Below are 144179 nucleotides of genomic sequence, written 5' to 3' on the forward strand. Positions count from 1 at the left end.
GTTTCGAGAGAAACACTTTTTTTTTTTTAGAGAAAATATTTTCACACTGATAGTAAAAAATATATATTTGAGAGTTTTTTTCAAAGTATTTTGAGAGAGATTTTTTTTCTCAGAAATAATTTTAACAATTTCAAATGTATATTTTTTATGTTCTATGAGAAAATACTTTCTCTCAAAACTTTTTTTAGTCTCAAATATTATTATTTTTTGCTATTGGCATGAAAACTTTTTCTCTCAAATATTATTTTTTCTCTCATGAAATGTTTTTTTGCTATCAGTGTGATAACTTTTTCTCTCAAACTTTTTTTTTTCTCTCAGATCTTTTATTTTCTCGCATGTAATAAAGAACCAAAACTCACTCCATACCTGCAGAGTGTAGCTCCAAACATCTGCCTGGATGTTTCTGGTAATCCTAAGGATCTTGATTAGCTAGTTTAGGTGAGTTTCATTAGGGTTTGAGCTCAAATCTGCATGACAGTGGGCAAATTCCAATCAATAATTCATTTTTTACCTTTGGAACTTATTTAAACCTTACATGAAATGTATGATGAAAGTGTGTGTAATATAGCAAACCCAAACATACAACTCAAATTACTCATTGAACTCTTCCACTATATCTAGTTGATTTTCTTTCTTACGATGAACACAACTTTTTAGAAAAAATAAACTAGACTTTTAGAAAAATTATCAATCTCTTGTATTCTTGTGTTGCATAATGCAAGTGAATAGAAACCAAAATACTGAAGGTCGAAAAAGTCCCAACAAACATCTTCACAAAAATCCAAAAGCATTGTAAGCTCACGAAAAGTGCAGAAAACACAGCAGACTGTTTGTAGTTTCTGAAGCATGCACTTGCATTGTATTGTCTTATAATAATTGATAATTAAAAAAAATCTCTGTGGAAAGAAAGTCAGATATATGTGATTCCCAGTGCGTCACAAACCAGCACAAGACAAACAAATGTGGTTAAAAAGTATATAAATGATTTTTTTTTTTTTAAATGACCGATCGTTTAACTATATAAAAGACCCTGTTTCTCAGCTGGGATCGTGCAGAGCCCTTTAAAGCACCTCAAAGCCCTTTGAAACTGCATTGATTTGGACTTCAACAGTTTGGTTGTAGTTGAAGTTCACTGTGTGGAGAAAAATCCTGAAATGTTTTCCTCAACAAAAATTAATTTCTTTTCAACTGAAGAAAGAAACACATGAACATCTTGCACTGTAAAAAACAACCTATAGAATCTACTCAATAAAATTGAGGTAACAATTTGCACTCACTTCGTTTGGGTAGATTCTATCTTATATATTTGAGTAAAGTATACTTAAATTTAACAGCTATGGCAGACTAAAAGAGATTAGGTAAGGTCTACCTAATATTTCTCATTACATCAAATAACTGATTACTTATAAAAATTTAGTAATATTAACCCTATTGTAAGTAAGCAACAGTGAATCTACTAAATTATTTTTAATAATGATTAGCCAATAGGAACAATTACATATTACTTATTCAGGGAAGGTAGAATTTATGTAAAAATGGTCAGACGCAGGAGATTGCATCAATTGCTTATTTTATTGATCAAATAACATTTTGTATTTTTAAACATTTAAAACTATATTACATAAAGTACAAATTAGCCCCTTACAATAAATTTCAAGTGAAATACAAAATCATAATGTGACAAAGCTTTTTTGAATATATTACATTCAAAAATGAGATGAAAAAACATACATTAGAGGCAAAACTCCTAAATACTGTTTTTTCACGTAACCATTTCAAACTATATGCGTTTAGATTTAATGTGTGGCTACAATACTTGCAACTCTAGAAAATAAAAGGAGACTGAAATGCTCTCATTTACCTCAAAAGACTAGCATTCTACATCGATACAAACATTTAAACTTCATTTAAAACTAATTAAGTGCAAAAAATGCTCTTACATTCAATTTTAAGTGACATACAACTTCATATTACATAAAACTCATTACATTTAACTTTTTGAACAATTACTATTTAAAAGTAAAACAATACATTTTAAGTTACATTAAACTTCAAATATAACTCACGTTACATATAACGTGCTACTTCTTGAACATTTACCATTTGCAAATAAAACAGTTTTCATTGAGGCTGAACTTACAGTACAAACAGCTCATTCCAATAGTTTACACTTGAGGCTTTGGACCTTCTTCAGCAGTTTTGCTCCGTCAAGTTTCAAAAAAAGTTTCTGGAAGACTTCAAAGGTGTACTTTTGTGTACATTTTTTTTGGATATTCAAGGTTGAGGGCATATATCAATCCCATCAACAGTATGCACGCTGTGGTTCTGTTTCCACAACCATTCAGCACTTTGATGCCCTCGATTACAACACACACATCTGCTGGGTCCTCCTCAACTGCGGGATTGTGAATAACCACCAACTTCATTATTTCATTTGTGTGGCCTTCAAGTTCATCCTCCTGTTGAAAAAAAAAGGTTTTATGTTAGTTCAAGCAAATTAGCATGTTTGATTACAGTCGTTTTCTTGGTTAATGCCAATTGTTTGCTCACACGCAGGATTTCTGTATTAATCAGCACTTAAATAAAAATGAGTAACAAAAATCAAAACCCAAATTCTTCACCTGAGTATCCCATAATGACACAATTATTAATTAAACAATGTTTGCAGCATCCAATTTAGACAAACTAAAGCTGAAGCATGCTTGCTTGACACGTTACACCAAATTAAGTTAATTTTCTTGTCTCACAGCATGTTTGAGCCTCTGTAAAAAAACAATGAGGTTTGTTCTTGTGTGTCAAGCAAGTAAGTTTGAACTTTAAGTTTGTTGATCAATGTGTATATGAGATTAAAAGTCTACATTAAATTTATGCATCTAAATATGTGAGTAAAAATCAATGTCAAGTATTTTCATTATGATTGTTTTTTTAATGATCTGAGCTAATCATTTGATTATAAGTTCTATGTTAAGCAAGTTTACATGATCTTTGACCTGAGCATCCTTAGGCCGGCGACACACTGTTTGCGTGGTGTGTCTGTTTTAATTCAGCTCCCATGTTAACAGGTTAGAGCTTGCAGACCGCCTGCGTGAGACGCGCGTCGCGCAGAAAACGCGTGCATGCTAGAAATAGAACCGACGCCTATTTTTCACGTGACGCACGCGTGTTGGAAGCGTTTCCAGGCAAAATATCATAGGAGAATATGTTAATATGTCATTTTGTATACAAATACATATTAATTCATGACACTTTGATGTTTGAAAGTGTATAGGTTGACAAATTCAGATATAAATGTAACTAAAAAAATAAATAAATAATTATCGATTTTCAAATATTTCACCTGTCAAACATAGTATATTTTGCCGTCAATACTGTTGACGGTGTCCTTTATCAGTAGGTGTAGGTGTGTAAAAAAAAAGTTGATATTGTTGTCATGAAGACAAGATCCTGGTCTGTCAGCGGTCTCCCTCTATGCCGCGGGCCAGGCACGCTACTGGTGTAAAGACACAGAAAACGCGAGGCAGCCACCATGCTCCTGACACGCAGCAGAGACGCCACGCAGCCAGTGTGTCATGGCCTTAGTCTGCATTTTCTGAACATTTCATATGTGACAAAATATTTCTATCACAATAGGTAAATAAATACATACACAAATATATTTTTAAATGCACTACTGACTATTTATCAAAGGCTAGGTATTGTGTTGGTTTATTGGCTAAATCACAGTGACCGATAAGGGAAATGAAACAATGTGTATCCATTTGAATACCTTGAAATTATTAATTATGTAATAACATACCTGACAGTCTTGGAACAGCTCTTCTTGATTTTCCCCAAGATACTCAATGAGGCAACAGATGCATGCATCCCTTTTTTTCTCAATACTCTGGAACTACAAAGACATGCATTTTAGAGCCAATACAGTGACTCTATGAGCTCTGCACTGCAACTTAGGAAAACATGCAAACAGACAAATAACAAGCAAATAAAAAAAATCAATAAAAAATAAAAAAAACATTATTAGTCTGACAACAAATGCTCGATTTCAAAAATGACAACAAAAGTATTCAGTGGATACTAATGCTAAACACATTTTAGAAAGGTTTGCTGTTTGGACCAGGCAATTGAACAAAAATTTAAAGCATCCTTAGAGCTAAACTCAACAGGAAATCAGTTCTTCAGGACTTGTTGACAGACCTAAGTTTAGGAACCAATCTCACTACTCAAGGCAAGTATAGGTATCAAATTGTTAACAACAAAAAAAGCAATAAATAAATACAATATAAATGTACATGGGGGTGAGTAAATTTATCAGGAAAGGTTTGTTTAAAAGTGGACTAATCTTTTAATTTGCTTGTTTTGCTTTTGTCTATTTGCACATCTTTTTAAGTTCAGTGTGTTGAGTTTTAATTTGTATTTTTTGTGAAATGAGATAAAACAGAAAGATACCTCATTTACAGTGCTCAGGAGAGGATGCATCTTGGTACCAAATGCTCCTCCTTTGGCACGCATCAACTGCAGAAGACGTGGTGTGTACCCATCAAGATTCAGCATAAATGTCTCCTCCAAGGAGACTGTTGTTATACGTCTGAATTCCTCTTTGATCTAGTAAATCAGTAAAAGAACATAAAAATACAATAATTATCACAATTATAGTCAGAGATTATAAGGTTTGAAACCAATTTTAATTAAACAAATGAGATGAACAACAGTTCTTGAAAGAAAAAAATTAAACTAAAGAACATCCTTACCTGAGCCTTACTGAATAATCCAGGCCACCTCTCTCTTAAAACACTGACAGCAGGGCTGGTGGTCACAACCTCCAGTCTTCTAATTGAAAAGGTTTTTGACATTTTTTCTTCAATTACTTTTGCGTTGTTCTTCTTCTTCGTTTCATCGACTAACTCAAGCCTCACCTTTTCCAATGTGTCCTCATTTTCTCCAACAGGATGCGGAGGGAGATAATTCACTTCTGCTTTCTTTGGCCTTTTCACATTTTTAGCTGGTGCTGCATCGGTTGGTCGCTTCCTCTTCAATGTGTTTACTTCTAATTCTGGATATGTATATTTTTGTGATTTCAGCTTGGCACGGAAATTGTGCATCTTGTACTTTAGGCGTTGCTGCCAGCCATACGTGCCTGCAAAGGTCCCAGGCTCCTTTAGGCATGGAAACCCTTCAAGAAGGGCTTCAGCCACAGAGGATATTTGCATACTTGAAGGATAGGCCGTGTAAGAAAATACAGCTTTGGCTAAGTCTTGCATTATTGCAGATTTAATACTTGCATCCTGGAAATGTGTTCCAGAGGCATGATATGACTTGTTAGCCTCTGCAAGGATAAGTTCAATGTCACGGGAAAACGTTGGCACTTGAAACTGCACTGGCCATGGAGCAGAACGACATGACTCTGGGAGAAGAATGGTATCTTGTGAATTTGATGGTTCAACGTCATCTGCAATAGAGCTGTACTCTTCACCATCATCCACAGGGTGGGTCTCCAAGGTACTTGGTGTAGAGGACAGTCCTGATTCATCTACTGGATGCAAGTCAAGGGTTATCAAGGGCTCTTTTCTTACCAATTTCACAGTGCCCTTGTCTTCCAGGTCGGAAGTAGAATGTAGAGTGAAAAACTGGTTCCCAAAGTCTTTGTCCTCATAGAGTAGTCCAAATTCACCATGTATCTGGAATGTCTCAATGATTTCTGAAACAAGATCTTCCACCTTATTAGGAATTCCTGATGGAAGCGTCAACTTTCGGATATTGTTTTCTTCTATGATGACTCGCAACTGGATGGACATTTCCTTTGGGGTATGTGTTGTCTTCAGCTGTAGGGAGACAGAAAAATAGATTGCATTTTTTATAATTATTATACTTGGCATGATTAATATACGATTGATAAGGCATGAATAATTAAACTGAAAAACCTACTCTGATATACAAATGAAGTGTTTTAGGGACACCATTCGACCATGCAATGTATTATATGCAGCTAAGGGGTATGCATCCTTCATTTCTGAATGCTGCACGACTTCAATCTCTCCTTTTGGCTCTACTTTGAAGCATCTCAGGTGCTCATGGTACCACCCACTTAGCAACTTCAGAACAAAGACAGGACTTTCATGCACAATGATTATTTGGAGTATTTCTCCAAAGTCAGGCAATCCTCCTGTTGATCCAAAAGGCAACAACATTCCAACACAGTAGTCAGTGCCTAAAATGGTGACTTTGTTTGTCATACTCACAACCGCTTCCCTGGGAAACTTATTTACAAAAGACTCCTTAATGCTGTCCTTTAGAACCTCCACTGCCACTTGAGTCATTCTTGACAAAGAGAGTTTTGGTCTTAGAATGTTAGCATCATGGATGTGGTATGCAATCATTGATTGGGGTTTTCTTGCCATTGTTTTTAGAATGTTTCTGAATGACCCAGTCTGCCTCACAATCCTTTTAAAAAATCGGTGTTTGGCTTCGAATCGCATGGTCCAGAGAAACACAAGTGGTCCAAAAGCAGTTGTGAGCCAAGGATAATGCTCCAGGAAGTGATGTTTCGGTCTCAATTTCTCCTCTGGGAACAAATCCAAATACCTATAACGGTGTTCACTAATCTTGCTTTCCATGTATCCTAGCGTCTCATCTGTGTAAACAGGAGCCATGACAAGCTCAACAACATCTTTCAAGGTCATCAAAACCTGCCATGCTGTGTCCTCTTCTGGCACTTTGTTGCCAATCATAAAAGGTAGCATCCGTAACAAGCACCAGTTTTCATGTGCATTGCCTCCTATACTTTTACGTGATGCAAAAGTCAGGGGGATAGCTTGTGGACAGTTCACTTTGTCATTCCATTTGTAGGGAAATCGACGGATTGAAGAGTTAAGTTCAAGAAGAGAGAAGTATTTCTTCTTGATTAACACGTCAAGACACAGTGCAAGTTCAAGAGGAACAATCCCTTCAAGCAAATCATGCAAAGCATCAGGGGGATAACCTGATGTGGCATGAAAGTAACTCAGTTTGTCAGAGATGGGACACGGTCTTTTAACTCCACAATGATGAGCTTCTGCAGTGTCCAACAACGCTGCTTCGACATGGAGTGTATGGCTGGACTTAGTTCGCAGAGGGAACATTCCTGCTCTTACTTCATGTTCCTGGATGTCTGAACTCTTTCTAGTGCAAAAGCAACAATAATGAGAGGAAGAAAAGCTTTCAATAAACCCACCGATGGAGTGAGCGCCAAGATTATCAGCTGCTACGGCAAATACAGTGCCCTTCACCACTTTGCCCAGACTTGGTACAAATATGCCATCATCCTCCAAGCATTTCAAATCTTTAAGCAGTGGCTCCAACATTTTTGGGTATCCATATTGCTTGACATCATCTGCCTTACAAAGAATGGCCAGATAAATGGAACTTAGTGTAGACCGAAGAGTAGCAGGGATGTCTGCAAGTACCCAGTACACGCCAGTGACTTTATGCTTCTTGCGTGATGTCCCCAGAGGGTTACATATTTCGAAGTCATCGATGTAGAGAATCAACGGGAGTTTCAGTTCATCTCCAGATAAAAAGCAGTTTTCTTTGTAGAAAGATCCATCATGCAAAGACCTGTACTCTGAAGACACATTGCACGGCCTCCTGTTGTGTAAAATTGTGTCCTGAATGTGTCCATTATTCAAAAGTTGAGACAATAATGGGAGAATCGGAACATACTGTAAGGTTGCATTCTTGCTGCAATCAAGTATGTACTCGACTGGCTCAGTCAGTGAAAGATGCTCCTTCATAAATTGTTCTCTTTTATAGTGTGTACTTAAAGGCCCGTCCAATCCTAAAGCAGCACAGAAAGGGTTAAGCTGGCAAAGATCTTTAACCAGTTCTGAAATGACAGAATCTTCGAAAATGCAGCCATGCCTCTTTAGAGTGTTCAGTATAATGTTTTTTATAACAGGGCCAGATGCAGACGATGTAAGGAAATTAAGTTCCTCTACTACTTCATCTATGCATGTATTAGACACATTAAAAATGCACTCCAATTTAAGAAGGAGCAAGCCCAGTCTCTTGACAATTGTTTCGCTCATCCTCCTTAAGGACAATGCCACAGTAGTTTTCAGTTTCCAGAGAATCGCTTTCTTCATGAATCTGGCTTTGGTGTTCTTGACAAACAATGGTCTTAAAATCTTCCACTGAATGGGGGCTGTGTTTCCTGCTTTTATGACTGTGAAAGGTTGTGTAAACATTTGTTTTGAAATCACAGTCTCGGAAAACACAAGGCACAGTTTCATGCTTTTTAAGATGACCACCCAGGTGCTCAAAATATTGCCTTTCTGTGTGGAAATGGCTTGATTTACACACTATGCATGTGAATGAAAGGAGCTGGCCTGGATTAGATGTCTGTGGATGAAATCTGGACAAATGTGTCCGTAACGCACCCCATGTCCTAAAGGTGCATGGGCAATTCGAATGGAGACAGGGTATGGACTGGCTTCGACTAAACTGCCCATGTTGTAATCTGTAGTGTTTTAATAGATCCAATCGTTTGGATGATGTAAAGTTACATATTTTGCACAGCCAATTCATTTCCAATAAGCTAGAACATCCATTGACCCAGTGGTTAGTTTGGGTACCTGAAGTCAATTTGTCTTGATAACTGCTATGAATTCTTCTTTCTTCTTCATATAGATCTTTCTGCAGCAGAAAAAAAATGTGTCAGAAACAGGATATTGAAATTATTAATTATCACACTCCTGTAAAATAAATTGTACATAATTTATATTCATATCCATTTACATTTTTCATATTTTGCTTAATAATTACACCAACTAGAAGTTAGTACAATGTATTTCAAAATCCAAGTTAACTCAAACACATAAATCAATTATAAAAACATTACAACTGTTAGGCCTATGTCACAGATCAGATAAGGAACATTAAAAAAATTACATATTTTCAATCCTTTGCTTTTTGTCGTTAGCAGAGCACATGCTAATAGCTGCATATTAATGCTAACCATGTGCTCAGTGGGAGGCTGATTAGCTGTAATGCAAATTTATAAACTTAACACTTAGGCACCAGCACACAGTTAGTAGTTTAACGTTACACAGTATTATTTACAACACAGTAGTAAAAGTCTGACATTTTTGCATTTGAAATACTTAATATAAATTATCACGAATGAAGCACATTGCTCAAACATAGGAATTGGAAGATGCACGCACCTATACAAACAACGATTTTCAAACATAGGCTGATTAACGTTACTTGACAATAAATTTGGATCGTATAAACCCCCAACACACATTTTTTAAACAGACAATAATTTAAAAACGCACACGGAAAAAGGCAAACGTTAATTATAAATCCGTAAATGATGATAATAATAAAATGGCTTTTATAAATTGATCCCTTCTAACACAAAACTCAATATCAACAGATAAATGCAAGAAAACTTTAACAGTAATTATCTAGCATACCACATCAACAGCTTTACTGCTATTTTTCTGCTCCGAATGCCTTGTCGTCTGTATAGTAACGTTACATCAGCCATCCATTGCTCTCTCTCGTCACTTGCTCAAGTTCAACCACTCATGTGTAACAGTTTCGCTGTTCACGAATTTCAGCCATGTAACATTACAATAATTGAAGCTATATTTCAATCATAAACGTAAATGTTTGCTCGCATTCGCAGGGGCAAGTAACGTTTCTGGAAAATGTATTCAGCTTCCAATCCTAACTTGACTGACAACAAATTATAACGTGTCGATCTATCACCAGATGGTGCGTCAACAGAGACCGAGAAATGACTATTGTTCTGGTACATTTTACCGTTAAACAACTTAACATTTGCATTCATGATGATGATATCAACAAGTTGAATAAAAACGTACCTGTAGGTTCACCAATAAATGTTCATCCACCGCCAATGACAAGGAAAATGGTGACTCCCGCGATTCCCGCCTGGATGTTGACGCATGCGCACTTTGCAGTGCCAAAGCTAATATTTAGGGGTACATTTTACTTATTTTTTTAGGCTTGCAGTTAATACTGTTAAAAAATAGATAGTGTAGGTACAAAGTACCCATTATTTTTAATTTTACTTGCTAACTCATATACTTAAGTAAACTATAACTGATTTTCATGGGTTGTATTTAACACCCTCAAGAGTAATTTTTTACAGTGTGGATGGCATCGGGGTGAGTAAATTAACAGGAAATTTTCATTTTGAGGTGAACTAATCCTTATATAAATCTGGAGAACCTTTACTAAAGTTAACCATGGTTTTGCTACACTAACCAAATGGTAAATACATTATTGTAATCAATCCACCACAAAAAAACATGGTTTCTACACTTTTACTATAATAAAAGCCATGGTTAATTTAGCAAAGGACCATGGGAACATGTCCTTAAAAAAAAAACCAGCTCATCCAAAAAACCTTTTTTCTCACCCTCAAAACTGTATGAATTTTCTTATGTGAAACCTTAATTAAGATATCTTAAGAAATGGCTTTATTGTTTTTTTTTTCCATACAATGGGCTCCCATGTTGTTTTATTGCCAACGTTCTTATGTTTCACAGAAGTCATCCAGGTTTGAAATTACTTAAAGCCTGTGTTGCAGGGTTAATTTTTCAACGAATTTGTGCAATTTACTTGTTGGTAATAAACATTTTAACTGTTATCCATTGTATTTTATGTTGTTGGGTATCACGAAAAGGAATATAATACGAAAAAAGAAGGTACTATCTTACAGCGGTCTCCTTTCCCTCACAATGCACTGCATTACGTCACGTTGGGGAGAGAATTTACCAAAGCCGCCTTGAGAGCATTGAGAGTGACTAGAGAGACGAGTAGTAGACGAGAGTATTCAGATACGTTTGCAACAACATTTTCACCGGAGGAAGAGATAAATGTTTCGAAACGTCCATATAGCTAACATGATGCCTTCCATTTCTAGATGAGAAAGACAAAGTTTACCAGTACTACGACACTATAACAAAGATTACAGGTACTTATCTGAACTAATGATCACTGCCACTAGATATAAAGAAAACGTTGATTTTTCACTTGGTGTTATCCAATGACAGTAAAAAATAAAATAAAATAAAAATAAAAATCTCATCCCAGTTTTTAATCGCAATGTTACATTGTCCTAAAACCATTTCTTTCAACGTGTACCACTTGCATAAACACTGCATCCGCAGGCAGTATTATTCGTAGGGGCTGTCATTGTTGTTTCGCGTGCTGTGTGACCTCGGAACTCGGTGTGCATCGATCTAGTACGAGACACGAGTTCACGGGTGGGAAGTCACGGGTTTGATTGTCCTTCCAGTGCACTTTCCCGGGTTTAAGGTAGGAAAAACACGGGTTACGGGTTGCCTGGAACGCTGCATCATACTAGACTGAGGCTACCTTTCCTCGACTTCTCCCCAACGTGACGTCATCACCGAGTTGCGTAAAAAAACAAAACGTTAATATAAAAAAATAAATGCTTAATAAATAAATACTTTTTTAATACTTAAAAAATAGGCCTTTAAGACCATTTTTGAGACATTATAAAAATGATATACATATCTTGAGTGATTTATGTAACCATTAATCGAAAGTGGTGGTTAACCTGCAACATGGCCTTTAAATTGTCGGCTGTAATGCTGTGTCTAAGAAATTTTGTAATTAGTGTCACTGCTTGGAAAATTATTTAATCAATGGTGGCCTAGAGTTTATAGGTTGTTGTAGATAGTTTAGATAAAGTTTTAGGTAAACTCACAAGTTGGATATAAATGAGAAGAAAAAGATGCATATTTCATAGGAATCCTTAAAATGTTAAGAAAATTAATGGTGATAATAGATAATAAATGTGGAAAAACTGCAGGACTGGAATAACGAAGTAAAACAATAATGCTAAATGTTTTTATTTTAGCAATATAATTGGAATGTATAAAAGCAAAAGTTTTCCATTTCCCAATGTATGTGACGTATTAGTTTTTTATTTTTATAGAATACTACTTTCAAATAGTGTATATAAACATGTTTTGAACATTTTCTTTGACAATTTATTTTATTTATTTTTTGTTATGAAATATATTAAGTGGTGAATTGTAATGGCAAAAGTATTAAGTGTTTTTTTAATGTGTTTTGGTGATGTATAGGAATGTTTTAGATAGTGTTTAATTTTTTTATCAATAGAGTATGTTGCAAATTAAAATAGAAACCTGTTGATGAATTAATGGTTAATTGCCCCTTTTTTATTTATTTTTTTAGATTGAAAGTTTGGAGGTTCAAGTAAAACATGTAAAACCAGCAACTGAAATGGTGCATACATTGAAATACAAACTTTTGTTGAAGACCTAATAGGATGCATAAAAATTCAGTTGTGGGACAGCCTAGTAGGCAAGTTAGTCAGTGGTAAGAGTTACTGCATCCAAAAACCTTTTGTTGACTAGTTCACGTAATACAGAGATCCAAGAGGAGGAAGGCATTTTACTTCATAACGAAGATTTCACAGTGGAAGAAGATGCAGTGAAAACATTCTTCTGTGAAATCAATGCTGCTGAGATTACTGTTTTTTGAAGGTGCCGAAAATGCCAGACTCAGCAAGTGGATTAAAATCCACAAGGAAAGTTTAATCGCTGTTAGAGATGTGCACTTTTGCAAAAGTGTCTCAATTTTGAATGTATTATAAAAGGGAAAGTGTCCCTAGCAGGTACTTTCAGTGAAGATGGCAGTTTGTCCAACAGTGTGTTGAAACGATATTTGGAAGAAGAGAAACTTCTGCACTTACTTACTGACAATCAAGATGTCAAAGAGCATATTTTGAGCATGGAGAAATGCAAAATTAAAATACAAAACAACATTGTTGTTGTTTTGCTGGAGAAAACTGCAATCGATTCATCTACTATTCCGGTAGATGCACCCATTACAGGCTCTGTACAGGAAGAAGTTGCTTCAGTTTCTATATTGAGAGAAGTAACTCAAGATTCAAAGATGGGTGAAGTGCCTCCAATTGCTAAGAAGCATGAGGTGTTGTCACGCTATCAGTCTCTGTTTCCTGGGTGTCCCCTAGTGAGCGCACTTCTCCTTAGGCACTTCACCATAGGCACTTTAATTCCGCTTGTCTGGTCATGTCGTCACAGTAATTGCACTCCAATTAAATCGCACAGGTGTTGACTATCCTTAGTCATTAGTCTCCCTATATAGAGCTGTCTTTCTCTGTCGTCTTTATGGAGTCCTTACCCTATGTGTCTCATGCTCTCGTTTCCCCAGACTTCCTCTACCTTCTCGTTCTTCCGAGTTCCCCGTTTCATCCGGTTCCCTTTTTGTTTGGTTTGTCTCTCAAGACAGTTTTATTTTGTATTTAACCTGTTTGTGCAATAAACCTTACCTGCTATTGGATCTTACCCTTTCCTTGTGTTTTTCCCTTAACCCAACCGTGACAGAAGGACTCCATCATGCCTAGATCCAGCGGTGTGAGATTTCAAATCTGTTCCCCAGCCACCATGGAGGAACGGAGGAGGAGATTCCGGAACTTAACCACCCTTCATCAAAAGGGAAGCGAGGTGGGTGGCCTGGCGCAATTGTTTTGGACTTTGGCAGTCGGGTTAGGTTACAATGATGCAGCACTTAAAGATTTGTTTAATAATTGCCTGGATGATCCTTTACCTCAATGGGAGATGGAGGGGTTAGAGATCCTGGACTTTTGGGGGTTTACCAAATACCTGCACCATCGTGCTCAGTGGGATGCAACAACCACACCAGAAGTTCCAGACAAGACTGCCACCTGCCCAGCGCCACCGCACAAGATGGCCGCCAGCCCAGCGCCACAGTACAAGATGGCCGCCAGCCCAGCGCCACAGCACAAGATGGCCGCCAGCCCAGCGCCACAGCACAAGATGGCCGCCAGCCCAGCGCCACAGCACAAGATGGCCGCCAGCCTAGCACCACAGCACAGGATTGTCGCCAGCCCAGAGCCACAGCTTAAGATGGACGACTCAACGCCTGAGTTTTCAGACAAGGTGCCGCCGACTCGCCATCGTGGAGGACGGAGGAGGAGGAGACAGGCGTCGACCGTCCCTCAAGGCCTGGAGAAAGTCCCAGAGGCCGAGGCTGTTCCCGAGGCGGAGCCCGATGCAGTTCCCGAGGCGGAGCCCGATGCAGTTCCCGAGGCGGAGCCCGATGCAGTTCCCGAGGCGGAGCCCGATGCAGTTCCCGAGGCGGAGCCCGATGCAGTTCCCGAGGCGGAGCCCGATGCAGTTCCCGAGGCGGAGGTGGTGCCCAATGCCGAGGCGGTGCCCGATGCTGTTCCAGAGGCCGATACCGATGCTGTTCCCGAGGCGGTGCCCGAGGTGGTGCCCAATGCCGAGGCGGTGCCCGATGCCGAGGCGGAGCCCGATGCTGTTCCCGAGGCCGATGCTGTGCCCGAGGCGGTTCGCGGTGCCCGATGCCGAGGCGGTGCCCGATGCCGAGGCGGTGCCCGATGCCGAGGCGGTGCCCGATGCCGAGGCGGAGCCCGATGCTGTTCCCGATGCCGATGCAGTTCCCGAGGCGGTGCCCGATGCCGATGCGGTGCCCGATGCCGAGGCGGAGCCCGATGCTGTTCCCGAGGCCGAGGCGGTTCCCGATGCCGAGGCGGTGCCCGATGCCGAGGCGGTGCCCGATGCCGAGGCGGTGCCCGATGCCGAGGCGGTGCCCGATGCCGAGGCGGAGCCCGATGCTGTTCCCGATGCCGATGCAGTTCCCGAGGCGGTGCCCGATGCCGAGGCGGTGCCCGATGCCGAGGCGGTGCCCGATGCCGAGGCGGTGCCCGATGCCGAGGCGGTGCCCGATGCTGTTCCCGATGCCGATGCAGTTCCCGAGGCGGTGCCCGATGCCGAGGCCGATGCTGTTGCCGAGGCGGTGCCCGATGCCGAGGCGGAGCCCGATGCTGTTCCCGAGGCGGTGCCCGAGGCTGTTCCCGATGCCGATGCAGTTCCCGAGGCGGTGCCCGATGCCGAGGCGGTGCCCGATGCCGAGGCGGTGCCCGATGCCGAGGCGGTGCCCGATGCTGTTCCAGAGGCCGAGGCGGTGCCCGATGCCGAGGCGGTGCCCGATGCTGTTCCAGAGGCCGATGCGGTGCCCGATGCCGAGGCGGAGCCCGATGCTGTTCCAGAGGCCGATGCTGTTCCCGAGGCGGTGCCCGAGGCGGTGCCCGAGGCTGTTCCAGAGGCCGATGCCGAGGCGGTGCCCGATGCCGAGGCGGTGCCCGATGCTGTTCCCGAGGCCGATGCTGTTCCCGAGGCCGAGGCGGTGCCCGAGGCCGTTCCAGAGGCCGATGCCGAGGCGGTGCCCGAGGCGGTGCCCGATGCTGTTCCGGAGGCCGAGGCGGTGCCCAAGGCTGAGGCGGTGTCCGATGCTTTTCCGGAGGCCGAGGCGGGGCCCGAAGCCGAGGCGGTGTCCGTTGCGGTTCCGGAGACCGAGGCGGGGCCCGAAACCTTTCCCGATGCGGTGCCGGAGGCCGTTCCCGATGCAGTGCCCGAGACCACTTCGCCCTGGGGGACTCTGGCGGTGACCACGAGGACGTGGTGGTCGTCCGCTCCGTCCTGGGGGACTCTGGCTGTGACCACGAGGACGTGGTGGTCGTCTGCTCCGCCCTGGTGGACTCCGGCCTCGACCACAAAGACGTGGTGGTCTTCCGCTCCGCCCTGGAGGGCTTTGACTTTGACCACAAGGCCGTGGTGGTCTTCCGCTCCGCCCTGGAGGGCTCTGGCCTTGACCACACGGCTGTGGTGGTCATCTGCTCCGTCCTGGTGGACGCCTCAACATGTCCTTCATGGACTTATGTTTTGTGTTTTTTGAGTTCTGTTTCTGTCTGTTCCTTTTAGTTTAGTCTGGCCCTCCTTCCCTCCCCCTGAGCCTCCACCTGTCCGCCTCCCTCCTGGACTCCTTGTTTTGTGTTGCACCTTTCCATTTCACCTGGTTGTTTGTCTCTGTTTTCTGACCCTCCGTCCCTCCCCCTAGTCCGCCTCCGCTTCACTTCCCTCCTACCTCTTTTTCTGTTGGGTTTTCCGGGGTTTCAGGTGGAGCATCTGGTAGCTGCTCCGTAGGGGAGGGGGTAATGTCACGCTATCAGTCTCTGTTTCCTGGGTGTCCCCTAGTGAGCGCACTTCTCCTTAGGCACTTCACCATAGGCACTTTAATTCCGCTTGTCTGGTCATGTCGTCACAGTAATTGCACTCCAATTAAATCGCACAGGTGTTGACTATCCTTAGTCATTAGTCTCCCTATATAGAGCTGTCTTTCTCTGTCGTCTTTATGGAGTCCTTACCCTATGTGTCTCATGCTCTCGTTTCCCCAGACTTCCTCTACCTTCTCGTTCTTCCGAGTTCCCCGTTTCATCCGGTTCCCTTTTTGTTTGGTTTGTCTCTCAAGACAGTTTTATTTTGTATTTAACCTGTTTGTGCAATAAACCTTACCTGCTATTGGATCTTACCCTTTCCTTGTGTTTTTCCCTTAACCCAACCGTGACAGGTGTCAGTTGGAGCTGTTGGTGGACCATTATTTATTGGACATACTATTTATAGTACTTATTTAAAGGGCTGTGCAATGTAGTCAATCACAGACATAGCAGTTAGTTTCTGGAATCCAATGGCTACACAGAGGTGATGCAGCTATATGCAGTGATGAAATTGCCTGTTCACGAATCGTCTCATTTTAACAAAAGAATCGTAGACAATTGTGAAATAATTATGTCAGAGCTTTATGAGATTGTGATGAACTTACATGTCAGCTTTTAGTGATAATAAAAGAAGCACTGTTTGCATTCTGCCTTGCCACACCAAGCACGCAGTAGCCCGCGCTTGCTTTTCTAGAAATAACAGTGGTTTGTCAATGTTTTAAATATTTTATAGGGAGCATTAATGCTGGGATTTTTTTGGATATTATGAGATATTACAGAAGCTTTTAATGTAAATTCCTTTAATGTGGTGAATTTTTTCATATAGATTACTTTTATGAGGGCTTTTGCAGGCGGGAGCTAGAGAAAACATGAATGTTGTGAGCAGGACCAGGGTGAGATATTTCACTGTTGGAGCGGGTGGAGGCGGGACTGAAAAATTTGTCCCGCGCAGGTCTCTGTACCCAGCCAGCAAAAAGTTGTCTATTAGACATTGAATAGACGCAAACCTTCAACGTCTTAATTACAGTCCACTGAAGGTTGAAAATTAAAATACGTCAAATTTGTCCAACTTTTCAACGTTGAAAACAGGTCGATCTTTAACGTTTACTAAATGCCTATTGTCAATTCTCAAGTCCACATTAACATGCCAAATGACATTTTATATTAACATATGAATGAAACAAAGCTTTAAAGGGTTAGCTTATAATAACTTTATTAAAACAGCACATTTTAAATAGTGCAAACATTCAAGTAACCAACACAGATTTCACATTAGAGTCTAGTGCAATAAACATAGGTCGGTCCAGAAACCAACACCGTTCACTTTCCAAGAGTCAACAAAACAACTCTAAGAAAGAAAATGTACATTAAATGTTCACACTTTGTGAGCTCCACCTCCAGCTCTCCCTGGAGCATGTTTAAGTGTCTCAGCCATGGCAGCCCTGGTTTCCACTTCTGTGGCTGTTTTACTCCACTTCATTACTGCGGCTGCAAAAGAAAATATATTAGATGGTGCATGAATAAACCACAATTAAATGCATTATCCGAGGAGAATGAGTGGAGAGTTGGTGAAGTGTCCTGGTGAGTTGTTATCATTTAGCAAAGCAGCAATGAGCAATGGAGCTAGTCTACATCAGCAGTGCACAATAAAGACACACACACACACACACACACACACACATATACATACATATATATATATATATATATATACACAAACATACACACATATATATATATATATATATATATATATATATAATGTTTTTTTTTTTTTTTTTAACTGTCATTGAGTAGCACAAAGAGTGAGAATTTTATTTTATTTTTATATCTAGTGGCAGTGATCATTAGTTCAGATAAGTACCTGTAATCTTTGTCATAGTGTCGTAGTACTGGTAAACTGGTACTACTCGTCTCTCTAGTCACTCTCAATGCTCTCAAGGCGGCTTTGGTAAATTCTCTCCCCAACGTGACGTAATGCAGTGCATTGTGAGGGAAAGGAGACCGCTGTAAGATAGTACCTACTTTTTCGTATTATATTCCATTTTGTGATACCCAACAACATAAAATACAATGGATAACAGTTAAAATGGTTTATTACCAACAAGCAAATTGCACAAATTTGTCAAAAAATTAACCCTGCAACCACAGTTGCCAACTCTCGCGAGACAAATACGCAACTGGAGCTTCAAAAACAAGCCCAAAACAAGCCCAATATTATTTGATAATTTATTTTCCGCATTATCATTTATTAACAATAAATGAGCCTGCAACATATTAAAATGAAACCACTGCTTTATTAGAAAAGGATAAACTGGTTAGGAAAAAAAGGATAAAAATAAATAAAAATCAGGGAACTGCAACAAAGCGGAGAGAACGCACTTTCCTCATCTCCGATCACCTGTGAGGCTGAATCGGATTGGAGAGAAGGAAAAGGACAAAAAGACAAGAAGGGAAAGACAAGAGCATTAAGGGGAGCTGTAACATATTTAGCTTAATAAAATAAAATTCTCCACTTCGTGGGAGGTATTGTATGTAGAAATTGAAATACGTGTTTTCTGTAGATCATAGAGCGCGCTACCTGCAAGTTGAACGTGATATTACTCCAACGAGGGGAATAAGGGGGCGGATTCAGCGGAATGTTTTGACGAATGTTACGCCACAGCACTTATATGATTGCACTGATTTGGCTATATCTGTAAGCAGACAGTGTCAATCAATGTATCAGTATCAATGTACACCATAGATGTAAAGAAAACGAAGTTGCTTGTCAGATTTTCCTAACAAGCCACCATATATTCTTTAATAAGCCCAAAAAAATGCAACCCGCAACCCGTGCAGTTTTATCGCGACTTAGCAAAAAAAAAAAGAAGCCCAAAGTCGCGTATTATAAGCGGACTTGGCAACTATGCCTGCAACACGGGCTTTAAACAAATCAGAGTAATTTCAGCCATTGGACCAAAAGCAAATTAAAGACTACAAACAGTGTCAAACTTGACAATTCACCAAAAAAAAACCTATATTTTAAAATGTAATTTATTCCTGATTTTACATTATACATTTTTATCCTGACTACTCCAATGACATGGTCTTTAAAAAAAAAAAGTAACATTAATATTGTTAAACTGAATACAACTCATGTTTCATGAATAGAAAGCTTTACAAAAATACGTCTGAAATAAAAGTCTTTTGTAACATTACACAGGTCCTTGTAACTTTTAATGAATTTAAAACATCCTTACTAAATAAATTAATCTATAATTGCACCCTCAGTATACGAGAGAGAGACGCACGCGTCTGTGTGTACATGTACTGCTTACAGATCATGCACCTATAACTACTAACATAATATGAAGTGTTGTATACAAGTGTAATAGACTTTCAAGTCTTTATAAAAAGTATTTCTTTCAAACACAAACCATTCAAATATGCAATACTTTTCATTTTCGAAGAGCTGGTTTTGTTCTGACTGTTATGTAAGATCAATGTTTCTGACTGTCAAACAAGACGCACAGAGATTTCTGATAAAGCATGTTTTATTAACTTTATTTGATAACATAATTTATAACTAACTGTACAATTAAACATAATATATTTATGGTAGGTTTGCCTTAAATAAAACATCGCTGTTATGTGTGTTTTTATCTGTTTATTTGTTTTGTGAAAGATCTGCAGCATAAATCATTATCTGTCTATGAGCAGCCATGTATATTGTTATTCTTTTGTATTAATTATCAGATTAAACAGATATTAAAATTAGTCACATATTTTTTAATGTGTAAAATAATAAAATATGTTGTGAAAATAACGATGAAACAGACTGATGTATGTGTACAATTGAGAAATCGATACTTCTGAAGATAAATCGCAGCCCACGTCTCACGAGGTAAATATTTAAAATAAAAAAAATTATAATAATAATGCAAACATTTTCGAGAGATAAGTAATGTGTGCTTTTACATATTTGGTAAGATAAAATACATTATATAGCTCTGTATACACACCATGAGTTCAACTTTCATTTCGTGAACAGTAGTGAACATTAGTGTATTTAATTCATTCACCAGACAATCCACTGGCTCAGTTAACATTTATAGTATAGTGATAATAGCAGTGTATATCTTATTTGCATATGAAGTGATATTATAAATCCTGTAAAAATAGAGAAGGTAATATTTGGACTTCTCCGGTTCTCAGCACTGACTTTAAGCACAACAGGAAATATCTCGCAAGACCGGAAATCCAAGATGGCGGAGATATGCAACTAGCCCATTCCTTTAGACTGACAGATTTGAACGCAGGAAAATATACCATTTCAGCTATTAAAATTTATTGGTTTTGTATGTAATGGAAAATCAATCAGATTTTGTTTCGCTTTTTATAGTTATTTTTGAAAAAAAGTTTGGATTTATTTAAACGACCAACCTGCAAGAGGCAGACAATGCACTGATCATAGCCTATATGTTTGGTCAGTTTAGCATTAAATCATCACGACTTGCTTAAAATAAAATATAGAAATAAAGTGGTTTACGCACATCACATGTTAGTTTAAACTAAATAAATATGCGCCGTTTCCAATACTGTGTATGGAAGCTGAACCGCACTCTACAGCACATGAAGGCGCCAGCCGATCACTTGCATTTTTCTAACTGTGGAAACAACTTAAAATACGCAGTCATTTTAGCCCACAAAGGTAAGCGCAATACATTATTCTAAGTGTAAATGGTCCACTGTTATTTGTCTACGCTCACAATATAGACAAAACGTTGTGCTTTTATAAAATTAACAAAAATGCTTTCTACTGTCTCGTCTAGAACTCGAGCGCTTCACAATGATGAACCTAAACTCAAAGTACTAATACATTCAGAATTATGGCATAACTGATTCACTCTACAGACACATACAAACCTATAACAACTGATAAAATTGAGTTCAGTCAGTTTAAGAACCCAAGATATGCACAGCCGTGCACCTGCAGATGCCACTGTGCCTATTTGTTATTTCATTTGTAGATTTGTTTACTTATTTGACAAACCCAGTGCGTGGTAATGAACATTTACAAAAAAAAAAAAAACCTACCCACACTATACATGCATTGCTAATTTCCCTTTGCATTCCCTAAAGTCCCTATGCATGTACACACAAAGAAAAATACTCAAACACATATAGAACACAAAATAAAGACATGTTCCAAACACATTTACTTTTTCAAAGTATAATTACATAGTAAAATATAATTCACACAACTAATAAATAATCCAATTTTAAAATTATATTTAAAACTACCAGAAACACTTAATAATAATAATAAAAAAATTAATAACTTTCTATTTCTTAGATTCTATCAAGATAAAAATTCAAAATAACCAAGTTATATAAACTCATTAATGAATCATTAAGAAGAAGAACGAAAAAACTGTGCAACGGCCTAGAAAGCAAAGTTACGAGTGCTGCGTGAAAACAATCAAGAAAGCAGCATCCTATTATTCTTTAAGCTTTTATTAAGCGCACATACTTTTTTATTGTGAATGTACACAAATAAAAGGCAAACATTTTACAATTTCTATTATCTTAATGACTAAAAACAGTTGTTGCCTCCATTGTCAGAAGGAAATGCGTGAAAATTTGAACACGAGTGAAGTAGTCAATATAATAAATAATGACTTTGAAATACATGGCGAATATGGAAACATTTTATGTCGAATGAGAGACCCAACGTTGGTTTCAGTTTAGTTTTAAATTTAAATAAAATTTTAGTTTAGTTTTAACCTATATTAATATGTTTTGGCTTTCCGTTTACTATTACTATAGCTTCGCATATTTTTTAAATTCTTGTTCTTTTCCAAATACTGTTAAATGAAAGGCTTTGTGGAGTGAGGAAAACTAAAATAGCCTAGCTATATTTACAGTGTTTATTATAATCTTTGTAAACATTTCGAGTCGGCACTAGGCCCATGTCTGAATTAAATAAATTTCGACTGTTAAACTGGTTGTATTAATCGGTCAAAATTATGAACGGTTGGTTAACAGTTAACCAGTTAAAATGAACATCCCTATGACAGTTACATTATCTTCCAAATTTAAATGTAGGGCTACACGATTAATCACATGTGATTGTCATGCACGTCTCATCAGTAGAGCTGGTTCTGTGTTAATACAGTTTAATAGGGCTGCACCATTAATCACATGTGATTGTCATGCGTGTAGTTTTTCAGTGAACTACGACTACATATATTAAGTTCGGCTCCATTTGAAAGTAGGTGATGGACATTTACTGCTAATCACAGAACCAGCTTTACTGATGAGACACGCATGACATTCACATGTGATTAATCATGCAGCCCTATTTAAATGTATTAATAATACCACAAGATATTAAAATATTAAACAAATTAAAAAATTAAAATACAGGAACTGCATGTAACAGCCTATATTCGATTATATTCTATAACTATTCGATTTTTCTAGTTTCTTAATATGCATTTTCCCAAAAAGACTAAGCTTGGAAATTTCCAATTTATTATTTCATAATTTTTCATAACCTTATGAAACCTAATAACATCTTTTATACCCTTATATTCCTACTTAAAAATATTAAATCAAAAACTGAAATCAAACTTCACAGTAAATAACCACAAATAAAATGTTAATCTTCGTTACATACCGAAAGAACAAATACTCTCACCTGTACTCTTGGCGCCATCGTTTTAATCTCGGCCACTGTCCTTTTCACCACACCTGGAGCGATTTTAAAAGAAAATATGAAATCTTTCACCACACTTAAGTCAGTGAATCTGCCACACTGGATATCGAAATCTCCGCCCTCTGAAACTATTGAAATACTCAAGTAGTTTTTACTTTAGCCAATGTAAAATTAATAAAACATTATTTGAATACTTGCGCATTTCTTGATCCCTTTAATTTAACAGGGCTTCTGTTTTTTTTCAGCTTGGAGAAACATAGATCGTTTGTCGACAGAAAAGACTGTGACCCTGCAGTACTTGTCTTGAGTAGTTTGCAAAAGCGCATTAAAAATTTTGGACCTATTTCTGGTTGCTGTCTGTACACAACTGACACTGTCCCACAACCCACAAAAAGAATCGTTACCATCATATTCTTTTTTTTCCATTCATTTTTTTTCCTTTCATGGTTGTTTCGCTGGCGACGCCATGATTCATTCAGCTTCACAAAACTCGTGTGATAAAACTCCTGTTCTTTACACGTGCCAACTTAAATATAATCGGATAAAGCCAAAATGAAACAAAATGTCCCCCCCACCAATTTTGAAACACTATTTATCTTAAATTGAACGTCATTACATTCACCTAATGTCAATCATTGCTTTATTAGCTACCCATCCTTTAAATTACATGAGCCTTAATAACCAAATCATGCATGATCAGTGTAACTCTTTTAAATTAATTTTGTAACACGGATTAAACACTAATTTAGAATAGAACCCTGAAAATTGGTTTAAAAAATAAACATAAACATTTTAAGATAAGTTGACATAAAAGCCTGTAAATCCTAAAAGAAAGCCTAACAACTTTTCAAAACTATGTAAAATGATGTATAATTTCCTTCTAAACAAGCATGGAAAATTTTTGGAAAGAGATTGGGAACAAAAAGAGATTGGGTAAAAAATAATAGTTATAAAGGTTAAAACACAGTGTTGCATTAGAAATTTACATTTATAACCACAAGATGACAGTGGGAGACCACTAATGGGCTCATTCAGCTAACTTAAACAGTACTGTTCAAAGGTTTTATGGATTCATGCTTAAACATTATGAAATCACTCTTACAACATTTTAAATCTCATTGAGTGAAAGTTAACAATTTTGTTCATACAGACATATCAGTTTTTACAATTTTGTCAGATTATGATTACAGTGAAACCTGAAAATGACATCTAAACTATTAAATAAAAAAGACTTGCAATAAGTTTTGTATCACCTATCACTTCAAATATCTATATCTGGAACTAAATCTGTGTGCATGTATATCTGCATGTGTGTGTGTGTCTTTGTGTGTATGCAGTATTGGGGAGTAACAGGTAACAGCGTTACGTAATTTAATTACAAAATAAATTTAACTGTAAACAGTTACAATTACTAAGAAAAAATGAGTAATTAAACTACAGTTAATTTTAAAGATTACAAATGGGATTACATTTGAATATTTACACACATCCACATACAGATTTAATTGATTTCTTTCCCAATTATAAATAACAACGACAAGAATAATAATAATTATATTTTTTCTTAAACAGTCATAAGATCAGAAATCTGATCAGATGAATGTGTAATATGGCACATTTGATTTACTTTAATATCAGTAAGATTTGGTACAGGTCCTAAATAATCTCAAGATATGAGATTTATAATCCATTATAAATTAAGTGGATTTAAAATGGTGTTCATTGGGTGTTATAAATAATCATACTCATAAAAGTTACAACCACAAATAAGTATGTTTTGTAATGTATTATGGCCATGAGAAGAATGCTGTAACGGTCACGTTCATGTGATGTTTGAGGTAGAACTGATAGGTGAGAAGAGGAGTTACCCGCTCTACCGATCTCTGAGGTTGATATTTTCTTTTGTGACCAGAGTTAGATGTTTGAACACTTCTTTTCTTTTCCTCATTTGACTCCCCATGTATGCGGATGAGTGTGTGATGTTTAAGTACTACTTTTATTAAACTCGGGAAAGTTACGACGTCATCCCTCGTGCATTTTCTTTTCTCTACTCCTTCTCTCCGAGCATGTTACAATGCCATTGTGACAAACAGCAATCTCCAATCCCTCCTCATCCAGTTTGCTGCTTAATTTCTTTCAGATTCTTTTGCTGTTGTCCAGTGTGTTGTTCCACACACTCCTCTTCCTGAAACCTTAATAATATAAATTATATAAATTTGAAAAACCTCAAGAGATTAGGGTTAGGGTTAGGGCTAGTTAAACACGCCTGAACCAGCTAATCAAAGTCTTGTTTGGTCTTGAAACCTCAAGGCAGGTGTGTAAGTGGAGTTTAACTCTGCAGGACACAGTGCTGTGACCCCTGCTATAGTTCATATGTAAGTAAGGAAACCAAAATAAAGTAAACTGTGACATAATTATACCCAAAAATACTTCATACAGTGGACTACCAGCTGCCTGTCAGACTCCTGTGGACGGAGGTAAAGGCTGCACAGAGCCAAAGACAAGGGAATCTTATGATGATGATGGACCGCACCTTCAGGTTTATTATAACTTTAAAAACAGCACTGACACTCTCACAAACACTGGAAAATCTCGGATCAAACCTAAATGAGCACATGAGAGAACACAAACTATAATATTAATAATGAAAGACACTAAATAGACATTACAAATGAATTACTTAAATTCACATTATTTATGTTCATTCTGATGAAATAGCTGCAAGTGCTAAATTACTACTCATACATACTCATTTATTTGAGGAATTAAAATGATGGGGTAATGCGGGGGTGTTTTACTTACTCAAAACAATCATACTAAAAATACATTTGAACATGTTCAGTTGTAATGTTACTCTGAGCATTCAGTGGCTGCTATTTGCATTTGTTAAACATCACAATAAACTAAATCAGTATTAGAATATATGATTATTAAAGCTGGATGACTTCTCTGATATAGACACTAACGCTCCTCCCTGTGTGCTTGAACATGGGGAAACTTTGAGTTCAACCAGTGAGTCGGGACATCACAGAGCAGCCTGGACTCTGTAAACACCAACTGGAGATAGTTTTAACAAATCCTGGAAGGAGTGCAGTTCCTCTGTATTGTTCCTCAGAGACTTCACGTTCCTCAAATTCATTTTTGGCAGCAGTGGTTTATTTATCATGGCATTTGTCAAAATGTCAAGGCAAATTTGATTTCTCAACTCATGGCCCCTTTAACATCATTGTTATTTCAGTAACATACTACAGAATAATCTTTTGAGTAACTCAAAAATGGCATTAAGAAATAAAGTTTTTATATGTGGCCAAAATCTTTGCAAAAACATACAAAAAGAGGAAAAAACTGACTGAAAAAAACATCTTGTGATTCATATCTTTATCTTCCTAAAGAGGAGCTAGAAGAATGACAGAAACACTTAAACACTGTTCATCAACTAGTCTTTTATTTGTTAACTGCCAACTTTTTTACAGATTTACAGAGGCTCATTCAGCTATAAACACCTACAACCATCTTGGATCTAGAACTTTATAGGGCTTTATATTAACCCTCTGGAGTCTAAGGGTATTTTTGGGGCCTGGAGAAGTTTTGTCATGCCCTGACATTTGTGCTTTTTTCAGTTTCTTATAAATGTCTAAATGGGTAAAGTCTAATATAAACTTGAATTGAATTGAGCTGGATAATGACTCGTGTCTGATCTTTGTGGTTTTTCACTGAATCACACACATCCTCTATCTGAATGCAAGTATAACTGCTCTAAAAAGACCGGTTGCTTTGTGCTCAGCTTCTTTTGTGGCACTCGCTCCTTCCTCACTGGTCAATGTCGGGCTGCTTCCCAGGAAGTGCAGATTTATATCAGAAAATGATCGCTCTGCTTCCTGTCGTGACTCCTCAACTAAATGCCAGTATATTTTCCTCCATTCTTTTTTAGTGAGCCGTTTGTTCTGCTGTTTGTACTGTTTCACTTTGTCATCCAGTTTCTGCTTCTGAATCTTCTGAATGCATTTCTCTGTTTCATCAAACATATCACTAGTAAAGTGTGTCCCTCCATTTTCTTCCATCATGGCCTCTATTTTCCTGATCAGATCTTTGAACTGTGGGAAACCAGCAGAAGAATCGGTTTCCACAGCTCTGCACAAGTTCTTGAAGAGCTGGATCACCTCTCTGTAGATACTGCTCAATGGTTTCATTTTGCTTCTCTAACTGATCTTTATAAGTGAAGAGGATCATGGTGTATTTTAGTATCTGTTCTCCAAACACTTCTTTGAGATGTTGTACTGTATTCTTCTCCTCCTCAGTGAATCGACCCACTCTAATGATGATAATAAAAGCATGAGGTCCAGGAGAGGCGAATGTTACACACTTCACTATTTCTCTTTGAACCTGCGGTTCACTGAGTTCAGTATCATAGAGTCCAGGAGTGTCAATCACTGATATTTCTTTACCCATCCTCACGGTAGTTTCTGACTGACACTGTTTGGTCTGCGAGGTTGAAGCGGCTGAAGAATCAAACACATTTCTGCCGATGATAGTGTTTTCCAGTGGCACTTTTCCCACATCCAGTTTTTCCCAGAAGAACCAGCCTGATCTGGTCTTTCCTCTCAGTCTCAGTAATCTGTTGAATCTCATCTGGACTTTTTGCTGGAGACTCTCCTGAAACTACAGATCAAGTCAAATCAGCAATAAAACACACTCCAGGGACACAAATCACCATAAGCCTGTATTACTGAAGTCATAAACAATGTAAATATTTATACATAATGTACAATTGACACGTGGACCTCTTTTGCTGCCACTCCTTTTCATCTGTTGCATGGTATATTTCCCTCGGTTCTTCAGCATCATTTCTTCAATTTTCTGTACTAATTGTTCGACTTGACCTTCTACATGCTTCTTGTTATTGAAACAGTGAAACTTTCCTCCACATTCATTCACCAGTTGCAGGAGATCCTCATGATCTTTGCTTTGTAGATATTCCTCAATGGTCTGTGGTTCATCCAGATCCTCCAGTTCATCTCCACGAGTGAAAACGACCATCATGTATTTCTGTACTTCAGGACCAAGTAGATCTTTAATATACTCCAGGATCTCTTCCTCACTTTGCACAGGTTGCTCTAGAGGAACGGTGAGCAGAACTGCACTGAGACCTGCTGAACATCGAGAGACCAGCTACTCTTTCAGTTCCTCCTTCTTCTCATCAGACAGTTCTGGATCCAGAAGATCTGGAGAATTAATCACATGCACTTGCTTCTCTCCAATCTGTGTTTTACCCTCACACATTTCAGTTTCATGCTTCTTAACTTTAAACCTCTTTTCTCCCAGTATGGTGTTCCCAGATGAGCTTTGGCCAGATCCATATCTGCCAATCAGAAGAATCCGGATCTCTGGATCAACTGGACTGTAGCAGATCTCTGAATTAAATGTATGGAATAAGATCAGAATCAGGTCAAGCTATTGTTCTTTTTACCACAGGCCAACAGTAAGAAAAGAACAAAACACTCATTCTAATATATATATTATATTATATTATATATATATTAGAATGATATATATAACAAAACAAAGCAGTTTGTGATATCCGGTTCGCGAACAAATCATCATATATATATATATATATATATATATATATATATATATATATGATGATTTCACAAACTGCTTTGTTTTGAACTCTCTCACAACAGACACGGAAGAGAAGACAATGCTGAATAAAGTCGTAGTTTTTGCTATTTTTGGACCAAAATGTATTTTCGATGCTTCAGAACGGACCCTCTGATGTCACATGGACTACTTTGAAGATGTTTTTCTTACCTTTCTGGACATGGACAGTAGACCATACACACAGCTTCAATGGAGGGACTGAGAGCTCTCGGACTAAATCTAAAATATCTTAAACTGTGTTCAGAAGATGGTTTGGAACGACATGAGGGTGAGTTATTAATGACATAATTTTTATATTTGGCTGAACTAACGCTTTAAGTAGTTTAAGTCTTTGGTTCTTTTAATTGTGATGACTTTGGCTCACATTTAACACAAGCCCACCAATTCACGATCTCAACAAATTAGAATACTTCATAAGACCATTAAAACACATTTCTATTGAATTGTTGGCCTTCTGGAAAGTATGTTCCTGAGTCATGAACATGATTTCTAGAACTGCTCTGAGTCAGTTCATGAGAATTTGACCGTCATATCATATTCACACAGAACTTCAAAGTTATTCACAACAACCCGTATTAGTATTACATATTTACCTTTGGGTTTTTTCAGCTGACCTAAACTGAGATAAAAATAATACGTTGGACCAACTTTAACAAATACTTGATTTGTTACAGCCAAATTTATAAGTTATATTCATAATAACATATATTCATTCAATATATAGACTAAACATAACATTTGTATTTTTTTATATATATACACACATGCGTGTGCAGTAGCATAACTTAGTAATGACAGGCGCCAGTGCAGGCTATTACAATGGTTTCACGGTTATGAAGCACATACAAACACACGCTCGTGTCTAAGGGAACCCACATAAGCAAATTTTGTGCCTAACCTACTTAATTTAGACCAACTAAAATCATTATCTTATCTGTTTCTTATATTAATTTGAATAGTTCTCTTTTTGAGCGTCTCTCTCCAAAACACGCACACACGCAGAAAGCAAAGCAACCACATTCTTCAAGGCAAAAGAGTCCGACCCCACCACTTTTTGTGACATCATGTGGCCGGCACGGTTAGATGTACCTAAAAGAAGGAAACACCTGTCTGATCTGTCACTGGAATGTGTTTTGGTGAGTGCTCGTTGCAGCTGTTATCAGTTCTCTCTTAGAGCTTGTGCATATTGTGCAGTCTTCACACAGACAATCGAGTGCTTCGTTCTGGTAAAAGCACAAAACAAAATGCACACAAACGTGTCCTTGCTCTTGATATACAATCAATGATGAACTTTGGTATTAATGAAGGGGGGAAGAAAACTATAAAAGGGTGGATTGGAACCCAGAACTTCAGAAATGCTTGACAAAATTTTACCACTAGACCATTAAATCACACAAGTAATTAATGCAAATGTATATTGGGTCAAAGACGTTAAGATGTCCGCATCAAAAGAAATGTATAAAAGTGATTTTGTGTCTATAGAAAGCACATTAAATGTAAGTAAAATGTCTACTTTTAAGGTTTCAAATAAGTTTTTGGAGAATAAAATGTCGAAATTTGGTTGAAATAATGTTACATTGTCATTCAGTGTAACACAATATTTATGCAAAAATTCAAACAACATGCTTATTCTGATGTGTACATATTAATATATATAAAAGAATAATGGAGCATACTAAATTTTATTGTGTTTCAAATTAGTAAAAAAAAATTATTACTGACAAATAGGCAAAACCTAGGAGGCAAATGTTAAAAATGTAAAATTACAACTCATTAATATTTGGAGTGAAAGTAATTAATCTTTTAATATGTCATATATAGATTTTTGTTGTAAATATACCTGATAAGCTTGTTACACTGAATGACATTTTACTGGGTGTCTTCTGTAAATCAGGGCAAAATGCTCAGAAAAACAAAAACAAAATTGCAAATAAATAAAACAGAAAACTTTTTGCTTTTTTTTTTGTAGAGGGTGGGACTACAACAGTTTAAAGCAGTATTACACTTTTTTTATGCTTAAACACTTTTTCGACTTTGACCCATATATTTATTCACTGCTGTGAAGACTCCTGGCATTAATTATACTGTATTATTTAAGGTCCTGTTCTTCGTGATCCCATGTTTTAAACTTTAGTTGGTGTGTAATGTTGTTGTTAGAGTATTTGACCAGTTTGTACTACATCCCTATAGTTCCTGCAGTAATGACGTCACTAAAACAGTTTTTTGACTAACCTGGGCCCACAGGAATACACAAAAAGGGGGGCGTGGCCTTGTTGCGCTCCGACGGAGAAGAAGGAATAGCTGCGTTTGTGTTTGTTGCCATGTCGTTGAAACGCTGTTATTTTCATCTCTGAGTCCAATCATCTTTGTTTGGGCTTCCCAGGGACGCTGTACTTGGAGATTAATGGTTACAATTACAATTTATGTTTAACTCAATTCCCTAAAAATTAAAATCCATATGTGAAACTATGTGCAGCACATTTTGCTGAGGACAGCTTCCTCAATCTCAATCAGTTTAAAGTCGTGCATTATTTTGTATTTGGACAGATTTGTTACGTGACAGCATTAATGAAAGTTTCTTAAGGGTCAATATCATGTTATCTGCATCTCCTGCGCTCTATCAAGCCAGTCTTATAATAGCAGTCATCACTCAAAATAATGCACAACTCTATTATCTGTATAGTGTGTAAGACTCTAATACAATTACAAAGTAATACTTTTATGACAAATAAATATTTCAGTGAGTAAAACTGGCTGTGTCTATTGTAGGCTGTTATGGACTACACATCATTTTTATATTATTTTTAAATAATTTTTTTAATGATTATTATTTTAAATTATTGTCCCTGGATCAGTACGATACTCTTGTAATAAAGTAGCAGTGGTAGCAGACATATTTGAGTATCAGTTCTGGTTGAAAAGAAGCGATCTAATCCTGTTTACATGAAATAAGCTGCTCCCGAGCAGGTTTAAGCTTATGGACCTGTTGCTATGACAGCAGCTCCAGGATGAGCTTCGAAGAACCAAACGATCCAAGATCACGCCAAATCATCAACAATCAAATCCAGCTAACTGAGTTAGCGACGTACAAAGAACAGGCTCCAGGTCTATCGTGATGTCTACTGCATGTTATAAGTACAACTTTACCGGGTTGTTGTGTACAGATCATTGTGTATTACTTATCTGTTGTGTTGTTTAGAATAATTACCCAATCTGTGTCTTGAATTTCTTGTCCTTCGTTATGTTAATGGCCGCTGGTGGTGTTCATTTGAGTTATATTGCACACATTGTCTGGATGTTCATTTTTTTTTCATGTGAAAGTAACCTCATGGACAAAAATTTTACACTATAATGCATAATTTTTTTAACTAAATGTAGTAAACAGTTGTGCAGACAACGTGAAGGATTGATCTAAGGTTAAATAGTTAGGCCTACATTGAATATTGCTGTTGAACCCTGTGTTCTTCAGAAAAAGACCCTTTTTGAACCTTGAAGAACACATGTATGATTGTAAGGAGTTTTACACAGTTTTAGAAATTGAATTAAATAGTGTTTTATTGCAGGGTAAAATTGGAAATAGATCTTTAAATAAGTTACAACAATATACTATAAATCACTGAACAAAACTTTGTATAGGAACATGAAATGAAAGTGTAACAATTATAGTGACTGAACAAAAGTTTGTATATGAACATGCAAAATATGATTTTGATTAGAATATACTTATTTTTCATAAGTATATTCTAATATACTTATGAAAGAAAAATAAAAACATGATCATGAATTAGACTTTTTGTTGTTGTCTATGTTGTGTGAAGCTTAAAGGGATAGGTTATGTCATGATATGATATGTCATGGTTAGTCAAGGGGTCGTGCTTGTCATGGATCTATGGTTTCAGGTGCAGCAGGCCTTTTTTCTCCTGGGTTTGTTTTTATGGATGTCAAAGGAAATGAGACTGCTTCTGTTATTGAGCAAAGCTCTTGCTCAAGCTCAGGTGTCTCTTCTGAGGTGAGTTCAGTTTCACAAATTGCTTTCTTGATTTCCTCTATATGGTTATCATTTGTGTAATTAACACTCACAGGCCCACAAGTGAGAAGATACTCCTCTATGTCCTGTGCATCAAGAAAGGTCTTGTCTTTTTCTTTGTGAATAAACTTTGTCAGGACAGCATTTGGGATGGCTAGTGACAGCTCATCCTCTCCCATTGTAAAGATCAGTGCTTCATTACACTTTGTAATTTGGTGCACCTGTGGAAATTCTCTTTAATGTTGATTGACTGCTGTGTCCTGTGACACTTGGGACACAGTTTTTTAATCGTGATTGTGCTGCCTTCAACTGTTTGTGTTAGTGTGTTTGTTAGAGTTTCAAAATCGTTTGTGTTTGATGTGTTGGGCAATGTGATCGTTGTGCTGCTGTGCATTATGGTGGTGTTCCGGGTGGTTGTCAATGTGGTTTTGCCATTAAATTATCTGGTTGACAAATTTGTGAACATGTACGTTTTACCCAATTGTACAAGGTCAATTTGACCATCCCACAAGGAGAGTTGAATTGTCCCCGTTTGGTCTCCTATTTGGCAGGACTTGACTTCACTTTCGGAGTCCCGAACGGTGACCATGGTGCTTGCCCCATCAATGTTGCAAACTGTTGCTAGGAGTTTCAAGATCTGTAAAGAAGATTAAATGGTTAATAAAATATATTTATTTTTTTACATAAAATGATTTACATAACATGATTTAAGCAAAGCTAATGTTTTAACTTTTTATTTATTGTTTACATTTTTTTATTTAAATGTTTCAAACATCTTTTGACTTGGGGAATAAAGTTGTAAATATTTTAAAAATATTTTAACATTTGGCAAAGCTAATAGCTTACTTTTACTTATTTTATGTGTTCTGTTGGTATTTTCTTTTACCGTAGTTTTGTAAAGCACTTTGTGTATGTCAATATACTTACCGATTGGTGATTTGTCATGTTTATTATTTAAGCTACTTTTAGCTGTGTGTCCTGAGGTGGTCTGTATGTGAAGTCGACTCCAGTTGTGACGTCTATAGATGTTTTTTCTCGTGCACTGTATGTCATAATCATCTTTGAAACCTGAAATGCCGAATATGTAGATACTTCAGTTCATATGGAAACTATAAGAAAACAGGTAGCCTAGTCCACTTTATATATTTATCTGTGGTTTAATAGCAGTGTGAAATATAGGCTAGATTTGAAGTATAGCCTAAGCCTAAATAAATAATTGGCTATAGGCAAAATGTGTTGAAAAAAAATGAAAAGAGGACTAAAGTCTAAGCAAAACACTAAGTCTCGAAGTCAATACCAATCTTTAGGAATTCATTTAATGAATAATTTTTCGGATTTTATTTCTTATTCACTTAAGACCGAATAATGCATCCGATTTCTTTTTCAACTCTCCACGTTAATTTAAAACATAACTGACTATCCCTAGACAAGCAGACGGATGCGCGAAAGATATCGGAGTTCGTGCTGTATCTGCCCACTCTGTGAGCGTGCGCACCTTTTTTATGTACGGAGTCTGCTGTTAGGCCCATAGTGTACTCCTGTGCTTCTACATTTGTTTAAAGTCTATTTAATGTTTAACAAGCAAGACAAAAAAAGTGGGAATGATAACTTTTCATTATTTTGACGAGTGCTGAAGTGGTTTTAAGGAAATTTTTATAGCTTTAAAAAATACGCATTTCTTATAACTTGTGTATGACTATATTTAGTTAAACAATTACATTTGTACTATTTTGTATAAATGTGTAATAGTTTATAGAATACAATATCACACTGATAAAAACAATATATAAATAAAGCAGCCCTATAGGCCTATAATATATATTTTTCCAATTAAGTTGTACTCTCCAATTGTTTTTCTTGCATTGTTCAGTTTGACGGGAGTCTTGTTCTATTGAGCTGTAACAATGCTGTTGTATTTTTCTGGAGTGAAAAATACGGCTTGGTGGTATTCCGGTCTTGCTGTTTGGACAGTAACATTGAAATAATGCATATTTTTTCTGGAGGTTTTTATCGGAGAGACTCCATGAAAGTACCCCACTCTCATTCTCGCTGACGTCTGTCTTCTTTTCCATTTTCTTGAAATTTCTGAAGAAGTTTTATTTTACTTCTGCTTACTTCTATCCGTGGGAGGTCTTGAGCGCAGCTAAAGCTGTATTTGAAAATAGTGGGTTTTATATTCGTATTTTTCAAATTGAGATGGGCGTATTCAACTGCTTGTTTCTGATTGGTTGAAAACCAGTTAGTAGTTTTTGTACACAAAATGTAGCCTATCACATTAAGACTACGTTAATTTGAATTTGTTTTGCATAATTTTGCGATCGAAGTTTAAACTAGAAAAAAAAGTTCGAGATAAATTAAGTTGGCTTGAGAAAGCCTGACCAGAAATTTTGAAGAAGTTTAAAGAAGTTAGAAGTTTATAGTTTAAAGTTAGATTGATAGATTAGTTGAAAGAAAGAAATATATATTAGTTAGAAAGAATGACAGATAGATTAGTTAGAAAGAATTATATATGTAATGAATTCAACTTCCTAATCATCTGCAAGAAGGAGGCGGGAACCGGCGCACAATCAAAATGAAACTTTAATAATTCCAAATAAACATAAAACAGCGCACCAGCCCCTCACAGACGACTGGTGCGCATAAATAAAAAGCAAACACAACTAAAAACCCAGGCCAGGGGCCTCATTTATAAAACTTTGCGTAGGATTTGCGTCAGAAGTGGCGTACGGATGAAACATAGGACGTGCGTACGCACAGAAATATTCGGATTTATAAAACCGTGCGCACGCACATCCTATGGATTTTTCCCTTAATAAATCACAATCAATTCTAAATGTAGCGCAGCTTTTGCGGCTTCATGACACGCCCATAGTTGCCCATAAATAGTCCGTGAAATGCCCACAAGTTAATATTCATTGATTGCAAAATCATGGCAAACACAGAGAGGAAATCAAAAAAACGTAACTTCACTCAATGTGAAGTAGAAGTTATCGTTGGCGAGGTGGAAAAGAGGAGAAAAATGTTGTTTGGAGGGCACAGTGTGGGCATTACTAATGCCAAAAAGGCACTTGAGTGGCAAACGGTGGCAGACGCCGTAAATGCTGTAGCCTCAACCTCGGACCGTGCCCGAAATAAAAAAGAAATGGTCGGACATCAAAGTCGAGGCAAAAAAACGTCTTGCGCTCCATCGCCAGAGTGTGTCTGCCACGGGTGGGGGAAAGGGGACACCGGAGCTGTCCCCTCTTGATGAGAGACTGGCGGCAATTATTGGGGAATCCCTTTTAAGTGGAGTGGTGACTGAGGCGGAGGGGGACACTGACGCGCCAGATGCAACGGGTGACACAGGTAAGAGAAATAAGTAAAATGAATGCAGTCAAGTCACATGTATGCAGGCTACACAATTACAGTTTATTAATATAGAACAATTTTATTTCAGTTGCTGGGTGTTCCAGCGGGGCCAGTGGTTACGATGCTGCAGCTGAGCAGCCGTCTGGACCCAGCGTCTCCACGGCACGCGGCTCTCAACCCTCCAGCAGTGGACGTGTCCTCACCGATGCAGTCCTTGAAATGCAGAGGGAAGTCATTAGTTCAATCAGAGAGGTGGCCAAAGAGTTGGGTGAAATCAAGACTGCCCTGACTGAAAAAAAACTGCACGATGAGGGAATTCTTGAATAAATAATGTTTTCCACACCTTTTGTTGTTCTTTACAAGCGACGCATCACTTCCAAACGCTGGCGCACAGCAGCAGCATTTGGCTCAAATGCGTGGGGATGGGGTTCAGTGTCGGGGCCAACACAGCAATCGGCACCAGGGGGTAGAGGTACGTTTTTAAGCTGTGCCACATTGTGTAGCACAGCACATGCCAGCACGATTTGGCACACCTTTTCAGGCGTGTACAATAACCTCCCTCCAGTGCAGTCGAGGCAGCGCCATCTGCCCTTAAACAGGCCGATGGTGCGCTCCACTATAGCGCGAGCTCGGCTGTGGCACATGTTGTAGTGCCTTTCCTCTGCACTATGTGGGTTGAGGAAAGGCGTAAGCAGCCACTGTTTGAGGGGATATCCACTGTCCCCTGCAAGGATAGTGAAAGGGTTAAGACATTGAAGCTTTCTTGTTTGCCTGTTCACCCGCCGTGTATGGAAACTTTATTGAATCATGGGACGAAGCTATTATGCCTTTTAACACGTCTGGCATTACCCGGCTAAGGGTCGGCTGAGATATTCTTGACCTGAAAAGTGCCAGTCGCCAGGAATCCTATTGTTGTTAGGACTTGAAGTGGGACTGGCACGGCGTGGTTCCTCCGAGTGCTCCTCTGTAACGCCGGGCCCAAAAGCCCGCAGAGGTCCAACAGGATGGCTCGAGGAAGTCGGAACCGGCTCATAAGCCACTCGTCCTTGTTTGCCAGCAAGTCTTCTTGCTGTCTAAAGATGCGTTCACTCCGAATTCTTCCATTTGCCACATCTTCTAAGAGCGCAAGATCAGCCATTGTGCGTCATTACGCATTGTGATGGGGCATTTTATTTCCATCCATTTAATTGCATCTGACAAGCTACGGATGTTGGTAATAATCGACGTGGAAATGGGAAATTGTTCAGCGCAAATGTAATTTCTTGTTGCTTTCTGAATGGTTGAGACATACGCCATACATTGTTTTATCAAAAATAAAACAAACTAAAGGCATATGCATGAATACCATAATTCCGTAGCTTATGAAGAAATGTTTTACTATGAAAACTACTTTTCCCAGTGGACAGTTAATACATCTATCTATATATCTCCTTAATTATCTATCTATCTGTCTATCTAATTGCAACTATATCTGCTCCGCCAGACGAGAATATCAGTTTTGTACATTATTTCGTTCTGTTAACTATATTATTTATGAGGATGAATTGCACAACATGCCAATATTGCAGAACATATTTCACTTTTCTTTTTGCAAATATGTGTTCATTTGAATTTCTGTTGTAATTTTCGTTAGATTTTTTTTGTTTGTTTCACTGCTGATCGATCAAACGGGTGTTCGTGTAGGCTGTTAATTGTAAGACTTGCTTTGTGAAGTCTTCATGTTATTTATGAGAGGCAGTATTGTCATTTTCACTTTCACTTTCACGTTTTTCTTCCATCTGCCGACGGTGTCGCCATTTCTTATTTCACCCGTTTTTGTGCGTACGCCTGGGTCAGAGCTTGCGTGAAGGAACGCACATTTTCCCGGGAAGTTTGCTTTTTATAAATATCAATTATTGCGTAGAGAGTGGCGTACGCCTTCTTTTGTGCGTACGCAACGTTTATAAATGAGGCCCCTGGTCCTCTCTCTTCCTTCACGGTCGTCGCTCCAGTTTTATATCCTTCCATCTCCTACGTGGGACTCGAGACCAGTGGTGGGTCGCAGGTGTAGCTCATCTCCAATCACTACACCTGGCCTCACTCCTCGTTACCACATCTCTCGGCCCCGCCCCACTCGTCACAATATAGATTAGTTCAAAAGAATGATAGATAGATTAGTTCGAAAGAATGATAGATTCGTTGGAAAGAATGATAGATAGATTAGTTAAAAAGAAAGAATGATAGATTAGTTAGAAATATAGGTTACTTAGAGATAGATAGATAGATAGATAGATAGAAGTTCGAAAGAAGATAGTTAGAAAGAACGATTGATTAATAATAATACATTTTATTTGTAATGCGCTTTTCTTAAACCCAAAGCGCTACAGTAATAAAGTAATAAATAAAATAAAACAAAACACCAAAAGCAATACAACAATTCATTAGAGAAAGACAGTCTTGAATAAATGTGACTTAATCAACTTTTTAAAATCACCCAACGTTGGTGCATTTCTGACGTGCAGAGGAAGTACATTCCATAGCTTAGGGGCTTTATATGAAAAGGCTCTTTCCCCCATGGTCTTTAGCTTACATGATGGCTGGTGAAGTGAAAGAGAGTTAGTAGAGCGAAGAGAGCGTGATGGAATATAAGGACTGATGAGATCACAAAGATACTCAGGTGCAGTCCCATGAAGTGCCTTGTATGTTAAAATAAGAATTTTAAAATCAATTCTCGCATTTACGGGAAGCCAGTGTAATTGTGAAAGAACCGGTGTAATGTGTTCACGAGGACAAGTACAAGTGAGCACACGAGCGGCAGAATTTTGTACATACTGAAGCTTGCTCAACGATTTAGCTGGAAGGCCAGAGAACAAGGCATTACAATAATCTAACCTAGTTGTTATGAAGGCACAGTGCGTACAGCAAGACCGCGTACAGGCAGGGACGTCTCGTGCACACTCATAGTGTCAGCAACAGATGACTTTAATGATGTGAGTTGGTTGATTAAGTAAATTAGCTCTGGTCAGGGTAATCAATATGTCTGTCTACTTTTTTTTTTTTTTTTTACAATCTATGGTCTACACCTGTTGATGAGCTAACATTAACATACACTGTTGCTAGGTAACTTCAGACCGTTAGTTAGCTATAACTAAACATTTAATGTTGCCTAGAACATTCTGTGTCCACTTTAAACAGCAGCGTTTTCATTTAAAAATTTCTTAAAGCATGTCTCGTTCTAGTGAACCAAGTATCTGAATTGTCTCACCTTGTGTGTTAAGAGTATTGTCGAACCCCTAGTGTCCGTGAGCATAATAAAGCTCAACATTTTTCAAGTGTATGACACAGCTTTCATTCTTTGGGTCAAGCATATATGTGACCAATCACGGAAAGTAGGGACACAAGTCGGTTCTGGGGCATTTTGAGTTATTCACAGATTCTGAAAGTGTAGTCTCCAAGCTTTCCAACGATGTGTAACACTTGGAAATCTGATAAGATTTGGAGAAGTTGTGGCCATTTGAAGGTAGGCACTCAAAAAAGCTCAAAAAGCAGAAAATAGCCTCTGAAGATTGTGCAGTTCTCACTGCTGCAAGTGACGATGGGGCTCATTTACATCTCATTTAGATAAGCCATACCCCCTGCATAGCAACGACAGACACAACGGGAAAAATCGGACCGCATACTATTAATAATAAAGGAGAATGTGCATTGTAAATGTCAGTTATTTATCTTTTTTGACTTTTATAAAAATGATTTAATGATTTAAAAATGATTTAAATGTTTTATCTTTTTATAAAAAATCTTTAATCTTTAAAATGTGGCCATCATTTTTAATGTTATTATTTTAATGTTTATGCAAACAAAAAGTACATATTGATGCTAATTTTATTTGTTATTTTCTGGTTTTCTACATAAAACTTGGTGAATTTACTTTTTTAACCCCTTTACGTGCAGGCATCGCCGACGGCCCCACGTGTGACATTGTTTACATAGATCGCTTGTTTATTACATGTTATCATGTAAAATAATCAAATTCGGTGAAATTTATCAAGTTGTGTGAAAGATATGAGAATACTGATTCAACATGTACAAGCATTATACAATCAAGATAACTTTACAGTAGTTTTTTGTTATTCTGTATGACCGTAAACAATTTCGCGAGACAACAAAGGGGGGGGGGGGGGGGGGGCTTGCCTTTTTGTTTCGTAGAATTGTAAGGTTTGGCAGTATGATGGTGACATCGACCTTTTTTCTAAGGGAAGAGTCCAGTACACGATTTCCATGGTAAATTTTTGTCCAAAAGCATGCAAACTGGTATAAAATTCGATATAACGTCTATTGTTTACATCCTGACATGCGCTATTCACGGGGGCGCTGTCCTGTTTATTTGACGAACTGTTCACATCTAGCGCTTTATTCAGTGACATATAACGTATCAATGTATTTAGTAGAGTGTCTGTAAATGAATGAGAACAACCCAGAAGATGTCCGATGAGAACAGGCCACATATATATGTATAAAAAAAAAAGTAAACAGGCGCTTGTAGTCACGTGTGATTATGCACGGGCAAACTTAAGTGAAAAAAAAAGTAGACCAACAGCAATGGCAAACTAATGTGTCGTCATCTAACGTTAGCCTATGCAATAACGGTTACGCTAATGTGTTCATTTGCGTAATTTCGCGTGTAATACATTGTTTTTTAGTGTGCGTAACAATTTGCTTCCTTGAAAAATAGTGCACGCCCTCTAGCGTGACGCAAATATAAGGGGCACACCTGCTGGTCACTAGCACTCGCACTGCTAGCATTCGCCAGCCATGGATCAGCGTCGTGCACAGAAGTTTTTTTCTCCTGCTGCTGCATTGGAAGAAATTTTGCGTAGCAGTGATGAAGGAGAAGTGGATTTTTCCGAAGAAAGTGTTGTATCCAGCGCCGACACGGAAGAAGAAGATATGTTTTTGGAAGGTCTTGATCCTGATTTAGATCGGTAAGTCTCTAAACATTTTAGCTTTTTTTTTTCTTTACGTTGGTTTCTAGTTTTCAGTTTCTCAACTTGTTCATCTTACGAATACATCAAAGTACTACGAGATCCATATTCTATTGCCGAGTTAGAAACAAACTGTATACAATGTAACGTTACTTGACCATATTACTTCTATGTATGTTGAGTTATGTATGTCGAAAACAAGACAAAGTTCAGACATAACTTGTCTGGCGAAAAATATGCAATAATATGTGTCATTTTCGGTTTGTGAGATTTATCAGTTTTGTTCGGTATATTTATAATTCTTATTGTCTAATTCAACAGTGTGGAAACTTCAGATGAAGAGAGGACACAAGATGCATCTGAACAACAGGCAAAGCGTCCTTGTCTGGCTGCAGCATCTTCAGCTTCTTCCAGGGGAAAAGGAAAAAAAGGGAGACAACAACAGACCAGTACTTGGTAAGCAAATAATGTGAATCAAGTTTTTTTTTCTGAGAACAAGATAATGTAGTTGGTGCATCATTATTGTCTGATTGGACTCATGGTCATTAGCTGATGGTGTAAAAGTTCAGTAAGGGCATCCACAGGGTTGGTATGGCTGTATATTGCTGTAAGTAATTATTTGAAAACTGAATAGAAGATTTCAAGATTGTGTAAATGTGCCATCAGGGCATCCACAGGGTTGGTATGGCTTTATATTGTTGTAAGTAATTATTTGAAAACTGAATGGAAGATTTCAAGATTGTGTAAATGTGCCATCAGGGCATCCACAGGGTTGGTATGGCTTTATATTGCTGTAAGTAATTATTTGAAAATTGAATAGAAGATTTCAAGATTGTGTAAATGTGCCATCAGGGCATCCACAGGGTTGGTATGGCTTTATATTGTTGTAAGTAATTATTTGAAAACTGAATAGAAGATTTCAAGATTGTGTAAATGTGCCATCAGGGCATCCACAGGGTTGGTATGGCTTTATATTGTTGTAAGTAATTATTTGAAAACTGAATGGAAGATTTCAAGATTGTGTAAATGTGCCATCAGGGCATCCACAGGGTTGGTATGGCTTTATATTGCTGTAAGTAATTATTTGAAAATTGAATAGAAGATTTCAAGATTGTGTAAATGTGCCATCAGGGCATCCACAGGGTTGGTATGGCTTTATATTGCTGTAAGTAATTATTTGAAAACTGAATAGAAGATTTCAAGATCGTGTAAATGTGCCATCAGGGCATCCACAGGGTTGGTATGGCTTTATATTGTTGTAAGTAATTATTTGAAAACTGAATAGAAGATTTCAAGATTGTGTAAATGTGCCATCAGGGCATCCACAGGGTTGGTATGGCTTTATATTGCTGTAAGTAATTATTTGAAAATTGAATAGAAGATTTCAAGATTGTGTAAATGTGCCATCAGGGTAACAATAGGGTTGGTATGGCTTTATATTGCTGTAAGTAATTTGTTTGAAAATTGAATAGAAGATTTCAAGATTGTGTAAATGTGCCATCAGGGTAACAATAGGGTTGGTATGGCTGTATATTGCTGTATGTAAATAATCCTTGAAATCTGAATAGAAAATGTGTAAATGTGCTACCAGGCCAACAACAGGGTGGGTATGAAGGCACACTGCTTTGTAAATGATAACTTTTATTACAGGTTTGAAAAAGCAAAAATATATATACTTTGTGTAACATTATCAGTTGTGTTGGGTGCATTTCTAATCCTTTTGTGTATTTCAACAGTGATGGAATGTCAGATGATGACTGGGCGCCCCATACCTCTGGACAGCAGGCAAAGCGTCCTTGTCTTGCTGCAGCATCTTCAGCTGCCTTCAGAAATTCAAGGGGAAGAGGAAGGAAAGGAAGACGGAGACAACCCTCTCCTGACAATTTGCACAGTACTTTATGGTAAGCATATTATGTGATTAGCATGGCCCTTGTATATATCTGTATGTAAATGCTGTTTCAGTTTGAAAAAGCATGGTCTTATTTTAGGTGTATGATTATCAGTTGAGTTGGGTGTATTTCTAATCTTTTAGTGTACTTCAACAGTGATGAAACCTCCGATGATGACTGGGAACCACAATCCACTGCAAAGCATCCTTGTCTGGCTTCAGGATCTTCAGCTGCCTCCAGAAGTTCAAGGGGAAGGGGAAGAGGAAGGGGAAGAGGAAGGAAAAGGAGACAGAGACAGCCCTCTCCTGAAAACGTTCCCAGTACTTTCTGGTAAGCATGTTATGTGATGATCATGGCTGTTGAGGAAAAAAAAAAGAATGCTGTTGGGCATCCATGATGTCTGTTTGCTCTCTGCTTTATTAGTTGGTAGTGTAAAATTTCAATAAGGGTAACAATATAGTGGGGATAGAGGTGGATGTCTGTACTTTGGACATAAACTGTTTATATATCTAAATTTCTGTTTCTGTTTATTCAATAGTGATGGGACTCCAGATTTACCCAGCTCTTCAGGGGTGGAATGGTGCAGTAACATGGACTGCACTGAACCTCCTGAGGTCATATTTCGGCCTCTTCACACTGTTGGAGCAAAGCTGATAAAAACTGCTTCGTACAGTCCCCTGCAGCTTTTCCAGCTTTTTTTCTCAAATTCATTGCTGGCGACCCTGCTGGCTAACTCGAATGCCTATGGGTCAATGCGCCATGTGGACAAGCCATGGAAAGACATAACCATGAAAGACATGATGTCATACCTGGCACTTGTTATTTACATGGGAATGGTGAGACTGGTTTCATTGTCGGATTACTGGAGAAAGTCGGACCTCTACACTCTACCCCTGCCATCTGGAATTATGTCCGGTAGACAGTTTTATCATATTTCCAGATCTATCCATCTGAGTGATCCGAAGACCGATGGAGAGAACGAGAAGAAGAAGGGATCACCAGCCTATGATCGACTCTGCAAAATAAAGCCCATGTATAATGTAATCAGAGAAGCAAGTAAGGCTTACTTCCATCCCAATCAGCAAATTTCTGTGGATGAAAGGATGGTGGCATCCAAAGCCAGATCAGGACTAAAACAATATATGAAAAGTAAACCCACCAGGTGGGGATATAAACTTTTTGTTCTGGCTGATTCACTTACCGGCTATACTTGGGACTTCTTTGTGTATGAGGGAAAGTCTGCAGCTAATGAAGTCACCGAAAATGGTATGAGTTATGATTCAGTCATGGCTCTGGTAAATGAGAAGGTGTTGGGAACTGGTTACAAGTTGTTTGTTGACAACTTTTATACAAGTCCAACCCTCTTCAAAGACCTCCTGAGCAAAAAGATTTATGCTTGTGGTACCATCCGACCAAACAGAAAAGGCTTCCCGAAAACCATTGTGAACAAGATGCCCAAGAAAGCACCTCGTGGCACCATACGCTGGCTAAGGGATGGCAGTCTGTTGTTTGTGGAGTGGAAGGACACAAGGGAAGTTCTGGTTGCCTCTACCTTTCATAAAGCCTTCACTGGTGAAACTGTGAAAAGAAGAGTGAAAGGGAGTGATGGTTCTTGGTCACTCTTGGATATCCCCATTCCAGCTGCTGTAAAGGACTACAATAGGTTAGTATTGTGCTATGTCATGTGTTGTGTGTTATGTTGTGATATGTAATTGTTTGGTTTTCTAAATGTATACTTTTTACTTCTATTTCCAGGTACATGGGGGGAGTGGATCACTCTGATGCACTTATTGGATATTACAACGTCCTTCACAAGACCAAAAAGTGGTATCGGACCTTCTTTTATCACTTTGTGGACATCGCAGTTGTGAATGCTTTCATTCTGCACCAGGATTTGGCAAGGTCTAAAAACCAGAGGCCAATGTCTCAGAAAGCGTTTCGTGAAACCTTGGTCTCAGAGATGGCAGGACTTCCCACCAAAAAGAAGGTGCCTGACACTCCTCCACGTCCTTCATGTGGGTGCCACAGTCCTGTGCACATCACCAAAGACAGCACTGCAGGTAGACGCAAATGCAAGGTGTGTCGTCAGAATTCTCCTGTGATGTGCCACAGCTGTAATGTAGCTTTCTGCTACCTGCCTAAAAGGAACTGCTTTCTGGAGTACCACTCCCACAATGAACGCCAATTGTGACTAAACACTCAGTTTGAGAGAGTACATTTACGTACAGGTGGATGAGTGGGCTGAAGAAACCATCTAATCCAGTGGTAATACTTTTTCCCCATGCGCACTGGACATTTCACCAGTCACACTGTCTCCCAGTCACCCAGACTCACTGCCTGTAAGTTGTTCTCCCTGAATGTCCCTCATATCCTGTCTTTTTAATTTTTTTATACTGATATATTCAAATTATGTCCACAGTGTGTGTAAAGCATTTATGTAAAGTATAGAGTTTTTACTTTATTTTTTATTTATATACCTTTTTTGTATATTTTCTTTTTTTGGGGTAATTGTTTATCGCTGTGTTTATTTGCTTATAACTAATTGTTCATAGATGTATACAAATTGTATGCACTTTTTTTTTTTAATAAAATTGATTTGTAAACTTTATTTGCTAAATAGTGTGTCTTTCTAAATCATTAAAAGACTGAAAGTCAACAAAGACTTGGTTACATCCCTTACATTAGCAAGTTACCAGGTGTCACTTTGGAGCGCTTTCCAAAAATGCACATACTTGCATTTTTCTAACCTTTTAAGAGAAAATAAATATACCAGATATATTATATAAATTGTTCTTTGTCATATTGGAATGATAGAATGTATGAAAATGATCGAACAGGCTTCTCACACTACACTGTAAAAGGGGGTTATCAAGTGTCCCTTTGGCGTCTCCAAGTGGCCTTTTTGGAAAGGTGCCTAGACATGCACCTAAATAAATGGTTATAAAAAATTCATTTTTGCTTGTATAACCTTCAAATTTAAAACATATGTTGATTAGACATATGGCTTTAGTTTGCTTGTGTATCCAGGCCCCTATGTATCGGAGTTTTGCCTTTTTCATTTCCAAAAACTATTATTATGAAAATTAAATTTTTTTTTTGTGTGTTTGAGCTTTTTTATCTCCCTATTTGTAAATGCTAGAGTAATTCTGAGTCTTTCATGGTAAACTGTCAAGTGTCAGCTTTCAAATGATACCTTGGTTTTGTGTGTAGTCCGGAGGATTTGTTCGCAGCAACCCTTTAATTGTGGGTATGTCATTTCTCAGTCCCTGGCCAAAAGTGGGGGTGACCGGTAAGGGGTTAACAGGATTCTGTGATAACCAATGAGCTAGCTAATCAATAGGTAGATATGGGAAGGTCTAAACATGGACTTAACATGAGATAACGTGTACGTGTTCTTAGAATGAACACAAAACGACAAACGTTGATGTTTATGGAAACTCACCCCATAAGAAACAGAAAAGTATCCTTGCAGATCCGAAGTTTGCACTGTGCGTCTGTTTGCCTCTAAATGTTACGGATTTTCCCCATTTCTCTGTCTTTATCCCCATCAAATGTTACTATCGATATAGCCTCTGATATCTTACGGTCCAACTCGTCTGACGCCAGTCCAATACATTCTTCCTCGTCGTCATCTTCGCTCAGTTGTAGATTAGGGATATTATACAGTCTTATTATGCCGCTTTCATCGTCGCTCAGATCGTCTTCAGAATCAGTGAGCACTTGTTTATAAGCATCCGGCTTGTCTTCAAGTACTTCAAAACATTTTCGGTGTAACGGCCACGGTTCAGCTCGTCTGCGTTCATCTTCATTGAATTTTGATATCAGCTAGAGCCGGCCAGAGTGCTGCATACTAACTAGCCACGCTTCCCTCGGAGGGTGGGGGCAATAACAAAACAAACAAAAGCCGGCTTATCCAGTATGGAAATACAGACAGACAATGAAATGCCCCTACTGCGTGCTAGAATCTCCGACAAACAAGCTGATTTCAACCTCAAAATGTACGCTTTTAACCCTTTCGAGTCGATTAACGCATATATGCGTTTTGAGTCATTTTCTCCTGATAACCTCGAAAAGAAATTAAATTACACTCTCAGTTTTAATCGTACAGATAAGAGCAATACTTCAATCGAATCTGTAAAGGGTCTACTTTTTTGGGATACATACATAATAACAAAAAACCTTTGTGCACTTATAAAATAAAGATAACAAACAAGGTGCGCTGTCTGCAGCCTTTGTCTGCGCTGATCGTCATGTACAAACATGTCATTAAAATAAACTGTAACTCCGTGAATACTCAACGAAGAGACATGAGAGAGATATCTATGGAAAGCCTGACATGTCTACTTTTAAACTAAACAAGTGCTGCCGAACACAAATATTCTGAGATAAAGTAATCCATATGAAAACAGATTCAAACAGAAGCGTGCGGCTTGAATACGCCCACACAGAAGAAAAAGCAGCCAGACTGTTCTTCAAGTTTTAATTTTATTTTACTGTTTGCTTCGCGATAAGAGGAATAAAACATAATTCACCCTCAAAAGATGTGATGTGGTTGAGGATTTGGATTTCCTCAGAAAAAAGAATGAAGCACTTTATTCAGCAGAGATCATAAACATGAGTAAGTCTCTTTTTATTTATTTGTACTAGTTTTCACATAACGTGTAAACATTTTACTAGTTAGACTTCAAAAAAATATGTTTGAAAGTCAGCTTTGATTGTTCCTAATAAACTGTTTAACTGCTCCCCCAAGTGGATATTAAATTATGTTGTGGGATAATTAAATATATTCTTAATAAACTACAAACATAAAATTATATACTTTTATTTTGTTCTCACATTCTTTCTTGTAACTCCTCCCTCTCAGTGTCACAGTTGAATCAGAGGCTCATTTTGCAGCTCATTATGCAGGCCTTTGTCTTCTCTGGTGTAAATTACAATGATATTCATGATAGTTGACGCCTACTCGCATATGACTTTACCAACAAAAAGTGTCTTAGAAAATTTAAATCAATATATTGTTTTCTGTGAGTGAGTAAACAAGATGATTTTCACATCATTCAGAAAGAAAAATTCTAGGCTACAATCTCCAGTTCTCAACAGTGCCGGGAACCAATGTTATGTATGTGTTTTATGGCCTTATTCAAGTGATTTAACATTTTTTAAACCACTAGTGTTTTTCACTAACCATGCATAACATTTTATTTTCTCAAAATTACAATCATGTACATGCATGCATTTCACATATTATTATAGCCCAGTTTGTGCTGATTACAGTGATGTTAGACTTTACCCATTTAGATATTTATAAGAAACTGAAAAAAAGCACAAATATCAGGGCATGACAAAACTTCTCCAGGCCCCAAAAATACCCTTAGACTCCAGAGTCTATGGAGCAAGCAGTGAAGCGGCTTCATACATTTCAGGTAAGTACCTTGTGTTACCACTCATTTCCTGTAGGTACAAGATATGTACCAGGGAAGTACATGCACTGTAAAAGGAAGTTACATTAAAATGAAACAAAGTTAAATGATTTCATTACATGTATGTAATATGTGTGTGACAAATAAAGAAACTTGAACCAATTTGTGTGGAACAGATCAACATTTATGCACCTGTCAAATCTCATTCAGTGTTATCTCATTATTTTTCCTAATGTCTCCATTAGTTCGTTAACACACCTGATTCATCAGCTCTATGATGGAAACTGTGATTAAACTCAACTGGATGTGAATGTCTGTTAATGCTTTTCTTACTCACAATATATGAAAGTAAACCAGTTATAAATGAAGCTGGTTGAAGCCCTCTGCATAACTGTGACACAAATACACATGTATTGATTATTTACTCGTGTGTAGTTTTTTTTGTTCAAATTTGAATCATAAACATTTATCTATTGAAACTGCCATTCAATATGAAATATCATCAGAGGTCAAAAACACTGGTTTCAAGCATGTTTGTATACAGGGAAATTATCATTTCAGAAGAATAAATCAAAGTTTGTCAGGTAAAATGTTTCATGGATGAAGATCTGCTGATCAGTTAAAGCAGTCTGTGATGCTGCACACAAACACATGAAATATCCCTCACACTGCCAGCAAAAAGAGAGATTTGGTCTGTCTGCGGTGACTCTTGTAGCGATTCAAGAGGATTCATGTTTTCTGACACCTATAAAAAAAAAAAAAAAAAAAAAAAAAAAAAACTCCAAGAGAACGACCAAAAATCACACTGAGCGTCGCAGAATAAAATCTCCAGATGCTCTCCTGAGAACCAGACTGAAAAACCTGATCAGCTGTCTGGACTTTTGATGTACCAGCAACAACCTGAACATTTCAGAAACTTTACAACATCACCTTGAACCTCATTTACATCAACACAATCCTCATAGTTTTATTTTCTCATTTATTTTCAGTGTCCTTCTGCAGTGAGTTGAAGTTCCTTTTTACACGAATACTTGAAGTATTTCACAGGGTTCTCAAGTCTCACACTTTGGCCGTAAGACTCATTAACTTCAGGAGAGGATAAGGCCAAAACAAACAAAACAAGCTAGCTGGAATTAATGACCTGTAACTATACTAACAAAGAAAAAGAAAACAAATACAGGTTTATACCCTAGCTCCCTTCCTATCCCAAAACAGGAGAAAACCGGGTTAAACAGAAATGGCATCCACCTCCCTACAGCTTCCAAATCAAAAATAACAAAACACAAATAGTCAAACATCAAAGTACCCGCTAAAAGAGATGTTGATAACAGCAGCTAAAAACTAACTAAAATAATGAAAAGTATGAACGAATTTCACAATAAAGAAAGAAAGAAAGAAAACTACTACAATACCCAAAGCAGAACACTAAGCAGCTCAACAACCACCAACGGCGACAACAGGCTGGGCAGAACACAGGCAACGCTCTGGAGAAAGCTCTAGGGGAACGTTCTCTCTTCTCTGGTAGCTGGAGCTCTGCTTTTATTCGGACTCTCTCTTGATTGGTAAGCAGGTACAGCTGGAAGCAATCAACTACCTGCCAGGCAGTTGGAGGAGAAATCATGAAAAACACAGAAACACATTAAAATACAAATCAATGAACACTTCGTCTCCGGACGTAAAAAACCTGAAAGTCAGTTTATTTTATTTGTATCTTTACTCTATTGTATTTATTTGTGATGTTGCTTGTAGTTAGAATATTCTTAATAATATGATAATATATATTTTTTTAAATTATAGTTTTTCCATAAACATAGCATATACAACTATACTGAAACCGTGACTCTAAAACCGTGAAACAAACTGAACTGTGAAAAAGTTGAACTGTTCCACCCTAATATTTAAATAATCATTTGGCATACAGAAGCTTTCATTCAAAGCGACTTAAAATAGATAAAATATATTTAAAAAATATATATTACAAATGTATATAATGATAGATGTTTTAAAAGAGCATCTTAATGACAAACTAGCACACTGTTTTACATATGAAGATTTTGGTATTTTTTTAGTGCCAATATTGACCAGAAACTGATTTTCTATTTCTAGCCTACAATATATAGCCTAGTGTACAATGCTTATTTATTTTGAAGGTGACGAAGGAAGCAACAGTAGCACTAGTGCTGTTAGTGCTCCTGCTGTTGAACAAGAGAGGGTGGAGAGTTCAGCTTTTGAGTCAGAGGAGGAACCTTCAGCTAAAGTTTAAGCTATAAGCAAAACTAAACATGCTGGCTATACTCTCAGAAAAATATGTGCTTTTATGATTTATTAGGTTATCAGTATAGGACTGTGATCATTGGGACATACAATTGATGGCTGCATAATTAATATAGACTATTGAAAGTTCTTATTTGATATTGCAGAGAAACTCAATGTGCAGAGTGAGAGAGAGGGGGATTCAGGGAAAGATGATGGAGACAGTGAATGCCTTGATACTTCTTGATCCTTAATTTGATTATTTTGCCTTTCCACAGTCTAAGGATTTTGATTTTTTTTTTTTAAGTATAACCCAATTCAAACAACTGAAAGAGCCAAAGAGTTTATCAGTCTGGTGGACACATGAATTGTGTGGTGGTGACTGCAGCAACAGAGGAGGCCTGGGGTGGAGTCAAATTCCCGGCCTGATTTACTGTCCCAGTCCGCCACTGGCGGGGCTCCATTAGGGGTCCTCCCCAAACTGCATGTGATCTCACTCTAAGCTTTTGAAAAAACTTGAGAACCCCTGATTTCCAAAAAACACTTCCTTTCTGCATAAATACTGGTCACACAAACAGATGAGGAACACAACACAGTCCACTACAGAGAGAGAAACTAGTGTTAGTTTACTGAATGTGGAAAGGAAAATATAGAAAAGGGTAAAACTCAGAGAAGAAGAAACAACATGGATGATGTATAAGAATATGTGGACATCTTACGAGGTAAAGTCAGAACAGATATCACAGATTCAACGCCACAAGAATCCAGTCATATATATATGACTGTAAACATTTGAACCGCACCATAAATGTCTGGAAGTGTGAATGATAGCATGTATAGAGGTTCAATAATGGACTCAGAAGACCGAACAGAAAGGATTGTTGATATCTACGTCAGTGCAGAGGCTGTAAGAGACATGAAACATAAGAAAGAGACAGAAGACTTCAACACAGAAGAACCCCGAACACCTCGACACACAGAAGACTTCAACACAGAAGAACCCCGAACACCTCGACACACAGAAGACTTCAACACAGAAGAACCCCGAACACCTCGACACACAGGTAACTGAGATTAAAGGACATTTTCTGATTATTCACTCTCTTCCAGGTCCTCCAGTATGATCTGACATGCTCCATTTGTTGATGGTGGTTAATGCTTTATTTTTTTCCTGAAAGTGACTGACCGTTTTGCTAGAGAAGACACTTATTTGTCAACCAGTGTCATGTGGATTACTTTAAAGCTTCCTAAATATGGATTTTTGACCTTTAGAAAAGGTTTATTTTGAGACCTGTTCACGTTTTCCTCCAAAACCAAAAATGTATCATCGGCTGAAAAAAGAAAATCATATACAGTGAAACTTGGATGAGTAAATAATCAGGAAACCATTTTTGAGTGAACTGTTCCTCTGCATTTACTTACAAAACACAAGAACAAAAACCACACTAATAAACGTCTGACAAGCATTAAAGTTACTCTACAGTTCACATGTTTCAGAAGATGTGAGTCATACAGTTGCAATCAAAATTACTCAACCCCCTAGAGACTGCAGTACTTTACAAATACAAGCTTTTCTGAAGATCCAGGATAAAATAAAAATTGTATCTATAACAGTTCACTGGCATATTAAAAGTGATATTGCCAATATATAATGTAATACTGTTGAGTTATGAGATTTTTTAATAATACTGCTATGTCATAATTATTCAACCCCTATTCAACATTGTTGTTTTTAAATCACTTATTTGCTGGTGGGGAATAAAACAGTCTCAAAACACAATTAAGCTTTTAGAAACTCTATTAAAACAGAATTAGCTTGAGCTGTTACTCATACAGTTAGCCCATGCATGTGTTGAAGTTGAGTAGCAAAAATGTCAACAGAGATCTCACAAAAGCTAAAGAGAATAAATATCGTAGTACTTTAGAAAGACTAAGGCTATGAAGATTTCCAAAACATTGAAAGTTCCTAGAGACACAGCTCTCAGCCTAATTCCTTAGCTTAAAGTGTGTTTTACCAGAAAACCTTTGAGGGTGTGGAAGAAAAAGCACAATATCATAAAATGTTTAATCCGAGCAACTGAGAAAAATCTGCAATGTTAAGCCAAAGACTTGCAAGATGACCCGATGAAAGGAGGAAAACCATTTCAATGCAGTGTGTAAGAAGAACACTAGACAAGTATGGACTTCATGTTGAGACATCTTGTAGAATACCACTCTTGATCAAGAAGAACAAAGGACAACTTGAACTTTATAAAATTCATTTGTGTAGACTTGTGGAGCTCATGAGGAATGTTTTATGGCGTGATGTGACCAAACTAGAACTTTCTGGACCCATGGATCAGCGGTATGTCTGCTGCAAAAAAGGCAAAGCTCATAAGCAGAAGAACACCATCGCCATCCTCAAACTGGGAGGTGGATCAATCCTGTTATGGGGTTTCTTTACTGTAGAAGGAAGTGAAAAGCATGACTGTATGAAGGACATCATGGATTCTTTGAAGTATCAGGCCATTTTGACAAGAATTGTGATGCCTTTGGTACAAAGACTGAAGCTGATGATCAATGGACTTTGCTGCAGGACAATCATCCCAAAGTACACATCCAAATCTACTACTGCTTGGTTCAGGGATCAGTCACAGGATGTACTTGAGTGACCTGTTCAGTCTCCAGGCTTAATTCTCATTTTAAATATCTGGTTGAATTTGAAGAAATGTGGCAATGTGAAAACGTCTCTGTTACGTACGTAACCCTCGTTCCCTGATGGAGGGAACGGAGACGTTATGTCGACCGACAAATGGGGTCTCACTTGGGAGGCCAATCATCTCTGATTTTAAGAGAAAACGCCAATGAAATTGGCAAGTGGATTAACACACCTGAGCCACTCCCCGTGCCAGCGGGTATAAATAGGGCGACAGGTGCATCCACTCATTAGGTTTTACGCTGAGGAGCCGAGAACGTGTCCCGGCAACAGCGAATGGTTCAAGGTTGTGGCATGGGGACATAACGTCTCCGTTCCCTCCATCAGGGAACGAGGGTTACGTACGTAACCGAGACGTTCCCTATCTGTCGGTCACTACGAGTTATGTCGACCGACAAATGGGGTCCTATGGAAAACGCCATAACCTGAACCTCGTCACAACCCTGAGGCGCTGCAATTGTTGACAAGCCTTGGCGTGCCACAAAAGCTACGCTTAAGGTCGTAACCTTCCCAAAGCCCCAGCGCAAATTCACTGACCTTGGTACCGAAGGGGCCAAAGGGTGAGTACATCGCTGCTGGAGAAGGCCATGCTGCTGTTCCGCCCACATAAAGTAAATGGAAGGGATTCCAACCTTCAGTGAAAGATTGCTTCAAATCTTCCCTATTTGTTCTTTCAGCTGGCAAGACAATGGGGAAGCGAGCCTTAGGAAAGGTCGCTACGGAGACCACATCCTACCCGTAGGGAGGTGACATGTGGATATACCGATATGGACTGAACCAGGGGGCAGTACTACATATGGAAAGGGTCTCTGAGGCAGGTCCTACCTAGGAGTAGGGATGGAACGGCTGCCAGGAGAGACTGACAGAGCGATCTGTCAAGGGAAGACACGGGTTTGCCAAGAGGGAAACCTTACCGTGGAAGAATACACATATGGGATTACCCGTAGGGAACCCAGCCATATGGACACCTAGCCCAGTACAGGGGCTGACCGGCTCCGGGCATGCTAACGCCAGTACTGGGCCTGGCGACAGACTGCTCCGCCAAGTCTGACGCCGAGGGTGCTGGAGGATGCTCGACCAGGGTACGCCAACCGGGGAACTCTACTGGGAGAAGAAGGCGCTCACATCGCCGTGTTAGGGGGAATGGCGCAGCAAGCGAGACACCCAGCCAGCCCTTCCCGCCAATTACCTGTTACCCAACACAAGGGAGGAAACTGGCTCTACACGGAGGTTGTAAAACCTCGCAAAGGTGTTAGGTGTCGCCCAGCCCGCAGCTCGACAAATGTCTGCCAGAGAGGCGCCGTGCGCCAACGCATAGGAGGAGGCCACACTCCGTGTGGAGTGGGCCCTCACCCCCAGGGGGCACGGCTCGCCTTGGGAATGGTAAGCCAAGGCGATGGCGTCCACTATCCAGTGGGCCAACCTCTGCTTAGAGACAGCCTTCCCCTTCTGCTGACCTCCAAAGCAGACCAGGAGCTGCTCAGAGCTTCTGAAGCTCTGGGTGCGGTCCACGTATATGCGCAGCGCTCTTACGGGACACAGCAACGACAAGGCTGGATCTGCCTCCTCCAGGGGCAGCGCTTGCAGGTTCACCACCTGGTCTCGGAAGGGAGTGGTGGGAACCTTGGGCACGTATCCAGGCCGGGGTCTCAGGACAACGTGAGAGTAGGCCGGCCCGAACACAAGGCACTCTTCACTTACCGGAAATGCTTGGAGGTCCCCGACCCTCTTGATGGAAGTGAGCGCGATCAGGAGCGCTGTCTTGAGAGACAGGAACTTTAGCTCGACTGAATCCAGCGGCTCAAAGGGACCCCTCTGAAGTCCTGCCAGGACAATAGAGAGGTCCCAGGAGGGAATCAGGGGTGTCCTAGGAGGATGTAACCTTCTGGCACCCCTCAGGAACCTAATGATCAGGTCATGCCTCCCCAGGGACCGGCCGTCCACTGCATCGTGATGGGCTGCAATGGCAGCCACATACACCTTCAGGGTGGAGGGTGACAGCCCACGCTCCAGCCTTTCTTGCAGGAAAGAGAGCACGACTCTGACCGGGCATCTCCGGGGGTCTTCTCGGTGAGAAGAACACCAATTCGTGAACAGACTCCACTTCAGAGCATAGGCCTGCCTCGTAGAAGGGGCTCTAGCCTGAGTGATAGTGTCTACCACCGCTGGGGGCAGATCACTTAGGTCTGCCGCGTCCCGTCTAGAAGCCACACATGGAGGTTCCAGAGATCCAGACGCGGGTGCCAAATGGTGCCAAGCCCCTGAGAGAGAAGGTCTCTCCTCAGGGGGATGCGCCAGGGAGGGGCTGTCACGAGGAGCATGAGTTCCGAAAACCAGGTCCAGGTGGGCCAGTAAGGCGCAACCAACAGGACCTGTTCCTCGTCCTCCCTGACCTTGCACAGTGTCTGTGCGAGCAGGCTCACTGGGGGAAACGCATACTTGCGTAAGGCCCGAGGCCAGCTGTGTGCCAGCGCATCTGTGCCCAGGGGGGCCTGGGACAGGGAATAGTACAGATGGCAATGGGAGGACTCGTGGGAAGCAAACAGATCTACCTGAGCTTCCCCGAATCGACTCCAGATCAGCTGGACCGTCTGGGGATGGAGTCGCCATTCCCCGGGGAAAGTGAGCTGTCGTGAGAGCTTGCTCTTCTCCCGGTTGACCTGAAGCCCCAACTGACTGAGGTGCCGAAGCACGAAGTCCCTGTGATCGCACAACTCTTCTCGGGACCGGTCCATAATGAGCCAGTCGTCGAGATAGTTGAGGATCCTGATGCCCACTTCCCAGAGTGGGGCAAGGGCGCCCTCCGCAACCTTCGTGAAGACACGGGGGGACAGGGAGAGCCCGAAGGGGAGGACCTTGTACTGCCATGCCTGACCCTCGAAAGCAAAGCGCAGGAACGGTCTGTGACGAGGGAGGATAGAGACATGAAAGTACGCGTCTTTCAGGTCGATCGCTGCAAACCAGTCCTGGGGCTGGACGCATTTGATAATGCGTTTCTGCGTCAACATCCTGAACGGGAGCTTGTGTAGGGCCCGATTCAAGACTCGCAGATCCAGGATAGGTCGAAGGCCACCGCTCTTCTTGGGCACGATGAAGTAAGGGCTGTAAAACCCCGTCCTCATCTCGGCTGGAGGGACCGGCTCGATTGCATCCTTCGCCAGGAGGACAGCAATCTCCTCGCGCAAGACAGGGGCGTCCTGGACTGCCACCGAAGTCTCGAGCACGCCATTGAACTTGGGGGGTCGCCGGGCGAATTGAATCGCATAGCCGAGTCGAACCGTCCGGATGAGCCAGCGTGACGGGTTGGGCAGCGCAAGCCACGCTCCCAGATACCGTACAAGTGGCACCAAAGGGACAGTCGACATACCCGCAGTGGTGCAGCGATGGGGAGTCGTGCTGGAAGGCCCAGAAGGCACTGCGTCCTGGGTCATCGCAACCACACTCCCCGTGTTCCCGGAGGAACTGGCCAGAGACGCGTGGAGAGGCGTTGCGTCTCCGAACCGCGACCTCTTGGCCGCTGGCGAAAGGGGGCGTCGTGGGTGAGAGTGAGGAAGCTGTGCGTCGCTCATTGTCAACCCACGAGCCTTGCAACTCGGAGGAAGGAGAATTTGCTAGAGAATTTCGGCCAGTGGCGGAACAGAACAAAACAGAAACTGAAGATTCTCCACCCGGCCCTCCTCCGGGGGAAGGAGTGGCGCTGTCTTCGCCATCTCCTGAAGAGCAGTTCTCCGCATCTCCGAGTTGCCCGTGTCAGGGCCGCTTGGTCGACTTCTTGGAGGACTTCGCAGCCGGGAGTGACACGGGGGGCGCCGCTCTCCTGCGCGGGGCTCGACGCGCCGGCCTCGAAGAACTCTCAGCACGGGGCGGAGCTGGCGTAGAGGACGCAGGGGGGCGCCCACGGCGACGAGCAGGCTGAGGCGCAACCCGCGACGGAACGGTGGCAGCCGGAGAGACACGTCGGGGCAGGATGTGCTGGATGGCCTCAGTCTGCTTCTGTACCGCCGAGAACTGCTGGGCAAAGTCCTCGACAGTGTCGCCGAACAGGCCTGCCTGGGAGATGGGGGCGTCGAGAAAGCGCGCTTTGTCCATGTCCCTCATCTCAGCCAGGTTCAGCCAGAGATGCCGCTCCTGGACCACCAGCGTGGACATCGCCTTCTCGAGGGACCGCGCCGTGACCTTCGTTGCCCGTAAGGCGAAGTCAGTCGCCGTGCGCAGCTCCTGCATCAACCCCGGGTCGGTACCACCCTCGTGCATTGCTTTGAGTGCCTTGGCTTGGTGTACCTGCAGGATAGCCATGGCAGGCAGGGCAGAGGCAGCTTGGCCCGCAGCACTGTAAGCCTTGGCAGCGAGTGCGGCCGTCAGCTTACAGGCCTTGGACGGGAGACGCGGGCGATTCCTCCAAGTGGCGGCGTTTTGTGGGCACAAGTGCACCGCAACCGCTCTCTCCACCTGGGGAACCTCCACGTACCCCCTGGCTGCCCCGCCATCGAGGGTGGTGAGGATGGAAGAGGGAGAAGAACGGCTTCTGGCCGTGAAAGGGGCCGTCCACGACTTCGTCACCTCTTCATGCACCTCCGGGAAGAAAGGCACCGGAGCAGAACGAGGTTGTGAGCCGCGTCCCGCGCCGAGAAACCAATCATCCAGCCGTGAGGGCTCGGGACTGGGCGGTGTAGTCACCTCCAGTCCGATACTCACGGCTGCCCGGGCAAGCATGGCCGACAACTCCAAGTCCGATTCGGCAGCAGCGACAACACCCGAGGGGGGCAGCCCCGCCGAACCTTCATCCTCAGAGGTCGATAACCCATCCCCCGATGCAGCAATCGACATCTGGTCTTCGGGCGGCGCACCGAAAGACACGCTGGGACCGCTGTGAGACGGCCCAGCAGAATCAATCGGCAGCTACACGGGACAGTCGCTGCGTGAGGAGTGAGAGGTCCGTGGGGCGTGGCCCGGCGGAGAAGCTCTCACTGTGATCCTCAGATCTCCCAGAGCGCCAGCCGGCGGCCCTCTGCTCGAGCCAGAGAGACCGGGACGGGTGGCGACAGAGGGGTCTGCTGCACTCCCCTTGAGGAGTGAGAGACGCGATCGCAGCGCTGCCATGTTCATACGCCCACAGTAGATGCATGAATCATCCACGAGCGCAGCCTCAGCGTGTTGGACGCCCAGACACTGCAGACAACGCTCGTGACCGTCAACCGAAGACAGGAAACGACCGCATCCAGAAGGATACGGACGAAACGGCATCTTGAAAAAGACGCGAATCGTCCGTGATTTGCTCTTTTAGAACTGTCTCTTTTAGCCGAAGCGCCCAGGGGAATCGCCGTCTCGCAGGGACACCGCTGTAACGCGCCGTCACACCGACCAGGAACAGTTCAGCAAAAACAAAGATGAATGGCTTTGTAGTGATCTTCTTCATCGACTACTCGGCTCCGAAGCAAAAATCTAATGAGTGGATGCACCTGTCGCCCTATTTATACCCGCTGGCACGGGGAGTGGCTCAGGTGTGTTAATCCACTTGCCAATTTCATTGGCTTTTTCTCTTAAAATCAGAGATGATTGGCCTCCCAAGTGAGACCCCATTTGTCGGTCGACATAACTCGTAGTGACCGACAGATAGGGAACCAAAGATTTTCAGTAATCTGAAAGCTTTTTCAGGCGTGGAATGGGTCAAGAGTGTAGTAGAGAGGTGACAGAAGCTTCTTAACACTTACAGACAGCGTTAATTGGTGATTTTAAAGAATAAAAGGTTCTGCACAAAGGGGGTTGAGTAATTTTGAACATGAATGTTTAGAGCCAATTCGAATTTTATCATGATTCATCAATGTTCCATTCTCAGAATCACTCAGAAGTGTATTAACAAACTTTCTCTAATACTTTACTGATGCCTTTGTTAAATTGATTTCATAAAATGTTATCCTCCACAGCAAATTGTCTTGCAAGTCAAGGGGGTTGAATAATTTTGATTGCAACTGTATGATATGAGGAAGTGAATATCTATCATATCTATCCTCCTCAGGAAGTGGTGGTGTGACGATCTCCAGAGCAGCTGGTGTGTGTTTGGGGCTGATGTGTGTTCTTCTGATGACTGCAGTCATAGTGTTGTGTGTCACCTTCAATCAAGACAGACAACAGCTGCAGACTAAGATCACCAACCTCACAAAAGAAAGAGACCAGCTACAGATTAAGATCACCAACATCACAGAAGAAAGAGACCAGCTACTAACCAACCATAGGAACCTCACAGACGAGAGACAACAGCTACTAACCAACAATATGAACCTCACTCAAGAGAGACAACATCTGCTGACTAAGATCACCAACCTCACAGAAGAGAGAGACGAGTTGAAATCAGAAAGAAATGATCTTCAGAAGTTTGCAGGTTAGTTTCTTCAGTCTAACTTGATCTAAAGCAGGCCTTAAAGTGGACTGTCCTGGATCTGTTGTGTAGCTAATGCTTGTAATTGACCTTTCTTTAGCTCTTCATGTTTATAATGATTAATGATAATTTAGAGACGTCACCTGAGTATAATTAATAATTTAAGACGTATCTTAAAGTGGCTTTATAAGTCAATATTCATTTAATTGAGGATAAGCATTTCATTACAGTTTTTCTTGATTGCCAACACAATTCATGAAACAAAATTCACCATTTTCTCACAACTGTAAGCACAATCTCAAAACTACACACCAACTTGTTCAAACTTCCAAGTTAAAATCCGATATTTAAGTTAAAAAAAATCAGAAATAATCTTTGGCCTCAGATGAGACACAAACCTGTCAAATACACAGAGTACTTCAGTGTCTAGAGAACACTAATGAGATCAGTTTAAAACACTGTTACAGAAACCTTTCTTTGAGAAACAGGTTTCCTTCTGAAAGTCATTTACAATATACAACATAAACAGAGTCTACAGATACAATGAAATTAAGCAATAAGCTGTAAAACGCTCTTGCAGTAGATTAAAAGCACTCAAAAAGAAAAGTTAAAAGACCTGCAAATTGAATATGAACACACAATACAGTATACTGTCAGTTATTGTACAAAAATTTATAAATAATACTATAAACAGCTATAATAAAATATACACTACTAGTACAAGTAATATAAATAACCTTTTTAATTTGGTTTAGATTAAAATTTAGTTCAAGCCCTAGTAAAACAAATAATTTATTAAAAGTATATTTATTTCATATTAAGAATAGTTCAAATCTATTGACATTTACGCATATATCACCCGAGACTTACTGAAATAATTATATTTCAACTTTATTTGCGGTGTACAATTGCAGTGTATTTTTATTAAGTACATAAATATGTAAATGTATTTGTAGTATACTTATCATGACATAAATATATTTCAAATTCATTTTAGTGTATTTATATTTCACTAGGGATGACTTATCTGTGTTTATAGATGGATTGAAGTGCCATCAATCAACTCTTTACTTCTTTTCCTCTGAGAAGAAGAACTGGAATGAGAGCAGAAGATACTGTAGAGAGAGAAAAGCAGATCTGATCATCATCAACAACAGAGAGGAACAAGTGAGTGTGTGTGTGTGTGTGTGTGTGAGAGAGAGAGAGAAAGAGAAGAGAGAGAGTGTGTGTGTGTGTGTGTGTGTGTGTGTGAGAGAGAGAGAGAGAGAGAGAGCGAGAGAGAATGTGTGTGTGTGTGTGTGTGTGTGTGTGTGTCTCTGTGTGAGTGTGTGTGTGTGTGTGTGTGATCATGGTGTTTCATTTTTAAATTAAAGAGAATGTGCTGAAATCAGTCTTTTCTCATGTTATAAATCATCTTACTGCTTGACTTCTCAGGATTTTGTGAAGAATATTTGTGGTAGTAAAGATCATTTCTGGATTGGTTTGACTGATATTGAAGTGGAGGGCAGATGGAAATGGGTTGATGGCAGCAACATCAACATCACCTCTGGGTGAGAAATCACTGAACTGAACTGATTATTATCTAATAAATGATTGTCTCAGTATCATATCACACAGAAAGCAGCTCTGATCTAACTCTGATCTGTTGATGCAGGTTCTGGGCGCCTGGATATAACCAGCCAGACAGCCATCAGGGAAAAGATGAAGACTGTGCTAACACTCATTCATTAGGATGGTTTGATACTCAATGTAATGATACGGCTAAATGGATCTGTGAGAAGAGTATCCTTAAATAAATTATACATTATAATAAAAATGTACGTATATGCATCATGAACATATAAATATGTCAGTAATTTTACCTTTTTATTTTATTTTTATTTTTTTGAGTGGCACATTAACTAGGTTATTCTGTTAAAACAAATAAAAAATAAATAGAAAAATTTGTCGACCAGATGTCGATTTTTAGATCTGAACTAAAATCTGAATGTGAAAAACAACAGCGATGTTTCTACAGACTGAAATAAAACCAGTAATACACTGATATAATAGAAATATTCATAAAAACAGCATTGATCCAAGATTGTTAACCAAAATGATCATGATTTTAGGAGTATTACTCAGTACATCAGTAAAGTTTGATGTGAAATGTGACTCTTGCAGCTTTTTTGTAATTACAGTATGACAATAAACCTACTTGAGGATGATTTACTTGTTTTCAAAAACTGGTATATTTCCTGAACCACGTGAAGATGAATATAAATGGAAAGTTGCATAAACAGCTTCTAATGTTTGACTGAGAATATGAACAATAGTCTGACTGTAGAAATCAGGATATGGTCTAACAAGTACATCTTCTTTATAAACACATGCTGCTGAAGATCTTTCTAGCATCACCAGTGCTTTAAGTGGGCCGGTACGCACCAGTACTCAGTCCCACCACTTCCAAATATATCTCTTGAGTGTACCGCCACCTCTCCGTGCGCCCAGAATGTGCTTTTAGCGTACCGGTACACTCATTTGGACATCTGTTTTAATAAAGGTTTTAATCCTTTGCCTGTGCTGCCGCTTTTCAGAGCGCCCTTCACAATGCAAGCTTCCTTATTCGTCCCACCGAGAGCAGAGACTACATTACCCATACACCCTTGAGTTTTACAAGTGAAAAGCGCATGCGTTGCTTTTGCCACTGTCAACCACTCAACGTGGCCGGAGAGGGTGAGTGAAACATGCAGACTGGGCTCAGTAAAAATTCAAATACAGTGAACAACACTTAATATGCTCTCCTGGCTTTAGACTACTAAAACAACACATCAGAATCAGACAAGTAGGGATAACTGCAGCCTGGAGCAATGGGCGTGCCAAAAGGTGAAGGTGTGGCAAAAGGTATGGGGCGTGTCAAAAGGTTTCTCATTGGTCCCGCCGATAAGTATGGGCGTGCCAAAAGGTGAGGGTGTGGCAAAAGGTACGGGCGTGTCAAAAGGTTTTTCATTGGTCTCGCCGATAAGTATGGGCGTGCCAAAAGGTTTTGCGAAAATTACCACCATGGCGCGGGTCACTGACGTCATCACCACGGCAAGTTTAGGGTAAAGTTTGCAAAACCTGTAAACAGTAAATATAAATTATAGATTTCCCTTTCTCTTTTTTTCTCTCTTTCATTGCTATTATTTTGTTTCAACATTTCATTGTATGTTCTCATTTTTACGTATTGTAGTCTTTTATGATTAAAGAAAAAAAAGTTAAAACTTAAATAGTAAATATCGCAATCAAAAACAAATTACAACTATTTTTAGGGTACAAAAGCCTCTTAACAGTTGCACTGTTTTTAGAAAAATGTAATTTAAAAGTTGTATTCGTTAACATTCAAGCACTTTGAAGTGAACAAACAATGAAGAGCTGTATTTTTATTAACTAATACGAACAAAGCTTAAAACAAATACTGTAACAAATGCATTGCTCATAGTTAACGTAAGTTAATACATTCATTTTAACAAACAAAACCTATTGTTATACCTTACCCTGAAAACAATGTTTTGCTTGTTAAAGAAAACTAGTTAATAAAAACACCACAGAATTGAAAAATGAGTCAAGTGTCTAGTAACTTTCTGCTAAATGACAACCAATTTAGGAAACAGACACATCTTTATTCACAAAAAATTCAGCTTTGTTTCCAATTCAAATAAACAAAAAACATTCATTCACTCATTTTGTAGTAGCAGTCCATTGAACAGAACCCAGCAAACTCTTTCTCTGAATAGAATGCTGTGAAGTCTCCCTTCTTTCCATTGCCACTGTATCCAAAGGTGTTTTTGTAGATGTATTCACAGCAAGCACACCTGGTGAGCTCAAACTCCACTCGGTATTCTTTCCTCACTTCTGGACTGACAGATTTCCAGTCAACGATACCTACACAAGTGTATTAAAAAAAAAAAAAAATAATAATAATAAAAATAAATAAAAACCTCTGAAATCAATGCAATAAACTTTATTTTTAAAACCTTGTTTAGTTAATAAAATAGATAAATATACATACTGTCCAGCCAGGCAAAGTGGACTTTTCTAAGAAAACTCTGATGGTTGACAATCTCATGGAACTTTTTGCAAACTAGTGACAGAGTGAGAAAGGCTCTATCTCCTTCATAGACAACATCTAGGAGAATGTGTCTGAGCAGCTCTGTTGGTAGCTGAACCAAAAAATAATAAATATATATATTTTAAATAAATTACAACATAAATAGGTTAATGAAAAACTTAAACTTTATAATGTTCAATCTTACATCAGCGAGGCCTCCTGTTGGGTCCATGGTTGAAAAAGAAAAACATACATTTATCTTTATAATATTTAAAATAACAGTTATATAAATAAAATACACACGCTTTTTGTTACATTGTGTTAACCTACTGTACTTGCCATTAAATGAGTCTTCAACGTTATATTGATGTGCCTGCAACTGCGCTGAGCCTACATCTTTGCGGCACCTTTTCCGTTCTGAAGGAGTCCTTTACAAACAAAAACAACAAGAAATTTACAAGATGATAAATGTCATCATGTATATAGGAATGTAAACTTACGCTGAGTCTTCAAGTAGGAGAGCACACCACCATCTCCTTATGCTTGGCATATTAGCCTGTTTCAAAAAAAGAACTTAATATCAAAAATAAAATTCTTTTTATACTTAAGATCTTAAGACTCACCTCAGAGAAGTCAAAATCCACCCCCAGTGCTATGTACAGGGAATACTGAAAGCCAAAGACTAATGGTTTAAATCTTTTAATTGGTTAATGAACCTGATGTAAATGCCTTTGTAATTAGTCATTTAAACTCACCATGAGCACAAAGACTCCACAATTATTAGAAGAACCCTGCACTGGAATCCCCTGGTTAATGTTTGCACGCAAGCAAAGAACAACGCAAGGAAAAGGCAAGTAAGAAAGCAATCAAGAAAGTAATTTAATTATATGGTAGAAAATAAGTGAGGATTCAAAAACTTACTGGAAGATCCTTACAGGTTATCTCAGTCCAGTGACCAGGAACAATGACCTGAGCAACTCTCCTATTTAAGATACCCAAATATGCATAAGTCAGCAACATTAAATATGAAAAATAATAAATATGCTTAACACATTTTACATAGCTATTTACATACTGTAATTGCACATGTAAATGTGCAGTAAGCAAATTCTGAGAAACACACAATCTTGATAGCTTTGCTCTCAAATTTACTATGTGACCCAGCCACCTCCTCCCTCATGAGTGTATATGCTCCTTACTGATTGGCTACATGTGTTTTAGTGCATGGTACAAACCACTTTCAACACCACTTCTCAAAAATTGCTTGCTACACCTTTAATCAACTTAATAAATGACTGCATATCCTTTAAAACACTTCATATATCCCTCCCACAAAAAGCTATATGGAAAAAAAAGCTTAATGGTTTAAAACAGAACCACCATAAAGCATAAAACATTTGATAAACAACGGTTCAGTTGGAACTTCTGAACATGAACTTCTGAACCATGTATAAGACCTGTACACTTGAATGTATCTGCCATCACTCAGACCACTCTTGCAGAGCGAATCAAGAAAAAAAACCTGCCTCAGTTATGTACACAAAATCTGAAAAAGGTTGTTAAAAACAAAATACTGACATCCATTTGACAAATCATATCAAAATGTCTTAATGATGACTTACACAAAGCATCCAGTGTGACCTGCTGAATGACGGAAACAGAATGCAGTCTTTTACAGAAACATCAACCTGTCACAAATAATTAGAATACAAACTTCAGTAAAATGGTGTACAAGGTATATTTTGCTCTACGAAATCTTCTTAGCAACATTGAAAGAATGCTTCCTACGGCTATGTAACAAATTTTATATAACATAATACTAAATCAAATCAGTCAATGAATGAAGCATGCATGATAAATCAGACTAACTAATAACTTAAATATTACAACATTAAAACTAATTAGAAATACTTACAGGGATATGCAAGGTGGGATCTGCACAAAGTGGGGGAATAAAAGTCTTATTCACATAGCTATTAGATGTCCACACTTGGATAGAAGTGTCTTGAACAGAAACGTACAGAAGTTTTAACATAAAAACAGAGAAGACATTTTTGCTTGTTAGACACGGGGGCACACACACACACCCCTTCCCCTCACACTCCTTTAACCATTCACTCAAGTGCTCACTCAACCTGCAATTTGCTGAGGTCTTCGATTTTCTTGAAACAGCAATTCAGAATCTGTTAACATACCACAACTTCAATTAAAAACAGGAATATAAATTTAATTAATTTTGACCAAAGAAGTCAAGATGATCCTCACTGTTGCCTCAACACTGCGTTGCAATCCCAATGTTTGAAAATCTTCTCGCATCAGGGTGTTTGAATAAACACCTGCCACATGTTCCCTCTCATCTTTCTTTGTGTCTAACACATGGGTCAGCTCTAATAAAACAAACAATAAAAAAACAAATATTCATTAAAAATTGAGCTATTCATTTTTCACAGCTTATAACACTAACTTCAAAGAGTAATCACCTTTGCTTCCATGGCTTCACTGAATGGTTGTTCCCAGCAGGTCTTGTTTGGCATTACATCTTTCAGACTTTTCACAGCCTTCTTGTGTGTACTTGGCTCATCATGCACTTTAACAGTGCTTTTACACAAAATCCCTAGAAATAAAGCATGTCAGCATCCCATACCACCATCAAATAAAAGGTTTGGAGAGTCCATAAACATGTTAAAATCAGAATCAGAATCAGAAAGAGCTTTATTGCCATGTATGCTTACGCATACAAGGAATTTGTTTTAGTGACATAAGCTTCCAGTACACAGAGACAACAACACACAGACAAAAAAAAAAAAAAAAGAGATTTACAAATTGGCAAATAAATAAGTGTATAAACAATTGTGCTATAAATGATAATGGAATAGGATTGAGTGAGATGCAGGAATGTTCTAGGATGGAGGGTTAACAAATAAATATAAGGATATTGCACGTTTATAAGCATAAGTGAGGAACATTTAACTGTTCATGAGGTAGATTGCCTGGGGGAAGAAACTGTTCTTGTGCCTTGCTGGTCTGGTATTTGCGGCTCTGAGGCGCCGGCCAGATGGCAAAAGTTCAAAGATGGGGTGACTTGGATGTGAGGGATCCAGAATGATTTTCTGAGCCCTTTTCCTCACTCTGGATGTATACAGTTCTTGAAGGGTGGGCAGGGGAGCACCAATAATCATTTCAGCTGTCCGAACAGTTCTCTGTAGTCTTCTGATTTTGTTGCTGAACCAAACCAGACAGTTATTGAAGTGCAGAGGGACAAGTGAAGGACAGACTCAATGACGGCCGAGTAGAACTGTTTCAGCAGCTCCTGTGGCAAGTTAAACTTCCTCAGCTGGCGAAGGAAATACAACCTTTGCTGGGCCTTTTTCACAATGGAGTCAATGTGATTGTCCCACTTCAGGTCCTGAGAGATGGTGGTTCCCAGGAATCTGAATGACTCCACTGCAGTCACAGTGCTGTTCATGATGGTGAGTGGGGAAAGTGCAGGTGGGTTTCTCCTAAAGTCCACGATCATCTCCACTGTTTTGAGCGTGTTCAGCTCCAGGTTGTTAAGACTGCACCAGACAGCCAGCTGCTCAACCTCTTGTCTGTAAGCAGACTCATCACCGTCCTGGATGAGGCCGATGACTGTAGTGTCGTCTGCAAACTTTAGGAGCTTGACAGAGGGGTCTTTAGAGGTGCAGTCGTTGGTGTACAGGGAGAAAAGAAGAGGGGAGAGAACACATCCCTGAGGGGTATCAGTGTTATTGGAGCAGCTGTTTGATGTGAATTTCCCCAGTCTCACTAACTGTTGCCTATCTGTCAGAAAGCTGGTGATCCACTGACAGATAGAGCTAGGAACAGAGAGCTGGGTCAGTTTGGTCTGAAGGGCTGTTGGGATGATGGTGTTGAATGCCGAACTAAAGTCCACAAATAGGATCCTCACATAAGTCCCTGTTTTGTCCAGATGTTGCAGGATGAAGTGCAATCCCATGTTGATTGCATCATCCACGGACCTGTTTGCTCGTTAAGCAAACTGGAGGGGGTCCAGTAAGGGTCCAGTGATGTCCTTCAGATAAGCCAGAACCAGTTTTTCAAACGACTTCATGACGACAGACGTTAGAGCCACAGGTCTGTAGTCGTTAAGTTCTGCTATCTTGGGTTTCTTTGGGATGGGGATGATGGTGGAGCGTTTGAAGCAGGAAGGCACTTCACACAACTCCAGGGATCTGTTGAAGATCTGTGAAAAGATGGGGGCCAGCTGGTCAGCAAAGATTTTCAGACAGGCTGGTGTAACGCCATCTGGGCCTGGTGCTTTTCTTCTTTTGTTCTTCTTGAAGACCTGGCGCACATCATCTTCACAGATTTGAAGAGCAGGAGGTGTGGAGGGTGGGATTGCAGGATGTGTTAATGTATGTGTAGGGAGATGGTCAGAATGGATGTTGGGGGTTTCAAATCTACAGTAAATCTCATTCAGATCGTTAGCAAGTCATTGATTACCCTCAGTGCAAGGGGATGGTGTCTTGTAGTTCGTGATGGCTCTTAGACCTCTCCACACTGAAGTTGAGTCGTTGGAAGAAAACTGGTCTTCCAACTTTTTAGCGTAGGTCTTTTTAGCCGCTCTGATCTCTTTGTTCAGTGTGTTCCTGGCCTGATTGTACAAGACCCTGTCCCCATTTCTGTAGGCATCCTCTTTGGCCTGACGAAGATGTCTGAGTTTTACTGTAAACCATGGCTTATCGTTGTTGAATGTTAAATAAGTCCTGGTAGGAATGCATACATTCTCACAGAAACTAATATAGGATGTTACGGTCTCTGTGAGTTCGTCCAGATCTGTGGTAGCAGTTTCAAAAACACTCCAATCAGTGAGGTCAAAACAAGATTGTAAATCCTGCTCCGTTTAGCTGGTCCATCTCTTCACAGTCCTTACTACAGGTTTAGCAGATTTAAGTCTTTGCTTGTAGGATGGTATAAGATGAATCAGACAGTGATCAGAATTTCCCAAAGCAGCTCGTGGAACAGAGTGATATGCATCCTTTATTGTGGTGTAGCAGTGATCCAATATATTACTGTCTCTGGTGGGACATGTAACATGCTGTCTGTATTTTGGCAGTTCACGGGAGAGATTGGCTTTATTAAAGTCCCCAAGAATGATTAAAACAGAGTCCGGGTGTTGTTGTTCTGTCTCTGTGATCTGATCAGCGAGTTTCTGTAAAGCTGAGCTCACATGCGCTTGCGGAGGGATGTAAACACTAACCAGAATGAACGAATGAAACTCCCGCGGCGAATAGAACGGCTTTTATTGGAAATAGGCTTATTTTACAACTTCCTCAGAGTTAAACAGTTCCATTCAGCCGATCTACGGGTCTGGCGTTACCACTTATAGCTTAGCATAGATCATTGATTCAGATTTTCTAGGCCGATTTGACTAGGAACTGTACTCTCATTCCTGCGTAATAATCAAGGAACTTTGCTGCGGTGCATGGGTGATGCAATGATATTACACAGCGCCTGAAAATAGTCCCCAGCTAGGTAACTTCCAACGTGACCTGCATTAAGTTTTCAGGCGCTGTGTAATATCATTGCGCCTGCTGCACACATGGTACGGCAGCACTGTTCCTTGATTATTACACAGGAATGAGAGTATAGTTCCTAGCCATATTGGCCTAGAAAATTGCAGCTTTTCATTTTCTGTCGGTCTAAGTACACGATTGTAACTACAGAAGTGTCAAGTTTTAAATAGGAAAAATATCGATACTCTTTGGTTATTTATTTATTTATTTTATTTTTTTGAGAGAGATGCTAATGGTCTAATCCGATTCAATGATCTATCATAAGCTATGCTAAAAGTGGTACTGCCAGACCCGGAGATCAGCTGAATGGATTCGAATTTGGTAAATCTCAACTGGTTAACTCTTGGGGGAGTTGTAAAATTAACCTAATTCCAAAAAAGTGGAGTGTTCCTTTAAATTTAAATTGTTTAATGTTTAGAATCAATAGTGGTGTGAAATCTTGTAAATGTATCAGTTTTGTGTTCAGTACGTTTAGAAAATTTCACTTTAATCCTAAAGAATTTGATAACTGTTCTACTGATAAATACTAGTAGTTTAAATGTTGTATTTAATTTAAGATATATATACTGTAATTTATCAACTGAATCATTGCATTTTATTTAGATAACATGTTTACAGAGATGATTTTATTGTTTTTTTTTTACAGATTTATTAATTATCACAGTTAATTTACAATCTTGAGCACGTCTTGAAAATTTATTGAATGTGTTGGTCGTTATAATTTAGCAAAGGTCTGTTAAATAACAGTGTTTCTCAGTAGAACTATTAGTGCCGTCACTTTATTGAAGGTGTTTGATTGTAATAATTTAGGAAATATCTGTAAAATAACAGGTATAGAACTATTAGTGCCGTTACTTTATTGAAGGTGTTTGATTGTAATAATTTAGGAAATATCACATTGAAACAGTTTACAAAAAGTCACACTCTGTGGCAAAATATCAAAAAGCCAAAAATAATTAACCTGGCATTTAAAATAAAACAATCCACAAATGTAACTATGTTGTGCTCTCTTAATTTTATCATATCACATCTGTTCATTTTATGATCCTACTACATACCTTTTATTTAGACTAAAACCACTCTAAATTAGCTGCACTGAAAACAGAGGAGGGCAGCTCCCGGTTAGGGCAAGGTTCACATGATAAGAGCACACATTATTTCTACACAGTTTTTATATTTCACACACAGTATTTTCACTTCCTATGCATACAGCACCAGACATGGACAGATTTGAGGCTATTCAAAACTAGTACTTTACAGGACTTTAAGCTTATTGCTGTTAGTGTAGCAGCAAACAACAGCACAGCCTGACCATGCACACATTTTTATCTTAAGTCATATTGAAAAGGTTTCAATTCAGTTGATCTTTGATCTTCTGTTTTAACATGGATTTCTATGGAGATGGGAACACGAGACACCCAATCAGAGCTAGAGAGAGAAACTTAACAGCCAGACAACAAACAGGTGACGATCCTGAGTGGAGACAATGAGATGCTAAAATCACAACAGATGTTTTCTTCAGTGCACTACCATATTTTCTGGACTATAAGTCACACTTTTTTCATAGTTTGGCTGGTCCTGTTACTTATAGTCAGGTGCGACTTATTTATCAAAATTAATTTGACATGAAGCGAGAGAAATGAACCAAGACAAAACATTACCGTCTACAGCCTCCAGAGGGCGCTCAATGCTGCCAGAGATGCTGCTCAGTTCTCCTGTAGTCTACACTGAAGACATAGAGCGCCCTCTCGCGGCTGTAGACGGTAATGTTTTCTCTTGGTTCTAAATAAATGTGACTTATAGTCCAGTGCGAATTATAGTCCGAAAAATACGGTACTTATGTTTTGATATCAACATTTGTGTTCAAAACATGAACAGTTTGATTGTATTATGCTGCAGTTCATTATAAAGTTACTGGTCAATGACTGCATTATTTGTTCAGCAATGAACAAAGATAGTCCTGTGTAAGATGACAATAAGTTAAAAAAAGAAAAATAAGTCCAAACTAAGTCTCTGGTGTCTCAATCAGCTCCCTAGTTCAGTAGTCAGCACACTGGTGAGGGAGTCAGTCAGACTGAGAGTTAATGGACAAAACTAGTGCACAAATGATTAAAAGGACATAAGGTTCATAACTGTATTACGATTTATATTTGGTATAATGTTTAATAAATGTGCTGTTGGTCAGTAGAAGTCATTATACACGTTCTTTTACACGGTTTTGAGCAGCAGGTGTCGGCAGCGAGCGGCAGTTTGAGTGCTTCGAATCACTGGATGCACAGATCAGAAAAAATCTTACAGAAAATAACTTTCATTAATGGCACTAGAGGAAGCATTGCTGTTTTACATTCAGTAATAATCTACATTTTAAGTTTTTACACATAATTCTTCTAAACAAGTTGTTCTGGCAAATGAAAGTCGTTTGAAAGTAAAATGCTTTCTCTGTCTGGAGCAGCACTATATCGCTGTAGCACTCGTTCACTAATACTACAATAGTGCATGGTAGTTGAGTGGACTATATCAGCACAGAGTGAACGAATATAAGTGAGAGAGCACTCTGTTGTGCACAATTTCATCATGGATATAAAACCTGCTTTCCTTCATGAGTCACTGCTCATTTGTCACGTTTATTGTATTATCTGACAACAAAGAGAACAAAAACACTTGCTTTTCATGTTAATTTACTTGCTTATTTCTATATTTAAAAGAGTAAAACACTATTGTCCTGAGTCTGGGCCCTGTGTTTCTCTCTCTGTCCACCAGAGGTTGCCATCTCCCGGACTCCATACACCTGTACACCTCATTACACCAATTTCCCCAAACTCCTTTACCTTAACTCTACACAGCTACACACACACACACACACACACACACACACACACACACACACACACACACACACACACACACACAGCTGCCCCCCAATGTCACAGACTATATATTCTCCTCTAACTCACCACTCTGTGTGGGTGAATTAATTGTGATTTTATATTTCAAGTGCTAAGTATATTTCTAGTTATAGATTTGATGTTGTCGCGCTGTAATCAAGTCTGAACCTGTTTTGTTTTGCCTTGTTGACATTTTGTTTATTACAGAGAAGTCCTTCCTGCACTTGGACCCATACCCTGATTTTTTTGCACGGGGTTATTCTCTCACTGTGTGGTGACAGAATTCAGCCAGCGATCATGGGTCCAGCAGGGAAGTTTCTCGATGTCCACCAGGGAGATCGGAGCATTGAGGATTACACCAGGACCTTCGTGGGACGGCTCGGTTCTTGTCTGTTTCTGGGGAGGCCTAGCCAAGTACTTCAGGTCCCTTATGTTGAGTAAATATAAAACATTTATTTCTGTCACACTAGCTCCCATCAGCTATGTATTTCATAATAAGAATATATCACAGGAATCATTCCCTCAGAAGAAGAACTCCGACATCTGCTGGAATCTGACACTGTTTGGTCATTCAGCAGCCCAGACATTCACTGCACGCTTGTTTTCTGTTTGGTCTGCATTAATGCGCTGCTGGTGTTTCATATGCAAACAGTCAAAGTCCTCAGACCCAGGGATATGATTGGACAAACATTTTAATGCTGTGTTCACACCAAACGCGAATAGAGCGTCAAATTCGCGTCTACCGCGCCTAGTTTGCCGCTTGACCATTTTGAGATCATTCGCTTCATTCGCGCGAGTAATTCGCTTCATTCGCGCGTGGAATTAATTTCACAACAGACGCGAATTCGCGTCATGGGGGGGCTTCTGCCAGCTGAGTTCACGCAGCATTTTCAACCGCCATTTTTGTTCGGATAATGTTCAAAATATTACTGTTATTGTGGCACGAAATGTAGTTTTTAAAGTATTTCAGGCGAGAATGTAGTTGTTTAAAACTCAAATATGCGGTTTATTTATAATGACAGCGTCTATTTAAAAAATGTGTTTCGCCGATCTCGGAGATGAGCTCCATGCGATCAGCGGGAGCTCCGTCATCATGTATCAGCCGAGAGTAGCCTTACCTCGGCTAGATCTTCTGACATTTGCCGCTGGCTCTGATGTGTCTTTAGTGGTTCAAGATAAAATATAATTCGTTTGGGGTAAAATGAAACGTTTCTTATCTTTGGCCTATATTAAATTTATCTATTAATATGTTTTATATATATATATAGGTCATTTTTATTCCTGTCTCTATATAAATATGAACTTTTGTCATATAGCTCCGGTTGACTGCTCACTGACAACATCAGTCGTTCCTCCTTGTTGAATGAGTGGAGAAGGGTATTCCTGCACAACTGGAGGCTGAAGGAACACACTGTTGAATGAGTGACTTCTAGCAGGCTCCTGATTGGTTAACGCGGCGCGAATTGACGCCAAAGTTCAAATTTTTCAACTCGGGCGGCAGACGCGAATTCGCGTCAAACGCTAAATGCACAAAAAGCACCATTCGCGCTTAACGCGCGTTTCGCGCGAAGCGCTCTATTCGCGCGTCAATTCGCGTCATTCGCGCGAACTAGACGCGCGAATGAGGCGAATTCGCGTCTTCCGCGCCGCGCTTAACGCCCCATTCGCGCCGCGAGACCTCCAGACGCGCGTAAACGCGCCTTTGCATTGACTTAACATTGAAATCATTCGCGCCAGACGCTCTATTCGCGTTTGGTGTGAACACAGCATAATGGTTGACATAAATACATTTAGACCCTTATCTCAATGATTGCTGTCTGAATGTGAAGAGATTTTCAACCAGCATAAAAATGTTTTTGAACCAAATCACCGTCCCTTCCTTTAATACAAACATAGTTTAATTCTGTATACAACGTAGGCAGTGGAAGATAATAGTAGCTTGCAGGGAAATTTGCCATTTTTAACAGTTAAATTAATAATAAAAAAGTGTTTATTACACTGTACAATGCTGCGTTTGCCTTAAATAGAAAATTATTTCTTTCATTTTCTTTTTTAATTATCCTGCTCAAATAAAAGAGGATGGAGAAAAAAAGAGGAGATCTGAAATCCTCCCCTTCACACACACACACACACACACACAGACTGACTTACACAAAACCTGAAGGTCATAAATACACTGAAACTAATGAGATAATTAAAGCTGCAAGCAGCGATGAACCCGGGCTCACCGCCAGTGAGCTGCTTTAGTAAAAAAGATGAAGGGTGAGAAATATGCATTTAAACTCATAAATATAAGTGGAATATGTCAAAGCCATTTATATGTGTCAATCTTCCTGTTACCAGCAGGTGGCGCTCTCATTATAATGGAACATTGGCCTTCAGATGTGTTCAGGACAAGACTCTTTATCAAACATGTAAAGTTTTATGCCTGAGTTACAACAAATTCTCTTGCTGTGGCGAGACATCAAACTCCGTCATGGCGCCATGGACATTTAACCTTTAACAAAAACTCAAGATCTCCAAAAGTTAACATTGCACAGGCCTTTAGATTAGACTGACCACAAAATTACATTAATGTCAAAAGATTTCTAGGAGTAGTTTGTCACAGCGTAAAACATGTCACTTCCTGTTGCCAGCAGGTGGCGCTATGACTATAACTGAATATGGGCATGTCAATCTGTTCAGGTTCAGAGTCTTATCTAACATGTGAAGTTTGGGGCAGATTGGACATTGTATGTGTGAGTTACAGCAACTTCCTTTTTCATGGCGAAACATCAAATTTGTCAGGCCGCCATGGACACGCCCTTTAACGAAATCTAAAGATCTTCGCAATTTAACATCGTAAAGCCCATTAGATTAGGCATACCAAATTTGGTGAATAAATCAACGACCCTTAATAAACATGTGAAAACACAATCATTAGCACAGTTTGTCTGTTTGTGTGTAAAGACGTCAGGGGCTTGTTCATCTGGTGTTGAAACCCTTCGATGTTTGATGAGCTTCAGGTCGTTACATCAGAAGTTCAGACGGATGAACAGTTTTTAGCAGCGACTGCATCTGATGCTCTTCCTTCAGTCCATTATTCGCTCACTTTAATGAGGCTGGACTTTAAAGGAACTGTCAGTCATTTTGGGGTAAAATCTGGGCTTGCTGTGTAAGCAATTGTTTCTTTCACTAGCATAAAACAAACAATCATAAAAATGTTTTAAATAAATAACATGTAATTGTTTCATATAGTGATAACGAATGACTCTCCTTATATTTGGTGATGTACCGATCATACTGATGCTAGAAAGTGTTTATAAAGAAGATGTACTTGTTAGATCATATCCTGATTTCTACAGTCAGACTATTGTTCATATTCTCAGTCAAACATTAGAAGCTGTTTATGTGATTTTCCATTTATATTCATCTTCACGTGGTTCAGGAAATAAACCAGTTTTTGAAAACAAGTAAATCATGTTTATTGTCATACTGTAATTACAAAAAAGCTGCAGGAGTCACATTTCAAATCAAACTTTACTGATGTACTGAGTAATACTCCTAAAATCATGATCACTTTGGTTAAGAATATCAGATCAATGCTGTTTTTATGAATATTTCTATTATATCAGTGTATTACTGATTTTATTTCAGTCTGTAGAAACATCACTGTTGTTTTTCACATTCAGATTTTAGTTCAGATCTTTAAAATTCAAAAAGTGATTAAAAAATTTTTTTTCAAAGATTTTTTCTATTTATTTTTTATTTGTTTTTACAGAATAACCTAATTAATGTGCCATTCAAAAAAAAAACAGGTAAAATTACGGACATATTTATATGTTAATGATGCATACACGTACATTTTTTATTATAATGTATCATTTAAGGATACTCTTCTCACAGATCCATTTAACAGTAACATCACATTGAGTATCATACCATCCTGATGAATGAGTGTTAGCACAGTCTTCATTTCCCTGATTGTTTGGCTCTTTGGGCGCCCAGAACCTGCATCAACAGATCAGAGTTAGATCAGAGCTGCTTTCTGAGTGATATGATACTGACTGAGACGATCATTTATTAGATAATAATCAGTTCAGTTCAGTGATTTCTCACCCAGAGGTGATGTTGCTGTTGCTGCCATCAACCCATTTCCATCTGCCCTCCTCTTCAACATCAGTCAAACCAATCCAGAAATGATCAGAACCACAAATATTCTTCACAAAATCCTGAGAAGAGAAACAATAACATGATTTATAACACGAACAGAGACACATTTCAGCACATTATCTTTAATTTAAAAACCAAACACCACGATCACACACACGATCACACACACGATCACACACACGATCACACACACACACACACACACACACACACACACACACACACTCTCACTCACACACACTCTCTCTCTCACACACACACACACACACACTCTCTCTCTCTCACACACACTCACACACACACTCTCACTTGTTCCTCTCTGTTGTTGATGATGATCAGATCTGCTTCTCTCTCTCTACAGTATCTTCTGCTCTCATTCCAGTTCTTCTTCTCAGAGGAAAAGAAGTAAAGACTGGATTGATGACACTTCCATCCATCTATAAACACAAATAAGCAGAGGTGGGTAGAGTAACCATAAACTGTACTCAAGTAAAAGTAAAAGTACTAGTCTTGAATAGTTACTTGAGTAAGAGTAAAAGAGTATCTGATCAAAAAATCTACTCAAGTAGTTAGTTACTTTGGGTCATATATACTGAGTCTATTTTTATTTAGATATATAGATAACATGTATGTAATGTATGTGTGTGTGTATAAATGTATATATTTCATCTGCCTTTACTCCAATTTATGTAATTTATTATAAAACCCTGTCTGTTTACTTGAGTAACAGATATAGGTGTCATGCCATAACATATTTAATACGACTGCCTTTATATTAAATGTGAATTTAACATTGAAAGTTAATGTGATATAAATATTGCTACTAATCTTTCATTGTTCAGAAAGAGAGCAAATAACATTTACATTATTAAAGATCATTTTCACTGACAGTCTAGATTTCAATCACTCTCAGAAACTCCCATTAAAATCACTGAAACTGTTAACACTGTGAAATCAATATCTTAATTATAGATTCATACACACATCTGCACTTTGTTGTTTCTGATGAGAGAATTCTCCAGAAAGAGGTCTCCATTCAGTGAGCGAGTGAAGGAAGCACCTGTATTTCAGCGATGACTCATTGGAACACCTCTGATTGGCCATTGCATTCAAAAGCTCAACAGAATCGTGTGTGATTGGTTATAATGCCCACTGCTGTAAAAACACGTCTGCCAGCAAACGATCACAGATCTGAATTTAGCAGCTGATGATACGACTCACTAAACATACTCGCACCGGTGTGATTGTATTAAAATTAATAAAATCTTAATCGGCTATTTTTTGTCTTTTGGAAGCTGCATTCAACTTGACTCCCCTCTGTTATAAGTCACACGTTCAACAAACTAATGTCACAGGTATCGTGTACTTTAATCGAATGTAGCCTAAGTTATACCTGTCGAACCGTAGACAGCACACGCGGTGTTCATCTAATAAAGATCTTCATCGCTAGCAAATAGCCGTTGCAGATTTGCTTTCAATTCAGTGCAGTTCCATAGCCACGTTTTCAACGCTGCTGATGTTAAACGTTACAACTCTGAGTGAACCGATTCAGACGCTCAGCGCGTGCGACAGGGAACTGAACGACTCATTCAAACTGATTCATGAACCTATTCACTCGTTTGCCAAAGGGCTAGTTGCATATCTCCGCCATCTTGGATTTCCGGTCTTGCGAGTGTGTGCGTAGATATTTCCGGTTGTGCTTAAAGTCAGTGCAGAGAACCGGAGAAGTCCAAATATTACCTTCTATATGTTTACAGGATTTATAATATCACTTCAAATGCAAATAAGATATACACTGCTATTATCACTATACTATAAATGTTAACTGAGCCAGTGGATGTGAAACGTGTGTATGTTTGGGTCTGGTGAATTAATTAAGAGGTTTCTGTCCTCCCTGAGCTCGCCTTAGGATACCTGCGTTACCGTTTGACAGGTGTACCGCCCCAGTAAAACTCCCCACCTGCCACTGTCCCCGGGGCAGGTCGCTACTGTTCACAAGATGAAAGCTGAACTCGTGGTGTTCAACACAGCTATATAATGTATTTTTATCTTACCAAATATGTAAATGTACAAATTTCTTATTTCTCGAAAATGTTTGCATTATTATTATTATTTTTTATATTAAATATTTACCTCGTGAGACGTGGGCTGCGATTTATCTTCAGAAGTATCCATTTCTCAATTGTACACAAGTCTGTTTCATCATTATTTTCACAACATATTTTATTATTTTACACAGTAAAAAATACATGACTAATTTTAATATCGGTTTAATCTGATAATTAAAACAAAAAAATAACAATATACATGGCTGCTCATAGACAGATAATGATTTATGCTGCAGACTCATTAGAGACGTCTGTACTACGTTTGAGCTCCGTCACTATATTCTTTTCATTGACTATTTTTAACTTAAAAATCAATTTTATACATCATTGTTTCCGTTTATATAACGCGTGAATATATCCTCTATTGTATTCTACAACAAAAACAATCAGAGCGCCTCGCTATCACTAGTTTTATTTTGATCTCCCGGGTCCGCTATTAGCTTTTAGCATCAGCAAGCGTGGTTGCTGCTAACTGCGCTTACATTGCTAATACCACTGCTGTACTCACTGTTACTTGCTTTACTGGCGGATGAATGTCTCCACTCTGTGCAGCTCGAGCTCGAGGCCGTGGGGAAGCAGATTCGCGACCTGGAACAGAGGCAGGCCCAGCTGAGAGAGCGGAGAGCCGCGCTGGAATCATCCCGGGCTGACGCTCACAAGTCCGGGGTAAGTATACAGCGTACTGTTAACAGTCCCACCACGTCTACTCCGTGTGTTTCTCTGCGCAGGCCCGGTGCACCCAGGATGTGATCTTCCCAGATGTCCTTCACTGCGACGCCGGGACACCACAGACCCTGGGTGCATCCACAGCGGAGGACCCGACTTCTCCCCCTCCTGCCTTCGAGATCTCCATCCAGAACCGCTTCGCTCCCCTCCGCGAGACAGGACGCGACGCTGTGATCATCGGAGACTCCATCGTCCGACACGTAAGTGCTACGTTAGCCGAAGGTAAAGTGCACACTCATTGTTTGCCTGGTGCTCGTGTTCTCGATGTTTCTGCGCAGATACCCGCGATCCTGAAGGACGGCGAGAGCCCCAGAGCAGTCGTGCTTCACGCCGGGGTTAACGACACCACGCTGCGGCAGACGGAGACGCTGAAGAGGGACTTCAGGAGCCTGATCGAGACGGTTCGCAGCACGACGCCCGCGGCGACGATCGTCGTGTCAGGACCACTGCCCATGTATCGACGAGGACATGAAAGGTTCAGTAGACTTTTTGCTTTAAATGAATGGTTGTTGTCATGGTGTAAAGAACAGAAACTGCGATTTGTTAATAACTGGAATCTTTTCTGGGAGCGTCCTAGACTGTTTCGCGCTGATGGATTACACCCCAGCAGAATTGGAGCGGAGCTTCTCTCTGACAACATCTCCAGGACACTTCGCTCCATGTGACTAGTAAGACAATTCTCAAATAAGCATTATGATTATAATGTAGGATCTAGAAAAAATCTTATCGTAATTAAACCAGAAAAATGTAAAGTAAATGAACAAAAACAATTTTTAAAGTTTGGGCTCATAAATATTAGATCACTCGCACCAAAAGCAGTTATTGTAAATTAAATGATCACAGATAATAGTTTTGATTTACTCTGCTTGACTGAAACCTGGCTAAAACCAAATGATTATTTTGGTCTAAATGAGTCTACTCCACCAAACTACTGTTATAAGCATGAGCCCCGTCAGACTGGTCGTGGCGGGGGTGTTGCAACAATATATAGTGATATTCTCAATGTTACCCAGAAAACAGGATACAGGTTTAACTCTTTTGAAATACTTCTGCTAAATGTTACTCTGTCAGACATGCAAAAGAAATCTAATGTATCTCTTGCTCTGGCTACTGTGTATAGACCACCAGGGCCATATACAGAATTCCTAAAAGAATTTGCAGATTTCCTCTCAGACCTTCTAGTTACAGTTGATAAGGCGCTAATCATGGGAGATTTTAATATTCACGTTGATAATGCAAATGATACATTAGGACTTGCGTTTACTGACCTAATAAACTCCTTTGGAGTCAAGCAAAATGTCACCGGGCCCACTCATCGTTTTAATCATACACTAGATTTAATTATATCTCATGGAATCGATCTTACTGCTATAGATATTGTACCTCAAAGTGATGATATTACAGACCATTTCCTTGTGTCGTGCATGCTGCGTATAACTGATATTAACTATATGTCGCAGCATTACCGTCTGGGCAGAACTATTGTTCCAGCCACCAAAGAAAGATTCGCAAATAACCTGCCTGATCTATCTCAACTGCTATTTGTACCCAAAAATACACACAAATTAGACGAAATTACTGACAACATGGGCACTATTTTCTCTAATACATTAGAAGCTGTTGCCCCAATCAAATTGAAAAAAGTTAGAGAAAAACGTACTGTACCATGGTATAACAGTAATACTCACTCTCTCAAGAAATTAACTCGTAGTCTTGAACGCAAATGGAGAAAAACTAACTTAGAAGTTTTTAGAATTGCATGGAAAAACAGTATGTCCAGCTATAGACAGGCTCTAAAAACTGCTAGGGCAGAGCATATACACAAACTCATTGAAAATAACCAAAACAATCCTAGGTTTTTATTTAGCACAGTGGCTAAGTTAACAAATTACCAGATGCCACCTGATTCAAATATTCCACCAACGTTAAATAGTAATGACTTTATGAATTTCTTCACTGATAAAATAGATAACATTAGAAATACAATAGCGAATGTAGATTCTACAGCGTCTAACACTTCAGTTTCATCCATCGCACCCAAAGATAAACTGCAGTGCTTTACAACCATAGGACAGGAAGAGCTAAATAAACTTATCACTGTATCTAAACCAACAACATGTTTATTAGATCCTGTACCCTCTAAATTACTGAAAGAGCTGTTACCTGTAGCTGAAGAACCGCTTCTCAATATCATAAACTCGTCGTTAACTTTAGGACACGTCCCAAAACCATTCAAGCTGGCGGTTATCAAGCCTCTTATTAAGAAACCAAAACTAGATCCTAGTGTACTGGCAAATTATAGGCCTATTTCAAATCTTCCATTTATGTCTAAAATTTTAGAGAAAGTTGTGTCTGCTCAATTGAGCACCTTCCTGCATAAAAATGATCTGTATGAAGAATTTCAGTCAGGTTTCAGGCCCCACCATAGCACAGAAACTGCACTTGTTAAAATTACAAATGACCTGCTCCTTGCATCAGACCAAGGCTGCATCTCATTTCTAGTCTTACTTGATCTTAGTGCTGCGTTCGACACCATAGATCATGACATACTCATAGATCGATTACAAAACTATACAGGTATTCAAGGGCAGGCTCTAAGATGGTTTAGATCCTACCTGTCCGATCCCTACCATTTTGTTTACTTAAATGGGGAGTCATCTCATTTATCATCAGTAAAATATGGAGTGCCACAAGGATCCGTCCTAGGTCCCCTTCTATTTTCAATATATATGTTGCCCCTTGGTAATATTATTAGAAAATACGGAATTAGCTTCCACTGTTATGCTGATGATACTCAGCTATACATCTCAACGAGACCAGATGAAACTTCCCAATTATCTAAGCTAACAGAGTGTGTTAAAAATGTAAAAGATTGGATGACACACAATTTTCTCCAATTAAATTCGGATAAGACAGAGATACTAATTATTGGACCAAAAAACACTACACAGAATCTTGTAGATTACAATCTGCAACTAGACGGATGTACTGTTACTTCCTCTACAGTCAGAAATCTGGGTGTTATATTAGACAGCAATTTGTCTTTTGAAAATCATATTTCCAATGTTACAAAAACTGCATTCTTCCATCTTAGAAACATTGCCAAGCTACGAAACAGGTTATCTGTTTCTGATGCAGAAAAGCTAGTTCATGCATTCATGACCTCTAGACTGGACTATTGTAATGCACTTCTAGGTGGTTGTCCTGCTTCGTCAATAAACAAGCTACAGGTCGTCCAGAATGCAGCAGCTAGAGTCCTTACCAGGTCAAGAAAATATGATCATATTACCCCAATTTTACAGTCTCTGCACTGGCTACCTATTAAGTTCCGTATCAGTTACAAATTATCATTACTTACCTATAAGGCCCTAAATGGTTTAGCTCCAGCGTACCTAACTAGCCTTCTACCACGTTACAACCCATCACGCACTCTAAGGTCACAAAACGCTGGACTTTTGGTCGTTCCTAGGATAGCAAAGTCCACTAAAGGAGGTAGAGCTTTCTCACATTTGGCTCCCAAACTCTGGAATAGCCTTCCTGATAATGTTCGGGGTTCAGACACACTCTCTCTGTTTAAATCTAGATTAAAAACACATCTCTTTCGCCAAGCATTCGAATAATGTATCTTTTTAATTGGGAGTGTAGTTGCATCTGTTCAAAGGTGCATTTTTATTCATTAACTTGGGTTAAACTTATTTTACTTTGTTGGATCAGCAGCTATGCTAATGATGTCTGTATTTTGTTTCTATGTTTCGCCACGGGATTTACATCCCGTGGTAACTAGGATTTAAACAAGCTCCAGTCTGGATCCAGAACACCTGAGAAGAGATGATGCTGACCCTCAGAGGACCCCAGATGATGCTACCTTGAATCAACAAACAGAACTAACAATTATTGCTAAATGTGTCACTGAATCATATAATAACTTAATTAATAATATTGATCGTCTAGCTGACTACGTCTTGTATTATTATTATTTTTATTTTTTCTAAAATCCTGTCAAATGTGCACAAACTACTAGCTACTACTAAATATTGTAGAAACATAATTTTCTGTAAAGTTGCTTTGTAACGATTTATTTTGTAAAAAGCGCTATACAAATAAACTTGAATTGAATCTTTCAAAAAACAAATAAACAGAAAAACACACATGAATGCAAACAGCGATCTTTTATTTAAGGCAAACCTACCATAATTATATTACCTTTAATTGTACAGTTAGTTATAAATTATGTTATCAAATCAAGTTAATAAAAAATGCTTTATCAGAAATCTCTGTGCGTCTTGTTTGACAGTCAGAAACCTTGATCTTACATAACAGTCAGAACAAAACCAGCTCTTCGAAAATGAAAAGTATTGCATATTTGAGAGGTTTGTGTTTGAAAGGAGAAATCCCTGTGGACCTGACCTGACGCTGATCTGCATAATCAACAGAAGAATAAAGCAATCTCCGCGTTGTATCTTGATGAATTTCCACACAGAGATACGCAAAATGTAGGGAGGACGTTTCCCCATGTTTTTGACATACCACTATCGGCTGTTAAAATTGAAAATCATTAATTATATACATCTAGCCAAGTTTCGTATGTAAGTTTCCCTTACAGTCAATGCGTGCGTCGCAGGACCGGAAGTACGTACACACACACTCGCATCGCTGAAGCTCACCGGCGCCATCTTGTGCACCGAGCCCATTGGTTTGATCAAGCCTTTGAACAAAATTGACTCAAAAGAATGAATCATTCGCGAATGAGCATCACTCATTGTCCAGAGAAAAGAGTTTGGAATAAACTGAAGCATTTATACCATTTATTGCATTAAGATAAAGTAACGATAGGACCGTGGCCCACAGTAACGAAGTAAAAGTACAGATTTTTTACAAAAAATTTACTCAAGTAAGAGTAAAAGTACCCATCTTTAAATATACTCCAAAAGTATTAGTTATTCCAACAAATTACTCAAGTAAATGTAACGAAGTAAATGTAACTCGTTACTAATTACCTCTGCAGATAAGCCAGTGACATTTAAACACAATGTAGGCTTAATATTGAGAGATGTGCATTGTGCACAAGTAGCACTACAAATAAAGTTAAAATATACATTTTATATCAGTAAGTCTAGAGTGATATATGCATAAATATGTCAATAGATTTAAACTATTCTTAATATGAAATATATATTTTAATATTTTTTTTTTTTACTAAATTTTAATCTAAACCTAATTAAAAAGGTTATTTATATTACTTGTACTGGTATTGTATATTTTATTATAGCTGTTTATAGTATTATTTATAATTTTTGTACAATAACTGACAGTATACTGTATTGTGTGTCCATGTGTGGTCTATTAACTTTTCTTTTTGAGTGCTTTTAATCTACTGCAAGAGCTCTTTACAGCTTATTGCTTAATTTCACTGTATCAGGCAGCAATCAGATCAGAAAAATGACGGCCGTGAGGCTTGCCACAGTACAAACAGTGTTCCTGTCTGTCATGTTAATATCTGCGTTATTTGTTTGTGAAGTGTCATGCCTAATCCAGTACACTCAATCGGACCTCCTAAACCTCAGATACACTTCTCATAGTAATCTGGGTCCATCTACATCCTTGCTGGAGAAATTACGGGAGTTAAACATATCAAGCCACTCAACACCATGGCTGTCGACCAAAAAAGGCCATCGCTCAGGAACCCTTGCTAGGTTCAGGAGACGCCCTCACCGGCCACCGCTCCCAGCCCTCTTGCTGTCAAACGTTAGATCCCTCCGGCACAAAATGGATGAGCTCAAACTTATGTTACAAACTAACAAAGACTACAGTGACTGCTCTGCCATCTGCCTGACAGAGACCTGGCTGGATCAATCAGTACCTGACCAAGCGGTAATACTTCCAGGTTTCACATTATACCATGCCGATAGATCACCCAAACTATCGCACAAGTCTAAAGGCGGTGGTATTTGCATAATGATCAATGAACGCTGGTGTACAAATTCTACAGAACTCACCCATGTATGCTCACCTCACCTGGAATACCTCACTGTTAAATGCAGACCATCATTTCTCCCACGGGAGTTCACGTCAGTAATCTTGATATGTGTGTACATTCCACCTGAGGCTAACGCTATCACCACCATAGCCGAGTTAGCCAACTACGTCTCCTCAGTGGAAAATATACACTCTGATGCAGCAGTCATTGTCCTCGGGGACTTTAACCAGACAAACTTGTCGTCTGAGCTCCCCGGCTACCATCAGCAGGTAGCCTGCCCTAGCAGAGGGTCCAACACGCTGGACCACTGCTATATTACTATCAAAGAGGCTTACCGTGCTTTCCCAAGGGCTCCGCTGGGCAGGTCCGACCACGCAATGCTGCTTCTAATTCCACAATACAGACAAAAACTTAAATCCTCCAAGTCACCATCAAAATTTGTCCGGTGCTGGTCCCCAGAGGCCATCGACAAACTTTGTGGTTGTTTCGCGTGCACAGACTGGGAAGTTTTCCATGCTGCAGGCGATCTCAATGACGTCACCGACGTAATAACGTCATATGTAAATTACTGTGTGGACCTGTGCATACCAACCAAAAAAATCAAATACTACAATAACAACAAACCATGGTTTAACAAAGATATTAAACAGTTAAGAAAGGAGAAAAATGCAGCTCATCTATCAGGAAACAAAGAACAATATATGGCTTCCAAATATAAACTGAGATCTGCAATAAGAAGAGCCAAATCCAATTATGCTACTAAACTAGAAGAACAAATCACCACTAATGATACACGTTTTATCTGGAAAAAACTTCAAAACATGACAAATTATAAAAAGAAACCCACCCCCATACCTGACGGCGATGATCAGCTCTCTGATACACTCAACTTCTTTTATGGGAGGTTTGAGCAGGTACCGGCTACACCACCATCTCCTCCCGACCCCCTCCCCTCCCCCCCTTTTACCATTCACAAGGAGGAGGTGAGGAGCACCTTCAGGGGACTTAAGAGGAATAAAGCCCCCGGTCCAGACAACATCAGCCCCACTGTTCTCTACCCAAGTGCTTCAAAGAATCCATCATCATTCCGGTTCCTAAGACCAAGACCATCTCCTGCCTCAATGATTACAGACCTATTGCCTTGACATCAGCTGTCATGAAATCATTCGAGCGCATCATACTCAATCACCTAAAAACTGTCACCAACCCCCTCATGGACCCATTCCAATTTGCATACAGAGCCAACAGGTCAGTTGAGGACACTGTCAACTTAGCAATTCATCACATACTGAACCACCTTGAGTCCGCAAATACATATGCCCGCATCCTGTTTATGGATTTCAGTTCTGCATTCAATACAATAAACCCGGCCAAACTTTTTAATATATTACTGAACATGAATATCGACCCATGCATCTGTCATTGGATTCACAGTTTTCTCTGGAACAGGCAACAGAAGGTAAAGATTAACATTTATACATCCTCCCCTCTGTTCCACAGTACAGGCGCACCTCAAGGTTATGTTCTCTCACCCTGGCTATTATCTCTCTACACAAACCAGCTCACATCACACCATAGCTCTGTCGGCCTGTACAAATATGCAGACGATACAACCATCATAGGATTCATCACTAACAACCAAGAAACTGAATACCGTGCACAGATCAACCAAGCAGTGACCTGGTGTACAGACCATGATCTCCTACTCAATACATCAAAAACAAAAGAACTCATCGTCGACCTAAGACGCCAGCCATCCCCCAAAACTCCAGTGCTTATTGAAGGTGAACCCATCTCCATCACTGATACATACAAATTCCTTGGGACCCATATCAGCAACAACCTCAAATGGAAAATCAACTCAGATCATATCTACAAAAAAGCCCAGCAAAGACTTTTCCATCTCCGACAGCTCAAGAAGTTCAAAGTAAGGTTTCATCTCCTGCTCCGCTTCTAAACAGCCATCGTTGAAAGCATCCTCACCACATCCATCACAGTTTGGTTTGGCAGTCTTGACACACTTTCCCGGAAGAAATTACAGCGCATCATCAACAGAGCATCCAAAGTCATTGGTTCACCCCTACCATCCCTTTAATCACTCTACCACAAACGGACACTTCGAGGAGCCCACAAAATAATTTCTGATATCACTCACCCTGCACACTACGCCTTCCAGCTACTGCCCTCTGGGAGGCATTACAGGACAATCTCCTCCAGAACAACTCCCTTCAAAAACAGTTTCATCCCAATAGCAATAAACATTTTGAACTCTGAACGCTGAGGACTGTGGATTAGGCATGACTCCTTATACATTATCTGTATGTATGTATATGTATGTTATTTTATTTAATATGTTTATTGTTTGTTTAATGTAATGCTGGAACCTGTACCAAAGAGCTGTACTGAAAACAAATTCCACCAGCTTGGCTGTGTGGTCATTAAACTAAAATCAAAATCAATCAATCTGTACGCTCTGTTTATGTTGTATACTGTAACAGACAATGACTTTCAGAAGGAAACCTGTTTCTCAAAGGAAGGTTTCTGACACAGTGTTTTAAATTGATCTCACTAGTGCTCTCTAGACACTGAAGTACTCTGTGTATTTGACAGGTTTGTGTCTCATCTGAGGCCATAGATTGATTATCACAAAAGATAATGTTTTTTCTCTAAATTATCATTAATCATTATAAACATAAAGAGCTAAAGAAATGTCAATTACAAGCATTAGCTACACAACAGATCCAGGACAGTCCACTTTAAAGCCTGCTTTAGATCAAATTACTAGTTAGACTGAAGAAACTAACCCGCAAACTTCTTCTGAAGATCATTTCTTTCTGATTTTAACTCGTCTCTCTCTTCTGTGATGTTGGTGATCTTGGTTAGCAGCTGTTGTCTCTCTTCTGTGAGGTTCATATTGTTGGTTAGCAGGTTGGTGATCTTAGTCTGCAGCTGTTGTCTCTCTTGAGTGAAGATGAAACACAACACTATGACTGCAGTCATCAGAAGAACACACATCAGCCCCAAACACACACCAGCTGCTCTGGAGATCGTCACACCATCACTTCCTGAAGAGGATAGATATGATGTTAGTCTCTTCACTTCCTCATATCATACGACTCACATCTTCTGAAACGTGAACTGTAGACTAACTTTAACGCTTGTCAGACGTTTATTAGTGTGGTTTTTGTTCTTGTGTTTTGTGAGTAAATGCAGAGGAACAGTTCACTCAAAAATGGTTTCCTGATTATTTACTCATCCGAGTTTCACTGTATATGATTTTCTTTTTTCAGCCGATGATACATTTTTGGTTTTGGAGGAAACCGTGAACAGGTCTCAAGATAAACCTTTTCTAAAGGTCAAAAATCCATATTTAGGAAGCTTTAAACTAATCCACATGACACTGGTTGACAAATAAGTGTCTTCTCTAGCAAAACGATCAGTCACTTTCAGGAAAAAAAAAATAAACCATTAACCCTCTGGAGTCGATTAACGCGGATACGTCCTACAGTCTCAGGATAATTAACTAAATCATTTAAAAGGTTCCTACAGACTCAAGAGAAAGGCCTAAGCCAAACATTTCTTAAACAGTGCTACACTGGTTATTATGGTTACACTACATACATCAAATGGTCTGCTTACTTATGAAAAAGTGTTCTTTAAGCCTCTGGAGTCGATTAACACGGATACGCATTATGAGTCATTTTCTTCCGATAAACCCGAAAGACTTAAATTACACTTTCAGTTTTAACCGTACAGATAAGAGCAATACATCAATCGAATCTGTAAAGGGTCTATTTTTTTTTGGATACAGACATAATAACAACAGAACTTTGAGCATTTATAAAATAAAGATAACAAACGAGGTGTGCTTGTCTGCAGCCTTTGCATGCCCTGATCTTTATTTACAAACACGTCATTAAAATGAACTGTAACTCGGTGAATACCCAACGAAGAGACATGAGAGAGATATCTATAGAAAGCTTGACATGTCTACTTTCTAAACTAAACAGAAAACAAATATTCTGTGATAAAGTAATCCATATGAAAACAACGCGATGTCCGATGTCCACCATCAACAAATGGAGCATGCAAAGACTGCATGTCAGATCATACTGGAGGACCTGGAAGAGAGTGAATGATCAGAAAATGTCCTTTAATCTCAGTTACCTGTGTGTGGAGGTGTTCGGGGTTCTTCTGTGTTGAAGTCTTCTGTCTCTTTCTTATGTTTCATGTCTCTTACAGCCTCTGCACTGACGTAGATATCAACAATCCTTTCTATTCGGTCTTCTGAGTCCATTATTGAACCTTTAATACGTGCTATATGATTGTATTCTCGTGGCGTTGAATCTGTGATATCTGTTCAGACTTTACCTCGTACGACGTTCACATATTCTTAGATATCATCCATGTTGTTTCTTCTTCTCTGCATATTTTCAGAGTTTTATCCTTTCTACATTTTCATTTCCACATTCAGACAGCTTAGTTTCAGTAAACTAACACTAGTTTCTCTCTCTGTAGTGGACTGTGTTGTGTTCCTCATCTGTTTGTGTGGCCAGTATTTATGCAGAAAGGAAGGGTTTTTACAGAAATACTTCAAGTATTTATGTCAAAGGGAACTTCAACTCACTGCAGAAGGACACTGAAAATAAGTGTTTCAACCATGTGGTTTGTGTTCATGTAAATGAGGTTGAAGCACATGCATTAATTTTACAGTAACAGATGATGAAGTGTGATACAAATAAGACTTTATTAACTACATAAACATTTAAACAAGTCTAACACACATACACACACACACACATGCATACAGTTGGCATTGGAAAAAAAAAGTTAAAACTTAAGCAGTAAAAAGAAAAGAAACAAAGACATGAAGCTATGGTACAATTTGATATTCAGCAGATCTATAGCCTGAAGGAAACATCAGTTTCTTAGTTCTTAAACACTTTTGTAAAAGATGCATATGATACTTAATGTATCAATTAATAAGACAAAGTTTGATATTTGCGAGTCTTGCCTGTTTGATAAAGAGTCCTGATGCACTTTGGGGCTCCAGTTGGTCTCTGCTGAAGTGAATTGATGAGACCAGTTTGAATCAGAGGATCTTGATGAGTAAATGGTCAAGGCCGAAGCCTGGCACAAGCTTAGCGTGGTTTTAAGGCTCTTAGCTCAGCATCTTCCTGAAATTCCCGAATCTAGAAGAACCGCCTGATCTGGTGATCAGTGATCTATATAGGGGGATGATGTCACACCCTCAGGATTTGAGTGAGCCAATGAGGAATGGTACCTTTTGGAGGGAAGTTTTAAAACTCTTTGTCTCTAGTATGGTAGAAATTAGATTGGGCAGTTCAAGAGAAGAATCATTAAGATTCTTATAAAACTAATGTGTTGCATAGGCATCAACATATAATATACACTCTCATTTAGATCATGAAAATGCAAACTCATAGACACCAAACATCATATAGATGAGGTTATATTAACTAGTGATCCATCATAAGCATGTATAAAACATATACAATACACAAAACACAATATACAAGAACAGTAACAGTATACACACTGCCCTAAAGTATATGTGTATAAATTCAAAGAAAGGTTTTCCTATGCATTAATTAGAGAAGAGTCCCTTTTATGTGCATTATGTGTCTGTTTTTAGAGACTTGAGTTAAGAGTGGCTTAGTCACATTTTTTGGGCGTCGTCAACCTAGTGTTACCAGATAATGTGCCTATGTTTGCTAGGGAACCAGAGGCCTGTTCTGTCCATTTTGAGGTGATAGATTCTTTTTGGGGGAAGGGTCCATTGACCCTTTGGTTAGATGAGGAGGCGTTAGATATTATTAGTTAAATATAACAAATAGTTGTGTGTCTGATTGGTCCAAATGCTACATAATTCCCCCCTTTCGAACATTGTTGTCCGTCCAATAGACAACAGCAAGCAACGTCAAAGGTGCAGAGAAATTGGAAATGCTGGCAGGAGAGCAGCAGGTGGTTGTTAGCCCTCTGTTTTGCTCGAACTTCACTGGAAATCTGATGTTTGCAGTGTCGCTTGGATCTTGTGGTAGCACCGACTTTAGCTTGCCTGAGTTGTGTTGATAGATGTTTTTGTTTTAGTCATGTGGGCCCGTTGATCCTCCAACATTGTCTGGCTGCTTCTGGGGTGCCAACTGGTTTTAATGAATGTTCCTCCCTTGAAGGGGTCTGATGCTGTGTTGCATCAGGAAGGAAGTTTGTCCTTCCCAGTACTCCTCAGTTGAGTTTTGTTCAAAGAGCTATTTTGCTAGTGTCAGCAGCTCAGTGGATGCCTTTCTCCCAGCGGTTGGTCTGGAACCTGGGTCTGTTGTCTTGGTGTGAAGGCTCTATCCTCCGCTGGCTAGCGGCTTTCTGCAGAAGGGCCTTGCATTATGGTGAAGCTTTGGATTCTGGGATGTGAAGTTCAGAATCAGTGGGGTCTTACACACAACTTTTAATGGAGGCCTTGCGGTTGTTAAAGGCCTTCTGTGTCAGGTCATGCAGTTGTTGAACAGGCATTATGTGCAGGCCATAATGCCTAAATGGTGACTTACAATAGGATGGAGGTTTTGGAGGAAAAGGCTTTTGAAGCCGGTGTCCTCCTCCATGCCAGGGTAATTGCAAGTTTAGAAGAAAGCTGGTCGAAGTCTGTGGTAGTAAGCAGGGGCATTTTCATGACTGTCCTGTTTGGTGTCTAGGGTAGTGATCAGTTCATGTTCAGTCTCTGGGTCTAAGAATTCCTGTATGATCACTTGTTTAAGCTGCTGGTGAGGCCACTCTTAGGATCAGTTCCTTTGATGTCCTTAGGGTCTCTATTGCTGAGCAAGGACTTGGATTCCACCTCGAGCTGATTGCAGGTGGCATTCACAGGCATTGTTTCGGTTCGCCTGAATTCAGTTTTTATTCTGCCGCTGCAGGGGTTTTAAAGGAGACAAACCTGAAGTGTCCAGCAGAAGGCTTCGGTTCCCCCCTTCGCAGCTCTGTAGGGGGTGAAGGGGCTTGCACTGCTGGTGGTATGATGTTCACCAGGCTGTCTTTCACGTGAGTCCATGCGCAGTCGGCAGTTCAGTCCTGGTTGCATCCTTCTAAGGCCTCAGCTCTGGTGTCCCCCTCATTAAGTTCCACATACGCTGTTTTTAACAGTGACTTTGTGTGAAACAGTTCTCTTTCCAAGTCCTGTCTGGTGGCTTTTTCCAGCTGCACTTGGTGTCCAGCAGCTGTCAGAGCCTCCTGAAGACTGGTGATTTCCTTCTGTTGCTCCATTCTGTAAGGTTCTTTGCATCTGTTCTGTGCTTTCTCTTGTTGAGCATGTCACAGTCTCACCATTGCAGGTTGTTGGCTGCTTTGGGCTGAAGGATGTCCATCACAGTTCTCTGCTGGGTTTCCAGGTGGTCCTGTTGAGCTGACAGGGCTGGATGTCTGTAGAAATGTCTGTGACATACTGGCACACTTGTGGGAACACCAGAGATAGAGGGACAGGGGGCAAATACAAGTATGTAAAGAGGTGTAAAGCTATCTGTCTGGGGAAGGTATATAGCTGGTGAGGGGTTGGTAGTGGGGTACGTTTGCTGTGTTTTTGTGTTTGTGAACACATAGAGAGAGTTTGAGTAACTTTGTCGATGGGGCTGTAAGCAGGGGTCATCTAATGACCGGGTCATACATGTGGTCAAACTATTACTCAAAGCACTGATGGTTCACATGGTTTTGCCACTATGAAGGTATCAAATAAAACAAAACTGAAGAAAGAGACAGTGGGAAAATGAAAGGGCTTTCCTTATTTAGTTAAAGCTAGGAGATATGACTAAGCGGTTATCACTTGTTCAAAGGAATGTAGCATGGTCATGAAACATGGGGAGACTGTTAGCTGTGCTAGCAGGGACACATCGAATACCTCAAGGTAATAAACAGAAACAATAAGAAGTGTTTCTAGTTTGCTCAGGGGCCTGGTCTATGAATGGTAATAGAAGTGCTACATAATTCCCCCCTTTCGAACATTGTTGTCCATCCAATAGACAACAGCAAGAAACGTCAAAGGTGCAGAGAAATTGGAAATGCTATTGAGATTCTGTATTTCAGAATTCAGACTGACCTAGTGAGATTGGCAGGAGAGCAGCAGGTGGTTGTTAGCCCTCTGTTTTGCTCGAACTTCACTGGTAATAGAAGGGACAAGAATTAGGCCACTAAAACCTGTACTCATTAAAGGGACAACAGTTGCTAGAACGGCTCTAAAATATACAGAGAGGGGAGATGGTGATGGTCAAATAACTAAAATAAGGAAAAGGTAAAATTAAAATGTCCTAATAGCTTTAGGAAATTAAAAGGAATGATAAAAAAAAATTGATTTAATTAAATCTCAGATTTAATTAGATTAAATTTAGCTGAATCTGTACCTTCAAGCTAAAAGTAAATAAATGAGATCGAATCACAGAGAGGTAGAATAAAGTCTAAATAAATCACAAATAGATTAACCCAGAAGAGTCTGCTCACACTTCAGGGGTCACATGTTGCTAGGAGGCCAATGCAAGCTCACATCACAGCCCAGGTGGAGCAGCGACTGATCTGTGCTGTCAGCATGCATAGGAAACTCACATGTGGTCAGATGAGGTGGACTCAGTCATGATGTCACATGCAACTTATTCACAAATCAAAACAGCACGTTCACTTCACAGGCAATGATGAATTCATAGTTATCTACACTAGAATAACACCATTAATTTGACATAAATGTTTCACATGAGCAGGTCACTATGAATACAATGATACGTAACATATAAAGCCTTAAATCAGTGAAATGAAGAGCATCGCTCAGATCACCTTTAACAGTGCTGAAAGTAGGGATTTTTTCCCTAAGATCCAACTGATTTATTCTGGTACCATTTATATGGCGTGCTAATCCAAGATTTCTTTGTCAGAAAAGTCATACCTTCTACTAACACAGAAATGAAGGTTTCTTCGCTAAAATCAGGTTAGTTTCTTATCGAACGATTTAAACACTTTATAGCACTGAAAACTTTCTACTGCTTGTAGGAAGGCACATTCAAGCTATAATTTTATATGATTTTGATCAGAAACTGGTTCGGGCATGTATAAGAAGTTACGCATAAGATTGATTACTGGGTCTGCTTGCAAGCAATGTTTAAAATGATGCCACCATTCTAAATTACTGCTAGTACTACATAAAGTAGGAACACTATTATTTTCCTGGTTATGTGAATGCTGGGATGATCCTGGCTAGCTGGTCAAGGTCTCTGGGGGTCACATCATACACTGCTGCAGGGATGCTTGGAAGGAGAGTCCACTCTGTGGTTGCTGGAGGTATTATGGAGGTATTATTTGCACTGCTAAGAGAGGGTGTGGGAGTAGAGTAACTCTCCCACTGTGGTCTATAAGACTACCTGAGTTCTCTTTGGACAGGTCAAGTTCGTCTTGAGTTTTGTCCAGCTTCTCCAGGTCCTTTCTGGCTACCTTTTCCTTTACCTGTAACTTCATTCTGCAGGGGTCCTTGTGGGATCTGTGAGATCCGTGATCTGTATCTTGAGATCCTTTACCTCCTGTTTCAGACTAATCTTGGTGTTCTCTTTGTAGTCATAACTCTGGCTTGAGTCATGAGTCAGTAGTACCCTTGTTGTCTAGTTGCTTTCGGCTCTGGTGCTGTAGGTTGTCTGCAGCCCTGGGTAGACAGGTGTTCCTCACAACGCCTGCCAGTCCTTTTGGTCTGCCGTCTGAGCAGTTAGACTGAGCATCTTAAACATCTTGGCAAACTCATGTTTAGAGTAAAGGGGTGAGAGACTTATACAAGATCAAACAGAATGTGGAGCTTGGTTTTACAGCTATGTTTTGCCAGGTGTGGTTAGCTGGTGAAGTATTCTGTTTTTATCTTAGCTGTGGATTCACACTGCATACACACATGCTGTATTTAAAAGCTTCAAATAAAGGATGTTAACCCCTAATTGTTAAAGCAATTCAGTATCTTAGCCTAAGATGAAACAAAGTCGTGTTAGCTTAGCCGCTGAAGGTGGTCTGTTTACAGCATGGCACCACCAGGTGATTTGTGTGCTATGTTAAGTTAGCACTTCCCAGAGGTGTGGACTCAAGTCATGTGACTTGGACTCGAGTCAGACTCGAGTCATGAATTTGATGACTTCAGACTCGACAAAATGTACAAAGACTTGCAACTCGACTTGGACTTTAACATCAATGACTCGTGACTTCACTTGGACTTGCGCCTTTTGACTCGAGAAGACTTGCTACTTCCCATGAAAACCTGGGGAGAAAAAAATGTTCACACGGCAGCGCCGCTCTCCGTATTACGGAGCCCCGCCCGTCACCTGTAGGAGAAAAAAATCAATCTGTGGCGACGGTTTTGCAATCCGTCCCCTCTGTTTATAAACCGTACTCACAAATTCATAAACTGTTCCCTCGGTTTAACAAATCGTACCCACGGATTAACAAACCGTGCCCACGAATTCTAAATCCGTGCGCTCAGATTTTGTAAACCGTACCCTCGGTTTTTGAATCCGTATACGAATTAATAATCCGTGCGCCCGCTTTCGCAATCCGTTCCCTCGGATTTGTAAACTGACACGCATTTGTAGCTCCGCCCCACCGGCAAATTCATTTCTGTTTATTAAACATTATTTTTCATAGTATCCAATGAGTTCATGATCAGCATTCACAAAATAGTCTTCGTTTAAGCGTTTATTTAACATTAATCACCAATAGGATAAGACACAGCCGCCTGTGTTTTATGGCCAAAAAAAAAAAAGCTAAAAAAAAGAAGAAAATAAGGGTAAAAAGCAATACAAAACAAATAATATGCCGGTTATGTTTTCATTGCTTTTCTCTCAACTGAATGCAATGTTATTTTTGGCCTCATTATTTAATAATAACATTAACAGTGAAACATGCATCTAACTCCGGCAGGTGGGGTGGGGTGGGGTGCTTGGAGCTTAGTATAATAAAATCACAAAAATAATTCTTCATGTTAAGAAAGAATTGTACACAAGCATTTCCAAAACTGTCAAAGGTTATTTAAAAATAAAGCAATTCATGAATTATTTTCTTGTACTCATTTATTTAGCCTACAAATTAAAATGATAAAAATAACTTTATTTTTATCATTATTATATATTATTATACAGGTTATGCATAAGAATCTTTTATCCAAAACAATTAACAACAGAGGAAAAAATTACTCCAGAGTTTAGTCACAATGGCAGATTTATTGTACAATAATAAAGTGCTATTATGAGATTATTCCTTTATTATTATTAAACCTATTCCACATAATAATATTCAATAAAACTGTATGTTAACACGTAGGAGCTTGCTGCATGAATCCGTGAGTACGGTTTACAGATCCGTGCGCACGGATTATGAATTTGTGGGTACGGATTCAAAAACCGAGGGTATGGTTTACAAAATCTGAGCGCACGGATTGGATTTGTTAAACCGAGGGAACAGTTTATGAATTTGTGAGTACGGTTTATAAACTGAGGAAACGGATTGTAAAACCATCCGTGGCCACAGATTTTTTTTTTTTTCTCCTACAGGTGATGTACGACACCTGAAGTTGCACAAAGAAAGGTAAGTTTTGAAAGAATGCTAAGCACCTTATCGAATGTACCATACTGTATCAACCACACAGTAAACGCACGTCTCCCTTGCTGGTTCATGCTAACAAAAATAGGGATTTTTGGACCGGGATTATGTGAGGTACATGAGTGTAGCACACTCAGATGGAAAACCTCGCCAACATCATGTCAACGTCCGTTTTAATGTTCCATGCTTTGTTGCTAGACGGATAAACACAAATGTATATCTCAGTCTCTCCAACACACATGAGACAAAAACAGACCATTGTTCTAGTGCAATATGCTGTTGAAATACAAGCATTTTTTGTGAAAATTAAAATTTTCCATTTTTTACTGTATTTTATTAATGTCATTGTATAAATGAGGTTTAAATAAATACAAATCTTACAGACATACATGATTTGTATAAATTTAATTTCTGTGGTAAGACGACTTGAAATGACTCAAAACTAAAATGGTATGACTTTGGACTAGACTTGAGGCTTGTTGGCTTTGACTTTTGACTCGACTTGGGACTTGCCTCATCTTTGACTCGACTTGACTCGGGACTCGAGGGCAAAGACTTACTTGTGACTTGCATAACAATGACTTTGTCCCACCTCTGGAACTTCCTGTGACAAGTTGTTGTCATGGTAACCAATGCATGCTTGTGCAATTCAAATAGTTTAGTGTCAGCCTATTTCAAAGAAGTTGCCCACAGTTTTAAAATGTGGTGCATTCAGTCCTATCCACAGCCGGTGGATCAGGCTGGTCTGCTGCTTTCCATAGCAGCACCTTTAGGTGGGCACGTCTTCCATGAAGGCACATATTGCGCTCTGTAGGAGGTAGTGCCTTCAGTGCTGGGTGCCTTTTGCGCTTTCGGTAAATTTCATACCGGGCTCCATCCAAGGTTACAAAGTTCCTCTGATTGTACAGAGCCAGAAAGAAAGCCTTTGTTGCTTTTATGATCTGTAAATCTGTGGCTTTTCCCTCTCCAATACAGTGGAGAAGCTTACCAGGTACGACTCTCATGGCCTTGAGTGCAGACACCTTCCCCTTCCCGACAGGATATGAGGTGATATCTCATCCCGAAAGAGCATGCATGGCCAGAATGGAACCACATTGGTCACCCAGATTCTCTGCAGTTGCATTTATGCAGAGAACAGTGCCATTCCATTTTTCCATCTGTAGGTTAGTTGTGATACCAGCCTTCCAACACCAATAAACCATAAGCACGAAGACATCTGTGTCATCACTGAGAATGTGAACAGTTGAAGCCCCATGTCTGACAGCATCTAACATGTAAGATATAAGTGATATATCGGCCTCATCATGAGTGTCAATGCTGTCAGCTTTACTGACCATCATGATCTTACTTCCTACATTGAAACTACACAGGAGTTCGCTCAGCCTTTGTTTGTTGTGCTTGTTTTTCAAGACTTTGTCTCGACTAGGTAGAGGTGTAGTCAATGAGAGCTTGTACTCTGTTCAGCTCTCTCCAGCTCTTCTATGTCTCTCATGGTCCTTGGCAGACACCTGCAAATATCTGTCAAAGATGACAAAAGTTTGGGTGTCATAAACAATTAAGCCGACGTCCCATGCTGGCTGCAAGATCTGCCACTGTCCCAGATGATGGCCAAACTACATGATACATGAGCTGGGATGCATCCACAATGACAACATCTTGTGGCTGGGGATTGCAGACTGGAATTCCGAGCTGCTGGACAAGCACTGACTTATTGCCCTTTCGGAGGCATCCATTGTCATCAATGATAGACAAGGGGACTGGGCTAAGCTCATATTTAAAGAGAGTAGAGAGCTCCATTTTCCTCCCACCACCAACAGTCGAGCAAATAATGACTCAAGGTCACAAACAACCTTCCCACTGACCTTTATTTCCTTTTTCTGGAACTTCATAGTCACTACCTTGTTAGAGATGGGTGTATGAAATGCCCCCGGAAGTGATGAAGAAAACTTTTCACACATAGCCTGGCCAATCTTCAGCGCATCTTGCACATTCACTTTTTCATCAGCCACCTGTCCATTTATGATGTGGTAGAGCAAAGTGCTCTCTGTCATGAGTGGATTTGTGTTTTCCCACAGCATCGTCACAATTTTAGAGCGGTCCTCAGCATCCAACTCCCGTCGTGCTTCACTCTCCTCTTTGTGTCTGTTGGACACAGTCTTCTCTGATGCTACTGTATCACTGTACATATCATCCAATGACTGAGAGAGATGTGAACATATGCCAAATAATTGGATCCAAGCTGCAACCTGCTCAGGGTTGGTTGAAATACCCTTCATGCCCCCTGCTCCCTTCCCTTGCCTGATGTATGTCTGCTCCCCAAACATATCGGCACTCACTGCAGGTGCACCATCTGAATGGCGGCACACATGACTTCCGGCAAGAAGGTCATCTTTTGCAATGGAAGGAAGGTGCTGCATTTCACGTAAATGCCAAGTGATCCATCTAGCATAGTGGTGATGACCAGCAGCAAAAAATAGGGTAGCATCTCTTCAAGGCAGTGTTGTTGCAGCAGCCAGTCACCCTCCCTCTCTGCTCGCCAGAATCTATGTGCAATTAAGGTTGGAGTGATAAAGCAATCCACCCATAATCGGCCTGTTGGGTGCTGTCTTGCCTTTTCCAGGAATTCCAGTATCTGCTGATGACTCTTTTCTCCCTCCTTTAAGAATTCATGAAGAAGAGCATACGTAACCATACGGAAGGCCACCATACCTTTCCATTGAAGATAGATGCCAGGCCGCCAAATGATGCACCTACCAGCTCCTCAAGGCCTGTTGAATTCATCAGCTCCCCAGTTGAGCCAATGAATGACATCAGGGTGTGCATCATTCCAGGGCTGAGCACCACTGATGCCCATCTCTGTGGGTCACCCCATTTGATCTGGCAAGCAATCTTGTACAGCTGCATGTCAAATGTTATATGACTGTAGCTCATGCCAAGCCGCTTGAGTGATGTGTCCAGGTATGTAATGGTACAGAGCACTGTATCAGGATGAGCAGGAGGTGAGTTGAGCAATGGTCCAAAGACACTTATAGTCTTCATTTTAGACACACCTTCATCACTGTGACGATCTTGCACAACGTTGTAGGCCGACCAGTCCAGGGGAAGAGGAGTAGAATGGAGCTGACAGAGCCAAGCAGCATCCCTCCTCTGTGCTCTAGAAACCCTCTCTTGGATGCTCTCTTGGACAGTAGCTGTTCTTGGCATTTCTTTCAGAGCGGGTGGGGTCAGCTTCTTAGGGCCTGTATAATGTTCAATGGCAAGACTGCTGTTAGCTACCGGACAGAATTTCTCAGCTTGGAGCTTTGTCAGACAGGGTACTTTTAGCGATGTAATCCCACCGTCTGGAGTCGCCACTCCAGGGAACAGGATCCCTGCAGGATTTTGCACAAACTGAGTGGCCATGGCATGTGTTGTGCGGCAACCATTGGGTGTGAAGACTACAAGATCAAAATTATCACCCCAACTGTGAATAGGGCCAATGCACCTCTCCAGTCCTAATACCCGCAGGTACTTATCTGCATCATCTGAGGCATATTTGGCAGCTGACTTCCGGAACCGGAGGACCTCATCATATGTTACAACAAGACCATGCTCATTTAGGTTCCGAACCAGTTCTGAACTACCATACTTATGATGAAGTTTAACAGCTAGCCCCAAAGTTGTCTGATTCCAGCTTTTACTGATGTGCTGCTGGATGCATTGAGCAAGTGTGAGTGCTGGTTTGGTCACTGTTTCTTCCCTGGACACAAGACTGGAGACAAGTCTTAGGAGAGTTGGACTTGTATCTTGAATGACCCTTTCATGCGTAAAGCTGCCAAGGTCGTATTCACAAGGCAATGGAATATTCTGGACCTCTGCCCGCACTTTTCTGACAACCTTGTTGACATCATCATCGTCATCATTGAAGAGGCCAGTTTGTCCTGCTAATTTGAGTGATTTACCTTTGTACTGCCTAAAGCCAACAATTGTCTGGCATCCTTCAACTCTCAATACAATAACGGCATCACCATAATAATCACATAGGTTGGCTAGCATTTGCTTCCGGCACAAATTCCCAGAATTAGCTACAAAAACATCATGTAACTCGGAGACAGTCCAAGTCACTGACTTGTTTGCACTCATGTGGTCTATGACTGAAGCTAGGCAGCTGTCAACTGGTTTACTAGCAGTTGAACTTGAGTCAATAGGTACCTTCCTGAAAGCATTGTAACACTTGGAGTGATACTGAGCATCAGCTGCAGGTAGGTCCATGATGCCATTCACCCGTAGCTTCACAACTTCTGCCCAATCATCCTGCCGTTCATCACATTTAGACAAAATCAGATCTTTGAAGGGTGGAAGGCCTGAGCTATCTAAAGTCTGACATTTTTTAACTGGATTCCACCTGTTAGTATTTTTAGAGTCTTTTTCTTCACAAATAAGACCACAGAACAAGCACTGTTTTGAATACTCAAAGGCAGAGAGTTGAGAACGAATGATTCGCTTTCCGGGCTGACTCTGAAATGAGTCTGACTTGCGTTTGCTCACATTTCTAGAACGAGAAGTATATGAGCTGTAGCAAGATTTGTGACATAGCACAGAAGCTGATGAAGCACCGTCAGTAGCAATAATGTTTGATAAAATCTCATGTATGGCTGTGTCTCCGAGCTCCTCGCTCTTATTTAGCAGAGTAGCAATTCCTTTGGACCTAGATATTTTAAAGTCGCTATCTTTGCCACTGCATGGTGCAAACAGACACTAGGCTAGTGACAATGCCCCTGAATTTTCGAGATACCCCTACCGGAGGTAGAACTAAACCCAACAATGTTTTTCCTCATCTCTAAGGTCTCCCATATATGAAATGGATTCTTGGCTAAAAATATTTTACTGCTAAGATTGTTAAATTAACAGATATTGTTATACACCCCAAAATCAATAAAGGACTAAAATATAGCCTGTCCGTATGGGAGTTAAGGCATATAAACTAATGCAGATCAATCACACAAGCTCTGAGAGCTTTGAAACTTGACATGTTTGTAGTCAGGAAGTTGATTTAACTACTAGAAAAGACTGGATGTGAATATCTTGATGTATGGAATAAATAGACACATGTAAACACATATCTAAAATAAGCGGACATGCACAAATTCAATATCTATGCAGAATGTTTTCATTTACTTTGTGTTTGCTTTGCCTGACATTATCATAGAAACACATATGATGGCTTGTTGGAAAGGTGGGGTTGTGCTGAATCCAGCAATACCAAATATGTAAATATATGATAAAAGAGAAGTGTTCTGTCACTCAATGTATGAGGTGTCCAAAATGAATGAAAATGGAACACTGACATAATTGAGTCCAAACCCATTCATTATCAGTGGTGAGGAGAATGTTGAGAAATTCAAATATAAGAGACATCAAAAAATATTAAATATGGCACCTTGTACTATATGGAAACAAAGATTGAAATCGAAAGATAACACCTTACCATAGCACAAACAGGAGACCAGGAGTTTTAACTTAATGAACTTTTTAATAAAACTATAACTTAACTTCACACAATACAACCTAAATTACTGTCTTAAATAAAACAAATGGCAATCTAACTAAAGAAACAAACACTCTTCGGGGAAATGAGCCCTGTCTTCTCAGGCTGTTTAGTTTATTTTCTAGCAGCAACCATTTGGAACATCAACTGCTTTTGGTAACCATTGGAGAAGGGTCTGGCTGCAGACTTGCACTTGCACTCTCAGACACTGCTTCTGCTAGCGACGTCACTTGCAGTCTTTATTTTTTATTTTGTTCTATTTATTGATAACTTTTTGTTTGAATTTCCCAACATTTTATAACAGTTGCCATGTGGCGAAGACAAGAAAAAATAAACTAAATTACAATGTCAATTGCAATCGCTACTTGCACTCTCTGCTACCTGTGACTTCACTTGCAATCAACACAAATCTTGCATGTTGCCAGTGGAGACAAGACGCTGTGGTTGTGATTAAACGATTAAAACTAATTTAGTACTATAACGTACAGGGTCCTGCAAGAAAAAGACAAGCACAGACCTTGGCCACAGAACAGCAGAATATGAACGCAATGCACAAAGTCTTTTGTTAAGCGTTTTCCTCCTGTAGAAAAAACCTAACACTTAATATGGCATAATGTATTCAGACACATTAAGTTCAATTAAAAGATCAAATTCGATATATAGTTATTATTCAATGTACTGCAAGTCAAGCAGATGGCTATGAACACAATGTGCAAACTTTGTCCTCCCATACAACATAACGCTTAATGTGGCCTAATAACAGACTAAGATGATAAAGACAATTTAGTAGGCCTAGCCTAGCCTATATGTCTTGTTGTTGACTCTAAGTACATACAGACCAGCAAATATGAACGGGCATTATGCATTAAGTGATTTTAAAAGGATCAACTCCGTACAGGCAAGAAGACGAGTACAGAACGCAGTGCGTTAAATTGTACATTAAACATTTTCCTCCTATAGAAAATCATTATAAATAAAACACATAATGTAGGTTAATGGACAAAGACAGTGATATAAACAAGTTGTAGGCAGTTTACTCTATATGGAAAAATGCTTAATGTGAAACTTTGCGTGTTGCGTTTATTCTGGGCTCACCTGCTTGCCTGTACATATTAGTTATGTATTTTAATAAAGTAGAGAAGCATGAGTTTGGCCTTTCTCATCTATGTCCATTATGCCACATTTTGCGGTATGTGAGGAAAATACTATATACATATTCCTTATATTAATGAACTGTACATTTAATTTGATATTTTAATAGCATCTTAATATATTAAGCCATGTTAATTGTTTTTTTTCTACGCTTAGCTAGAGACTTTGTGCAAATGTTCATATTCTGGTGTTCTGGCCATGGATTTGCCGATCTTGTCTTTTTCTTGCAGGACCCTGTACGTTATAGTACTAAATTAGTTTTAATAATTTAATCACCACCACAGCGTCTTGTCTCCATTGGCAACATGCACGATTTGTGTTGATTGCAAGTGAAGTCACAGGTAGCGGAGAGTTCAAGTAGCAATTGCAAGTGACATTGTAATTTAGTTTCTTTTTTCTTGTCTTCACAACCTGGCTTTATAAAATGTTGGGAAATTCAAACGAAAAGTAATAAAAAAAAATAAACAAAATAAAAAATAAAGACTGCAAGTGATGTCACTAGCGGAAGTGCAAATGTCTGAGTGTGCAAGTCTGAGAGTGCAAGTACAAGCCTACAGCCAGACCCTCTTGAAACATTATGGGGTCAACTCCCCATGATGTTACAACTGCAACACACCACTCATCCACATTGTCATCAGTGACAAAGTGGGTCATATTTGGACAGTCAGGGCAAGAGCAAAACCCTGTGCAGGTCAAGCCCACAGAAAGACACTGGCATTTGGTGGCATCGGTGCAGTTTTCGTTTTTACAGTAGAGGTGGGTGAGGTCTCTAACTCCTTTAGGTGCTGGTGCCTTCTGGAACATCACAGATTAAATGCAGCCACCTTCTCTGAGCCTCCATCCTCTACCAACTGGGTTCCAGAGAAGAGGTTTGGCCAGGTGGCTGTGATGCCACACTGCTGTTTAGTACACGGCTATCAGCACATGTTGCTGGAAGCCATCTTCTGTTGGGGGTAGTTTTGCTGCTGACACCTCAGCTCATCCAGGTTGGTGCTAGGAAGCCCATCTTGGTGCCTCTTCTTTGTCTTTCAAGATCTTTGATTGAGTGTTGGTGGTCATATCTATCAAAAACTATAACAACACAGCTGTTACCTTCCTTTCCCATTAAAGTTGCGATCTTTTTCCAGACACACTCACCCAGGTCATTGTACGTTTGAAAGGCTGAATCATTGAGCATTTGAAGAAGATCCATGCCATCAATGATATATGCTGATGGTTCTTTTACACTTGGCAGCTGCTGTTGTCTTCTTTATGCTTCCATCATCAAAAAACAAAGAGGGTGGGACAAAATCATGTTTAATCTGAGATACGAGATTTTTATGACTTGGGAGTGGGGAGATACGAGGTTATGCACTCATTGATAAGAATGATACAGACACAGACGTCGCTGCTGCCAGCAGTGTTCATCAAAGTCTGTGGTCGTGTCGAGCCTTTTGACAAGAGATAAGGCTTTAAGGGGTAACTAAACCCCTGGTCAGAGCCTGACTCCACCCACTGGCAATATTTGAAAAATGCTGAAAAGTGGGCAGAGCACAGCGGAGATAGAGGGGACAAACCAAGGGCAGGGCTGAGCCGGTGGGGCGTGAACCTGAGACCCTCAGTGACAGATTAATTGACAGCTGCTGTTAGAGTCGCTAAAATGGAGAGTGACTCTAGTGACGCAAGTAGTTTTGCAACAGAGCGTTCATTTCAAGTAGAGGACTTTTCTCCCCCACCTTCACCTGAAGTGGAGGATGCCGAGGTGTCTGAGGACACAGGGCAAGGGCCTGAGCTATATCAATTCAAGCCACTGGCTCAAACTGCGGTCTTAACTCCCGGATTCTGATAGGCATCCGATGATGCTAGCGAAGCATCCGTGCAAGAGAGAATGGGGCCAGTCTCCGAGTAAGGCACTGCGTCGCTTTTCAGCGTGAGCTGTGTGGAGCCTTACAGCTGTGTGGACCATTACCGAAGCATTACAGCTATGGATTTTTAACAAAACAAGCCTACTCAAATGTATCTAACCTAACGATTTTCATTCGTTATTGTAAGAAATGAAAAAGAGTTATGCAAAGATAGGCTTACTTGGCGCCAGTAGACAGACCTTTTTTCTCCCATAAATAAAACCTGTTGGCCTACTTGGGGCATTTTACATGCACAGTGCCAACTTTGAGTCAGTAAAATAATAATAAAAACAATAATTTAATGCTGGTATCCAAAACATTTAATTCAATACAAGTAGAATTAGAAATTAGATACATTTTAAAACTTCAATGCACATGTATAATAAGCCTAGTAATAATAACCCTAGTACTATCGATCATAACATACTTCTACAGAGACTGGAAAACTGGGTTGGGCTTTCTGGGATGGTACTCAAATGGTTCTGGTCATACTTAGAAGGGAGAGGCTATTATGTGAGTCTAGGAGAGCATAAGTCTAAGTGGACGTCCATGAGATGTGGAGTGCCACAAGGGTCAATTCTTGCACCGCTCTTGGTTAGCCTGTATATGCTTCCACTAAGTCAAATAATGAGAAAGAACCAAATTGCCTATCACAGCTATGCTGATGATACCCAGATTTACCGGCACGTCTGCTGCTTTAAATTCTCGAGCTCATTACAGCAGGATTGATTCTGATTGGTTGGCAATGTTTTATCGTTCATCAGGGGGGAAAATCATTCTGAAAGTGATTCCAACGATATCGTTTCTTTATTGTTATAGTTATGGTGTGGACTCTGCAATTCTTTAATATTGAGAACGATTTTTAGAACTATATCTTTATTGTTATCTTTATAGTTATCGTGCTTGGTGTGAACGGCCTTTAGCGGGCAAAATCCTCAATAAATAAGCACTTTAACATCTGAAGACCGGAGGAGGTTTGGAGAGAAGCTCAAAATTTGTATTGGTGACAAAATCGAAGCTATTCAAAGCCCATATGAAATCTGGGATGACAAAAAACGTTGGTCCGACTCGCCCGTTACTTGGCCACCAATCTGCTGGGGAGACATTTATTCTTATTTAATAGAAACCCCTGGACCCTTCACTCATGAAAGATTAAAGGCTTTCAAAAGTCTGAAGGCCTATGATTATTTTGTTTCTCGAAAAGTTGGGCCAATCTTTTCTGCCAAACAGAAAGCAGTGATCGTGCTAAAAGCAGAGGTTAGACCTGGCCAAGCAGAGTCACAGCATGATTCGCATCTCCCGTGGGTGATCGCCAAAGAGAACGGCAAAATAATCACTGCTCACTGCGACTGCAAATCCGGGTAAGTCTTCATTGATCAGTGTTCTTATTTACTTATTTATTTACTGAAAATGTAGTGACTGTTGTACCAATTCAATTGTTTTCAGTGTGAGACTTTCAATGGCGTCTGTACTAATGGTGAAAAATTGTATATCACAGCTTACTTTTTTTTTTTTTTTTTTTTTTCACTTTTTTTTTTTTTTTTTACAAATTTCTCCTTCTTTCAAATCCAGTCTTGGAGAATTTAATGTTTAAAGTAGAAGCAGCTGTCAGGATAGGACTTACAAATGCTGCATGTACTAGTGAGGCTTGCAGCAAAGCACAGCTACAGAATGATGTGAGGAACATAGTCTGGGTGCTGTGGATTGCGGTTTGGGACACCTGAATCAGAAAGTGAAAACATATGACTCGGTTGATTTGACTCAGTTTTATTTATTTTTATTCAATCTTCTATAAATACATAGTCACTAAGACTTATCATGAACAAAATGTGCCTCACAAACTCGATCAGAAGCTGCAGGCTTTCTTCGGAACGTCCAGGTTCAATCGCCTAATTGCACGCAACAATTTCTTTCATTTTTCGCTATCCTTTTCGGAGGGAATTCGAAAAAACTTTTTATCAGGCCCCCAACTAACCGTACAATCGACCACACAGCAAGAGTGAACCATCCTCTTCTCTAAATCCTCCTCCAAACGTGCAAAACAATCAAATTACAGGTATCTAGCGGTGTTTCCTGCCACACGATTCCCATGATGCAACGCGACAAACATAAACAATGACGTCACAAAAGATCCGCCTATTGACTCCCTTTGCCAATGCATTGATAAAATTAATAGTTGGATGTGCCAGAGCTTTCTTCAGCTAAACAAGGAAAAAACTGAAGTCATTGCATTTGGAAACAAACATGAAGTGTTCAAGGTGAATGCATACCTTGACTCTAGGGGTCAAACAACTAAAAATCATGTCAGGAATCTTGGTGTGATTCTGGAGACCGGTCTGAGTTTCAGTAGTCATGTCAAAGCAGTAGCTAAATCAGCATACTATCATCTCAAAAACATTGCAAGAATTAGAGGTTTTGTTTCCAGCCAAGACATGGAGAAACTTGTTCATGCCTTTATCACCAGCATGGTGGACTATTGTAATGGGCTCCTCACCGGCCTTCCCAAAAAGACCATTAGACAGCTGCAGCTCATGCAGAACACTGCTGCCAGGATTCTGACTAGAACCAGAAAATCTGAGCATATCACACCAGCCCTCAGGTCCTTACACTGGCTTCCAGTTAAATATAGGATTGATTTTAAAGTACTTTTACTCGTATATAAGTCACTAAATGACCTAGGACCGAAATATATTGCAGATATGTTCACTGAATATAAACCTAACAGAGCACTCAGATCACTAGGATCGAGTCAGTTAGAAATACCAAGGGTTCACACAAAACAAGGGGAGTCCGCCTTTGGTTACTATGCCATCCGCAGTTGGAATCTGCTTCCAGAAGAGATCAGATGTGCTAAAACACTAGTAACATTTAAATCTAGACTCAAAACTCATTGTTTAGCTGTGCATTTATTAAATGAGCACTGTGCTATGTCCGAACTGATTGCACTATATTTTCACTTTTTTTATGTAAAATCATTTTCTAACTGTTTTTAAATTCATTTTAGTTAAGTAGTGTTTTTCATAATTTTAAAAGTTTTAAAATTGCTTGTCTTTATTTTTATTATTTTTCTTCATGATTATTTTACTTTATTTTATGTAAAGCACTTTGAATTACCATTGTGTATGAAATGTGCTATATAAATAAACTTGCCTTGCCTTGCCTAGTAATAAGTAGACATTTAAAATACATCAATAACTGATATCATAGTTTAAAATAGATAAAATCAGAGTTAAGGCTTGCTTTATGTGTTGCTCGATGAGGATTTCTCAATCGTTGCGACTTTAAATCCTGAGGACACAAAATGGCGTGGAAGCTCCTGCCGTGGAGTGAAGAAGAGGTGGCGTTACGAGGATTCTCAGACAGTTGAAGTGTCCAATGGAGTTAAGAGATTTGCTCTCAATCTATTTTCAACACTTTAGATTGTTTACCACGTGGGGTTTGACCAATAGCATTGAATTGTGAAATAATATGAAATAGACAAAATTTGGACATGCGAGGATTCTGCCCGTCAGTGACGATATTTTAATAAAGGTGTTCCATTCCAGTGTTAACCTGATTCAATTGGATCTGTGGTTCATATGAATTGCATAGTATACTGTGCCTTATGAAATGTATCTTTATTAAATGTATCATAAATATAGATCAGCACTTACCTAATGTAAGTTACTTTGCAGTAACCATGAATTTGTCAACATTTCTCTCACCACTGTTAATGTGATTTGGACTTGAGGCTATTTTGTCCAGCGTTCTTTCATTTTGGACACCTCATACATTGAGTGACAGAACACTTCTCTTTTATTATATATTTACATATTAATAATTTAAGTTGTATTGTGTGAAGTTAAGTTATAGTTTTATTAAAAAGTTCATTAAGTTAAAACTCCTGGTCTCCTGTTTGTGCTATGGTAAGGTGTTATCTTTCGATTTCAATCTTTGTTTCCATATAGTACAAGGTGCCATATTTAATATTTTTTGATGTCTCTTATATTTGAATTTCTCAACATTCTCCTCACCACTGATAATGAATGGGTTTGGACTCAATTATGTCAGTGTTCCATTTTCATTCATTTTGGACACCTCATACATTGAGTGACAGAACACTTCTCTTTTATCATATATTTACATATTTGGTATTGCTGGATTCAGCACAACCCCACCTTTCCAACAAGCCATCATATGTGTTTCTATGATAATGTCAGGCAAAGCAAACACAAAGTAAATGAAAACATTCTGCATAGATATTGAATTTGTGCATGTCCGCTTATTTTAGATATGTGTTTACATGTGTCTATTTATTCCATACATCAAGATATTCACATCCAGTCTTTTCTAGTAGTTAAATCAACTTCCTGACTACAAACATGTCAAGTTTCAAAGCTCTCAGAGCTTGTGTGATTGATCTGCATTAGTTTATATACCTTAACTCCCATACGGACAGGCTAAATTTTAGTCCTTTATTGGTTTTGTGGTGTATAACAATATCTGTTAATTTAACAATCTTAGCAGTAAAATATTTTTAGCCAAGAATCCATTTCATATATGGGAGACCTTAGAGATTAAGAAAAACATTGTTGGGTTTAGTTCTACCTCCGGTAGGGGTATCTCGAAAACTAAAGCACTTTTTGACCATTTGTCACTAGCCTACACTTCTTTCCCAACATTTCGACCTAATCAAACGTCTCTCTTTGTTTTGAAAGTACTTAACCCTAGATCCGAATGGTTAAATTAATACTTCACAACAACTTGAGAAAGCAGCAATAACACTGAATATCAACTTTTTTTAAATCCTTTCCTGATCAAATCACAAGAAGTCTGAATTTTTAGAAAAGAAGAATACAAAAATTTTAAATATGGTAACTAATTTTAGAACACCAGATTCACCCACAAAATTGATCTGAATAGAAATTCACAATGTACTGAACAATACTGTCATTATAACTCTGTCCACTTGTTATCTTAATGTGAAAACATAAGTAATTTCAACAATAAAATGTCAACATTAAAGGTGGGGGTGAAATGCTATTTCATGCATACTGGGTTTTTTACACTGTTAAAGAGTTGGATTCCCATGCTAAACATGGACAAAGTTTCAAAAATTAAGTTGTACGTTTGAAGGAGTATTTCTGTTCCAAAAATACTCCTTCCGGTTTGTCACAAGTTTCGGAAAGGTTTTTTCGAGTATGGCTCTGTGTGACGTTAGATGGAGCGGAATTTCCTTATATGGGTGCTAAGGGCACGTCTGCCGGAAGAGCGCACGCTCCCGTATAGCAGAGCAGAGAGAGGCTGTGCACAGACAATCACTGATCAGAGTGAGAGCGTCGCGAAATGTCACAAAAGCAGTGTTTTTGGTTGCCAGGGCAAGACGACCCTGCACAGATTACCAAAGAAAAAACAGCATTAAGGGACCAGTGGATGGAGTTTATTTTTACGGAGCATCAACGGAGTTGTGCAAGTGTTTGTGTTTGTTCCCTGCATTTCGAAGATGCTTGTTTTACAAACAAGGCCCAGTTTGATGACGGATTTGCGTATCGTTTATTTCTTAAGGATGATGCAATCCCAACGAAAAAGGTCACGATCGTGTGTTGGAACCGCAGGTGGTGAGTAAAACTGCTTCAAATATCTCTGCCTCCTTGTTAGTGCTTCCGCCTCCCATCGGAGACCCGGGTTCGAGCCCCGCTCGGAGCGAGTCGTTGCTGCTGCTGCTCTCGTTCAGTTTCAGCCTCGGGATCTGATTCTGGATCATAAATAAACGGCTGAATCTGACTGTTAGCCATAGTTTATTTTGGATGATGGATTTTTCCTCAAGGTAATGTCAGAGCCGTTAAATATGTTTTTCAACGGCTCTGGGTAATGTCACAGCTTCCACATACTCTCAACGCAAAAGCCTACTGGCGTTCGTGATTCTTTAGCTCCGCCCACACATCACGCCTCCAGCCGGTCGTGTTTTTCCGGGGAAAATCGGTACAGACTATCTTTCTCTTATGAATATAATAAAACTAAAGACTTTTTGGAGTTATGAAGGATGCAGTACTACTCTATAGGTACTCAAGATTAACAGGATATTGAGTGAAAACGAGCATTTCACCCCCCCTTTAAATCCCTTGACTGACTTTTGTACGAATATTAAGGCGATATAAGAATATAAAAATATTTGCAAGGTGAATTTGCTCCCTTGCTTTACAACATACTTAATATAACTACAACAGCTTATTTGCATAAAAACATGACTAGACCTCAAGAAATGTAAACAAATTGAGGTTATCAACATTCACATCAAAGAGCAAGAGTTCTTGTGATTCTGAAATGTGAGAATATTGTTTACCATGAAAATAGCCTAAAATTTTGTCCGAAATTAATCAAAAATGTGTCTAAATTTATCCAAATTTGTTATAGAATTACCATTTTGAAGTCTGAAAAAGCCAGAAATGAAATCAGCAGCCTCTAAAACCACTCACATATTGTAGAAATGGGCCATACAGTGCAAAATATGTGGCCAAAATGGACGATTAAGCTAATAATGCTAAAACTTTGGTGTACTCAACATTTCCGGGTTCATAATGGAGCTCTATGGGCTGGCTACTAGACTATATTCTTCCCTGGACTATCAAGCACACACTTTTAGGTTGACAGTGTCTTAAGCTCATAACCTTGGTTTTATCATGCCCGCATTTGTCCACCAAAATGTTAAGAATCAGCTCAAAGGGGAAATATGAATAATCAATCATAACTAGTTATGAGTAGTTATAAATATTTAGATCCACTGTAAGTTTTTACTTGACCTCTCAGTGTCAACTGTCCGTCAATTCTAAGAATGTTAATTTCCTAGTTAATGAAAATAACTTTCTTACTGTACAATACTACTCAGAACATGTAGCTAAAATCTGAATAATTAAGGACTTCATTTATGAGCAAACAATGAGCAACCTCAAGTGTGATACAACTAAGACTATATTAACTACATAAACACTTAAACTAGTCTAACACACACACACACACACACACATGCATAAAGTGGGCATAGGAAAAAGGGTTAAAGCTTAAGCAGTAAAAAGAAAAGAAACAAAGACATAAAGCTATGGTACAATTTGATATTCAGCAGATCTATAGCCTGAAGGAAACATCAGTTTCTTAGTTCTTAAACACCTTTGTAAAAGATGCATATGATACTTAATGTATCAATTAATAAGACTAAGTGTGATATTTGCGAGTCTTGCCTGTTTGATAAAGAGTCCTGATGCACTTTGGGGCTCCAGTTGGTCTCTGCTGAAGTGAATTGATGAGACCAGTTTGAATCAGAGGATCTTGATGAGTAAATGGTCAAGGCCGAAGCCTGGCACAAGCTTAGCGTGGTTTTGAAGGCTCTTAGCTCAGCATCTTCCTGAAATTCCCGAATCTAGAAGAACCGCTTGATCTGGTGATCAGTGATCTATATTCAATTCAATTCAATTCAAGTTTATTTGTATAGCGCTTTTTACAAAACAAATCGTTACAAAGCAACTTTACAGAAAATTATGTTTCTACAATATTTAGTAGTAGCTAGTAGTTTGTGCACATTTGACAGGATTTTAGAAAAAAATAAAAATAATAATACAAGACGTAGTCAGCTAGACGATGAACTATCGTCTAAGTTATTATATGATTCAGTCACACATTTAGCAATAATTGTTAGTTCTGTTTGTTGATTCAGGGTTAGCATCATCTGAGGTCCTCTGAGGGTCAGCATCATCTCTTCTCAGGTGTTCTGGATACAGACTGGAGCTTGTGTAAATCCTAGTTACCACGGGATGTAAATCCCGTGGCGAAACATAGAAACAAAATACAGACATCATTAGCATAGCTGCTGATCCAACAAAGTAAAATTAGTTTAACCCAAGCTAATGAATAAAAAAGCACTTTTGATCAGATGCAACTATACTCACAATTTAAAAGATACATTATTCGAATGCTTGGCGAAAGAGATGTGTTTTTAATCTAGATTTAAACAGAGAGAGTGTGTCTGAACCCCGAACATTATCAGGAAGGCTATTCCAGAGTTTGGGAGCCAAATGTGAGAAAGCTCTACCTCCTTTAGTGGACTTTGCTATCCTAGGAACAACCAAAAGTCCAGTGTTTTGTGACCTTAGGGTGCGTGATGGGTTGTAACGTGGTAGAAGGCTAGTAAGGTACGCAGGAGCTAAACCATTAAGGGCCTTATAGGTAAGTAATGATAATTTGTAACTGATACGGAACTTAATAGGTAGCCAGTGCAGAGACTGTAAAATTGGGGTAATATGATCATATTTTCTTGACCTCGTAAGGACTCTAGCTGCTGCATTTTGGACTACCTGTAGCTTGTTTATTGAAGAAGCAGGACAACCACCTAGAAGTGCATTACAATAGTCCAGTCTAGAGGTCATGAATGCATGAACTAGCTTTTCTGCATCAGAAACAGATAACATGTTTCATAGCTTGGCAATGTTTCTAAGATGGAAGAATGCAGTTTTTGTAACATTGGAAATATGATTTTCAAAAGACAAATTGTAGAGGAAGTAACAGTACATCCGTCTAGTTGCAGATTGTAATCTACAAGATTCTGTGTAGTGTTTTTTGGTCCAATAATTAGTATCTCTGTCTTATCTGAATTTAATTGGAGAAAATTATTTGTCATCCAATCTTTTACATTTTTAACACACTCTGTTAGTTTAGATAATTGAGAAGTTTCATCTGGTCTCGTTGAGATATATAGCTGAGTATCATCAGCATAACAGTGGAAGCTAATTCCGTATTTTCTAATAATATTACCAAGGGGCATCATGTATATTGAAAATAGAAGGGGACCTAGGACGGATCCTTGTGGCACTCCATATTTTACTGATGATAAATGAGATGACTCCCCGTTTAAGTAAACAAAATGGTAGAGATCGGACAGGTAGGATCTAAACCATCTTAGAGCCTGCCCTTGAATACCTGTATAGTTTTGTAATCGATCTATGAGTATGTCATGATCTATGGTGTCGAACGCAGCACTAAGATCAAGTAAGACTAGAAATGAGATGCAGCCTTGGTCTGACGCAAGGAGCAGGTCATTTGTAATTTTAACAAGTGCAGTTTCTGTGCTATGGTGGGGCCTAAAACCTGACTGAAATTCTTCATACAGATCATTTTTATGCAGGAAGGTGCTCAATTGAGCAGACACAACTTTTTCTAAAATTTTAGACGTAAATGGAAGATTTGAAATAGGCCTATAATTTGCCAGTACACTAGGATCTAGTTTTGGTTTCTTAATAAGAGGCTTGATAACCGCCAGCTTGAATGGTTTTGGGACGTGTCCTAAAGATAACGACGAGTTTATGATATTGAGAAGCGGTTCTTCGGCTACAGGTAACAGCTCTTTCAGTAATTTAGTGGGTACAGGATCTAATAAACATGTTGTTGGTTTAGATACAGTGATAAGTTTATTTAGCTCTTTCTGTCCTATGGTTGTAAAGCACTGCAGTTTATCTTTGGGTGCGATGGATGAAACTGAAGTGTTAGATGCTGTAGAATTTACATTCGCTATTGTATTTCTAATGTTATCTATTTTATCAGTGAAGAAATTCATAAAGTCATTACTATTTAACGTTGGTGGAATATTTGAATCAGGTGGCGTCTGGTAATTTGTTAACTTAGCCACTGTGCTAAATAAAAACCTTGGATTGTTTTGGTTATTTTCAATGAGTTTGTGTATATGCTCTGCCCTAGCAGTTTTTAGAGCCTGTCTATAGCTGGACATACTGTTTTTCCATGCAATTCTAAACATTTCTAAGTTAGTTTTTCTCCATTTGCGTTCAAGACTACGAGTTACTTTCTTGAGAGAGTGAGTATTACTGTTATACCATGGTACAGTACGTTTTTCTCTAACTTTTTTCAATTTGATTGGGGCAACAGCTTCTAATGTATTAGAGAAAATAGTGCCCATGTTGTCAGTAATTTAGTTTAATTCATGTGTATTTTTGGGTACAAATAGCAGTTGAGATAGATCAGGCAGGTTATTTGCGAATCTTTCCTTGGTGGCTGGAACAATAGTTCTGCCCAGACGGTATCGCTGCGACATATAGTTAATATCAGTTATACGCAGCATGCACGATATAAGGAAATGGTCTGTAATATCATCACTTTGAGGTACAATATCTATAGCAGTAAGATCGATTCCATGCGATATAATTAAATCTAGTGTATGATTAAAACGATGAGTGGGCCCGGTGACATTTTGCTTGACTCCAAAGGAGTTTATTAGGTCAGTAAACGCAAGTCCTAATGTATCATTTGCATTATCAACGTGAATATTAAAATCTCCCATGATTAGCGCCTTATCAACTGTAACTAGAAGGTCTGAGAGGAAATCTGCAAATTCTTTTAGGAATTCTGTATACGGCCCTGGTGGTCTATACACAGTAGCCAGAGCAAGAGATACATTAGATTTCTTTTGCATGTCTGACAGAGTAACATTTAGCAGAAGTATTTCAAAAGAGTTAAACCTGTATCCTGTTTTCTGGGTAACATTGAGTATATCACTATATATTGTTGCAACACCCCCGCCACGACCAGTCTGACGGGGCTCATGCTTATAACAGTAGTTTGGTGGAGTAGACTCATTTAGACCAAAATAATCATTTGGTTTTAGCCAGGTTTCAGTCAAGCAGAGTAAATCAAAACTATTATCTGTGATCATTTCATTTACAATAACTGCTTTTGGTGTGAGTGATCTAATATTTATGAGCCCAAACTTTAAAAATTGTTTTTGTACATTTACTTTACATTTTTCTGGTTTAATTACGATAAGATTTTTTCTAGATCCTACATTATATTTATATTTTAACCTCACTATTCGGGGAACAGACACAGTCTTAATAGGTTTTACAGCGCAAGTACTTTTAGCATTTAAGCAGGTGGAACAAAACTCATCATAATGCTTATTTGAGAATTGTCTTACTAGTCACATGGAGCGAAGTGTCCTGGAGATGTTGTCAGAGAGAAGCTCCGTTCCAATTCTGCTGGGGTGTAATCCATCAGCGCGAAACAGTCTAGGACGCTCCCAGAAAAGATTCCAGTTATTAACAAATAGCAGTTTCTGTTCTTTACACCATGACAACAACCATTCATTTAAAGCAAAAAGTCTACTGAACCTTTCGTGTCCTCGTCGATACGTGGGGAGTGGTCCTGACACGACGATCGTTGCCGCGGGCGTCGTGCTGCGAACCGTCTCGATCAGGCTGCTGAAGTCCCTCTTCAGCGTCTCCGTCTGCCGCAGCGTGGTGTCGTTAACCCCGGCATGAAGCACGACCGCTCTGGGGCTCTCGCCGTCCTTCAGGATCGCGGGTATCTGCGCAGAAACATCGAGAACACGAGCACCAGGCAAACAATGAGTGTGCACTTTACCTTCAGCTAACGTAGCACTTACGTGTCGGACGATGGAGTCTCCGATGATCACAGCGTCGCGTCCTGTCTCGCGGAGGGGAGCGAAGCGGTTCTGGATGGAGATCTCGAAGGCAGGAGGGGGAGAAGTCGTCGCACGGGACCCAGCTCGCGTCCTCCGCTGTGGATGCACCCAGGGTCCGTGGTGTCCCGGCGTCGCAGTGAAGGACATCTGGGAAGATTGCGTCCTGGGTGCACCGGGCCTGCGCAGAGAAACACACGGAGTAGACGTGGTGGGACTGTTAACAGCACGCTGTATACTTACCCCGGACTTGTGAGCGTCAGCCCGGGATGATTCCAGCGCGGCTCTCCGCTCTCTCAGCTGGGCCTGCCTCTGTTCCAGGTCGCGAATCTGCTTCCCCACGGCCTCGAGCTCGAGCTGCACAGAGTGGAGACATTCATCCGCCATTAAAGCAAGTAACAGTGAGTACAACAGTGGAAATGTGTGTGAATAGAGTATTATCAATGTAAGCGCAGTTAGCAGCAACCACGCTTGCTGATGCTAACTGGCTAAAAGCTAATAGCGGACCCGGGAGATCAAAATAAAACTAGTGATAGCGAGGCGCTCTGATTGTTTTTGTTGTAGAATACAATAGAGGATATATTCACACGTTATATAAACGGAAACGATGATGTATAAAATTGATTTTTAAGTTAAAAATAGTCAATGAAAAGAAGATAGTGACGGAGCTCAAACGCAGTACAGCCGTCAACAACAAACAGGAAGTGACCTATATATTCTATAGGGGGATGATGTCACACCCTCAGGATTTGAGTGAGCCAATGAGGAATGGTACCTTTATTATTTTTATTTATTTATTTATTTGAGCAGTAACCATTCTGCTCAAAAAGAAGTGGGCCGAAGCAAAAGAGCTTATAAGCGCCCACCCCTTATAAGAAGAATACAATAAAAAAATCTAATTTCACACTGGTACAAAGGAACATAGTTTTTAATTCATCACGTAATTCATAACAACCAGTAAGTTCATGGAACCTTCTTTGTATTTGACTTGGTAACAATTTGTGTCTTGCTTTATATAGCATTTGTATTTATTGGAACTCAACAATGTCATAAAACTTCATGATCTTAGATTTTAAAAATGAGTTTGTGTGATCCAAAAACCCAACTTTATGAATTAACCGGATAATTATTTTTTGCAGCTTTACTATAGGTTTTAATGTGCTTTTATAAGTACTACCCCATACCACAGAACAATAATGTAAATAGGGCAAGCTCAAAGAACAGTATAAAATATGCAGAGCTTTTATTTTTAAAATATGCTTTACTTTCGCCATTACCGAAATATTTATCGATATTTTAGTGATTAAATATTTAATATGAAAGTTCCAAGTAATTCTATCATCTATAATAATGAATTTAATTTCATGCACCCGCTCTATAACAACACCCTCTATCTGAATTGATTCCTGAACATTGAAATTATCATTGCGAAATATCATAATATTGCTTTTACTCAGATTTAGCGATAATTTATTTTGTTTGAATTTATTGTTGAGCTTATTAACACATTTGAGTTCCAAAGTAACAATTTGACACAGTGCGAAAATATTTATGTCTGCAAACAAAATGAATCTCAATATTTGAGATGTTTTACAAATATTGTTTATATACGTGTTAAACAATTTTGGGCACAGAATGGAACCTTGTGGGGAAACCACCCACAATTTATTGATAACTTGACTGATAATCTCCTATTATCACACATTGTTTTCTATTTTTTAGGTAACTAGTAACCCACTGTAGTGCTACCCCTCTAATCCCATACTGTTCTAGCTTATTAATTAAAATATTATAATTTAATGGTACAATTTGTAAGATATTTGCAATAAAATATCCAAAAACCACTAGGCTAGTGTTATATATTTTGTCCAGCTGATTACTAACAATATCTCTAATGTTTTAAACTACTTGTAAATCATTTGAAAATTCCCCTTCTAAACAGTGACACGGGGCAGTGCAGTCGCCTGTCAATGATGTTAGTTACCCTTTGTAACCGCCTTTACTGACTTAGAAACCACATGACAACAGTGTCGTGGAAAAATGGGGAAGTAGTGTCTAGTGTCCAGCAAACCACTAGCTTGCTTCAAGCAGTTCCTTATTTACTTCTTCTTGCACGTTTTATGGTGGATTGTGTTACTTATTTATGGAACATAATTACTGTTTACCGTCTGCTGCTGGTTCTGTCGACAAGGACAGCTCATGTAAACGTAGACGTACGGGTCAACCAAACGACCCAAGAAGAGTTTGGGACAAGAGGAGAGTAAGAGCGAGGATCGGTATCGGTGTTGCATTTTCTAGATGGAGAGAGCTTCGCGACAATCTTCAACTAGAAAGACATGCTGATCTCGCTTGCGTTTTACGCGACAGGTGAGTTGTTTCGATTCGTATCTTTATAGAAAATGTATGCTATTATAACGACCAACAAGATTAGTATTATGGGGCAGATACATGCCAAACGCGGAGCAGTGCGTCTCTAGACCCGCGCGAGGACGCATCTGATCCATTGTCTGATCGCGTCTTTGCATTGATTTTGTATGTAATCTACTCGCGCAAATCGATGAACTCGCGTTTGAAAATTATGACATCAAACACAACATTTATAAAACTTTACCCCATCCGTTAAATCCATGATTTATCTTTCCGTCTGATTGATGGCAGCCAGCTGTTTTGTAGAAGACAACAAATCCCATCATTCCACACTCCTTCTTAGCGTCATCAAACCACGCGATTGTTATTGTTTTGGTAGTGTGCCCTCTAGTGGCAGGTCCTACAACCTGTACCTTTAATGTGGCGAAGGCTTTACTTAGGTCAATAAATAACCCTATTGCATATTCCTTGTTGTCTACAGCATTAGTTACTTCCTCAATTGTATCAAAGAGTGCATGAGAAGTTGAACAATTATTCCTAAAACCAAACTGATTATCTGAGAGTAATTTATTTCCTTCAATAAAGCTATCAAGTCTTGAATTGAAAACCTCTTAAAATTTTTGAGAATTGCGGTAAAAGTGAAACAGGCCTACCTGTACCTTTTGGAGGGAAGTTTTACAACTCTTTGTCTCTAGTCTGGTGTCTTGCATATGTGTCGCATAGGCATCAACATATAATATACACTCTCATTTAGATCATGAAAATACGAACTCATAGATACCAAACATCATATAGATGAGGTTATATTAACTACTGATCCATCATAAGCATGTATAAAACATATACAATACACAAAACACAATATACAAGAACAGTAACAGCATACACAATGCATGAAAGTATATGTGAATTAGAGTCCCTTTTATGTGCATTTTGTGTCTGTTTTTAGAGATTTGAGTTAAGAGTGGCTTAGCCACATTTTTGAGCGTCGTCAACCTAGTGTTATCAGAAAGTGGGCCTTTGGTTGCAAGGGAACCAGAGGCCTGTTCCGTCCATTTTGAGGTGATGGCTTCCTTTTGGTTAGATGAGGAGGCGTTAGATATTATTTGTTAAATGTAACCAATAGTTGTGTGTCTCATTGGTCCAAATGCTACAGCTGGCAGTGTGAAGTAGAGTCCTGCACGGGTTTGGGTACAATGAGTGACCCACAAATTTGGCTGAAACGGGTGAAAAATATCCAACTGTGCCGGATACGGGTGCGGGTCGGGTCGGACACAGGGGAAACACGGGTCTAAACACGGGTTCAAAACAGTCACGTGCAAACGTAAAAATAGGCCTACGTTCCACTCAGCCAGATCAGCCAGCTGTTTTTTTTTCGTTGTTTTTGTTTTCCGTTTATATATATATATATATATATATATATATATATATATACACAGAATCTGAATTAAAATGTGTTTGATTTAAGCCTATTTCAAAATTTGTGTCATGAAATTATATTGCGCTTACAGCTCAACTAATGCGATCGTTATAAACGTGTTTAAAGGGGGGGTGAAATGCTATTTCATGCATACTGAGTTTTTTACACTGTTAAAGAGTTGGATTCCCATGCTAAACATGGACAAAGTTTAAAAAATTAAGTTGTACGTTTGAAGGAGTATTTCTGTTCCAAAAATAATCCTTCCGGTTTGTCACAAGTTTCGGAAAGTTTTTTTCGAGTATGGCTCTGTGTGACGTTAGATGGAGCGGAATTTCCTTATATGGGTCCTAAGGGCGCGTCTGCCGGAAGAGTGCACGCTCCCGTATAGCAGAGCACTGAGAGCACAACAGACTTCACTGATCAGAGCGAGAGCGTCGCGAAATATCACAAAAGGAGTGTGTTTTTGGTTGCCAGGGCAAGACAACCCTGCACAGATTACCAAAAGAGAAACAGCATTAAGGGACCAGTGGATGGAGTTTATTTTTACAGAGCATCAACGGAGTTGTGCAAGTATTTGTTCCCCTGCATTTCGAAGATGCTTGTTTTACAAACAAGGCCCAGGTTGACGCTGGATTTGCACATCGTTTATTTCTTAAGGATAATGCAATCCCAACGAAAAAGGGTCACGATCGTGTGTTGGAACCGCAGGCGGTGAGTAAAACTGCTTCAAATATCTCTGTGTTGTTTACTTAGCTATCAGCGCGTAAGCACATCAAGTAAACAACATGCGATGTTGTCATCAAACTGCACTTCCCACATGTACAGCTTAAAAAAAAAAAAAAAAAAGGACGACAAAGTGGAACTTAGTCATTTTCCAAAACCGCTAAGCAAATATATACAGTTTCAGTACATACCACATAGAGAAGCCTTTGCTGATGCTGCTCTTGTTAAATTTCAGCCTCTGGATCTGTGTCACAGCTTCCAGACTCGCTCAACACAAAAGCCTACTGGCGCTCGTGATTCTTTAGCTCCGCCCACACGTCACGCCTCTAGGCGCTCGTGTTTTTCCGGGAAAAATCGGTACAGACTATCTTTCTCTTATGAATATAATAAAACTGTAAAAAAAGTGTGTCTAATGTGATTGGCTTAACTGATTTGATTTCGGGTGTGGGTCGGGTGTCAGTTCTATTTTAAGCTGAGCGGGTCGTGTCGGGTGCGGATTTTAATTAGTGCTGCTCTCGGAAAACGGGTCGGATGCGGTTTTAAGCACTGCGGGTGTGGATTTACAAAATCGGACCCGTGCAGCTCTCTGGTGTGAAGGATATTTCACATCACTGACTGCTTTAACTGATCAGCAGATCAAAACTTTGATTTATTTCCTGTATACAAACATGCTTGCAACCAGTGTTTTTGACCTTTAAAGATATTTCATATTGAATGGCAGTTTCAACAGATAAATGTTTATGATTCAATAAAAAAAATAAACATGAGTAAATAATCAATACAGGTGTATTTGTCACAGTTATGCAGAGGGCTTCAACCAGCTTCATTTATAACTGGTTAACCTTTTATATTGTGAGTTAGAAAAGCATTAACAGACATTCACATCCAGTTGAGTTTAATCTCAGTTTCCATCATAGAGCTGATGAATCAGGTGTGTTAACGAACTAATGGAGACATTAGGAAAAATAATGAGATAACACTGAATGAGATTTGACAGGTGCATAAATGTCAATCTGTTCCACACAAATTGGTTCAAGTTTCTTTAATTGTCACACACATATTACATACATGTAATGAAATTTTACAGTACATGTACTTTCCTATCTTGTACCTACAGGAAAGGTGTCTTTCAAGAATGATGATGGGGCATTTTCTGCATCCACCACAAACAGATTCTGTGTTTTAGCGAAAGAATTTTGTTTTAGAGATGTTCAGCTAAATACAGTATATCCTCAACATTTATATAGTATTTTAATTTTATATTGTATTTGCTATCCATCCTAATCACTCAAATGGAAATGTGTAATTATTAGGCCTAAAGACGAACTGTAAGTCATTCCACTTCCACACAATATTGAAATAGACTAAAATCTGATTATGGGGAACTACTTCTGCAGCTTTATACAGATATGAATGCCAATCGTTCTTTTTCAGCTTCATTTCTACATTTATAATGAGATTTAATATTAATGCAGAGTGAGTGTTTTGGCCATGTTATATAGACAGTGTTTACTTGACTGTACACTTTATAATGCATTCACTTTATTTATTTGTTTTATTACTTTCTGAAAACAATGTATGTCCAAGTAACTTAATTAATTCCAAGCATGAAGAAGTAAACTTAAAATTTGTTCAAAAATGTGATTTTAAATATACTAAAACTTCAGGTTATTTAATAATTTACTTTGAAAGTATAAGTTACAATGATCACTTTGAAGGGTTAGTTCACCAAAAAATTTAAATTATGTCATTAATAACTCACCCTCATGTCGTTCCAAACCCGTGAGACCTCCGTTCATCTTCAGAACACAGTTTAAGATATTTTAGATTTATTCCGAGAGCTCTCTGTCCCTCCATTGAAGCTGTGTGTACGGTCTACTGTCCATGTCCAGAAAGGTAAGAAAAACATCATCAAAGTAGTCCATGTGACATCAGAGGGTCCGTTAGAATTTTTTGAAGCATCGAAAATACATTTTGGTCCAAAAATAGCAAAAACTACGACTTTATTCAGCATTGTCTTCTCTTCCGTGTCTGTTGTGAGAGAGAGTTCAAAACAAAGCAGTTTGTGATATCCGGTTCGAGAACGAATCATTCGATGTAACCAGATCTTTTTGAACCAGTTCACCAAATCGAACTGAATCATTTTAAATGGTTCAGTTGAAAAAGGCACCGATTTCATGGAATGACCTGGGAAACATTCTCACCGGACCTTGAGGAAAACACGTTCCTCAACAGCAGAACAGAATTCTTCAAAAGATTTCTGATGTGAGATTGAGACCATTTTACCAATCACACCGAGACATTTAAAATGATACCAAACATGAAAGTGAAAATAATAATAGATTCACAAGATACATCATATGTGGTGTAAAGACATCTTTAATGAACTCTCAGTGACTTGAGCCTGGTGGAGGAGAAGAGGGAAAGAGGACTCAAAGATGAGTGAGGAGAGTCGTTTGGAAAGTGTTGTATGCTCTTTCTCTGAGATCTTCTCTCAGATGTTTGATTTTGTGTTCCGCCTTGGCAGGAAAACTGTCCTTACATGAGTAGGTACTTATTATGAATAAGTAAATACATAATGACTGCTAAAAGAGTATACTATATAATAAAGGGCTGGGATAAACTATAATTTTTTAAACGATTAATCTAGCGATTATTTTTTCGCTGCATCAATTAATCTAACGATTAATTTTTTCAGACCTATTCGATTTCGATTATCTCCCCATTAATTGACTACTAACAATTTATACATGTTGATTTACATATCTGAATGAAAAAAACATGAATTCCTTAAAATTACAAAATAAAAGACTGACTAAGAATGCATTACTTTGCACTTGTATAGAGATAGCATTCAATAAAACCTTGAAGCCTTGAAAACACATAGCTTACTGAACACATAGGGCTTAGCTTACTGAAAAAAGTTCTTCTTTCAGATGAAAATAACATCTGCCCTTTTTCTATTGTGTCTATTGATTTTGGTTAATATGCACGAGGGAGAGAGAGAGAGCAAGACAGCGCTCGTGTAGTTTGAAGACTGTGAGTGCGCGTGAAACTTTGGTGTTTTGCCCTTTTTCTATCGTGTTTAATGATTTTGATTAATATGCACAAGGGAGAGAGAGAGCAAGAAGCGCTCGTGTTGTTTGAAGACTGTGAGTGCGCGTGCAGCCGGGGCTCTCTCTCGTACGCGCCCTGTCAGGCGCAGCAGTCATTCTATTCTACATCACTACCAATCAAATAAGGCTTTGACAGCCGCCAAAAAAAAAGATAAATGCAGAAAAACCCCTGGATTGGTTATATAACGTTAGACAGAATGTTGATCTGGCCATCGCGTATATTCAGCGCACATAAGGAAAATGTTTTGCAAACGTTTTTTTGAGAAATAAAAACAGGTTGACGAATCGATGCGCATATTTTGCGTTGACATATTTTTTGCGTCGACATCATCGATGACCTCGACGCGTTGTCCCAGCCCTAATTATATATATATAAATTTAAGGGACCAAAACAGCTCCCTTAAGTCAACTTAAACTCAAGATACGATGGCTAATTTAGTGTTAATTGAAGAGGAGGAAATACCAAGGCCTGTTATTAAAGATGGTAATAATCCCTTGGAGACGATGAATGCTACACAGTTATTGAGAGAGTATAGGTTTGACCGCAAGTCAATCCTTCGTCTCACTTGAACATGACATTTACACAATTCCAGCACTTCTTCAAGTTTTAATTGCCGTGCGGTTTTTTTGCCTGCGGTACATTTCATTCTGTCATCGCCTTTAAAGTACACAAATCTACTGTCTGCAGAACTGTACAATGAGTGGCCTTAGCTCTGTGTCGCCAAATTGACAAATACGTACAATTTCCTTCCAAAGACGAGGAGGATGCAATAGCGAAGCATTTTTTTGCAGTCGCTGGATTCCCACGCATTTGCGGAGTAATAGATGGAACACACGTCCAAATTCACGCCCCTCACCAATATGAAGATCAATTTGTTAACCGCAAAAACTTCCATTCCATATCCAGCTAATATGTGATCCAGACTGCAAAATAACAAATGTTACCACTGAGTGGCCTGGGAGTATCCATGACATTTATCGCAGTTTTGACAATGGATCACACGGGCTTACTTTTGGGGGACAGTGGTTATCCCTGTCGTTCATGGCTGATGACACCTTTCAGGAATCCAGTAGGAGATGCACAGGCAAAATGTATTTACTTCAGTTAAGTTGTTTATGGATAAATAAATAAGCATACAATTAGTAAAAGTAAAACTGAATATTCTTTCCTATTGCAGGAAAGATAGAACACTGCTCTAACAAAAACTAGAGTAATCATTGAAAGAACGATTGGGCAGCTTAAAAGGAGATTTCACTGTCTTCACGGGGAGCTACATCTAGAACCAGCAAGAGCAGGGAGAGTCATCATTGCATGCGTCGTCCTCTTTAACATATCCAAATACTTAACCTGAAGGCGTAGTGTAGCCAAATCATATCGTGGAGGATGTGACAACAGAGGGACATGCTTGTGCCAAAAAAAAATTCTAATGTGAGCCATAAAACATTTGAAGAGTTTCGTTGCAAAACGAGATATATCCATTTTGAGAAATGTTGGTTATTTGACATTATTATTTAAGACATCAACAGTCAAGTTTATTCACAATTTTTTGTGCATTAAACTATTACTTGAGCTCAGTGAAGGCCAGGGACACAATATTCTTCAAATCCAGGATATTTTTTATTTAATTTAATTTAATTTTAATTTTATTTATTTAATTTGCCAAAATGCAACATATTTATCTTAACATTGTTAAACATCTTAAATTGATTAAAAAAACAATACATCATAAATATATGGAATAGTATATACAAAGACTGATTAATAATAATAAGATTCTGAATTAGTTTTGGCCAGAACATACACAACATAACATTTCTTTTCTTTCTTTTTTTTTTTTTTAATGCAAAACGCAATGCAAAGGTGTGTTTACGCGCGTCTGGAGATCTCGCGGCGCGAAGGCGTTTAGCGCGGCGCGGAAGACGCGAATCCGCCTCATTCACGCGTCTAGAGACACCTTTGACTTTCAAAATAGGGGTTTTAAAGAAAGATTTTCTAGAAATCATTCGCGCCAGACGCTCTATTCGCGTTTGGTGTGAACACAGCAACCTCCCTGGCTTTCTTCTTGACATCAGCGGAGACTCGATCCCTGCTGCATTTGTTTATTGTTGACAGACACAGAAGTATTTTATCCTGGTCCACTTTTTGTAAAATCACTGAGCAAACTCGGAGCACTTCACCGGCGGTGACTCTCTGCTCGCGCAGTATCCTGAACGTTCTATAGCCTATATCACACTTTGTAAAGAAACTGGGCTGGCGGATATCGCGTTTTTTGAAAAAATACATTTTGCAGTAGGCTTAAAATGTAAATTTTTAAATCTTATTAATGGCAGCAATTCACACATAGATTAAGGTACATCTGAACAGTGATTTCCAATAATAAAATCCAAATGTCAAAAAATGCCGTTTATCGCGTTTTGCAACCAAACTCTTCATTTACAGTAAGCAAATCACATTAGGTATTTTTATAGTATAGTATTGTTATATAGTTGTTAAATATTTGTATATTACAAATCATTTGAATAATAAGCACCCTATCAACAGATCAAAGTTTGTGTTACTCTTTGCCTACTGGTTGTATAGTTATTAATCCATCTCAAACAAGTTTGTTAATTTTGTATTGCAGAACTATATTCTCCATAATCAAGGTTTCGTTTTCCAGTTCTATTTTAGAAATCTCCAACTCTGCTTTTCCCTTCTGCAGCAAAATAACTTCTCATTGAAGTTCAGCCAGCCCTTATGTAGCCTTGGTGGTTTCCAATCCTCTTTCCTCACACGAACGTCTGAAAACAAATCAAATAACCAGTTAGTTACCTCACAGTTACTGTAGTATTGAACGAACAGTTATACAATGTTATATCAGTTACTGTAGTATTGAACGAACAGTTATACAATGTTATATATATATAAAAAATCAAATAACCTAGATGTTACTACCTTGGGGCTGTATTGCTGGGAGTGGGGCTTGTCACATCTTCTCAGTTATGAGTAGGTAGGCTGAAAAGTATTATTATTATTATTATTATTATTATTATTATTATTATAACCACTTACGAAAACAAAACATGTTTTACAAACTTCACGCTAAAAATGCAGTTTATACATTTGTGACCAATCACAGAAAGTAGGGACACAAGTCGGTTCTGGGGCATTTTGAGTCTTCACAGATTCTGAAAGTGTAGTCTCCAAGCTTTCCAACGATGTGTAACACATGGAAATCTGATAATATTTGGAGAAGTTGTGGCCATTTGAAGGTAGGCACTCAAAAAAGCTCAAAAAGCAGAACATAGCCTTTAAAGATTGTGCAGTTCTCACTGCTGCGAGTGACAATGAGGCTCATTTACATCTCATTTAGATAAGCAATACACCCTGCATAGCAACGACAGACACAACGGGAAAAATCAGACCGCATACTATTAATAATAAAGGAGAAATATGCATTGTAAATGTCAGTAATTTATCTTTTTTGACTTTTATAAAAATGATTTAGAGGCTGAAATATGTGAGTTTTATCTTTTTTATAAAAAAATTATTTAATCTTTAAAATGTGGCCGTCATTTTTAATGTTATTATTTTAATGTTTATGTAAACAAAAAGTACATATTGATGCTAATTTTATTTGTTATTTGCTGGTTTTCTACATAAAACTTGGTGAATTGATTTCATTGTGTAGCATCAGGACTTTTTTAACAGGATTCTGTGATAACAGATGAGCTAGCTAATAACAATAGGTAGATATGGGAAGATCTTTCCGGATTCTTGTTTATTGTTTGCTATTTCTTTTCTTGAACTTTTTCATAACTTCTTCTACTGTTCGCTTGACAGCAAGATTTCTTGAATTTATTTTTTCTGTTATCTACTGCCAGGCTTTCAATTTGTGCGAATGAGTGACTGATGGGTTATAGCGACTTTGGAGAATGTTTTTTTCTTTTTGTGAATTCTTCTAAAAGAATTGCCTTTTCGTCCTCTGTCCAGTTTGGTTTATGTATTTTGTTTTCTGTTATGTTTGTACTCTCCATAGCACTAATATATTAATACAAGTGTGATTTTTAGCAAGGGTTTGGCTTTGTGGTTCATTATGTTCTGTTTACTGTTAGAGGTAGTAACTATAGCAACCGCGGCGATCTTTGCCGTATGTTGTCAGAAACTACTGTGAAACGCTTAGTATAAACACTTAGGTAAGGGTGACAGTTAAGAGGTTTCTTGCAACGCTATTAATGAAATCCCTTACCTCAGGGATTTTTTCTCCCTCAGGGAAACCCTCACTTAAGGAGTTTTATGCAACCGGGCACAGAGCTTTAAATGTGAAGTAAAACTGCAGTTAAGAGTCACCAGATCTACATTAATCTGAGCATCTGAATCTCCAACAGTAAATAAATCAAACTCAGTCATTTATCTTTAAAGACACAAGTTTTTAATTACAACTTCATTAATTCACACATGACACCAGAGTAATTCTCTCCATGTTTATTTCTGGAGGTACACTAATATTCTCCACTGTAATAATGCTGCATGTCTGAGACACTGAATCACACTCCTTTATTTCATCACATAGATTCACCACTGCATACACCTGCTGTGGAGGATGTACTGGGAAAATCTTGTTTATTGATTAACAAAAGTTATTGAGTTGACTGAAGTTAAGTTATTATATGACTGAAAACATACGCTGTGTATGTGACACTGAGACAGACGTTGAGAGACGAGACTGTGTCCCTCTTCTGACTGACTGCAGTAGAGTTCAGCATTGACTAGAGATAAACCTCTGTTCATTCTCAATATGAACCTGTAGACATGCAAAAGAAATCAAGTCAAACTGTGCAGGAATAAGTGAAGCTGGTAAAGCAGTTTGTGGAGTTGTTTAATCATCCTCTGCTGAGGTATTATCAGATTTAATATATAGTTTATCTCATCGAAGGCTGTACGGCTGGAAGTCAGTCATAGTTGTTTCTCTTTCATTCAGTGATTCTTCTTGTTAACAGCAGGTGTTCATCACTAATGCTCAATCAGCACTTCATTATGTCATTAACTTCTTTACACTCAAGTACAGACTTCTATAAACACAGAGCAATGTTCATTTAACACTGGGAATTTTGCAGCGTATGAAGCGACAGTCTTAACACTTCTTCAGCACACTTCCTCTTATCAGTTACTGAATACATTACACTTTTCACACATTATGTTTGACCATAGCTAAATTTACAGCATCTAGATACAGTCATTTTAGATACAGTCATTTTAGTGCAGGAGGAAGAGTGAACGTAGAATAATGCCAATGTTGAGCTATATTCCTAATATTATTGTGTGTAAATACGTCATTTTGTAATGTAAAATGTGTATATGTGCATATGTTAATATCTATATGATGATATTTTGTAGTGTATATGGGTTAAAATGTAACAAACTTTTCTTTTGATAGCGATAGAAACACCAAACGTCAACTTTTTGATTGATGACTTCCTGTTTGACCTCTTAATATAACTCCAACTGGATTCGTCTGAAAAAAGGAAGTCATATACGCCTAGTATAGCTTGAGGGTGAGAAAATCAACTTCTGTTGAAAAAAGTCAGATCTTTGCTAGTTTCAGTTCGTCATCGTTTGCATTTTCCCGTCCAGCGCCACATCGTTTAATTAGCAAATAAATTTGGGCCCATTTGTGCGCCCATGGGAATGCTGGTCTAAAAAAGAGGTGTTTTCAGGCGCATTGCTGGTGCATTTCTATTTTAAGGAGCTGAAAATTTAAAGAGTGATTTGGTAGAAGATGCGCCTCTGGGCGGATCCACAGTGTGCGTTAACTTTGCTTATTACACACAGGGATGCGCATCACACAAACATGCCAAATATTAAAGAATTACAGTGTAAAAGAATATTATTGTGTAGGCTACATAAATATAAAAATGTAATGATGGATAGTCATTGCATGTATTAGAATTAGGCTACCTATTTGCAATTCAGCCTATTACTACTTATGATGAATGAAAATGGCTTATTAATTGAACAATCAGTTTTAAACTTTAGTTAGTGTGTAATGTTGTTGTTAGAGTATAAATAATATCTGTAAAATTCTAAAGCTCAAAGTTCAATGCTAAGTGAGATAGTCGTTCGATGTAGTCGATGAATTCTGTTAAATAAAATATATTTCACAGAATTCATCGACTACATCGAACGACTCGTTTGGACTACATCCCTCCAGTTCCTACAGTAATGACGTCACTAAAACCGTTTTTTGACTAACCTCCGCCCACATCAATTCACAAACGGGGGGGGGGGGGGGGGGGTTTGTTGCGCTCCGACGGAGAAGAGTAAGAGTTGCATTTGTGTTTGTCGCCATGTCATCAAAACGCTGTTATTTTCATCTCAGAGTCCAATCATCTTTGTTTGGGCTCCCCAGGGATGCTGTACTTAGAGATCAATGGTTACAATTTATGTTTAACTCGGTTCCCGAAAATTATAATACACATGTAAAACTATGTGCAGCACATTTTGCTGAGGACAGCTTCCTCAATCTCAATCAGTTTAATGCCGGACTCGCACAAAGATTATTACATATGTTTGCATAGCTTTCTTCTTCATTTTATACATTTTGCCCTATTTGACATCTGTTTCTATAGTATATTGTTTGCAAAGGCACATTTGTTTTTCTTAATTTTTTAATACCTTGATATATAGTTTTTCACTTGTTTGCACACACGAAGTATCTGATACTTTAATATATTTAATGTTTTGATGATAGTTTTTTACTCTCATTCATTATTCCCTTTATTAATTTAGTACAGTTGAAGTAGTGAATGAAAGAGTATGAATTCAGACACTGAGTTTGTGCTTGCTGTTTAATAATCATTTGATTTACTTCGCAAACTGGCAGCTCCAGCTGCAAACTAGCATGTGCTAACCTTATTCAAACTAATTAATAATCAATTTCAATGAAATGTATACCTTTTTGATTTTACGCTGTACACACATTGGGTCTCATTCATGAAACATGAGCAGAGCAAATTTTTGTGTAAATCGCATGTAAAGTGGTTCTGGCGTAAATTTTCGGATTCATTAAAACGTTCGTATTTTCCAAATGTTAGTTGGTACGAAATAAATTTACACCTGCTCCCAGCCACGCGTAAATAGTGCGTTTAACGTCTGAACGTCCTGCTCATTCATACGGCTGCATTTTAATTCATAATCGGGTACATATTTACACAGCATTTTGAAAAAAAAAATATATATAGTAATTACATACGTTTTTTTTCACTTCTGGGACTGTTCCATTAACAATTTCTGCAGCTGAGAAATTTACATTTTTCATTCTCTTTTGAGAATACATGTTGAAATCCTTCGTTTAGTGTCATAATATGATGCTCATATAAAGTTGTCAGTCGGATTTAATGGGCGGGATTTATGGTAATTGAGAATGAGCGTGCACGCGCGTCCCATTTACGACTGATTGGAATTCATTAACACACACACTATCACATCTGACGTTTACGAAGTTTTTGTGAATCAGGAGAAGAGTTTTTCGGGAAGTTCTCTTTACGCGCAAATCACTCACATATTTACTCGTATATTTACGAATGTTTCATGAATGAGACCCAATGGAAAAGAGGTTTGGGAAATGGATGAGTGGATGATTCAGATGCAGGCACCACCTTCTGGCGAGACACAGGAATTAAATTGACAGGACCATCACAGTGCATTATGGGTATTCTCTAGCTGCTGAGTGTATCAATTGTGCACATTAGTGTGGTGTATTATGGGATTGAATGAGTGCACTTGATAATGTCGACTATGGTTAACACCTTAAGTGTTTTCTCAAATAGTGCCCTTATTGATAGTAAAATGACAATTTCAGACACAGCCCCAGTATTTTCTGTCCTGTGCCAGATTCTTGCTGAATGTACCCCTCATGTTCAGCCCTGTTGAACCTTGTTACTGGTCTGTTTTCTCTTACAAAGAAGTTATTGTGTGTTTGTTTGAAACCCATTAAACACTGCTCTTGAGTCCTTGCCTCATCCCTTACCCACAAAACAAGAAGAATGGTTTATTTAATACACAGTTATCTTCAAGTAACCGGGAGATTTGTGTCAGGCCCTTTCAAATCAAGTTACACTTTTTATTGACATTGTACTAATACATGAAGATAATAAATGAGAGAACAGAAAATTATATAAAGAGATAAATGATCTATGACAAATTACTATCTCTATTTTTCTGGCTTACACATCCATTTGATATTTTTACCTTCTCATTTATTTATGAAAGTTTTTTGCCTATTATGGATACAAGAGCCGGAAATGTAATAATTGATAGAAGAAAATCTTAAAGTAACATTGATTAAAATCTGATACATGATGTATATTATCTGATACAATTGAAAGATTATATGATTGCTGAGCAGATATTTTGGATGCTGTCAGTACCCTGTATGTATGCCTAGCTGTAAACTAAGTGAAGTAGAAGCCCACAGCATTAATTTCATCTCCACTTCTGCCTGTAATGCCATTAATCATTCCACACTTCGTTCCCAAACTCACAGGTTCACCCAGTTCCTGACACTTGACAGAAAATGTTGTTTGTCGATCGCTTTTAAACTCAAACCCCCCAAATCTGTCACCAGTCTTATTTGGCCACAGTTTTGCAGAGATTATTATTTCATCGTCATCAAACACAATTTCTTTATTTTTCGGTCCTGTTGAGTTACCCACTTTAATCATGTGACCACAGTTGAAAATCACCTGGATTGAGTTCAGTGTTGTTTAAAAGGCAAAAAAAATAAAATAAGTTAAAGTAATAAAAAACATGAAAGAAGTAAATGAAATGAAAATTATGTGGTTAAAATAGTAGGAATAAATATGCTACGATAGAATGAATCTAAAACACACCTCACTGTAAGTAACGTTGACCTTCTTAATGGTGACGATGTTGGCAGCTGACTCAAAGGAGAAATAATCTCCTCCCGTCCCACCCACAATCACAGCTTCTGCTGAGAAAGATATTAAGAGAATGGTCAGTCCTGTTTTAAAGTAGCACTAAATACAGTAGAATTCACACACAGTTCTGTTATTAATGAAAGTGACAGTGACATTCAGTAATTGACTCCTTTATTAGCAGGACTCACAACTGCACAGAACAACCAAGTCAAGCCAGTGCCGGTCACCTTTATTTCTAGAGTGCTTTTACAGTACAGACTGTGTCAAAGCAGCTTCAAGGAGATAAAGAGGAAAAATAGCAGAATCAAGAATGTAACTAAACTATGGATTTCCTGTTGTAAAATAACACCAGTGTATTTGGTTCAGTCAATTCAGTGTTATTTCAGTTTAGAGCGGCTGTGGTGTCTCTCAGGAGATGAAAGCTTTTGTAATGGGAAATACTTCTTGGAGTGACCTCTTGGTGTGACTGTGCGACTACTGTGTTAGTGTTTTTTTTTATCCCAGGCTATGCTAGAAGCTGCAAGAGTGAATGTTGACTCAGGAGACTGGAGGCTGACAGAGAACAAGTACAGTTATTAATTATTTTATCCAGTGTTAGTTGAGTGATAATTGCACAAGATACCACAGCAGTTCTACACAAGAAAGCAATGCAATTTATTATTCAGCTAGAGTCGGTTCTTTGTTGATTCATTTCAGTTCAATAGAAGTGTAAATCAGCTCTACAGAAAACGACAGTGCCATCATCCAGTTTAGTGCATGTTCAGTTTAATGCAATGCACTGCACACAAGCATGTCTCTATGTTGCATGTTTTAGGGACCCAGTAACTCTTTGTTGTTCAAAACCAGTCAGTGTCAATCTGTAGTCTGTTTGGTCTGCTCTATACTTGGGTGAACATTTTAAAAAGGATTTAAGAAAGATGTCCTTTCATTGACATTTGATGGATGAATTTGCTCCCTCCCATCAAAATATTTATTTTGTATTTCATATATTCATATTTCCCTGTTGCCTGAGGCTATGGATTACAGGTAATAAAGTTGTTTAATAACCAGTTGTTGTGCTTAAAATGATATTATATTTACAATATTTCACCTGAAGCCATGGGTATTCATTTTGTGGGTAACCTTTTATTTTAAGGACTGACTCTTACTACTAACTAGTAGCTTATTATCAAGCATATTAATAGCATATTGGCTGTTTATTAGTACTTATAAGTTAATAATAATGTTTTATTCTGCATGATCATATTTGAGATCTCTGAATCCACCCATATCTAATGTCAACAACTACCTTACTAACTATTAATATACAGCAAATTAGGAGTTTATTGAGGAAAAACTCTGAATATGTGTTCCCTATTATAAAATGTTTCTTAATATGCTTATTTATATATTTATTCTCAAAAACAAACAGTGACTGACTTGCATTTTAGGAGTCACCGAGGACCACGGTTTCAGCTAAAAAACATCTTCACTGTCACATCTTGGCCCGAGGGTTCCCAAATTAAGAGCAAATTTAGGCTTTTAGGTGAAATATATCTTTAAGTGAGCTTAAAACAATAAACCCATTATAATATTTATAATATTAAGCTGTGCCTTTAATATAGTGTGTTATTTGTAGATAAAAATTACTACATAAAAATGTGTGTGGGAGGATCAGTCTTCTTGATACAAGGATTTATTTTATTATGAATATTATATATATATCTCTTTATGATTCCTTTCAGACCCTCCCCTCAGGATCCTTGTATAGGGTCCCTAAGGACAAACAGATTTAATTTTTCATTTTTTCCATATGCTATCAATGTCTTGTATGTGGTAAAATTTATCATGATGCAGATTAAATTGCCACTAAGGGGGACAATTATAAGTTTTTACAATTATAATTAAAATATATAATACATATATGTGTATGTCTATCAGATTTTCACAAGTTTTTAATCTGGAGTACGAGTCAAGTCTGAAGTCATTAAAAAAAATCCCATTCAGAATCATCAAGTATTGAAATCTTTCTATTTACGAAGCTGTTAGTCTATAGACAAAATATATGATCTATGATCTGTTTTGTAAAAACAAAATGGTGTTAAGGTGTAAGTTTACTGTGGTACGCTTAAGACGTTCAGGCGGATGACGTAGGACATAGGTGAGATAGATTTGCTAGTCTTTTTGCTAGTCGAGTTTGTTTACAGGAGCAAGGAAGCAAAGTTTCCTTACTTTAACAAAGAAAAACCAGTCTCCTCTTGGATTATATCAAAATCTTCAGACATTTTTCTTTACAAATCCTCGTTTTGTGCTTCTAATATGCACCCGACATTTTGTTTTGTCTCTGCGTTCATCATTAATCATGCAACTCCGTCATCGTACGTCATCCACTGGCTTCTGTGTATGACAGTTAGCAGAAGTAAGAAAATTTCATGTTTGAAATTTGGATATATATCTTACAAAAATGCATGGAATTGCTACAGGAGGCCTTTATTCGCCCCCTGGAGCGACGTTTTATTAAAGCTGCGTGCACTTTATTTCACGTCTTATGAACTGTGGACAACAAACACCCACTTACCCCCATTGCACACTTTGCATTCAGTTAACAGATCCATACAAATCATGCATGAAATAGAAGTAAATTAAAGTCAAACGTTAGCTTTATGTGCTTTACAGATGAACTTGAAGTCTTTATTTATTCGAAATAATAGATCATCTTTGGCTCTGTAATGCAAGTTCATGATCCGATTTATGAACAGATGATTCTTTTGAGTCAATATTTTAAAAAATAATTTCTTCTGTTAAAGAAAACCAGTGTGGAAACCAGTGGTTCACAAACTGGATAGATCTGAGGTGCAGGGCTCGCAAAATCGTTAGAATGACGTCCGGGGGCTATTGTGTTTTCCAGTCGGGATCCAAAATATATCACTGCTCTGCCCAACGGTTTTCTTGAATAGTTATGATAAATTAATAACTTGATTCACGTTGTTCACTCGCTTGAAGGGTTGAAACGGATCCGTAATTTAGATCGGATTGTAATGGGTGGTTTATTCCTTCTGAGGACATGTAAACACTTGATCGGACTGAAAACCAAATTTATTTCTTTTGAGGACATGTAAACACTTGATCGGACTGAAAACCGAATTTATTCCTTTTGAGGACATGTAAACACACTAAAAAAATAAAAGTTGACTTAACTTAAAATTACAAGGCAACTTGCTGCACAGCTTTTTTGAGTTTACTCAACTTTTAAACGAAGTTGTTCACTTAACTCAATTCACTGAGTAAGGTCACATGTCTTCCAACTTAAGATCTTTTGTTCAGCTGATTGAGTTTTTATAATTAAAAAAAATTTGAATTGTAATTTCAACTTTTAATGTTATTTTCACTTGACTTAATAAAGTACGTTCAGTTGACAAAATGTGTTTTTAAACAGCATCACAAGGTTTAAAAAAAACTACTACATGCTTGATATTTTGGTTCAGGTTTTATTTAAAATCAGCAGCACCACATTAATAACTTTAGCCATACTCAATCTTAAAAAAGTTATTAAATGAGTAGTCAAAAAAAACATTTAAAGTGCTTTCAACCAGTCCTAAATACTTTAAATTGTTCTATGTTTAATATTTTAAATTGTTAACACAAAAAGTGTTACAAAACAAGCAATATAAGTGCGAGTTTAAGGAGGCTGACTTTTTGGGGCTTTAGCTTATTCACCGTATCCACCACAGTTGTAAGGCTCCTTTTTCTGTTCGGTGTTGGCGCGCTTCATTGCACATGCGCCAATTTCATGGTCATTACAGTGCGCATGCTCCAACCTCCAACCCAACTTGTATGCTTGTTAACTTGCATTTACAAATTGAGTTTACAATTAATACTAGGTTGGTCCAACGATTGTTGAACCAACGTATTTTCACTAGTTAAGCCAACATTTTTGCATTTAATTGTCCAGTTAGCTAAAATATAATCATAAGTCTAACTTTTTGTGAGTTGGATTTTTTACAGTGCACTTGATCGGATTGAAAACCGAAACTGGAAAGTACTGCACTCAGTCTTAAAGGAGCAGCAGTCTTGAAATACCTGCTGTTCAATTAGTGCCAACTGTGTCTCATTCACAAAGGTAAAATCAGACCATAATGATTTTACTTAATTTTTTTTATTATACAATCCAAATAACATATATTTAACATCTTTTTTGGATAGTAATTCAAATGGTTTCCCTCTGATTTAAAATAGAGCACAGACACATTTTTTGTTTAAATTTAGATATTTCTTTTAGTTGTATGATTTTTTTTTTTTTATATAATTTGAGTTTTAATTTCATGTTAGTATTTTTATTTAACATTTTAATTTCACAAAGAAATATGCAGCATTTTGTCTGAGAAATAAAAAAACAATTTTAATTTATAGTTTGTCTAATATATATATTTTTTAAGATAATACATATATAAATAAATTGTAAGAAAATAGTATGGTCTAATCTGTATTGTGAGTTTTATCGCATCATAAATTTATTGACCGTTACATCCAGATATGCTACTAGTTTTTGCTGATCATGCTGATTTGTCCACAGTAAAGTTCAGCCGATGTCTTTTATTTTTATTTTGGTCTAGTTAAATTCATTTTGGGCTATCAATACCTGAAGAATGCCTGCCCAAAGGGCTACCAGGGATTTAGAAATTTTGAGACCCCTGAGATGTGTTTCCCAAAAGCATCGTTAATAACAACAATGCTTGTGACCGTGGGAAACGAGCCCTGTCAATTCTGATTCAGCGATTCTTTTGCAACACTTTTTCACTTAAAGTTTGGTTCATTCATTAAACAAATCTATTGTATAACATGGACAACTGTGCCAGTTGTTATGGCTACTTTTATTCTGTGTTTGGTGTGTCTGAAAAAGGACAGAATCCCATTCATTGTATTTTAAATTGAATTCATATTGATTGGAAAAATTAAATTACATAAAAAAATTTTGTTGTTCATAGAAATTCTGTGGAAAATGTATGTTGTTAAAAATAAAATGCAAAGAAAACACAAATATTATGGCTGGTAGATGACATCAAGTTAATATGTTCCTTTGTGTTACCAAGCTTAAATATTTCAAAGTATTCAAAAGTATTTAGATTACGTTACTAAACCTGAGTAATCTAATGAAATACTGATTACTTTTTAAAGCTTGCATTTTGTAATCCGTAGTGAAATACATTTTAAAACATAACTTTCCCAGCCCTGCCTACATGTAAATAATGCTAAATATAGATCATAAACATCACATCTGATTTGAACAGCTAGTCAGAGTTATAGGTTATAGACAGATAAATAGATAGTAAGAATAATATATTTGCAGCATTGTTGTTTTCTGCTGTGTTTTAGGCCCAATCCCAATTTTACCCCTTAACCCTTCCCCTTTCCCCTACCCCTCCATTTCACGCATTCACGTGAAGGGGTATGGGTCTCAATTCTCTTTTGGTTCAGGGTTTCCACGGGGCATTAAAAAGCATTAAAAGTCCTTAAATGGATTTTGCAAAAATCAAGGCCTTAAAAGGCATTAAAAAGCATTACATTTGATTCCTAGAGGCATTAATTTTTTTTTATAGTTTTGAAGAGAATTTTATATCAAGTTCTTTGAATATAGCCTTCATAATTAATAATTTTATTTGCTTTAGCAAAATGTACGTTAGTGTGATAAACACACGGAACCAGTTTGGTAATTGTTTTCGGGCGGAGCAAAATTGCCGTGATACGGAGGTGACGCGGGCGGCGGGCGGCGGGCATTTTGTACAGCGTTGGATGAGGTCTGAGGAAAAATGGGAAAGTGCAAATTCCAACTGAAGTGGCTGGAAAACGAACATTTCAAGACATGGTTGCAGCCTGTTAGTGGTAAAAACGATGAAGGATTTTGCGGTGTTTGCAGAAAAGCATTTAAGTTGGGGACAATGGGAATTGGCGCTGTAAAATCCCATATGCAGTGTGACGGCCACAAATCCGCGGTAAGAGCAAAACAGCAAACTACTATGTCTAGTTACTTTGGCGTGACCGACAAATCTACAAGTAATAACGTTACGAAGACAACTGATGCTGTCACCACCGTTTGTGGAGTAGCTAACATTACCACAGCAAAATCGAGCGACATTCGATCAACGTTTGGCTCGAATGCCACTTTGCAGGCAGAGGTGCTCTGGTGTCTGAACACAGCTGTCCATCACCACTCTGCATCACACTGGTTGCAATTAATAATTTGCGACATGTCTATTTAAAATAAAACGATTATATCCATATATAAAATATCCGTGGTTAGTCATGGGTCGTGTGTGGCATTAAATTTTTTTAAAAATGGCATTAAAAAGGCATTAAATTTAATTTGAAGATACCAGCAGAAACCCTGTGGTTGGAGGGGTAGGGGTAAGGGGAAGGGCCAGATAGCCCTTCAAACGAAGATTTTTCGGGACCACACTTAAAAAGAAAGGGGTATGAATTGTCTTGGCAACATGGCTACTACAGTGAACAAAAAGACACATAAATGTAAGCTTTTTTGCCATAAATAAAGATTTTAACGAAAAGTAATCATTTGTTTTATGTTACATTCAATTGTGAGTACATATTAACGGGAAAGTTACTCAAAGAAATGTCTGCAAAAAGTTGCTAATATTTGCTAGCGTCATATCATTACAGACTGCATGGTAGTGCCACACCATATGTCTGATCAGGGCTATAACTGCTATAACTGCCGTAGGCTAATCCCCTCAATAATTAGAAATCGCTAAACCATTTTCTCAAATACTGAGAGAGAGAGAGAAAGAAATGGAAGTTGCATGTATTCGCGTCTGTGCGTTTATCTTTTGAGAGTGAGTTTACTTAAAAACAGCGATTGTATCCTCTCGTCACTGGAAAATATAATGTGGCGAGTCAGTATTTAAACTGTATTTAATAAAAGTCATGGGGCAGCGTTGACGAGTTTATTTTCTCCTGGATGTGTGAGCTGCGCGATTTCCCATATGTGTGTGTGTCAGTGAGCAGCTTATTAATACAGAACGATAATTAAAGGCTCTAAAGTCTGAAGGATCTGAAGTCAATAAAGATGTCACTAACTAAACTGCTCATCTCTGGTGTGTATAAATCAATTTAAGTTGTTAATCAGTGTAAAAATTCTGATAAAATCATTTAAATATTTTTATAGAATACATATATGCACATGAACTAATGATTTGTTAAATTTAAAAGTTAAATTAAATTTATTATTACGTTACCATACTTCTTTGTGGATTCACAACTGGATGAATAAGGAAACAAAATGTTTACTTCACACAACATACCAGGACAAAGAGGTCTTCCTTGGTCTGCCATTTCAATTGTCTGTAGTTAAAAACAAGAACAAGAACAAAGAGATTATTTTTTAGTTGTGAATCTTGTAATAATTTGATCATTCCAAAATTCTTGTTACAAATCAAGTTTTCTAAAAAGGTACTTTAAATCAAATAAATATACAAACATTATGAGTATTAATTGAAGCAGTGTTTAAAAAATGCTATCCAGTGTAATCTAATTCTGTTTAAAAATCCTATAAAGACAAATCTTTCCTTCACTGAAAACTATTCATTTAACAATTTCTACATGACATTAGCATCTGATTAGTCTAAAGATATTTCTTTTACCTAATGCATTTTGAAGCTGCCCCTGCATTCCTGCTGGCATTTCTACAGCTAATCATCTGTTGGTTCTGCACACTGTCATAAAACTACCTGTCTGTATCATTGTAAGTCTCATCTCACCTGGAGTTTACGCAGAGTCTGTGGTATATTAAGAAGTGAAGCTGAGTGGAAACGTCTTTGACTGAAGTCTGAAGCACACTGGATTTCTTTAGTCATATTTATAGTACTGTTTATCAGGAAATGATCTATGAAAGCTTTTTCACTGGAAGAAACACTTCCACAGAAGAATCTAGTTTGAATGCATATTGCCCAATAAGAGGTGATTATTGATGAACCTGTCAGCCTCACCCACTCCCTCCTGTGTTCTGGTTTAGCTGTCACTGTTAATGCCTGTCCCTAAGCTCGGCCCGTGACAGGCAAAATGCTTGGGGTACTGTCCATTCATAGGGTTTTCTTTTATTTTTTAATATTATTTTAATTAGGGGTGCAATATTGCATTATGGCTTCATGCCATAGTCATATCACAAAGGTTGCAATCTAATTAATTAAAAAATATTAATGCGCTGCAGTTTTCAATGTGTTGGAGTGTAGCTCATGACACAAAGTACTGAAAAACAACCAAAATAAAAGAAGTTTAATATGAGCAGAGATGCACTGATCGATCATAAGTCAAAACCAGACTTTTATTGTTTTATTTCAGAGTCTGTAAATGGTGTTAACAGAGACCAGAGACGCTAGGATGAGAAAAATAAATTAGCAGGCAGAGCAAGCTCTCTGTTCACAATGCGTGAAGTATGAATGTGTCTCTGAGGGGAACCGACTGTCTTAAGAAACAGTTTAGATGGCATTTTCCTCTCATCTTGCCTCTGTATAATGCATTGAGCGTTTACAGCGGTAATCAAGGAAACAATGCATCACTGCTGTTCCTTAAACAATGACACTTAAAGTTTTAAACTAAAATATTATTTCAACCAGATAGTCTGTCAATAATTACAATGTATACTTTTTAATGAAAGAACGCTTCTATAGTGTAGGTTGCTTCTGGTGTTTGGATTTGTACTTCAATATAATGAGCTCCACGTTTAAGGAAAGCCCTAGACTAGGTTTTTTTTAATGTATTTTTCTCTCTTTCCATTTAACAGCATTAACTTACAATTAAATACGTCTTCCTTCAAGCAGACTGAATGTTTTCCTGTCTTACTAAATGTTGTTCTCATGATTAATAAATTAACGCGGACGGTGAAGCTGGGTGAGGTAACAATGATTTTTACAAAAAGATTATAATGATTATGGTATTTATGAATGATTTTCAATTGAGAAATTGTTATTATTATGGTCTGGTGAAAATAATAATATGGGCTGCGAGAAAATAATAAATAAAAAGAATAAGGCTGCTGTGAGTGCATATTTCATCCCAGTAGCATGAAAACAACACAACAAACAGACCGGTCCACCGGGAATCCTCAAATGCAATAGGATATAAATATGAAAGATGTTCCATTATTTCCATTATTTATACCAGATAACACCTGAATGACAAAATTAATGCAGTGTCTTAAGATCCCGTAAAAGCTAAGGATATTCAGTGAAAATAGTTTGCAGTGTTTTACAAATAAACTGATACATATGCTTAAAACACAAATTTCTTTCTTGGCAAGTCGTGATGGCTGGCTTTGTTCATTGGTCAGACTTCGACCAATAAAATGTCTTCATTCGCACCAAAGCCCCGCCCCCGGCTCTGCTCTCTCACATCTACATGTACAAGTGAGTTTTGCAAAAAGAGAAATAAAAGTCAGAGCGCTAGGATTTGAACTTGTACTCCAGATCTGAGAGGTTGTAAGTGCCGACTTGACGTTGTGAAGCGAAACTGAAGTAAAGTGCAAAAGTAAATATGTCGTAAACATTTGTGTATGTCATTTTCTTTGTGTGAATGTCATTTTACACATTTGTAACTATTAATCTACAACTTCCAATTCAAAACATGGGTGTTTTAAACATTGTCTGTGTTTGCAAATGGAAAGATTCAGCTTTTCACATAATTTCAACTTATAAATACGAATGTTTATATTACAAGTTCTCACATTCAGATTTTCAACCTCTCGAGTTTTGCTATTGTATTACCTCCATAGTCAGTGCGAGGAAGCGAATGGAGAAAAGGCACTCCTCTCAGAAAATGGACAAACAAGGATATATAGGACATTTTCTGCAGATGCTGATGGAAGGTCAGCCTCTGACCCAGCTGGCTATTTATTTGGCTGTACAGGAGAGGAGAAACCAATCCTTCACCAATAGTTACAGCAACACACCTTGTTTCTAAGTAATGTCTTCTTTGTCTCATGCAGTTTGGATGAAAGGACCTTTTTTCCAGCAAACGACATGTGTTCAAGTCAGAAGGTAGAAACTGTCAAATAGAGACCTGTTGTGTAACTCATTCTTCAACATATGGACAGATTTCAACACCTGATACTTCATACATCACATGACAGGCCATTTTATGTACTGTATAATGTACAAGTAATAAAAAATAAATAGAAACAAATTATGAGTTAATAATAGATGCTGTAATCTCCTATTCATGTCTTATTTATAATTATTTCGAATGACACATAAGCAGCCATATGTGTGATAACTGAAGAAATATAACATTGAAAGAAAGAGAAATGACTTATTTTACATTAAACGCACATGTTTGTAGCTGACATTTTAGTATTCATTTGAAGCTTATAACGAATGTTCAGTTTTTGAGTAGTTCTTTCAAGAGCGATTCCTTATGAACAGAACAAGTCTGTCGAGTCCAATGTAGTAGTTTTAATATTAATAATAATAATAATGCATTTTATTTAATGGCGCCTTTCAAAACACCCAAGGTCATCTTACAAGCAATATACAGGTCACTGCATGGTTTTATTTTATTTTAGTTCAGTTTGAGCTTAATTTTGATTTATTATTTGTGTGTGTCATTGATGATTTTGAGTTTCTAACACTTGAAACACAGTCCCGCCAGAGCATATCTTAGTATTTTACACGCTGTGCTGTCATTCTTTTGACTATTTTCATATGCCATATATCAATACAATCCTTACAACCCCACTTTAAAGGCTATACATGTCAGAAATTCATAGTATCTAGAAAACTAGCTCAAAAGTGCGGTGTATTGCAGCATTGTCAATGAAATGGTGCAGCACAGTCATGTACAACATCCTGTTTTTTTTTTTCCCATGAGGAATAGTAGCCAGTCAACTGATCTGAAAGATCAGCTCCTCCATGAAGTCATTGTATTCTTTCACAGCTGGAGGAACTGGAACATCCACATTCTTGTACCAACTGCTGGATTTTCACACTCTTTTCACAGTGTCCCCTGAGTATGCAGTGTGTAGTTTAGTACACACACTCACCTCTCGTGTGTCCATCCATTTGGAGAAAATGAGTGATCCACTCACATCTTACA

General features: G+C 38.9%; 4 protein-coding genes and 1 pseudogene across 4 annotated transcripts; 2 read left to right on the forward strand and 3 right to left on the reverse strand.

Moving 5' to 3' along the window:
- Positions 1-2237: 2237 nt before the first annotated feature.
- On the reverse strand, positions 2238-5792 carry LOC127981440 (uncharacterized). Its single transcript, XM_052585500.1, has 4 exons — positions 4749-5792; positions 4447-4602; positions 3797-3889; positions 2238-2459 (listed from the first exon to the last, which is right to left on the reverse strand). Exons 1-4 carry the CDS (start codon positions 5790-5792, stop codon positions 2238-2240), a joined length of 1515 nt encoding a protein of 504 aa, XP_052441460.1.
- Positions 5793-26530: 20738 nt separating this feature from the next.
- On the reverse strand, positions 26531-37003 carry LOC127981456 (GTPase IMAP family member 8-like; annotated as a pseudogene).
- Positions 37004-43269: 6266 nt separating this feature from the next.
- LOC127967886 (piggyBac transposable element-derived protein 4-like) lies at positions 43270-45248 on the forward strand. The gene is made up of 2 exons (XM_052568647.1): positions 43270-44378; positions 44471-45248. The coding sequence occupies exons 1-2, from the start codon at positions 43306-43308 to the stop codon at positions 44904-44906; spliced, it is 1509 nt and encodes a 502-aa protein (XP_052424607.1). The 5' UTR covers positions 43270-43305; the 3' UTR covers positions 44907-45248.
- A 5644-nt stretch (positions 45249-50892) lies between these two features.
- On the forward strand, positions 50893-61359 carry LOC127968147 (CD209 antigen-like protein C). Its single transcript, XM_052569092.1, has 5 exons — positions 50893-51452; positions 59100-59462; positions 60499-60626; positions 60894-61009; positions 61114-61359. Exons 1-5 carry the CDS (start codon positions 51197-51199, stop codon positions 61253-61255), a joined length of 1005 nt encoding a protein of 334 aa, XP_052425052.1. The 5' UTR covers positions 50893-51196; the 3' UTR covers positions 61256-61359.
- A 10873-nt stretch (positions 61360-72232) lies between these two features.
- LOC127981472 (CD209 antigen-like protein E) lies at positions 72233-89320 on the reverse strand. The gene is made up of 6 exons (XM_052585502.1): positions 89099-89320; positions 87736-87996; positions 76430-76557; positions 76067-76179; positions 75890-75958; positions 72233-72395 (listed from the first exon to the last, which is right to left on the reverse strand). The coding sequence occupies exons 1-6, from the start codon at positions 89226-89228 to the stop codon at positions 72233-72235; spliced, it is 864 nt and encodes a 287-aa protein (XP_052441462.1). The 5' UTR covers positions 89229-89320.
- Positions 89321-144179: the final 54859 nt, after the last annotated feature.

Source organism: Carassius gibelio, chromosome A4, assembly GCF_023724105.1.
Source record: "Carassius gibelio isolate Cgi1373 ecotype wild population from Czech Republic chromosome A4, carGib1.2-hapl.c, whole genome shotgun sequence".
Taxonomy (NCBI): Eukaryota; Metazoa; Chordata; class Actinopteri; order Cypriniformes; family Cyprinidae; genus Carassius; species Carassius gibelio.

Coding starts and splice junctions, on each gene's coding strand:
- LOC127981440 (XM_052585500.1), bottom strand. CDS start 5,792: ATGTCCATCCAGTTGCGAGTCATCATAGAAGAAAACAATATCCGAAAG. Junction 4,603..4,748: donor GATTATTCAGTAAGGCTCAG/GTAAGGATGTTC, acceptor CTGATTTACTAG/ATCAAAGAGGAATTCAGACG. Junction 2,460..3,796: donor AGCTGTTCCAAGACTGTCAG/GTATGTTATTAC, acceptor TTTTTTCAACAG/GAGGATGAACTTGAAGGCCA.
- LOC127967886 (XM_052568647.1), top strand. CDS start 43,306: ATGGACTGCACTGAACCTCCTGAGGTCATATTTCGGCCTCTTCACACT. Junction 44,379..44,470: donor GCTGTAAAGGACTACAATAG/GTTAGTATTGTG, acceptor TTCTATTTCCAG/GTACATGGGGGGAGTGGATC.
- LOC127968147 (XM_052569092.1), top strand. CDS start 51,197: ATGTCTGGAAGTGTGAATGATAGCATGTATAGAGGTTCAATAATGGAC. Junction 51,453..59,099: donor CCGAACACCTCGACACACAG/GTAACTGAGATT, acceptor TATCCTCCTCAG/GAAGTGGTGGTGTGACGATC. Junction 59,463..60,498: donor TGATCTTCAGAAGTTTGCAG/GTTAGTTTCTTC, acceptor CTGTGTTTATAG/ATGGATTGAAGTGCCATCAA.
- LOC127981472 (XM_052585502.1), bottom strand. CDS start 89,228: ATGGACTCAGAAGACCGAATAGAAAGGATTGTTGATATCTACGTCAGT. Junction 75,959..76,066: donor AACAGCAACATCACCTCTGG/GTGAGAAATCAC, acceptor CTGTTGATGCAG/GTTCTGGGCGCCCAAAGAGC. Junction 72,396..75,889: donor AACACTCATTCATCAGGATG/GTATGATACTCA, acceptor ACTCAACATAAG/GGACCTGAAGTACTTGGCTA.